Raw genomic sequence first — 121,425 nt, 5'->3', positions numbered from 1 at the left:
TGGAGCATCATCCCAATGTGCCAAGGTTGCAGGTTTAACCCCCAGTCAGGGCACATACAAGTATCAATCAATGAGCGCATGAACACATATTAAGTCCATGTGCCTCTCTTAACCAATTTTTTTTAAAAAATGACAAACTGGTTAGGTCCCGTTTCATCCCCAGCAAATCTAAGCAGGAAGTCCCTTCAACGCCCCCACCCCCAGGATAGCAGCCACTGGCAATAAAGAAAGTATGATAGCAGGACATACCTTTTAGATTTTTATTAGTAGTTCTCTATGAAGAATCAAAATAGTTAGCAAATTACTTTAGATTCATCAAGACTGTATTTCCTTTGTATTTAGATCTTTAATGATGTACAGCATAATATAAAACAAACCAAAGAGGTTGATTTCTATGACTAGGTGTATTCATTATGTCATCCTAGAGCAGGGGGCTGGCAGGAAAGGCTGTTCTCCAGAGAGAACTGAGGTGGAGTTAGTGCTGGGCAACTAAATCATGGCCTGTTTCTCTCAAACTTGATACTCTGGGAAGGGGCCAATGATTTCTTAATGTGACAACTGTTTCATAGAGCAGGGGGTCTCTAAATCCTGGTAGCAGAGGATTATGGTCCAAACCAAGCCAAAAGAAACAGGCTAGGTCAGGGAAGCATGGTAACTGCCTGGCAGAAGAGACAAACTCAGGGCCCCATGGGGAAAAGGGCATTCTTTGCACCTCAGTGACATTGCAGAACCAGTGTAACACTAAGAGACTGTTAAAAAGGAGAAAAAATTAAAACCCTGGAAGAACCTTTCAATTGCACTCAACCTGGATTAGAGTTCAGCCCACCAGTGCAGGGGAGAGGAACATCTGGCCCCAGAGCAGCACTGAGTATGGCCTCCCCACCCCTTCTCCCCGACTCCTCTTGGCAGCCAGGCCAGGTTTCGGCTGAGGACATACAGACCCCAGAAAAACCAGAGAAGTCTCTCTGGAGGGCCAAGGTGGGAAGGACACTTCTCAAAATACAAATACATTTAATATGGAAGGAGCCAGGACAGTTCTGAGGGCATTCACACACCCAAATCTTCCCCCACTTTCTCCCCAGCTCAGAGCCTAGGCTCATAAAGACTGGCGAGCACAGTCTCCACACCTGACCTCCCACCCCCAAAAGAAAATCTGGAAGTGTGCCCCTTCCCCATAGGTGGGCTCCTCAGGGCCTCCTGCAGGGGTGGTTCCGTGGCAGGGCGCAGGCCAGGCCTCGTCTCAGCTGGCTCCAGCCCGAGCCATGAGGTCTTCCAAAGCATTTTCCTGGTCATTGTTGTGTAATAGCAGAACTTCCTTAATGTCTTTCAGTTCAAAGCCCATTTCCTTAAATTTGCTCATTAACTGAAGAAACTCCATCATCTAAGGACAAAAAAGAGTACAGATTAAAAAAAGGGGCCTGGCCGAACAGCTGAGTGGATAAACACACGTGTAGGGGGCTGCTTGGGAGAGTCTGCATCCTTTGCCAGAGCCTCCTGAGCTTTTCTGAGGTGCGCTAACAAGCAGAAGACGGCTGTAGAGGAAGGTGGGACAGGTTGATGTAACAGCCTCAAATCTTGCTAACCTTTGTTCCAGCCCCATCACCCACATCCACACTTCCATCCTGGCAGGATACTGGACCCAGAAACAGCTGCTGTCCAGGCAGCAGGATAGGCAGTGACTAACAGTCTTCCCAGTCATCCAAAAGTATGGCTTTTTGCCCCGGTCTCCCCCCACACCTTCTTTGGGATTCTAGATAGTCTTTGACCCAACATTTCATCTGAGCCAGATACACCTAGAGTAGCCAAACACCCATCTGGACACCTGGAAGATTTTGCGCTTCAACTGCCTCTGCCTGCAGTCACTGGTAGGCAAAGGGGGTTGTGGGCCAGTGGGAACCCTCCTTTCCAGGGGGTTCTCATCAAGCATGAAGGTTCCTACCTTTTCCTCTGAACACTGGTGCATTTCTAGAGCCTCCTCCACTAACACAGGATCGAAGCCCTTCTCACAGAGCTGTCCATGTACAAAGAGATAGTCGAGAATCTAAAAAAAGAAATGAAGTCTAAGTACCTACTGCCACTCCCGTCTGTTTCCCAAGAGTCTTACACAAACCAGCAAGTGTGAGTCTGCTCCACACCCTGGCTCTGAGATCCTAGACAGGACTTGATTTTGTGCCTTGAACCATATCCAACACAGCAGGACCTCAGTGACTATCTGCTGAACAGAGAGGCACACCCTTCTGAACATGACTAGCCACTTTTCAAAGGCGTTCCTGTCACAGCTGACGCATATCTCCCAGAACATTAACTCGACAGCCTTTGCAGGATATTCCTCTATGAAACAGCTCAAATCAGAAAGTGCTCTTAAGGTTTAGGACTCCAGTACCCTATTTTGAAACTCCCTGGGCAATTATGGCAGGATAAACATTTCTGGAAGAAATCTGATCATACCTCAACCCCAGGGTGCACTTGCAGGAGGGGCAGAGAAGGGGGGCAACTGGAAAATAGTCCAACAGTTTCAATACTCCCAAGGCTTTCCTTCAGCCAAGGTCCCAGAGCAGCCCCAAAACAGAAACACTGCTGCTGAGGCTGCTGGTTTCCCCAACAAAGTGTCCTGAGTCCCCCCCAGACTCACAGGAACAGACACTGGTGCTGTGTGTCTGAGGGGCTCTAGGACACAGGCAGGACACTACTTCAGTTCCAGGGGTCTGAGACCTCTCTCTGGCTGACCATGTACCCCTCCCCAACCCCACCCTCACCAACCAGACACTCACCTGCTCAATATTCTCTCCTTTCTTCTTCATGGCTCTCAGGACACACTCATATGAGTAGCCCATGTTGACCACTGTCTCCACACACTGCCGTTCACTGGGGGACAGTGTCTGCAGTTCAGAATAAGCCTGGGGACAGCTGGGAGTGTTGGGCACTTGTGACACTGAGAAATTAGGAGGTGTAACCTGGTGGCAGAGAAATAAGAGGATCAAGGCAAGAAGAAAGACACAGGCCCCAAAAGACATGTCACTGAAATGACCCAGTCTAAGGGCTTGCCATTTCTGACACGAATCAAACCACTCGTCAAGCAGTCTGCCTGGGAGAAAGGGCCAGGCTGCTGGCCAGACATCCTGAAAAGGAATGAAGAGGGGTGGGGAGCTCCAGCGCAGGGAGGGAAAAGCTGGGAAAACATCTCCAAGTGTGGCTGTCCTCTGCCCTCAGCCCACCTTGCAGAATGAGAAAGCAGCACAAGAGCCACATGCCCTTCCATGCCCAGATCCCCTGGGCTCGAGCTGAAGTTCTGCCCATGGGACTGAAGCCCAAGGTGGCTGCTATGATTTCTCTCCAGGGCTCCATATCCCTTTCCTAGGCTGTGTCTCAGGAAAGTCCTAAAGGGATCATTTACCTCAAAAACCCCAAACTCCAGAGCTGTCTCTCCCAATGTGCCTATCCTCACTTCTATCATTGGGCTGGGCAGACTGTGAGCACTTATTCCCACACATGTACTCCACCTTCGCCCCACACCATGTACTGTGCTTCGATTCCCTGCTTCAGCTGCTGTCCTACAAAGCCAGGACTAAAGGACTATTAGCCACAGCAGGCTGTGCCCTCGAGGACTGCAATGTGTACTCCAGGGCCCTCCCTCTACTGCACTGGCTACAGGCAGCCTGCTCTCAGCCACTCAGTCTTACTAACCCCAGTCTGATTGGTGGACACAGTCCCATGATTAACTCCTCCCATCACTTCTAATAATGACTCAGGCCCAAGGCATGAAGGCCAAAGGACCAAACTACAGCTTGGCCCAGCTCCCAGGAGCCAAACAAAATGTTTCAACAAAATTTTCTTTATTTCCTTTCTTTATGGGGGAGGGGGGGAGGGTTAGGAAACAGGGAGGCAGGGAGTCCGCCGTCCTAGAAGTTCAAAGTTACATAGCTAAAACTCTCAAAGTCAGCTGAGAAAAGCCAAAAAGACTACAGGCCTCAAAACCCATTGCTTCCACTTAGCCATCTATCCCACAGTAACAGTACCATTAGGTCACAGGAGTCACGTCAATCTGGCCACTTTGCAGGTCCCAAGATTGTCTGTGCGTCTGTCTGTCTTGTCTCTCTCTATCCAGGGGCAGAGCCCTGCGTGGGCTCAGGAACACCATTAGCCAAATAACATTCTGGTCACACTGGTAGCACAGTACTTTTCACATCAAAGTATGTTAACGTGAGCTCTGAATTCTGGGGGCCTGGCTTTGGGCTTGGCACTTACAGGGCTCTGATCAACAGGTGTTGAAAAGTTGGGGTCTATTAGGATTTCAAAGGGGCAATTTTACTTAACACAGCACTGATCCTACCTCCCCAAAGCCCACTAAAATAATATGAAAACTATTAACCTTTAAGGTCAGAAAAAGAGGGAACAGTATGCAAAATACATTACAATGAAATTTCAGAACATGGAATGCTAAAGGAGGCACGGTAACTGACAAGCAGTGAAATTATAGGAGAGACAGTCCACCAGCCCCTCCAGACTCCTAGGGTAGGTTCAGTGTTTGGAAGCGCGAGGTACTGTTAGGATAAGGCAAGACCACAAAATGAGTGCTCAAAGCAGTAAAACCCTCAGGCAATACCTTTCCCACCCACCTTCGCCCCTCTACAGGAGGCAGAAGGTTTAGTCTCTAGAAAATGCAAACCAGGCACTAAAAAGGAGGTAAGACATCAGGCATAGCATACAGCAGAAAGAGATAAGAACCAAAATGGGTATTAAGTAAAAGTCTATAGCAGCCCTTACTCAACCTTCCTTAGCTCTCAAGCAGAATTCTCGAGAAACTATAACTGCAAAGACCTTCACATGTTGACATTTTGCAGAGCTCTCCTCAAAGCCCACTTACCTTCAACTTACAGTGAAGTTTAATGACCAGCAAGCATAGCCCAACACATACATTCCGCCCTTTTTTACTGCTCACTCTTAAACATGAATAGAAAGCCAAGCCACCAACATGAAATATCAAAACAGAGTAGACAAAGCACTTGGAAATTTAAAACATGATACAGTAAAATTTTTATTTAAAAGGTGAGATTTTTAAAAAGGTTATAAGAGAGTCAAGGCAATACCTCCAAGAGCTAGGAAAAAGCAAAAGATAGCAAATCAGAAAAACAGTCAAGGAGACCCAACACCCAGCTTATAGGAATTCCAGAAAATAGTATCAAAGACATTTCACCCCACAACCCCCCAAAATCCTTGATTTTAAAACTGAGCCTGACTGAGCCTTAGTTTGAAAGGATCTAGGAGGACCTCGCACAATGAATGAACAAGGCCCATTACTGGTAAAATTTCAAGTCTCCAGAAAGGAAGAAAAGAATCCCAAAAGCTTAGGGGAGTCAGGGCAGGAAGAACAACTCAGGATGGCACAGGAATATGGAATACTAGAAACCAGTGGAGCTTATACTTCAATGAAAAAAAAAAAAATTAAAGGAAGCAATGTCTTGAAAATTCCTAAAAGAAAATGATCTTCAAATAAGAAACCTAAATATTGCCAAGCCATTATTCACATATGATGGTAAAATGAAGACATTTTTGTCTTCATTTCAGGACTCAAAAACCAAAAGGTTAACTAATATATTTAAATGGGAAAATTATCATTAGGCCTTTGATAGGTCTTTTGGAACATTTGAACAAAATTAGAAATAAATACAAAGAAACTATGCAGCATTTTAAAATAGGGTAGTTTATGAGAAAGAAAAAAACAAAAAAGTAATCACAGTACACTATCTGAACTTGGCAATGTGTATTTATTTACCCAATCATAATAATGTAAATAAATAACATTAACTTACCCAAAATTTGTGATATAAATACGATAGAGAATCTGGGAAGAAAGTGGAGGACAGGCTACTATACAAGCTAAATCCTCAGCAACTATAAAAGTATAAAACTGTCTAAAATGGATACATTTAGAAAAAACAATATAAGCATTTTAGAAACAGATAAATCCCAGCAGAAATAGCTTAAAGTGCCTGAGTAATGGGAAGCAAAACGGGCTGGAGAAAGGTGAGGCAGGGAGCTACTGTTTTTCAGTATAAGCCTTTTAAATAACTACTGGATTTCATTAAAATATACTTGTATTACTTTGATAAATGTACGTTCATTTAAAAAATCTAGAGATAGAGAACTTTGTAAGTATTAAAGCAATGACAATATAAAAAATGATCAACAGATTCAAACACCTAATGCTAACAGATTCTGTATATTGAAAACTGTTTAAAATACAAGTTAAAAGAAAATAGGCACTTCCTTTATGCTTAGTGGCCACAGTTAGTAAACTAAAACTCAGAAATGTAAAGGGAAAAGGCAGAAATATTATGCTGAAGTAACTGTCTAAAAGAGGTACAGATCCACACCTGGAAAAAGAGAAGCTAACGGTGGAGTGAGCCGAACCTGTGGACAGAGCAAGGGCCCTGAACGGTTTGGGGACACCAGCAAGAGACACTGGCTAGAACCAGGTCAGGCAGTTTTATGTTGGACTCAGAATAAGGGTACAAGACTGTTCCCTGAAGATGATCCCATGGATTTCTCAACTTCTAAGATTAGTTTATGTAAAAATTAAAACATGAAATCAAAATATGAAAATTAAGAACCAAACATTAGACCTAAAATAGCCAACAAGAACCACATTCCAGGAATACCTCCCCTGGAGCTTCTAAGTAAAGGGTATGTACAGCCCAGCTGACCACACCACCGCACCCTGGCCTCAAGTCACTAACTATCCTGGAGGGAAGAGCTTCTCTCACTGGGACAGGTTCTCACTGTGGGCTTCAAACCCTCACACTGAGAGAGAGAGCCAAGATGGAAACCAGGCTTTTGTTCCCTAAGGGTAAGGGTCATGACTTACTTAGAAGAATACCAGAATTCCGGCTCTGCCTCTATCTGCCCCTTGAAGGCAGGAAGTCCCCCTCTCTCACCCTAAAATGAATGGATCCAAAAGAAATTTCACAATCAGGTGGGTCAAAGAATGATGAGTGTTCTGGTTTGAGAAGGACTTCTGTCATTAGTTCATCTAAATGGTTATTATTGGGGATGGGCGGGGGGGGGGGGTGAGGATCCCTAGTCTTTTCCAGAGTGCTTTTAATTTCTCTAAAGTGTAAGAGTCAGGGAGAATTAGGATGAAGCCTACTCCTAGGACATAACACTAGAGTTTTATGTACTCTGTTGAGTTTATTTGGGCCAAGGTCCACAGAAATTTATAAGCAGCATTAAGCTCTGACAATGGAAGCACCAACCCAGAGACCATCATTTACCAACAACGCTACTGCTGAGACCTTACACTGGCTATAAGGAGGCCAAGGCTCATCTTTCTACCAATAGCAGGCTTATTGTGGTCTCTGATAGATATCCCACCAATACAACCAGCCTCCTTTCTAGCTCTAAATATAGTCTTTAATAGGCCGTCATTTTAAAAATCTGTGGGCTGGTATAGCAAAAGGTTTTGGGCTTACACTGTATCTATCCTAGAATGTAACAATGTATTACTCTGCTGCTTAACAACTACAAGAGCTAAGGCTACACTCTGACCAAGTAACCTCACTGCATATGCAACTTTTTGGTGTGTGACAAAACCGGATTTTCTAAAAGTTGACACAAGATAACTTTTTTTTATCAGCCCATACTTCAACACTAAATCTGAATTCCTACCTTCCCTTCCTCTCTTTCCCTTTGGAGAAAACTGCACAATTCTTAGTAGAGAGAGGGGAAAAAAGGAATTGCAGGATTAAAATCATGTTTGAAAGTGACAAATTTTTACATTTTAACTGGATTTGCAATATGGATTATCTCTCAAGTACTAAGACACCACCCAGTATGAAGAAATCACCCCAAATTAGCTGAACCATGGTACACACAAAGAACCAAACCTCAGGGCAGAATGAGGAGAGAGGGAGGCAGGGAGAAAATATAATAAGGAGTACCAAGCAACCTTAAATAAAATAAATAAAGGTAATATGAAAAAGTCACACACACATGAAGCCTTTAAAAAATGTAAACATAAGACGCAGCACAGAAAAATTGGTTAGGCAAGAAAACACCATTCACATGACATATTATCTTTTCAAAGGGAAAGACCAAAAGACACAGGCAGGACAAGCCCACATTAACCACACAGGTGCAGAACTAATAATATTTGTCCTCAGGAAAAACACCAGAATACATATACTTATGTATAAGCAAGGTTAATTTGGCCATGCCCATCTTGCCCTAAACCTTGAAAAGAAAGAATGTGGTGGTGGCAACTGATAGGAAGAAGTTAGAAATCTGTGGAGCTTTAATTTAGGGGGATTTTATTTAATTTTTTAAAAGATTTTATTTATTTATTTTTAGAGAGAGGAAAAGGGAGGGAGAAAGAGAGGGAGAGAAACCTCAATGTGTGGTTGCCTCTGTGTACCCCCAACTGAGAACCTGGCCCACAACCCAGACATGTGCCCTGACTGGGAATCAAAACAATGACCCTTTGGTTCACAGGCTGGTGCTCAATTCACTGAGCCACACCAGCCAGGGCTAATTTAGGAGTATTTTAAAGGCTTACCGTGGGACCTGTATTTGGAGGTGATGATTCTTCTGTGCACACAGACAAGACAGAGAAGGAAGGCATCTGGGAAATCATGTCAGAAGGGGTCAAGGTTGGCACCTCTGTGCCACTGTCCAAGTTCAAAGCTGAAAGCCCAAGAGTATGAGGCCCATTGAGCTCGCTGGCACTGCTTTGGGTGGAAGGCTTTAGGGAATTCTGAAACGTGCCACTGCGGAGGCAGGATGTGCTATGGAAAGTGCTTGCCAGCTTGGCTGTCTTCTGATTGCTGTCATCAGAGTCAAGTTTGGGGAAGGACAGGGATTTGATATTGCTCACTGCAGGAATGGGGGGAAGGGACACTTTGGAAGACAGCGACATCTTTTCACAGTTGCCCAACTGTGGTAAGGTTATAAAGCCATTGGGTTTGTGAAGAGGCTTAAAATCTAGTGTTGCCCGCTCCAGGGATGCCAGGACCTCTTCATCCTGTAACACAGACCCAGAGCCTCCTCTGGGCAAGTTATTATCCAATAACTGAGCCATAATGGGTCCAGTGGTTCCAGTCAGAATGTTTCTCAGCTCTTCCTTCTCATCAATAGTTTTTAACTCCAGATTATCAAATGGATCTTCTTCACACTCAAAGTCAGCAGGATTGAAAGCTGCCTTTGTGTGGGTTGGGCTGAGAACTTTCTGTTTCGTGGCACTGCTGCTGACCCGAGTTGGGGTGAGGATGCTGTTGTGCTGTAAAGTGGCAAGGATGGGGTTAATCGGAGGTGGCATTGTAGCTGTACTGTGAGTCTTGGAGAAGCTCATTTTGCTATCACCTTCTGGCCCACTCTTAGAATTCACTTTAGCTTCCGCTTCCTCAGCCATGCGCTCTGCTTCCCGCTGGGCATCTTGGATTTTCTTAATATCTTCAGCCCACTCAATGGTCTTCTTTTCCAAGGAGAAGTCATACTGCAAAGATATATCAGAGAAAGGAGGTGTGAACCCAGGTGGCTGCCCCTCCCCAGTGCAACCCACCCAATTCACTTCCCCACTCAGCACAAGAGGAGAACTGGGCAAGGCTGCATTTTAGGTGTATTGGATGATCAGGCTTCTTAATCATAGGATTTAATCAAACTGTGCTCCCAGGTTACTTGTAGAAATTAACTAAAAAGTGCTCCCACCACCTCTAATCCTGTGCGCCAGGACCAATGTTACCTAGCCATTTCCCTTGCTTCTCTCCCCTCAGGCCATTTCCTTTCCTAGAATTCATTGGTGGTTCAAAGCTTCATAAAGCTTTTCCTCATGCCTATTCCTTCCTTTTAACTCTTATAAAGCATCTGTCTTTACCGTGTGATGCAGAGCTTAGCTTTAATCTTTCCCTAAACACTCCCCCAACAATATCATAGGCCTCTTGTGGGCAGCACACTGGGCTTTAGGCTTTAAGATCTCTTATCTAGCACAATGCCCTAACAGATCCTGTGCTTGTTAATAACAGCTCCTAACACTTAAGAAGCGCTTACAAAGTACCATGTGCGATTTGAAGCACAGAAGCACAGCTGTGTAACAGCTCTATAGATATTCTCAACAACCCTTTAAAATAGGTACTGTTATCTTTCAATATCTAACAATAGATATTATCTTTCCCAAGGTAAGAAAAGCTATTAAGTGGAAGAGCCTGGATTTGAACTCAGGCAGTCTGACTAAAAATTCTATGCTTCTTTAACCACTATGAAATTGTAATGGATTGTACTCTAAATGCAGGAAAACTGCTTATTAACAAATCTAGATATATTCAAATTAAGATTTTACAGAGCAAATTGCACAAGGATTTACTTTGTGGTTCCTTAACAATATCTTTAAGTATAGCTCAATTTACAAAAATTTCACTTGCACATTCAAACAAATACACCTATTATATAAAATGAAATTCACCTAGAGACAGGAGAAAACAAAACCTTTGGTGTTCACCCTAACACACCAAAGCTAATCAATGTCTTGTGTGCACGTTCAAGGTTGGAGACATGCCAAAAGTAAAAAAGAGAGGTAAAGGAGGGGAAAGAGATAGAGAGTAGAAGAAACATAAGGAAGTACCTCTGGTCATCCCCAAGCCTTTCAGCTTCAAACAACAGAAGAGAAGCCTGGAAATAAACATTTCATGTGCATTTACACCCCTGAGCCAGCTTCTGGGCCTCAGAAAGACACCTGAAGAATTACTGTGCTCCCTTCCTACCACTAACAGCACAGTGAGAAAAAGCACTCAGGCAAAGACTGCTGCTTCTAACTGTGGCTGAAATCCAATTTTGCAACTGTTTCCTCCACCAAAAACTGAGGCTGTGAACAACTTTCTGCCTCCTGTAAACACAGGTCTCTGGTATTTTACTCCCAAGAATAACTGGAAATTTCTTTCCTTTTTAATAAAACCATTAATGAGCTTTTTTGTTTTTTAATTACTAAAGTAATACAGAATGCATGGGACAAACAAAAAATACAGGAAAAAATAGAAATATTATAGTAAAAAAATAAGAATGTGGTTTGATTATATAATAGATAATAACAGCTAAAAATATGGAGTACCAAAAACCAAAGTAAGCACTGTAAGTATATTATTTTATATAATCCTTATAACAACCTTTAAAGCTAATTACCCCCCCATTTTACAGATGAGGAAATGCAAGCTTGGAGAGTTTAAGCATTGTGCACAAGACTACACAGCTAAATATATGGCAATGCCAGCCCATGAATGAGTGACACCAGAATCCACTCTAAACTTTGACACTAAGGGCCACGCCCACTACTGTGGCTAGCCACCACCACATTTTTAATGAAAGCTTTCTGGACCCTAGGTGCAAGGGTTATGCATGTTTTTATTGGCTCCCTTTGATGACTTCAGCTGAAAAACTGAGTTTGTACTACCATGCAAAGGCAAATATGACAAAGTTATAGGAAGCTTCAAGCTGGCATTCTATAGCTCTAGGTCTGATTATTCTCTGCACAGGGAGGGATCTAGCTCCAATACGACAGCCAAATCCCCCATGGAGACCCCAGGCAGTTCAAGTTTAAGGCTAATCTGCCATTAGAGCAAAAAAAAAATTTTAGCTGGCCCACACAGGAACAGAACTTGGAACCTTGCTCTCCCCTTGTGTTATTAGTGGGTGCTGTTATTGTAGTGAGCGTTGATCAAATAAATAGAAAATTCCCAGCATTCAAAACAAGTTTTCTGCACCAGCTGGTGTGACTCAGCTGGGCATTGTCCCATAAATGAAAGGTCACTGGTTTGATTCTCAGTCAGGGCACATGCCTGGGTTGTGGGTTTGGTCCCAGGTCAGGGTGCATGCAAAAGACAACCAGTCAATGTTTCTCTCACACAGATGTTTCTATGCCTCTCTTTCCTTCTCTCTTCCCCTCTCCGTAAAAACAAAAATTTAAATTAAAGTTAAAAAAATTTTTAAATAAACAAGTTTTCTGAATGGATCAATGAAGCTGTGGATATGATGAGAACTAATGAAAGAAGATGGAGGTGTTTTTGTCATATCGGTAATAGTATCCTGCACATGGAGAGGTGTTCACTGAGTATTTGTGGTTGCCAATAAAAAAGTCACCAGTCAAACAAAACAAGGTGTGAAGCTTTATAAGAAAAATCTATACTTTTCTAGTCCAATGAAGTCTCCATACACAAAAGAAGTATCAACCAATTCAGCATTCAAAAATATATAAGCTACTCAACATCATTAGTAATTGGGGAAATGTACATCAAAACCACAGTAAGAGACTACTGCACACCCACAAGCATGTCCATAACCTAAAAAGACAGATAATAACAAGAGCTGGCAAGGATGTGGAGAAGCTGGAATTCTCCTGCAGTGTTTCAGCTTATGACATAATGCGGCCATGCCCTGGCCATTGTGGCTCAGTTGACTGGAGCACTGTCCCATAGACCGAAGGGTCATGGGTTCGATTCCTAACCAGGTTGTGGGTTTGATCTCTGGTCCTGTGTGAATGAGAAGACAACCAATGGATGTTTCCCTCACATCAATGTTCCTCCCTCTCTTCTCTCTCTTTCTCTCTAAAAGCAATGAAAAAATGTCCTCCAGTGAGGATAAAATCATCATCATCATCATCATCATCATCATCATCATCATGCAGCCACTTTGGAAGAGTCTAGAAATTCTTCAAAAGGTTAGTTACTATACGACCTAGCAATTCCAAAAATGGAAAGCATACGTCCACACAAAAACCTGTACACAAATGTTCATAGTAGCATTACTGCCAATAGTCAAAAAGTGGAAACCACCAACATATCCATCAACTGATGAATAAACAAAACATGGTGTTATCAATACAATGGAATGTTATTCATCTACAAAAATAAATGAAATACTAACATTTCATTCATACAATATGAATACACCTTGAAAACATGATGCTACGTGAAATAAGGCAGTTACAAAAGGCTCTGTTATATTATTCCATTTCTATATGTCTACAATAGGCAAATTTATAGAGACAGAAAGTAGATTTAGTGTTTGCCAAGGGCTGAGGGAGAAGGGAAAATAGGAAGTGATTTCTATGGGCACTGTGTTTGTTTTGGGGGCAATGAAAATGTTCTAGAATTAGATCATAATGATGGTTACACAGCTCTGGATATACTAAAAACCACTTATTTGTACACCTTAACAGGGTAAATTATATCTTAATAAATATTCTTTTTGAAATATAACTAAAATATTTCCACTATGATTACTCATGCATAAAGACTGAAAGGTATAACAAAGAATACTTTTCAGAATAACATGCTGATGCCTTAGTAAATCCCTCAGAAACAAAACAACTTTGACAGAAGGTATATTTTTAAAAATTCTTAAGTCACAGAAAGAAGTGTTTGTTCTGTGTTTCCACCTGACTCCTCTAAACTGTAAGCTCCTTGAGGACAGTGATTAAGGCATTTATCTCTATCCTCAGCCTAGCAGAGCACCACTCAAAAGCAAGCATTCATTAAATGTGTACTGAAGGAAGAAAGCAAGTCACAAAACACAGAGCTATTGCTGCTTTCAAGAAGGAATTCTATATACATATTTATATTAACTGGGCTTTAAAGATGAGATGGTTGAGAAAGAAGCTTTTGAGGAGATGGTATTTCTAGAAGAGTAACAGCTGTTAGTACGGTGAGAAAGAGAAAAATACTCCAAGTGGAAATAACAGCTCATGAGAAAAAGCATAGTGTACACAGGTAATATACACAGTATGTTCGACAAATTTGCTAGTCACCTGGTTTGCAGGGAACATGGATGGACGGGACGGTAAAAGGAAGAGACCGCAGAGAAAAAAATATCATCTAACTTGAGTGACTAAGATAATGAGGCTATTAACAAAGAAAAAGAAAAGAGGTAAACAAGGAAGTCAGATAGGCAATGGGGATTTGTTTCAGACAAAGCACAGAATCCCAGGAATTTAACAGATTACACAAGATCTGTAATTGATGCACAAACGTGGTGTGTGTGTGTGTGTGTGTGTGTGTGAGAGTGTGAGAGAGAGAGAGAGAGAGGGAGAGAGAATGTGAGCTAAGCAATAAAAGAAGCTATAAGAAATACAAGAGACATGAGAATTTTTTTTCTATTTCACTATAAATCAAATTCTTACTTATTAAACTTTTAAATGCACTAAACTTTAACTAAAAATCACCACTTACCTGTACTTCTCTGACAACCTGCAAACAATCAGGCAAGGAGAAGCCAATAGGTAGACCAACTTTAGCTGGTGTTTTGAATTTGTCTCCTATCTTAAATGGGACATCATCAAGGTAACTGAAAGTCCCTACAATCAAAAATAAAGTAGAAAATATCAGCAAAAATCTTATTATTTGTTTTGCTATATGCTTATATCTAGGATACAACATTAACTTATGCTATCCTAAGACTAGAAGTTCCTTCTGTGACTTCTTACCTTCTCCTGACCCTAGGTGTCTAAGGAAGAAATTCTACTTGATTGTATTAGGGTTTATTTTCAATTATACTTAATGTAAAAGCCAAAGTACTCATGGTGGCCTATCCAAAAAGCTCACAACCTCGCTTCCCTCAACTCAATAGTTGCCTCCTAGCTCACTAGACTAAGTCACAGTGATCCTCTGTTCCTCAACCATAACTGGGTCAAACCCAAGTCAAAAATTCTGCCCTGGCTGCTCTCTCATTCTGGGATGTTCTTCCCTCAGATACTCATGTGACTTACTCCATTACACCTTTCAAGTCTTTGCCCAAATGGCACTTTCTCAGTAAGGTTTGCCCTGACCACTCTATTTTAAATTACTACTACCCCACCCTTACCTCAATACTCCCATGTTACCATCTATCTCCCCCCACACACACTTACTACCTTCTAACATATTGTCTCTCTTGTCCAATGGAATGTCAACTCCTTGTAGGCAAATATTTAAGATGATTTTATTCACTGAGGTAGTCTCAAAACCTACAACAGTGCTGGCACATATTGGGCATTTAGTAAATACTTCTGAATTGATGATAGCATCTCCACAAAAGAACCTCCTTGATTAGGATTTTTCTACATTAGTAGGAATCACTTCTTAATATAAAGAATCACTCTAGATTTTTGTTTTTAAGACTACATTCTGGAGTACATCCTACATTTTAAGAAACACGGCACTTATGAAAAAAATAAAACCAAAGAAGGCCATGGGAATCAGAATAGGATTATCAAGAGAACACAATTAGCTCTGACCAGTGTGGCTCAGCTGGCTGGGCGTTGTTCCACAAAGCAAAATGTAGCCAGTTCGATTCCCAGTCAGAGCACAGGCCTGGGTGGCAGGTTCAGTCCCCCATCTGGGCCACGTGCGAGAGGCAAACTGATCAACGTTTCCCTCTCACGTCAATGTTCCTCTCCCTCTCTTTCTCCCTCCCCCCTCTCTAAAAAGTAATAAATCCTTTTTTAAAAAAGATGAAATTCCTTTATCTCCCTAAAGGTTGTATTGTCTGCCTATCATAGTGGGATAATACAGAAAGACCAGGACGCCATCACAGACTGACAAGATCAGACAAAATGAGAGTAGCTCTTAATATATGACTCTCACTAGCTATACACTCCAAACTGGACCATGGTTTCTCTTCTGGACCAGGTTTGTGGCTAACTTACTGGCAGATCATCATAGATAATGAAATGTAACTGATACAATGAATTTTGTTTTTTCAATATTACTTACTAAAATAAGGCTTGTTTCTGGACCTCACACTACTGTATCTTCTTGAGTACTCACAAAGACAATTATACCTCTTCCACGAAGATGACTTCTCTCCCTCCTAAAAACTCTTTAGATTTGACCCTGGTTGGTTTGGCTGAGTGGATTGGGCACCAGCCTGGAAACCTAAAGGTCATGGTTTGAGTCCCAGTCAGGGCATATGCCTAGGTTGTGGGCCAGGTCCCCAGTTACAGGCATGTGAGAGACAACCGATCGATGTTTCTCTCCCTTTCTTTCTCCCTTCCCCTCTCTCTGAAAATAAATAAAATCTTTAAAAACTCTATCGATTTGAAGACCTATCAAGGGCATGCTATATTTGCAATCCTGTCATCATTCCTAACTCTGATGTAGCTATTGCTGATACACCTGAAACCCTCCATCAGGAAGAAAACCCCTGCTCCTACCCCAGCCAGAATCAAAACATTTTTAACTAGGTCTCACTCAGCTTGCAAGTTAAATCCATAACTGTTCAATTTAATAATTTTTCTGAGGCATCACCAAAATTATTAACAATGTAGAAAATTTCCAAGTTGGTCATACCTTTGTAAGTGCTATTTTCTCATCTAGCAATGCCCATCAAAGTCCCACTCTTACTACTTGACCAATAATTTTTAGTCCTTTAAGAATTAACTTAAGAGCACCTCCCTTCTCAGTCTCAGAACACCTAGTTCATACCACCATCTCAGGTCTTAACATTCTGTGTTGTTAATAGTTTGTTTCCTTGTATTCCCCCCAGAGACTCTAAATGTGAATCTGAGTATTCCTGAATAAAGGATAAATGTTTCATATCTACATCCACCAAGTTCAGTATAATGCCTGGCAGATGAGATTTTCTCAATAAGTAAAGAACAAATAAAGAAGACATGATCTTATACTTCTTTTATATTTAACTGTCACCCCCACACTAACTCACATTTCATTAGTATTTATTAAAATTCAAAATGGCAAGGCTAGTTATGAAAATGTTTTAATAGAATACTCATGCAAGACACAAGCACATTTCTAAGATTCTGGACAAAGTCACAAAAATATAACAAGTTCCCCCTGAAAAAACAAATCAAGTACCATCACAGTCTGCAAACAAAACTAAGTATTGGTTACAACACTAAAACACTGTGCCACTTATAAAATGCTTTATGTTATAGAGATTAAAAACAAAGCTCTTTTTAATTCTAAATAATTTTTATCCAACTGTCTTCCATGAAAATGGGTGCTCAAATGTCCTTGAAAGTTAGATTCTAACTTTGGCTCGTACCCTGATTAGATGGAAACAAAGTTGAAATTAGCATTGTCTAAGAAGCATTGGAAAGAATATAATCAAGTTAATCACAAAATTAAGTTTTTTGTTTAAGAAAAATTTAAGTATACATTTGAAGAAAGTTAATTATGATACACACATATTACAAAAAAAAATCCTATCCAAAGTAACATAAGCATGTATGACATACAAGAAAATCTACCCACATTAATACTAACAAAATGTTCTTAAATAAGGGGTTCTATTATATGCTAATAAAGAGTTGGGTGGGGAGGTAGAACTATATACCAAAAAGTACTAAAGATACCTAAGCTGACTGAGAATACCCTTCAAGAATGGTGTTCACCTTCCTTGACTACCTTTCAGTTAGGTCACATAACAGTGTTGGATCCACTGATGACTTAATATTCTATAAATGGAACTAGGCCCTAACTTAGGGACAGACAAGATCAAGTAGCACCAATTACAAGTATCTGCTTTAAAAAAGCAGTTTCATTTCACTTACAAAATCAATGCCAAGGTAATTTAGCACATTCCCTAAACCTTCCCTTAGCCCTTTAAACTTTCTCAACAGGGATTGAGCAGTTTTGTGATTACTGGGAAGAAAGAATAGAAATAAAAAGCAAAAGGCATTTAAAGAGATGGCAACAGGGCACTTCCAGTCAAGATGGTCCCATAGGCAAATATGGCTTGGTTCCTTGCACAACCACATCAAAATTATAACTAAACTATAGCACAACCATTACTCAAAACCATCAGAAATCAAGTTAAATGGAAGTCTGACAACTACAGAATTCAAGAAATCACATCCTTCCAGACTGGTAGGATGGGCAGAGACCCAGAACAGTCTGATCCCAAATCCACATATGGTGGATAAAAATTCGGGAGGGATATATCAGAAGAAAGGGGACCCGGCCCTACACCAGGGCCCACAACCAAGTGTTCCAGTGCCAGAAAGGTAAGTCCCCATAACTTCTGACTGCAAAAACAGGTGGAGATTGAGTCAATGGAAGAAACTTCTGGAATTCCAAGCAGTTCCTCTTAAAGAACCCACACACAAACTTATTCAGACTCACTCCCTCCAAGCTCCAGCAAAGGGGGCAGCTTGAAAGGCACCAGTGGTATAAAGAGAGGAACTGAAGTGTCTGGCATCAAGGCAAGAGCTAGGGATAGCTTTCTCCCAGGCATAAAGGCAGGCAGAGGCCATTGTCCCTTTTCTGAAGCTTCCCGGCACAGAGCCAGCAGGCTAGTGCCATATCTGAGACTCCATCAACCTGGCTAATACTGTTAGCCTACCCTGGAGATCCCTCTGAGGCACCATCCACCCAAATTACAGCTGTTAACAATGGCTTTTCCATATGAATGGCTGGTGGTGGCTCATGTTCATAACTTCCTAAATCCTTTCAAACAAGCAACAGTTGGCCTCAGTGAGCCTCCATCCTCCATACCACTTTCTAAGTGGCCCCAGGCATGGCACGAGCAGCAGCCAGCCTAGATTCATAGCTTGGCTTTGCCTGGAAATCTCCAAGCCCAGCACAAGTACAAGCCATCTCACATTGCTTCACAGCTTAGGCAGGGTGGCCCTAGGTAAAACACAGGTAAGCGCTAACCTTGGCCTGTACCACCTGGGAAACTCCAGCGCCTGCATACCTAGTAGACAGCCACAGACCACATCGGAGCACCATCACCCTGCCCCAGCACAGCTGATCTTCCACGGAGGGCAGAGGTTGGTGGTCAGTGGTCACAGCCAGGCCTTGCAGCTGACTGACCTGGGTAAATACCACCCATTGACCTGCCAACAGCAATCAAGTCTCAAATACAAGAGGAGGATGTATTTAGCCCCTATGAAGGGCGCACCTTGAGTACCCTGCTTGGGCAATAGGGGAGGCTGTGCCACTAGACCCTACAGGACACCTACTACGTTAGGCCACACTACATGTATGACTCCACACATGGAGTCACAGCAGTTCTACCTAATACACAGAAACAAACACAGGGAGGCTGCCAAAAATGAGGAGAAAAAGAAACATGGCCCTAATGAAAGAACAGATCAAAAGTCCAGAAAAGAACTAAACAAAAGGGAGATAAGCAATCTATTACATTCAGAGTTCAAGACACTGGTTGTAAGGATGCTTAAGGAACTTACTGAGGACCTCAACAGCATAAAAAAGATCCAGTCAGAAACGAAGGGTACACTAATTGAAATAAAGAACAATTTAAGGGAAACAACAGTAGAGTGGATGAAGCCAAAAAGCAAATCAACAATTTGGAACATAAGGAAGAAAAAACAACCAATCAAGAACAAGAATAAAAAAAATCCCCCCAAACTAGGATAGTGTAAGCAGCATATGGGACTTTAAGTTTTCCAACGTTACCATCATAGGGCTGCCAGAAGGAGAAAAAAAACAGCAAGAAATTGAAACTCTATTTGAAACAATAATGAAGAAAAACTTCCCTAATTAGGTGAAGGAACTAGACATGCAAGTCCAGGGAGCACAGAGAGATGCAAACAAGATGAATGTAAAAAGGGACATCATAAGACACATCATAATTAAAATGCCAAAAGTTAATGATAAAGAATCTTAAAAGCATCAAGAGAAAAGCAGTCAGTTGCCTAAAGGCGAGTTCCCATAAGACTGTCAGCTGATTTCTCAAAAGAAACTTTGCAGGCTAGAAGGGATTGGCAAGAAATATTCAAAGTTATGAAAAGCAGGGACCAACAGCCAAGACTGCTCTACCCAGCAAAGCTATCATTTAGAATCAAAAGGCAGATAAAGAGCTTCTCAGACAAGAAAAATCTAACAGAGTTCATCATCACCAAACCATTATTACATAAAATGATAAAGGGACTTATTTAACAAAAAGATCAAAACTATGAGCAATAAAATGGCAATAAATACACATCTATCAACAATTGATTCTAAACAACAAACTAAGCAAACAAGAAGAACAGAGACAGAATCATAGACACAGAGAGCATTTTAATGGTTGCCCAATGGTAGGGGGTGGTGGGAGGAATGGGTGAAGAGGTGAGGGTATTAAGAAGTATAAATAGGGAGTCACAGAATAGCCATGGGGATATAAAGTACAGTATAAGAAATGGAGTAACCAAAAAACTTACATACATGACCTATGGACATGAACAATGGAAAAAAGGAACCTTTTGAATAATGGACAAAGACTACTTTAAGTACGATTAATCACAATGCTATGATCATTAAAAAGAATTTTTTTGCAAATATAATCATGCCTTAGGAACTATTCATTTTTATTCAGTATATCAGAGTATCTATTTAAATATATCAGTTTATCTTATTTCTCAATATATTTTATGTTTTAAATGGATTTAATAAAAACTCCACACATGGACAGATAATAAGCATTGTGACTAACAATTTCCTGGCTCACCCCAAATACTTTAAGTTTCAGTCTTTGTTACTGAAAATCTTTCTAAAATGTCTGGGCTCATTTTCCTAAGTTCTATTTAGAAAAAGAAAGCGTATCTCTGATGACCTGTGGCTGTGGCAGTTTGAAGTCAGGTTCTGCACATCACTTTGCATTATGCCATCAAAAGAGACTGGGTTGCACGTATAATGACTCATCATAAGTTCTGGGAAGGCTTCATTCTGTTCTCTTTCTTTCTAGATTGCTAATATGCTTATGATCTTGTGAACTACTTGTTTTTCTGAAGGAAAAAAAAAGGTGCAATTCCAGGTAGGAGAGAAATTTCTAATAGAAGGTAGCAAAATAATTTGCTTAATTCAGGTTTTACTGTTAATTCAAGTGTATCCAAACAGGTTTTTGAAAATGAACAGAGCAGAACAGATCAAAGTTAAAATTATGTGAAAACCTGCAGTTCCATAATTGGGTATCACTACCTTAAAGCCTAAACCAGGCAACACTTGCAAAATTAGACAGGTAGATAGGTAGACAGAAACACAGACACACACAAAAAATTACACAGAGATCTGTTATAGAATGTGAAGCAGGAAGAAAATGTTACGTGTACCCTAGTAACAAAAACAAGCCAGATAACCTACAAAATGAGCTTTTTAATATTCAATGTAATTAAAATACATGGAATTAAAAATAAAGATACACACAGAAGAAAATGTGTTCCATCAAAAGGGGGACCAGTCATCAGACCCTATTACAGGGATGGCTAAGAAATTTAAATAATTAGACATTTTTAAAAGAACTGTAATAAATATGTTAAGGGATCTAATGGAAAAGGTGGAGAAGACAGGGAATTTCAACAGAGATGGAAATATAAAGAGACAGCTGGAAATGCTTGAAATGGAAAATGCAGTATTAGAGAAGAAAATGTTGATAGTTCATAAACCAGGCTATGCACTAATCCAAAGATAATAGCAAAGGAAAACATCAGAGAACTTGAAGTTAAGTAAAAAAAAAAATTAACTGAATGGAAACACCAAGAAAGAAGTGGGGAAAAAATAAAACAGAGCCTTAAGAGATCTCTGGAACATTATCAAACAACCTAATGCACATGTAATAACTGGAGTTTCAAGAGGGTAAGAGAGAGACAACGGGCCAGAAGAAATGTGGTAAGAGATAGTGGCTGCAAATTTTCCAAAAGTGATTTAAAAAGACATTAACCCACAAATTCCAGAAGTTCAGCTAGCTCCAAACAGGATAAATACATAGAAAACCACACCAAGGCACAACATAGTCAAACGCCGAAAACAAAAAACACAGAGAAAACCTTGAAAGAAGAACAGCAGCATATTACATACAGGAGAACAATGATTAAATGATTGCCAACTTCTCTTCATAACTCTTTAAAGCATTAACAGATCAACATTTAAAACATTTTCTATAATATGAAATACCTTTTTCTATCAGTCAGCAGAAAAAGTATTTCAATATCTTAGTAGAAATTAAACCTGGATTGAGCGTGGCCTGGGAACCAAAGTGTCCCAGGTTCGATTCCCAGCCAGGGTACATTCCTGGGTTGCAGGCCAGAACCCCCAGGAACCACACACTGATGTCTGTCTGTCTGTCTGTCTCTCTCCCCCCTTCCTTCCCTCTCTAAAAATAAATAAATAAAATCTTAAAAAAAAAAAAAGAAATTAAACCAAGAACAATATACACCCCTCCAGAAGCCAGCTAAATGGTCATAAATAGGACAGCTTGGCCTTTCAAAGGAGGGAGTTATTAAGTAGGGTTATAGACATGTTTTCCTCAATTAAAATCTCAAGGCATTTTTTCAGATATTAAAATACTACTTTATTTGTTGAAATATTTTTTAAAAAAGAAGTGTTTTTTAGAATCCTTTAAAAGTCACTTCTGGGAAATAACTTTTTTCTTTGATGAAATAAGTGGCTAACAAGTTAAAAACTAAAGAGGACTGACATCTTAAAGAACCAGGATCCAAGAGAGGCCTGATTTAAACTGTATCAAGGGTTTGTAATGAACATAAAGATAATATATTTAAAGGTCTTTGAAAGTAACTGTTTATATTTCTCTTTCTGTTATTCAGGAATATATAATTATCAATTACAGTGGAAGAAGTTTAACCTCAGTTGGAAAAAATAAACTTGAAAGTCAATCAAATAGAGGTATAAGACAGAAGAGCACAAGACCTAATCAGCCCAAATACATAAATAGAAAAAGAGCATTTTCATGAGAGGAGTTACTTCCTTTTCCATACCCCAAGTGCCCCGGAAGACTTACACACAAACACACACTCTCCCTCTTTCTCTAACCCATAATGGACCAGTCAGAGAATATCTAATTTAAGGGAGTACTCTAAATTTTGATCAGATACTCCCTTGACCAAAAGGACAACTCTAGGTATATGATGTTAGCCACTTAAGCTGAAAGATCCAGTGGTGAGAAGCACCAAAACTGGGGTGCCCATTTTTGGCTCCATGTACTCTACACAAGTAGGCCAAAAAGCAAGTCTATATAACAGAAGTATTAAAACAGAGCACATCTGCAGAGCAAAGCAGTGAGAAAAGTCTTTTTAGCTTCCTAAGTGATAGAAGAAGTAGTAGCCTTAATTTCCTGGCTTTCTAATTTCAGCTCTATAAAGCCAGGCTGAACTTGATTCCCTGCACTCAGATGCCAACAAGATTGCTTTTTAATTATTCTCCACCTCTTACCTTTAGTTTCTATTTCTTAAACTACATGATACCTAAAAAATAAGATTCTTAATATAAAATTCCAACGGAAACCACTGAAACTCAAATAGGAGCTCAGCAAATTAAATCATAAGGAGCTCAGTAAATTAAAGAAAGGGAAAATCTTTTCCCAACTTTTACTCAGGTAGAACAATTCATCCAACAAGAAAAATTTTGGTTAGGAGATAGAGAAAGTTGTAAAAAAGCCTTTATTGATCAGATAACTTCAGAATTATAACCTCTCTAAATTGGGTAACTAAAACACATAACCTAGGGTACAACTTATTTTTCACTTCAATCAATCAAAAAAAGTTCCCTAAGGTTCGAGATAGAAAGCTTTTCTTTTGAAATACGATTCTAAGTTTAAATTTTTCATTTTTGCTATTTTCTCTCACTAGGTCTTTCCTGTGTTCTTGGCTGTCTTCTCTTTTCCCCTGGAAAAGGGATCCAGAGGCAACTTCAAATCTACCTCTTTTACTATCATTTGAATACAATCATGGGTAGCTTAATAACAGGGACACATTCTGAAAAATGCACCAGAAGATGATGTCATCACTGCACGAACATCGTAGATGTTCTCACACAAACCTAGGCCACTACACACACAGGCTCCATGGTACAGCCTGACTGCTCCTAGACTGCAAGCCTGTTACTGCACTGAATACTGTAGGCAGCAGGAGGTAGCACAATAGTATCCAAATGTAGAAAAGGTACAATAAAAATATGGTATAAAAGATTGAAAATGATACACCTGCATAGGGCACTTACCATGAATGGAGTTTGTGGGACTGGAAGTTGCTCTGGGTGGGTGAGTGAGCAGTGAGTCAGTGTAAAGGCCTTGAACGTTACCGTAGAATCTATAAACATGGTACACTTAGGCTGCACTTACTTAAAATGTATTCTTTCTTCAATCATAAATTGTTCACTTTTTAAACTCTTTGGTTAAAAACTAGGACACAAACACACAATAGCCAAGGCCTACACAGGGTCAGGAATCATCAATGTCACTGTCTTCCACCTCCACAGCTTGTCCCACTAGAAGGCCTTCAGGGGCAATGACACCCATGGAGCTGTCATCTCCTATGGTAACAATGCCGACTTCTGGAACACCTCCTGAAGGACCTGGCTCAGGCTCTGCTTGAGGAGTGTCACTCTTTTCAGGAATATGTCCATGTGGGTTTGCTTGGTTTGATTCTTTTTTCCCTCGCAGATTTGCTCCTAAGCAGGTAATGCACCATAAATACTCCTTGTTAATGAAAACCTTGCAGTGTTGGAGTCTATGTTCTCAACTTTTTAGAAGCTTATAAAGGACTATAAAGGCTTCTTTTTTAAAAACCTCAACTGAGGACATTTTTTCATTGCTTTTAGAGAAAGAGAGTGATAGGAACATCAATTGGTTTAGCACCAGGTTCCCCCCGAACATGTGGTGGGCGAGGGCATGGTCCCCTATCCAGCTGCACCCCCTAAGCTGACTTTCAATAGATTGCAGCAAGGAGAAACATCAGTTGGTTGTCTTTTCATACATGTCCCGACAGGGGATCAAAACCTGCAACCTGAGAATCAAACATGCAACCTTTTGGTCTATGGAATGACACTCCACCCAACAGAGCCATGCTGGCCAGGTGCAAAGCTTTTTGCTAAACTCTCCATTGTGAATTTTCTTGGGGGTTCTTCTATTTCTTCTCCTGCAGTTACTCTCTTGCCGCTTCTTCGGCTATGTGCTCCTGTTGCAGTTCTAACAATTCCTCCCTAGTCAATTCCTCAGGAATTACCTCTAGGTCCTCCTCAATGTCATCTAGGAGCTTCTCAATGTCACCTTCATCCACACCCAGGTTAAACTTGTTTGACATCTCAACCACAGCCTTGTTGATTTCTGCAACTTCCTCATGCTTGGCAAATCCTCTAAAGTCATACATGAACCTCTTCAGTGTCCTCTTCCACATGTCATTCACACACTTGTTGGCGACACCACCCCAAGCTCAAGCAAGGTTCTTGATGCAGTCATAGATGTTATCCTCCCAGAATTGCATCAGTGTCTTCCTCAGTTTCAGCAATAGCCTGGACAAAGGTCCTCCTCAGGTGGGAGGCTTTAAAAGCTGCTTTAACTCCTTTACCCATTGATTGGATCAAAGAGTGGAATTTGGAGGGAGAACCACCACTTTGATTTTGGGATAAAGATCACCAATAAAAGGAGAATGTCCAAAAGCATTACCAACAATATGCAAAATCTTGAAAGGTATGTTATTTTCCAAATAGTACATCTCTGTTTCATGGGCACAGCAATTCAGGAGAGCATCTTAGAAGAGGAGCTTGGTCATCCATGACTTCCTGTAGTATACTGGCAGCGTGTGCTTACTGATAATACGCTTGAAGACCCTGGGGTTCTCACTGTGCCAGGTCACAAAGAGTTTCAATTTGTAGCCTGCAACACTGCCCCAAGCAATACTGTTGTCCTGTCCTTAGAAGCCTTGAAACCTGGCATGGACTTGGCCTCCTTAATAGATGAAAGTCCTTTCAGAATCTGTCTCCAGCATATGGAGGCTTCATCCATACTGAATATTTGTTCTGGCAAGTAATTTTCCTCCACAATCAGCACATCTAGAGTTTCCAAAAATTCTTCAGCTGCCTGCACATCAGCACTCTTAAGACTTACCAGTCCCTTTTTCGTTATGTAATGAGTAACAAGTCTTAAATCATTTAAACCACCCAGAGCTAGCAGTATATTCAGCACTGTAGTCAGATCCAGCCTTTTCTTCCAATATCACAAACTTCTTGCTTTGGCCATGATCATCACAGTGCTGAGAGGGATAGATACGTTTATATATCCAGTCTTCAATCCACGTCATCAGAAGTTTCTCCATGTCCGATATAGGTCTTCTCAGATTTTTATTAGTTTTATTGCCTTCCATGAAGCAGATACTTTAACAGCTTCTGTCACTCTGTTCTTGTTCTTCAAGATCATAGCTATGGTGTAATGAGACATGCCTGACTGGCAAGCAATAGCCATTACCGATTTTTCCACCTTCGAAGTCCTTGATCATTCTTAATTTCATTTCTAGATCATTCATTCAATATAGCTGCTTACTGGCAACTTAGCAGCCATGATGAAGAAAACAGCACAAAATCAAATCACACACAAGAGAAAATGATGTGATCTAGACATGCAGTAAAAATATGATGTCTGAGGCTGCTCCTGACATAACAGGGCATACTGTTTTACGGAAAACTTTTAAAAATATATACATAGAAAGAGTATAGTCTAAAATAACAATAAAAAGCATAGTAAATACATAAACCAGTAACACAGCTGTTTACTATCATTATCAAGTATTATGTACTGAACATAACTGTATGTGTTACAGTCTTATAAAGTAGCAGTGCAGTAGGCTTATTTACACCAGCAACACCACAACACATGAATAATGCACTGCTGTGCTACGACGTTCTGACAGCTATCACATCACCAGGTGACAGGACTTTTTCAGCTCCATTATAATTTTATGGGACCACCATCCTATATTTGGTCTGCTATTTACCAAAATATCGTTATGCAGCACATTACTGTATTTGGAAAGAGTCCTATAATAACCTTAAACAACAGGATAACTTACCTGGCATATCTGATGCCTGACCTGTTACACAAAATGCAAATTTCAGAGTCTGAATGACAACTCCGAAGGGATTTAACAAAAGATACACATGTAATGAATGTTAAGTATATGTACAATGGTGATTCAAAATATTAAAACTGTTATATAAAGTATGTGAGCAAGTTAACTCCACAATGACTGCTGTACTACCCTGACTCAGCTGACACTATCAAGCAACCTCGTAGGTGAGAAGAGCAGACCACCACGTGCTGCCAAGCTGCCTAGCAAATCATTCTTACAATGGCATAATTTTTAAAATGAAAGATTGGTTTTAAAACCCCTTTAAAAACAATAGCATTGTCTGGATATTTCTGGTGTTTAATCCTTTTCTTCTACTATATGAAAAGAGGTCTCTAATTATAATTTATTAGGTACTTCCATTCCTCCCAAATGCAGACAATAAAGTTTTCAAATGTTGTATTTTAGAACAAGATGGTAAACTATTAGTCTCTAATGCAAAATTGTCATTACTACTACTGATACCTTTATAATATATTGACCTACTGATCATGGTTTATTTGTAGTATATTACTTCTTTGGAAGGGGGCAACTAAACCAAAATATTATGAAGTGTTAACTAGAAGTTCAGAATTTTTCACACGAGATAGAGAAGAGCTATGACCAAGGAATGATAACTACTTCAATACACTGCTAAAACAACAAAAATAGGCAGCCTCCCTGACCATCCCTGGTTATCAAGTAAAATAACCATAGAGAGACTATTACTATCCATTTGAGGAACTACTTAATTATTAAAGCTAGCTATTGAAACAGACTCACAGATACAGAAAACAGCTGATGGTTGCCAGAGGGAAGGGGGATTTGAGGGCTGGGTAAAAAAGGGGAAGGGATTAATAAGTACAAACTGGTAGCTACAGAACAGTCACAGGGATGTAAATTATAGCATCGGGAATATAGTCAATGATATTGTATGTACAGAGTCAATAACTCTGTATGGGGCCAGGAGAGTATGTAAAATATTGGGAGAACCACTTTGTAAAGTATATGGCTGTCTAACCACTATGCTGTACACTGAAAACTAATACAGAATAATACTGAATATAAATTGTAATTGAAATAAATACCACAGTAAAAAATATATATTGAACATATTAGTTATCTGAAGTCCTACAGAATGTGTATGCTACCCTATTGTACAATTTTATTGTTCTCAAGCTGCTCATTTAAATTAAAAACATGTTAAGCACTTAAGTGATTTCAAACTCTCTGATCAAATCAAAACTTAAAGCATGATAAGTCTACTTACCATGAAAATCTGCACCCAACTTCTTAGAAGCCATTTAGAACCTGAAAAACAAGGAAATATTTCTTAAGCTCACGATGCCTTGAAGGAATATAAACAAATCATTACAAGAAAATTACGTCATAAAAAAATAACTCAGAAGACTAAAAGGTGACAGAACTGATACAGTCTTCAAACTTCTCAGTCCCAAAGTCTCATAAAAGAAAGCAGAAATGGGGAGAAATTAGCTTTCTAGAGAAAAATTAAACATTTCTGACATCTGCATGTTCTAGGAGGAAAAAATGACAATAGCATACTAGCCACTGACCAATTTACACTCGAACTGTCAAAAGAAAAAATTACTAAGTACATATCTTCCTGATATAAACTATGTCAATAATAGACTAAAGAAGATATTCCATTTATTCAGTTATGCAAAGTTACAACTTTTACTGTCAATCAACTATAACTGTTAAGACTAAAATTTCTGAAGTGAGGAATGAATGATATACAATCTTCTGTACTGTTTTAATTTTGTATAATTTTTTTAAATGAAGGGAAAAACATCATAAAGCCACACACCTAGCTTAATATTATCTTTGCACTTTCAACCCTTAGATAAATAGATACGAAGTCTTGCACAAATACTCTGAGCTCTTCAACCTAAAGTTTATCTCCCTTGATATGGTATGTTGTTTATACCTTTAACTTACCTAAGACATATAAGCAAAAAAAACTTTTTAAAATTAAGGCTAAGTATATGAATTTATGGTAGTGTTTATTAGCCTGCATTGTAGCAAAATGCAAGAATCATAGTGAAAATGATTTATTTCCCACTGGAAGTTTTTTTTCCAAGTGAATATACTGCACCTATCATGAAAATCACTCAAAATCTGCACAGGACTTTTTTTAAAGCAAACTGACAAGTTGATTTTAAAACTTACATGGAAAGGCAAAGGAAATAAAATAGCCAAAATGATTTTGAAGAAGAACAAAGTTGGAGAATTTACCATCTAATTTCAAGACTTACTATTAAGCTACAGTAATTAAGTCAGCATGGAAATGGTATAAGGATATCACACAGACCAACAGAACAGAGTCCAGAAATAGACTCATACACATATAGTCAATGATTTTCTTTTTAAAAATATTTATTTATTTATTTATTTTTAGAGAGAGGGGAAAGGAGGGAGAAAGGGAAGGAGAGAAACATCGATCTGCTGCCTCTTGTACATGCCCCAACTAGGGAACCTGGCAGACACCCAGCCATGTGCGCAGACCTGGAATCAAGCCAGCAACCTTTCAGTTTGCAGGATGTCATGCAACACACTTTGCCATACCCATCAGCGCATCCACTTGATTTTTTTAAACTATATTGTATTGATTATGCTATTACAGCTGTCCCAATACTTTTCTCCCCTTTATCATCCTCCTCCCTGAACCCACCATCCAGCTTTCCCCCAGCTTCGTTCAAGTCCATGGGTTGCAGATATAAATTCTTTGGCTTCTTCATTTCCCATACTATTCTTAACCTCCCCGTCTATTTTGTGCCTGGCTATTATGTTTTTTATACCCTGTACTTTTCCCCCATTCTCCCCTCCACTCCCCACTGATAACCCTCCTTGTGATCTCCACTTCTGTGATTCTGTTCCTGTTCTAGTTGTTTGCTTAAGTTTTGTTTTTGTTTTTTAGGTTCAGTTGTTGATAGCTGTGAGTTTGTTGTCATTTTACTGTTCATAGTTTTTGATCTTTTATTTCTTATATAAGCCCTTTAACATTTTATATAATAAGGGCTTGGTGATGATAAACTCCTTCAACCTGACTTTATCAGGGAAGCACTTTATCAACCCTTCCATTCTAAATGAAAGCTTTGCTAAATAGAGCAATCTTGGACATAGGTCCTTGCCTTTCATGACTTTGAATACTTCTTTCCAGCCCCTTCTTGCCTGTAAGGTTTCTTTTGAGTAAACAGCTGACAGTCTGATGGGAACTCCTTTGTAGGTAACTGTCTCCTTATCTCTTGCTGCTTCTAGGATTCTCTCCTTCATTTTAATTTTGGATAATTTAACTGTGATGTGTCTTGGTGTGCTCCTCCTTGGGTCCAACTTTTTGGGACTCTCTGAGCTTCCTGGACTTCCTGGAAGTCTATTTTCTTTGCCAAATTGCGGAAGTTTTCCTTCATTATTTGTTCAAGTAAGTTTTCAATTTCTTGCTCTTCCTATTCTCCTTCCAGCACTCCCATGACTCAGATGTTGGAAAGTTTAAAGTTGTCCCAGAGGTTCCTAAGCCTCTCCTCATTTTTTGCATTCTTGTTCCTCCATTCTGTTCTGGTTGGATGCTTATTTCTTCCTTCTGTTCCAAATTGCTGATTTGAGTTCCAGTTTCCTTCCCTTCATTGTTGGTTCCCTGTATATTTCCCTTTATTTCACTTTGTATAGCCTTTATTTCGTCCTTCATTTTGCAACCAAGCTCAATCATTTCTGAGAGCATTCTGATTACCTATGTTTTGAACTCTACATCTGATAGGTTGGTTATCTCCTAGTTGCTTAGTTTTTTTCCTGGAATTTTGATCTGTTCTTTCATTTGGGCCATAATTCTTTGTCCAGGTGCACCAGTCTGATTGAATGTTTCTTTAACTCCTTGGTTCTTGTACTTTCATGCAAATGATTCTGGCAGTTCTGGTTGTTCTTTGTTTTTTAAATTAGTAGTTATCCTTCTTGTGGTTGTGAGAGGAAGAGAAGCATTTCTGCCAATACCTCCATTGGCCTCCATCATGACTGGAAGATTGGCATCCAATTGATTTTAACAAAGGTGCAAAGGCATTTCAAAAGAGGAATGTCAATCTTCTCAACAAATGGTATCAAACATTCATAAGCAAAAACAAAACAAAACCCTCAATTCATGCCTTGTACCATACATAAAAATTCAGGGGGATGGAAAGATTATGGCTAAGGGCTACAAAGGTTCTTTTCTGGGATGATTAAAATGTTTTATAAGTTATTGTAGTGATGATTGTACAACTTAATATACTTAAAACCATGGAATTTTACATTTTATTTTTTCTTTTTTAAAAAAATTTTTATTTATTTATTTTAGACAGAGAGAAATGGAGGGAGAAGAGAGAAAAAAACATCAGTGTGTGACTGCCTCTTGCACACCCCCTACTGGGAACCTGGCCTGCAATCCAGGCATGTGCCCTAGACTGGGAATAGAACTGGCGACCCTTTGGTTCATAAGCCAGTGCTCACTCCACTGAGCCACATCAGCCAGGACTGAATTGTACATTTTAAATGGGTAAATTATATGCGGTATACTGACACACATCACAACAACATGGATAAATCACAAATGCATCATGGCAAGTGAAAAAAGCCACTCAAAAGGTCATATACTATGTGATTCCATTTACAATATTCTGAATTGGGGACACAAAATTAATTAAGCTACCAGGGACTGATAGTGGCAAAAGGACTGACTATGAAATGGAACACAGGGCCTTGACTATGTGGCTTAACAAAATGGACATTGTCCTCTAAACCAAAAGGTGGCCAATTAGATTGCTGGTCAGAGCACATGCCTAGGTTGCAGGTTCATTCCCTATTTGGGGCATGTGCAAAAGACAACCAATCAATGTTTCTCCCTCACATCGATGTTTATCTCCCTCTCTTCCTATCCCCCTTTTCCTCTAAGAAAAAAAGAAAAAAAAATTTTTGGAAAAGGAACACAGGCATTTTTTAGGTCAATAGAGCTATTTTATATTTAATTGTACTACTGGTTAACTGACTCTAAGTTTTTGTCACAATTCATAGACCTAAAAACTAAACAATAAATTATACCATATATAGTTTATATGTAAATTATTATCTCAATGTTTTAAAAGGTATACAAGGGAGTGATTCCCAAAACCTTTTATTTATAAAACATTCTGTATTTATTCTTTCATGTTTAAACTTCGGTCACCTTCAAAGTACTCTCCATTTGATGCAACACACCTATGAAGATGTTTCTTCCACTGCTCAGAAGTTTTTGAACTCGTCGGTTGCCTTTTAATGCGTCTGCCATTTTTTTGTTTCACATCTTCCACACTGGCAAAACATTTCCCTTTGAGGACTTTTTTCATCCATGAAAACAAAAAAGTCACTCGGGATGAGATTGGGGCACAGGGGTCATGCCATTTTTTACTAAAAACTGCTGAACACTCAGTATGGTGTGGGCAGGTGTGCTGGTGAATCACAGATCACGAAATGGGCAAATACATTTAAAGTCTTCAAAAAAATTCACTGAAGCTAAATGCAGCCTCTCACAACAATGCCAACTGGTACACTGATGGGTTCCTAGAACACTCACCTAGCAAGGTAGCCTGTACTACAAGAGGCCCACCCTCCAGAAGATAATTCCCTATTTTACGGTGGGGTGTTGCCACTTATATATACCCATCACACTGAAACTACATAAAATAGAATCACTGGCTCTCACTGGTATGACTCAATGGATTGAGCATCCACCTGAGAATCAAAGGGTCATTGGTTCAATTCCCAGGCAGATAACATGCCTGGGTTGCAGGCTGGGTCCCCAGTAGGGAGCACACAAGAGGCAACCACACACTGCTGTTTCCGTCCCTCTCTTTCCTCTTCCCTTCCCTCTGTCTAAAAATAAATAAATACAATCTTTTATAAAACAGAATCACTGAATAATATGAGGAATAATATTTTAACTCATCCTAATGGAATGAATTCCATTTTTTAAGTGCCAGAATTCAAGATAAATTCTACAGCTCTATCACATTCTACTGCATTAGTATGTTATATACCTGATGGACAAGGGTTTTATACAGTGATGTACATAGTTTCTAACAATGAATTTCTTCCCTATTAAAAAGTAAAAAAAAAAATTAAGTTGAAGTAAACCAGTTTTAGTGTCTCTTAGTTTAGAAAAGACAGAGACTTCCAGCCAAGATGGAGGAATAAGCAGAGACACTTCACTTCCCCACAACCAAAAGAAGGACAACAACCAATTTAAAAACAAAAAACAACCAGAACTACCAGACAATCAAAATGAATGGAAGTCCAACCACCAAGGAGTTAAAAAAGAAACATTCACCCAGACTGGCAGGAGGGTTGGAGACAAGCAGCCTGCAGAGAGGACACGAAGCAAGGCAATGGCTGGCAGAACAGGCAGACCCACATTCACCAGCGGAGAAACTGAGAGAACAATAGGGGAGCAAGACAGACAGTGCAACCCAGGGTTCAAGCACAGGAAATAAAGCCTCAGAACCTCTGGACGTAAATACCAATTGGGATTGCAACAGTGGGAGAAATTCCCAGTCTCATGAGTGTATTCACTGGAGGGGCCCAAGGGGTCCTAGATCATACACAAACCCACCCACCCAGGAATCAACACCAGAAGGACCCAATACACTTCTGGGTAATGGGGGAAGTGACTGAAGCAGGACAAGAGTCGAGCAAGTGGCATTGTTCCCTCTCTAACCCCATCCCCACATACAGCACCACAAGGCAATGAAGTGGGTTGCCCCACCCTGGCAAATACCTAAGGTTCCACCCCTTACAATATAACAGGTGCTCTGAGACAAAGAAATGTGGCCCAGACAAAAGAACAGATCAAAACTCCAGAAAAAGAATTAAGCGACAAGGAGACAGCCAACCTATTGGATACAGAGTTCAAAACACTGGTAATCAGGATGCTCACAGAAGTGACTGAATACGGACGAAAATAAAGGATACAGTGAAGGCTAAGCAAAGTGAAATAAAGAAAAATATACAGGGACCTAGCAATGAAGGAAAAGCAACCAGGACTCAAATCAACAACTTGGAATGGAAGGAAGAAATAAACATTCAACCAGAACAGAATGAAGAAACAAGAATGCAAAAAAATGAGGAAAAGTTTACAAACCTCTAGGACAACTTCAAACGTTCCAACATCTGAATCGAAGTGGTGCCAAAATGAGAAGATGAAGAGCAAGAAACTGAAAACTTACTTGAAAAAATATGAAAGAAAACATCCCCACTCTAGCAAAGTAAATAGACGTACAAATCCAGGAAGTACAGAGAGTCCCAAAAAAGTTGGACTCAAAAAGGAACATACCAAGACACATCGTAATTACATTACCCAAAATTGAAGATAAGGAGAGAATCTTAAAAGCCTCAAGAGAAAAGGAGATATTTACGTACAAAGGAATTCCCATAAGACTATCAGCTGATTTCTCTAAAGAAAACTTACAGGCAAGAAGGGGCTGGGAAGAAGTATTCCAAGTCATGAGAGGCAAGGACCTACATCCAAGACTACTCTATCCAGCAAAGCTATCATTTAGAACGAAAGGGCAGATATAAAATGTTAAAGGAACTTATCTAAGAAAAAGATCAAAGCTATGAACAGTAAAATGACAACAAACTCCCAACTATCAACAATGAAACCTAAAAAACAAACAAAAACTAAGCAAACAACCAGAACAAGAACAGTATCACAGAAAAAGAGATCACAGGGAAGGATATCAGTGGGGAGGGGGAGGAGGGGGAATGGGGGGGAAAGGTTCAGGGAATAAGAAACATAGTTGGTAAGCTCAAAATAGACAGGGGGAGGTTAAGAATAGTACAAGAAATGGAGAAGACAAAGAACTGATATGTACGACCCATGGACATGAACTAAGGGGTGGGGAATGCTAGAAGGAAGAGGGGGAGAAAAAAATGGGACAACTGTAATAGCATAATCAATAAAATATACTTTGAAAAAATTCCATTAAAAAAGAAAAGACAACTTGAGACTTCCGGTGAAGATGGTGACATAGGCAGACATGGCTCACCTCTTCCCACAACCCCGTCACAATCAGAACAAAAATATAGAACAACCATCACTCTGGAATGTCCAAAACTGAGTTGAACAGAAGTCGGACAACTGAAAAATCAAGTTGAATGGAAGTCTGTAAACGAGGGAATTGAAGAAACCATATCCATCCAGACAGGTAGAAGGGTTTCATACGCACAACAGTCTGGTCACACACCCACATGGATAAAAATTTAGAAGGGATATCTGGGGAGCAAGGAGGCCCAAACCCATACCAGGACCCCTCCCCAGGATTCCAGTGCCAGGAAGATAAGTCCCCACAGCTTCTGGCTACAAAAACCAGAGGAGATTGAGTTGGTGGAGGAGGCTGCTGGAGCCCTAAGCAGTTCCTCTTGGGGAACCCACACATGGACTCACCTACTCAGACCTGCTCCCTCTGAGCACCAGCACCAGTGGCAACTGGAAGGTCATCAGTGGTGTATAGGGAGAGACTGAAGTGTCTGGTATTGGGCGAGCAGAGACCTTTGCTGAGCTCTTCCCCGACAGAACCAATACTGTATCTGAGACTCCAATGACCTGGCTGATACAGCATGACCTACCTTGGAGATCCACAGAGGCTCTACCCCACCCAACTTAGGGGCCCACCCAAGCTGCTTTTCCATCAGAATGACTGGTCTTGGGTCCTAAATCCTATCAAACAAGCAACAGCTGGCTTCACTGAGCCATAGTGGCAGCCAAATTAGAGTCACAGCTTGGTTTCACCTGGGACTCTCAAGCCCAGCACAAGTAGCAGCCATCTCAGATTGCTTTACAGCTCAAGCAGGAGGCCTTGGGGAAAACATAAGTGGGGGCTGACCTCAGCCTGCACCACCCAGGTAACACCAAGGCAAATGCACCCAGTGGAAAGTTACAGACCACATGAGAGCACCACCATTCTGCCCTTGAACTGCTGATCCTCCAAGGTTCTTGGTGGCCAATGGTCAGAGCGAGTCCTTGCAGCTGACTGACCTGGGGAAATCCCTCCCACTGATCTGTCAATAACAACCAAAGCTCCATTACAAGAGGAGGGTGTACTCAGCCCACACAGAGGGTGCACCTCATTACCCAGCTTGGGTGATAGGGGAGGCTGTGACACTGGACCCTACAGGACACCTACTTCATTAGGCCACACTAGACTCCAAGACATGGAGTCAAAGCAGCTCTATCTAACACACAGAAACAATTACAGGGAGGCTGCCAATAGAAGGAGACAAAGAAACATAGTCCTAATGAAAGAATACATCAAAACTCCAGAAAATGAGCTAAATGAAATGGAGATAAGTAATCTATCAGATGCAGAGTTCAAAACTGGTTAAAAGGATGCTCAAGGAATTTAGTGAGGACCTCAGCAGCATAAAAAAGACCCAGTCAGAAATGATAAATACACTAATTGAAATGAACAACTTACAGGGAAACAACAGTAAAAGGGATGAAGCCAAGAATCAAATCAATGATTTGGAACATAAGGAAGCAAAAAACTACCATGCAGAACAACAGGCAGAAAAAAGAATAAAAAAAAAAAATGAGGATAGTCTAAAGAGCCTCTAGGACAACTTCAAGTGTTCCAACATTCGCCTCATAGGGGTGCCAGAACAGAAAGAGCAAGAAATTGGAAATCTATCTGAAAAAATAGTGAAAGAAAACTTTCCTAAACTGGTGAAGGAAACAGACATGCAAGTCCAGGAAGTGCTGCAAGTCTTAATTATGATGGATGCAAAGAGGCCCATTCCAAGACACATCATTATTAAAAGGCCAAAGGTTAAAGATAAAGAGAGACACTTAAAAGCAAGAAAAAGTAGTTACCAGAAAGCTGCCAGATGAGAAGGGGAAAGGGGAGAATGGGTGAAGGGGTGAGGGGATTAAGAAATACAAACAGGTAGTTAAAGAATAGCTGTAAAGCACAGCTTTCTGTAAAGTACAACTTTACATGGGGATGTAAAGTACAGTATAAGAAATGGAGTAGCCAAAGAACTTATATACATGACCCATGGACATGAACAACTGTGGCGGATTGCCTGAGGGAACAGGGGGCATTGGGTAGAGGGGGGCAGGGGGCAAAGGGAGAAAAATCAGGACAACTGATTTTTCATAATAGCATAGTCAATAAAATATAATTTAAAAATAAATACAGTGAAAAAAACAAGTTGAAAAGTGCAAATACAAATAAATTATCTTAATATTATGTCTTTACCTGGTAAAATACCTTCTAAACCTAGCATACATAGAGCACATCTAAAATAGTTTTTAAAATGCAGTCACAATTACTAGTAGGTTTTCTCTATGGCATGAAAAAGATGTTTTAAAATCAATAGTGATGATGATTCCAAAATCCTGTAAATATACTAAACAGTATTGAATTATATTCTTAATGGGTGAATTGTATGGCATATGAATTATGGATTGTATGGCATATAAAACTGTTATCAGCCCTGGCTGGTATGGCCCAGTGGATTAAGTTCCAGCCTGCAAGCAGAAAGATCGCCAGTTTAATTCCCTGTTAGGGCATACGCCTGGGTTGCAGGCTACTGTGAAAGTGCAAAAAGCAACCAACCAATGTTTCTCTCCCTCTCTTTCTAGATCCCTTCACCTCTCTCTAAAATTAAGTAAATAAAATCTTTAAAACTTGTTACCAAAAAAAAAAGTAGTTCTAGCCCTGACTGGTGTGACTGAGTGAACTGGGCATCAACCTGGAAACCGAAGGGTCACCAGATTGATTCCCAGTCGGGGCACATGCCTGGGTTGCAGGCCAGGTCCCTGGTTGGGGGTGGTTGGGGCATGTGAGAGGCAACCGATCGATGTTTCTCTTACATATTGATGTTTCTCTCCCTCTCTTCCTCCCTCCTTTCCCCTCTCTAAAAATAAATAAATAAAATCTTTAACACACGGTAACTGTAAATTTGGATTTGGTAAGCTATGCAACTAAAGAATGATAATCAGGTATAGGGGAGGGAAAGGAACAGATGAGTGACATCTTTTCATTTTCGTAATAGTTATTATGAATGAAATAACTACTAATTTTATGTATTGGTAAAAGAGAATTTTATTCATTCATTTTTATAATCTGTAGGATAATAAATTAACTGCAGTTACCAAACAAAACAAACTATTTCCAATGGACCATTCCTGATTCTAACTTTGCCGAGGCCAATTCATACAGGCATTTCCCTAACTTATTTTATATCCCAACTTATCTATATATTCTACATCAGGCAGGACCTCATAACAGTAGCAAAGAGGCATATATTAGTCTTAATGTCCTGTGAACTCAGAAGTGTTAGGTGTCCCCACATTAAGGCTTACCTGACAGCAAGCGTCATTCAAAGACAGTTTAAAGTGTTAACAGCAAACAATTATGCCATTTCTATTACTCACAGATAGTTACTAGTTAGTTAACTGCTATGGACTTGTAATAACAATGCTGAGTAGAAGACAAAGACTATACCCAACTCCTCTAAAGATAAAAATTATTATGTATAAAGCATTCTCAGATTCCAAAAGAAAGAAGGCATATTTTTACATTTGTAAAAAGAAAAAAAAAAATCAGAGAAGTGACTACCTATATCAGTGGTAGGGCTGAAAATAATTCACAACATTTTTCATGGATTCCAAACATTCTACGGCAAACAGGTATTATTTCTTTAAAACTTTACTTTAAAAGTTTCAGTTTCCAGCATGATGTGGAGATAAAGTACTCTGGTTGATAATCTAGTTAACAGAAAATTAAAATTACAAAGTATATGGGTCATCAATTTTCATAGAACCAACAAACCATAATGAAAATTATTTAACCTTTTTATTATATGTGCAAGAAACATTTCATATGCTCTTAAAGGGTTTAGGGTCATCATAATGTACATAAACCATAACAATACAGAGATTTTTAAACCCAAAAGCAAGATTCTTGGCAGCTTCAACCTTCCCACATAAGCATTTATCAAAAATGTGTTTCTGTAAATCTCTGCTGGGAAAGAAGTGGTATCTAAGCATCCAGCAATGAGAGCTGTGAATGTACTCAGACAGGAATGAATGCGCATTTTCATCCCTGTGTCCCTAGTATTTATTAATATTGTTGGATATCAGGTCTCTGAAGCAGCAGGTGTATTTAAGAGGTAATGGCTAGAGAGAGGCTACTTGAGCCCCTGATTTAATAATTTTGCAAACAAGCTAACATCAGGTATGCTTTAAAGAAGTGCCACCTAATTTAAAAGGATTCTTTTTTTTTTTAATTGATTTGAGAGAGAGGAAAGGAGGGACAGAAGGGGGGCCGAGGGGTAGGGAGAGAAACATCAGTGTGAAAGAGAAACGTTGATCAATTGCCTCCAGTAGGCGCTCCGACCAGGGATTGAATCTGCAATCTAGGTATGTGCCCTGATAGGGAACTGAACCCACAAACTTTTAGGCGCACAAGACAGTGCTCCAAATGAGCCACGTGGCCAGGCTTAAATGGATTCTTCATGGCTCTTTTATAAAAAAGGCTCTACCAAAAGACAACCCACAGATGAGAGAAAATATTTGCAAATTATATATCTTATAAGGAATCTGTACCTAGAATATATAAATAACTCTACAACTCAACAGTCAAAAGACAACCCAATTAGAAAATAGGCAAAAGGATTCAGAAGTCAATTATCCAAAGATAAACAAATGACCAAGAAGCACTTAGGATGTTCAACATCATTATTCATTCACTAGGGAAGTGCAAATTGAAAACTCCTCTCCCTATTCCCATGTTAAAGCATGTGTATTATCTTCAATAAAGCAAAATTTCTATTAAAAAAAGAATAATATATGAAAACTAAAAGATAATATTCCTTATTACTAAATAAAAGAATGTAAATTCTTTAAAATCATGCTTCAATACAGCTGATAAAATGTAGATTTTCAAGGGGTTTTCTAATATTAAGATGATTACTGAATGCAACTCCTATTATATTTTCTACAAACCTTACTATACAAAAACATACACATTGATCACTTACAGTAAATTTTTTTGTTTGGTAGGCAGTAAAAACTTCATTGTCTTTCAAGAATCAAAGGCATCTGAATAGCTACTTAGATCAAAATTTTTTTCCTGAAACATCTAAGCAAAATCAAGTGACATATACATATGCTTGCTCATAAGCTGCTTATATTTAATTGCAACCATTTATTGTATACTTTCTATAATCTAAAGTGTTCAATTATGGAAAATGATTAAATTATGCAAAATACAGACGATGGGTCATGATGGCATTAAATGTTTACTGAAAGTATATATTAATGGGAAATAAGTATAAGCTTTAAAATGTTTTTACAAGTTGAATTACTTTAATTATGTGAAAATGTTCATAAAAGAAGACTGAAGGAAACACATTTGCCCCCAATGTAAAACTATAAATGCTCACAGACAGAAAAAGTTTCATAAGCAAGGATAAATTTCCTCTAAAATAAATATGAATGCTTCTATTAAAGGAAAAGTATCAAATAGAAATAACAATTACACAGTTTTCTTTTCATAAGCTTTTATACTATGAAAATGTAGAAATCCCTGAAGCAACGAGGAACTTCAACAATGTTCTATTTTGCCAGTTCCATGCCACTTGAGTTCAAATACTACAGAAGAAAATGATAACTTAAACTTTGAATCACTAAGACATCTAAAAACAAAGAAGATGAAACAGGTAACAAAAAGAGAACTTCAGGGAGAGAAGGAGGAGCTAGAGTGCAAGAGGCAGAAGAGAAGGAGAGGAGCAAGGAATGGAAAAAGAGAAAGTTGAAGAGGGTAGGGGAAGAAAAATAGGAGACCAGGAAGATGAAAACAAATATTCTAGGAAGGCCCAGGCCCATTTCAAAGCGGAAGAGAAAGCCCAAGGGCAATTATATTATGTTTTCATTTTCTTTCTTCCTTTTCTCCTATCATCGTTAAATTACTACTACATGAAATTACAGTCTACAAATAGCTTCCCAATACACACAATAGCAATTTAAGATCTCAGTAAGCTATCACAGTCACATTTATACTATAAGAGCTGCAATCAGGAATTCCCCAAGATACAAATTAATCCAGGAAATTCTCCAATTTACAAAAAAAGATGGCTTCGGGAATCATCAAATTTCAAGTCTGAAAACAAAGTTAACACCCATAAAACTAGCACTCATACAAACATATATATGACAAAAATTACATGTTTAACTATTATCAGTACTAGGCTATACTACATGGAAAAAGCTTTCCTTTCTCTCTGTTCTCAGAGTCATTTTGGAGCCTCACTTCCTTCATCAGTAAAATAAGAGTAGCAGCCCTGGCTGGTGTGGCTCAGTGGACTGAGTGTCTGCCTGCAAACTGAAAGGTTGCTGGTTTGATTTCCAGTTAGGGCACATGCCTGGGTTTTGGGCCAGGTCCCCAGCTGGAGGCATGTAAGAGGCAACCAGTTGATGTTTCTCTCATACATCAATATTTCTCTCCCTCCATTTTCTCCCTCCCTCCCCTCTCTAAAAATAAATAAAATCTTTTTTTAAAAAGGGGGTAGCAGACTGAATAACCACCCCCACATAAATCTATAATGGTAGAATAAAATTAAGGAAAAATATTTATGTTTCCAAATTAAATAAGTATTCAGCATTCAAGGTAAGTGACAGCATCATTTACTATACACTGTAACTTTCACGATGTCTACTGGCAAAATAAAAAGTTGGCCATTTAGCAACCAAATTCCTCTAATCCTCCCCACCTCTTTTTTTTTATTTTAATGATCCATGAAACCCAGAGGTCTGGAAACCATTTTTTTTATACCACTTATGAAATAATTACCTCAAATGAGTCTGATAATAAAAACAAAAGAACATACTTTTGAATACTGCCTGAGACACAGCAAGAGCTCAACAAAGGTTGGTGGACTGAATACAACTTGCTACAGAGTAAACAATTTTCCAAGTACTGCCATCAGTAAACTGGTGTACCTAGACCAAAAAAAAAAAAAAAAAAAAAAGTACATTTTTATTTGAAAATAATATTAGAATTTATTTTGAGTGAAGAATATGGCTGTGAACACTGAATTGAGGTTATGAAAACTTACATTCAGTCTCTTTCAAGTCTGAAAATTAGCCAGACACTAGTTTCAGTGTCTGTGGATCTATCACTGTCCACAAATTCTGTATTTGCAAAACTAAGCCCTCTTATTATTGGCTGCTGCCTGTCAGCATATTTGGCTGAAGATAGAAGGCCAACAACAGAGGTCAACAGTACACCGATTCATATTGCAGAGCATTTCAATAGCCCCAGTAAGCTTTACTTTATGCATTAATTTCTTCTTTCAACTAAGCTCAAATACTGTTTGTTCAGTCAGGTTCTTCCTGAATACCACTGTCTTATGGAAAGCTAAAAAGGAAAATCTAAATTTGAGTCACTAACTTGCAGATATAACAGGCCCTGCTATTTTGGAAGGGGGGAGGGGGTATAATACCTATGCAGATATGGAAACAAGGGTAAGATAATCTTACAATGGTAGTTATAATTGGGTGATGGGTTTACAGGTGGGGCTTTTGGTTTTTCTTTTCTGCTATTTGCTTTTTAAGTTTATATACATACTTTGTAATGGGGGGGGGAATCTAGAAAGCAGCAGAGGCAAAAAAAACCTACCACATACCTGTAAGAGAGTTAAAAAAGAACATAATATGAGGGGGGTGGGAAGAATACATCAGTGGTTTCTAGATGCGTAAAAACACCTAGAAACACACAAAGGTTCTAGATTACAGACTTCACAGAGATCTAACTGGTGTTTGCTTTTATTGCCAATAAAGGATGCAATCCATGATGAAGAGCTAACATCACAAATTGCCCCAAATAACATAGTATCACCACTCACAAAGTAAAAACTATAGGAAACAGAACAACTAGGTAGAAATACATAATTAACAAGATAGGTCTAATTTGTATTATATGCCAAAAGCACCCTAAAAACATAATACACGTTTTTAAAAAAAGATTTTATTTATTTTTTTTTAGAGAGGGAGGGAGAAAGAGAGGGAGAGAAACATCAATGTGTGGTTGCATCTCCTACTTGGGACCTAGCCCACAACCCAGGCATATGCTCTGACCAGGAATCGAACCAGCGACCCTTCGGTTTGCAGGCTGGTGTTCAATCTACTGAGCCATACCAGCCAGGGCCATAATATACCTTCCTAAGTACTCACAGAACACTTCACCAAAACTTAAGTAAACATCAGGCCACAAAAAAATTCCAATACATTTCCAAAATCAAACATAGGACAGCCAAATAGCTGAAAGACAAAAAACAATTAGAAATTCCACTTTAAAAAGAGTTCTAGTTATTATTTGGTTTTCTAAATTGTATTAGAAAACTCATGGATCAAAGAGGGAACCAAAATTAAAATTAAAGAAGATCACGACAATAAAAATATTGCATTTAAGAACCTACAACAGACAGCTAAAACAGAACTCATGAAAATTCATGGCACAAGGACTTAGGATATAAATAACCATTTAAGAAAAACACAAGAATGGAAACAATAAAAATATAGGCAGAAAATAATCAATTAAAAATCAGGAAAGTTGCCCTGGCTGGTGTGGTTCAGTGGATTGAACCACAAAGGCCTGCAAATCAAAGGGCTGCCGTTTCAATTCCCAGTCAAGGCACATGCCTGTGTTGCGGGCCAGGTCCCCAGTTGGGGGCACATGAGAGGCAACTAAATTGATATATCTCTCCCTCTCTTTCTCCCTACCTTCTCCTGTCTCTAAAAATAAATAAATAAAATCTTTTAAAAAATAAATTGAAAATACATGTTTTTTAAAAAAAGAAATATAATGAAAACATACAATGTATCACAGGAGCTAAGAAGTAAAAATAGCCCTGGGTGGGTAGTTCTGTTGGTTAGAGTGTCGCCCCAATATGCCAAGGTTGCAGATTCAATCCACAGTCGCATACAAGAATCAATCAATGAATGCATAAATAAGAGGAACAAATTGATGTTTCTGTTTCCCTCTCTCTACCCTCTTTCTCTCTCTCTTTCTCTCAAATAAATAAATAAATAAATAAATTTTTAAAAGAAGTAAAAATAAACTTAAAAGGTACAGGAATAAAATTAAAAGTCTATTGAAAGGCACAAAAGAAGATTTACATGATTGGAAAAACCTGATAATCTTGGAGAGGTCACACAACATCAATTCTCCTGCCCTGGTTGGTGTGGTTTAGCCGGCTGAGTGCTGTGAACCAAAAGGGTTCAGGTTTGATTCCTGGTCAGGGTACATGCCTGGGTTGTGGGCCACATCCCCGGCTGGGGGGTAGGCAAGAGGCAACCAATCAATGTTTCTCTCACACACTGATGTTTCTCTCCTTCTCTTTCTCCCTCCCTTCCCTTCTCCCTAAAAAATAAATAAAATCTTTAAAACAAAAAAAATAAGATCAATTCTCCCTGAATTACTATATAAATTTGGCAGGATGCAAACAAAGACTGAAGTATTCTTTTTTTATACTAGATAAGTGATTCTTGATTCTAAAGTTCATATGGTAATAACAATTATGCAAAACAGCCAAGAAAACTCCATATAAAATAATAAAGGGAGACTAGTCTATCAAATGTTAAAATGCTTATTACAAGATATAGTACTTAAAGCTGTGCTGTACTGATACATAAAGAAACATATCAATGAAACAGAATAAAAATCCCTAAAATACCCCAAATATGGAAATCTGGTATATAATAAAGCTGCATTTAAAATCTGTGAAGTGATGGGACAACTGGGTAACTATCTAGGAAAAAAGTAACATTGGATTCTTATCTCACACTCTTTACCAAAATAAATTCCAGATGGATTAAAGGTATAATGTACAACTAGCCAAATATATAAATCCTATTTTCATTCTCCACAGAACACTAATGGGCAAAAATAACAATTATCTTAAACTTAGAATCCAAAAAAATGCTTGCCTTATAAAAAACTTAGAAAATGAAAGTTATTTTTAAAGTCAAGTAGCTGTAATGTATGTTTTCTCACTAATTACTCTTGCAAATGAGGTTTTACCAAGTTATTAATCATATGGTATCCTTAAGACTACAAGAAAAGCAGCTAGTGATTCAATGCAAAGTTCATTACACACAGTTTAATAAAAATTGGTTATAGTTGAATACCAACTCATCAAAATGTAAAAAGCGACTAGAGGTTTACTGAGCCAAAACATCATCTCCTCTCCAACTCTTTCAAAAATCACGTTACACCTAGCTGGTGTGGCTCAGTGTACTGAGCACCAGCCTGCAAACCACAGGGTCACCAGTTCAATTCCCAGTCACTGCACATGCCTGGGTTGTGGGCCAGGTCCCCAATTGGGGATGGATGTTCAAGAGGTGATAGATTGGTTGATGTATCTTCTCACACACTGATGTTTATCTTCCTCCCTTTCTCCCTCCTTTCCCCTCTCTCTAAAAATAAATAAATTAAATCTTTAAAAAAATAAAAAAAAAATAGAAGGGAACTATTTCAACTTGATAAAGGGCATCAATAAAAAAAAAAAACTATAGTTAACATCATACCTAGTAAAATACTTTTCCCTTAAGTTCAGAAATAAGGCAAGGATGAAGGATGTCCACTTTCATCACTGATATTCAACACTGTACTGTAAGTTCTAGACAGTGCAATAAGACACGAACGAGAAATAAATGGTATCCAGACTGGAATAAGCAAGCAAAATCTGTCTTTTCTTCACAGACAACATAACCTGTAGAAAATCTAATAGAATCTACGAAAGAATACTAGAACTAATATCGAAGTTTCTAAGACTGGAGGCTATAAGATCAGTACATAATAGTTCACTGCATTTTTACATACTAGCAATAAACAAATTGAAATTTTAAAAATCACCATTTACAATAGCACCAAAAATTATGAAACTCTTAGGGATATAGGACCAAAAAAAAAATATGCAAAATCTGTACATTGGAAACTAAAAAGACTGTTCAGGTTACTTTAACAAAATACCATAAACTCAGTGGCTTATAAAAAACAGAAATCTATCTCTCCTAATTCTGGAGCTGAGAGTCAAAGATCAACGCACCAGCAGATTTAGTGCCTGTTGAGAACCTGCTTCCTGGTTCACTGACAGCTATCTTTTCACTATAACCTCCTAAGACAATGGAATTGGGCAAGGAAGCTCTCCTAGGCCTCATTTATAAGGGAATTAATCACAAAGGTCCCTCGCTTATGATCTAATTACCTTCCAAAGGCCCTCCAAATGCCATCACCTTGGGAATTAAGTTTCAACATATAAATTCGGGTAGAAGGAAAGGGGGTGAACAAATAGTCTATAACAAAGACCTAAATAAATAAATATATACCATGGTAATAGGCCGTAACACTCAATATTTCTAAGATGTCATTTCTCCCTAAATTGACCTATAGTCAATATAATCCCAAACAAAATCCTACCAGGCTTTTTGTAGATATTCTGACAAGCTAACTCTAAAATTCACACAGATGCAAAGAACCTATATAGCCAAAACCACTCTGAGACACTTCCTGATCTCAAATTTTATTATATAGCTACAGTTATCAGATAGTGTGACACTGGCATAAAGACAAATAAATCAAGAAAATAGAACAGAGTCCAAAAATAAATCTACATATATGTGGACAAACTATTTTTAAGCTACAAAAGCAGTTCATCAGAGAAAGGACAATCTTTTCCACAGAAGGTACCAGAATAAATGAATATCTGTATTCAAAAATTAAAATAAAACCAACCTCCCCCATCCACATCTCACAACATGTAGAAAAATATTACTTCAAAATGGACCACAGACTTTGTAAAATCTAAAACTATACAACTTCTAGAAGAGAACATAGGGGAAAATCTTTCTGACCTTGGATTAGGCAATGGTTTCTTAGATATTAACACCAAAAGTACAAACCAAATCAGACAGAAAACAGATACTGTATGATTTTACTTATATAGGGCATCTAAAAGAAGCCAAAACAAATGAACAAACAAAACAAAATGGAACCAGAAAACAGAGAACTGATGGTGCCATAGGGCTAAGGTTAGGGGGATAGACGTGTAGGCCAAAAAAGGAGTTCTATGAAAATTAAACTCACAGGGTGATCTAATCATAAATTCCTAACTGGGCAAGTCATGGTAGGTAGTCTCGCCCTAGGCAAACAACCTCTTTAGTAAAAGACTTACTTTGCCTTAAACAAGCGCTATCCATTGTTTCTGTGGAGGTAGGTTAAGCTTTGAAATGCTCCCTTTCAGACTCCTCCTTCTAAAGTTTGACCACCAACAAGAGAGCACAAAATCTTAACTATCCTGTAATCTGATTAGGGTCTTGCTTTCTCCCACTTTCAAGTAAACTTCCTTCCTATCCTCCTTAATCTCAAATGCATAAAAGAAATTGCAAACTGTTATTCTTCTAAGCATTTTTCTCAGTCTGTGGAGATCCTGCTTCTAGGTGTTTCCTGTTTGACTCAAATTTTTACAAAAATTCTCTACAGGTTTAGACGTTTTTATATCAACAGGTAAAAAAAGTGAAGGAGAATAAGAGGTACAAACTTCCAATTATAAAATTATACAGCACAGGGGATATAGTCCACAATATTGTAGCCCTGGCCAAATAGATCAGTTGGTTAGAGCATCAACCCAATATACCAAGGTTGCGGGTTGTGGGGTAGCTCAAGACATGGCCCCTTCCACCACCCATGATAAGGGCTGGCTGGCCATGGGGCCCCTGGCCAGAGAGAACGTGTATTGCTTTGGGAATGGATTGTAACTCCTTCCTCATCTCCGTCTGGAGAGCCGATTCTGGTCCTATGACTGCTTCTTGACCTTTCTTTCTGCACATATACACTGACATAACATAGTTTAGAGTCACATGAAGGACACATGCTCCCTTTGTCTAGGACCCATTATAACAACTCTCAGACGCGAGGAGGTGCGGTCTCTCCCACTGACCTGCTGCCATCAGTACATTCCCCTGTAATGTAATAAACAGCATGTCCACATTGGCTAGTCCTCCGGGTGATTTTTTTCTGAATATCATGAACACTTAAGCAACTCCCTGATTTGGGGCTCCTGTGCTATACAGGTTCAATCTCGGGTCAGGGCACATACAAGAATCAACTAATGAATACATAAATAAATGGGACAACATATCTATGTCTCTCTCTCTCTCAAATCAATAAAAAATGTTTTAAAAATATTGTAATAACTTGGCACAGTGAACAGATGGTTACTAGACTAATGTGATGATCACACTGTAAGCTATAAAAATGTTGAATCACTATGTTGTACACCTAAAACTAATATACTATTGTATGCCAACTATAATAAAAAATTTTAGGCAGTCCAAGAAGGCAGCAGCACAGGACACTGATCTCACCCACTCCCACTGGCAAACTCAAATATATACATATACAGAGAACAATTACTCCTGTGAGGTAACTGAGGGCTTGAATGAAGAAGCACTTCTGAACAAACGAGAAAAACACAGACTAGAGAAGGCTGGGAAACCAGGGGAACACCCTCCTAGAACTATGTGAAGAGTCTGGAGAGGTGGAACCCAGAAGCACCATTGTTTACACATCCACCTAAATTTCCATAGGGCAGGCAAGAGCTCTGCCTGGGTGCTTTGGCCTACCTGCAAGATCACAGCATGTTCCGAGTTCCCAGCTACATTATAGAACAAAAGAAGAAAGCAGGAACAACAGGGTGTCACCACATTTCCTTTCCATGAGAGCCACTCCAACCCAGCAAGGGAGTGCTCTAAGCACTCTAAGCACCTGTCTGGCTCTAATCAGTTTCCTTAAACCAGGAATGTCAAACTCATTTTCACTGGGGGCCACATCAGCCTCACGGTTGCCTCCAAAGGGCCGAAGGTAATTTTAGGACTATATAATGTAACTACTCCTTAAAAGTTAAGTGAGAGCTCGGCGCTGCTGCTGGGTAGAAGCAAGGTGCCAGGCCTGATAAAACAAGGCAGAGGGCCAGATTTGGCCCATAGGCCTTGCGTTTGCCACCTGTGCCCTAAACTATCCGGCACAGAAAGCCTACACACAGAGGTCGCTTCTGTGTAAGACCATTTCCTATATAACAAACAAGATAAAGAAACTGCATGGAGTTGATTGGGGAGCCATGGGAGCTTGCTGCGCACTATCAGAATTCTCCTGGGTCAGTGGTGCAGATGAGTACATTGTTTATGCCCCCCACACCTTCATAGGGTGGGTATGGGCTGCATCCACGTGCTGTGGCCTACTTGCAAGGTCACTACAGCCTGTTCCTGGACACATTGCCTGAGCCCATTTTGGCCCCCATTAAGGGAACAAGCAAGATCAATAGAGTATTACTATATGTACCTGGACTCCCCACCCAGAGAACCTCAGGATTGACAGGCCAGTGCCCCAGACACCTTAGGTACCCACTTGGCTCCTAGCAGCCTGTCAAAACACCTGGCACATACAATCTACACACAGGTCAATTCTACAAAAGTTCAGTATTCCAACACTGGAAGAGAGAGCTATTTTGTCAAAATCATATAAACGAGCATAGAAATCCCCCCCAAAAGAAATACAGAGTATCTCACAAATGAAGGAACAAGAAAAGCCCCCAGAGGGAAAAAACAAATTAAGAAAATAGCCCTGACTGATGTGGCTCAGTGGATTGAGCACCAGCCTGCATACCAAAGGGTCGTCAGTTCGATTCCGGGTCAGGGCACATGCCTGGGTTTCTGGCCAGGTCAGGTCCCCAGTGGGGGGTACACAAGAGGCAACCACACACTGATGTTTCTCTCCCTCTTTCCCCCTCCCTTCCCCTCTAAAATAAATAAATAAAATCTTTAAAAAAAATGGGGATAAGAAATTTGCCTCATAAAGAATTCAAAGAAATGATAATAAGGATGATCATTGAGGGTGAAACAGAGAAACTTAGGGAGAACTTCAACAAAGACTTAGAAAGTGTAATAAAGAACCAAGCAGACCTGAAGAATACAGTAACTTAAATAAAAAATACATTAGAAGGAATCAACAATAGATTTGCTAATACAGAACAATGAACCAGTGACCCGAAAGACAGACCAAGTGGATATCAACCAATCAAAACAGTAAAAAGAAAAAAGGATTTTAAAAACAATGATAGTCTACAAGATCTCTAGGATAACATCAACCCTTCAAACATTTCCATTATAGGGATCCCAGAAGGAGAAAAGAAAAAGGAACAGAAAGTCTATTTGAAGAAATAATGACTGAGCCCAGCCTGGTGTGGTTCAGATGGTTAGAGTATCATCCTGTAGACAGAAAGGTCACAGATTCAATTCCCAATCAGCGCGCATGCCTGGGTTGTGGGTTCCATTCCCAGTTGCGGTTTGTGCAAGAGGCAATTCATCAATGTTTCTCACATCAATGTTTCTCTCCCTTCCTTTCTCCTTCCCTTCCTCTAGAATCAACGTGCATGTCCTTGGTTAAGGATAAAAAAGAAAATGACTGAAAATTTTCTTAACCTAGAAAAAGATATCCAGGTCCAGGAATCACTGAAGAGTTCCAAACAAGATGAACCCAAAGAGACATACACTAAGACATACTTTAATTAAAATGGCAAAAGTTAAAGAGACAATCTTGAAGAAAGCAAGGGGAAAAGAAGTTACATACAAAGGAAACCCCATAAGGCTATCAGCTGATTTCTCAGCAACAACTTTACATGCCAGAAGGAAATGGCAAAACATCTTTAAAATACTGAAAGAAAGAAACCTACAACCTAAATAATTTACCTGGCAAGGTTATCATTTAGATTTGAAGGAGAGATAAAGAGTTTCCTGAACAAACAAAAAGTAAAGGAGTTCATCACCATTAAACCAGGCTTTTGAGAAATGTTCAAGGGTCTTTAAGCAGAAAAGGAAAGTCCATAACCAGAAATAAGAAAGTATAAGGAAAAAAAATCTCACAGGTAAAGCCAAATACTTAATAAATATAGCATATCAGTTATTTTAAAAGTTACCACAAAGGTCAAAAGAAAAAAGTATTGAACTTAACTCAAACTACAATTACTAGTTGGGAAATAGACAACACAAAAAGATCTAAAACAACATTAATAACATAAACAGTGAAAGAGGGAATAAAAATGTAGTCCTTACAGACTATATTCAAATTTAATGCCTATTAGCTTGAAATAGACTGTTATAAATATAGAATAATATACATAAATATCATGGTAACCACAAACCAAAAACCTACAAGAGATATACAAAGAATAAAGACAAAGAAAACCATACAAAACACTAAAGAAAACCAACAAACCACAAGGGAAAAGATCAAGAGAAAAGAAGAACTATAAAAACAATGAAAAACAAGTAACAAAATGTCAGTAAGTACATACATATCAATAATTAATTTAAATGTAAACAGAGTAAATGTTCTGATAAAAATAGTGTGGCTGAACAGATATAGAGATACGATCCATCCATATGCTTACAAGAGATGCACACTTCATACTAAAAGATACCTCTAGACACATACAGACTGAAAGTGAAGGAATGAAAAGATATTCCATGCAAACAGAAAGGAAAAGAATGCTGAGGTAACAATACTCATTATCAGACAACATAGACTTTAAAACAACAATTATAAAAAAGACAAAGAAAGATATTACATAATTATAAAGAAATAAAAAAAATATAACAATCATAAATATCTACACAACCAACATAGAAGGCACTAAATATATTAAAAAATTATTAATGAACATAAATGGAGAAATCCACAGTAATACAGTAATAAGGGATTTTAATACCCCATTGACATCAATGGATAGGTCAAGACAAAAAATTAGTAAAGAAATAATGGCCTTAAACATAATATTAGAGCAGATTAACTTAATAAATATTTATAGAACATTTCATCCAAAAACTACAGAATATACATTTTTTCAAGTGCACATGGATAGATCCAGGATATATCACATATCAGGCCATAAAACAAGCCTCAATAAATTCGAGAAGATTGAAATCAAGAAGAAAAAAACAAACAAAAAAGAAAACAAAAGGAACAATAAATAAATATTTTTTTTAAAAAAACAAATAATGAGAAAGAAAATAAAGACTGAAATCAAATCAAGTGCTTTTTCCAACCACAACTGCATAAAACTAGAAATCAACTACAGGAAGAAAACCGGAAAAAAATATATAAATAAGTGAAGACTAAACATCATACTACTAAATAACTGACGGATCAAAGAGGAAATCAAAAGTTATCTTGAAACAAATGAAATGAAAAGACTTTTCAAAATTTATGGGATACAGCAAAAGCAGTTCTAGTCCTGAGTGGTTGGCTCAGTGGACTAAGCATTGCCCTGTAGATTAAAAGGTTGCCAGTTCGATCCCCAGTCAGGGCACATGCCAGGAATGCAGGCCAGGTCTCCAGTTGAGGGCATGGAAGAGGCAACCGATCAATGTTTCTCTCACACATCTGTGTCTCTCTCCCTCTTTTTCTCCCTCTCTCTAAAAATAAATAATTTTTTTAAAAAGTAGTTCTAAGAAAAAAATTGATAGCTATATAGGCCTACTTTAAGAAACATGAAAAATTCTAAATAAACTAACTCTACAGTTAACAGAACTAGAAAAAGAAAAACAAAGCCCAAAGTAAACAGAAATAACGAAATAGTTAAGATCAGAATGAAATAAATAAAATAGAAATTTTTAAGTAAAAAAGATGAAAACTAAAACCTAGTTTTTAGAAAAGATAAATATAATTGACATTCCTTTAGCCAAACTCATCAAGAAAGCCCAAATAAATAAATTATAAGTGAAAGACAGGTTACAACCAATACCACGATACTACAAAGAATTATTAAAGAATACTAGGAGTGTCCTGGCTGGTGTGGCTCAGTGGACTGAGTGCCAGCCTGTGAACCAAAGGGTTGAGGGTTTGATTCCCAGTCAGGGCACATGCCTGAGTTGCGGGCCAGGTCCCCAGTTGGGTGTGCATGAGAGGCAACCACACATTAATGTTTCTCTCCCACTCTTTCTCCCTCTCTCCCCCTGTCTAAAAATAAATAAATAAAATATTTTTTAAAAAAGAATACTAGGAGCAATTACATGCCAACAAATTCAACAATACAGAAGAAATGAATAAATTTCTAGAAGTATATAACCTTCAAAAACTCAGCCAGAAAGAAATACAAAGCATAAAAACAAACCAAATCCTGTCTGGTGTGGCTCAGTGGCTCAGTCAGCTTGCAAACCAAAAGGCTGCTGGTTTGATTCCCAGTCAGGGCACATGCCTGGGTTGTGAGGTGCGTCCCTGATTGGGGGTGTGCAAGAGGCAACTGATCCATGTTTCTCTTGTACATCATCGATGTTTCTCTCCCTCTTTCTCCTTCCCTTCCCCTCTCTCTAAAAATAAATAAATAAAATCTTAAAAAAAGAAAAGACTACTTACTAGCAATACAAGTGAAGCAATAATGAAAAATCTCTCAATAAATAAAAGTCCAGGACCATGATGGCTTCACAGGTGAATTCTACCATTCAAAGATTTACTGTATTTTGCCATATATAAATGTGCACTTTTTTGCCCAAATTTTTAGGGAATAAAGGATGCACATTATACATGGGTATTATGACTATATACTATGGGTATAATAATCCCATGTATAATGCACACAAAAACATGGGTGCACATTATACACAGGAATGCATTATACATTGCGAAATATAGTAATACTTGAGGACTCACGGACATGGACAACAGTGTGGGGACTGCTGGGGTGGTGGGCTGGGGGTATAAGGAGACTAAACGGTAATGGAGAAAATACAATAAAAAAAATTTTTTTAAAGAAATAATACTGGACTTTTGGTCAAGATGGAGGTGTAGGTAGACACACTTCACCTCCTTGCACAACCATAAGAAGGATCACAACTAACTTCAAAACAAAAAACACCCAAAAGTGCCAGAAAATCGAACTGTATGGAAATCCGACAACCAAGGATTTAAAGAAGCCATATTCATTCAGATGGGTAGGAGGGGTGGAGACAGGGAGCTGGGGCAGAGAGGATACGGTATGATGGAGGCAAGGCAGCCAGTCAAACAGGGAGTTCCACATTCCTTAGGGTGGATAAAATCAGTAGGGATACCTTGGGTGCAAGCAATCCCAGCCCCAGACCGGACCACATAGTCCAGAGTTCCACTACCAAGAAAATATAGCCTCATAACTTCTGGCTGTAAACACCAGTGAGGGTTGGGGTAGCAGAAGAAACTGCTGATCTCCCAACAGTGTCCATTTAAAGGACTCACATGGTCCTAGAACGAATCAAAACTCACCTGCTCTGGGAACAACCACAGGACAGCAGCTAGAGGGGTGACGGTCACATATGGTAAGGGGGTGAAGTGACTGGAAATGGGGCAACTGCAGAGCAAGCCTCAGCAGCTATGTCCCCTCTCCGACACCTCCTCCACATAGTTACAAAGTGGTACAGTGGGTTGCTGCATCTTGACAAATACCTAAGGCACCACCCCATACAGATTAACAGGTGTACTGCGCCAAGAAATCAAAGCAGCTCTACCAAATATACAGAAACAAACACAGGAAGGTTGCCAAATTGAGGAGTCAAAGAAATATGGCCCAAATGAAAGAACAAAATCCCAGAGGAAGAACTAAGCAAAACAGAGATAGCCAACGTATCAGATGTAGAATTCCAAACACTAGTGATAAGGAAGCTCAGAGAACTCACTGAGTATGGCAAAAGCCTCAGGGAAGAAATGAAGGCTACACTAAGTAATGGAAGAAAGCTGGGGTTCAAATCAATGATTTGGAACAGAAGGAAGAAATAGTCAACCAGTACAGAATGAAGAAATGTGAATTCAAAAATAACAAGGAGAATAAAAAGACTCTGGGACATCTCCAAAAGTGCCTATATCCGAATCATAGGGATACCAGAAGGAGATGAGGAAGAACAAGAAACTGAAAACTTATTTGAAAAAAAAAATGAAAGAAAACTTTCCTAATTTGCTGAAGAAAACAGACATACAAGTCCAGGATGCACAGAGTCCCAAACAGGTTGGACCCAAAAAGGGCCATGCCAAGATACATCATAATTAAATGCCAAAGGTGAAAGATAAAGACAGAATCTTAAAAGCAGCAAGAGAAAAAGAGACAGTTACCTATAAAGGAGTTCCCATAAGACTGTCAGCTGATTCTCAAAAGAAACCTTGCAGGCAAGAAGGGGCCAGAAGTATTCAAAGTCATAAAAGGCAAGGACCTACAACCTAGATTATTCTATCCAGCAAAACTATCATTTAGAATGCAAAGGCAGATAAATTGCTTCCCAGCCAAAGGAGTTCATCATTACCAAGCCATTATTACATGAAATGTTAAAGGGACTTATCTAAGAAAAAGATCAAAACTATGAACAGTAAAATTACAGCAAATTCACAACTATCAACAACTGAATCTAAAAAACAAAAACAAACTAAGAAACCAGAACAGGAACAGAATCATAAATATATAAATCATTTGGAGGGTTATCAGGGGGAGGGGAAAGGGAAAGAATGCGGAAAAAGGTACAGGGATTAAGAAGCATAAATGGTAGCTACAAAACAGACTAGGATATTAAAGAAAGTATAGGAAATGGAGAAGCCTAAGAACTTATATGCAATACCCATGGACATGAACTAAGGGGGGGATTGCTGAAGAGAAGGGAGGTACTGGGCAGATGGGAGCACAGGGGGAAAAACTGGAACAACTGTAAAGCATAATCAATAAAATACACTTTGAAAAAATAAAAGAATTAATACTTATTCTTCTTAAACTATTTCAAAAATTGAAGAAGAATAAACACTTCCAAACTCATTATACAAAGCCAGCATTACCTTGATACCAAAGCCAGACAAAGACATTACAAAAAAAAGGAAATTACAGGCCTATATCCTTCATGAACATAGACGCAAAAATTCTCTATAAAATATTAGTAAATTGGATTCAACATTAAAAGGATTATACAACATGACCAAGTGGGATTCATCTCAGGGATGCATGATGGATCAGTATCTGTAATACACATCACATTAACAAAATAAATAATAAAAACATCTGATCATCAACAGATACTGAAAAAGTATTTGACAAAAATCCAACATCTTTTATGATAAAAATTCTCAACAAAATAAGTTTTGAAGGAACATATCTCAACATAATAAAGGCTATATATGACAAACCCACAGCTAATTATCATACTCCTATCCACAGCAATCAGACTAATCAGAAAGAATGAAGTAAAACTCTCATTATTTGTAGGTGGCATAAAATACATAGAAAACCCTAAAGACTCCACCAAAAATTATTACAACTAACAAATTCAGTAGAGCTGCAGGATACAGAATCAATATGCAGAAATGTTACATTTCTATGCACCAGTAACAAATGATCAGGAGAAATTAAGAAAATCCCATTTATAATTGCCTCAAAAAATAATACACCTAGGAATAAATTAAACCAAATAATTAAAAGACATTGAAGAAAAAACTGAAGCACATAGAAATAAATGGAAAGATATACCTTGCTCATGGACTGGAAACCATAAACTATAAACCATAAACCAAAACTGTAAACCTAGTTTTGCCCACTCCCGCATGCCACAAACCATGAGGAAAAAAGAGACTGAAAATTTCAATTCATTAAAATTACACCTTGCCCCCCAGGAGACTAGGAAGAGATGAAAAAACAGATGAGAGGATATTTGGAACCCATGAATTAACTAATAACCAATATACAAAATATATAAAGAATTCAATCAATCAGGAAAAAAACTCAAAATAAAAATAAACACAAAACTTCACAGAAGGAGCACAAATGGCCTACAAACATATGAAAAGATGCTCAACTTCAGAAAATGTCAATAAAAACATAATAGATACCATTTCAAACCCCTTAGATTAGAAAAAAATTTAAAAGCCCGACAATATTGCCAGGGCCACGTAGCTCAGCTGGTTGAGCAGTCATTCAGCACACCAAAAGAATGTGGGTTCAATTCCCAGTCAGGGCAATTATCTAGGTTGTGGGTTTGATTCCGGGCCAGGAGGCAATGGACAGATGTTTCTCTTTCATATTGATGTTTCTCTTTCTTTCTCTCCCCCTGCCTTTTTCTCTCTCTAAAATCAATAAAACATATCATCAAGTGAGGATTTAAAAAAAAAGTCTGACAATATCAAGTGTTGAGGAGGAAGTGAAAAGCAAAACACACATTGGCTGGCTCTTGACTCACCATGAACCAATTCAATGACTCAGAAACTTCAGTGTTCAGTGAGCATTAATCACCTGATAATGACCAATCCAGAATTCTGGGAATACATTCAAAATTCTACCAAATACAAATTTTGGCCCTTAATGAACTAGGCCCAACCTGACTCAACAATACAAACAAGAAAATTTTTAATCACTTATCCAGTTTCTCTAGTTTATTTTGTTAAGTACAAAATATTAAGGTATTCATTTCCTCCTAAAATACTGATGACATCTTAACTGACTAAAATTTTAATGAACTGCCCTTATTTGGTTGGGCATCATCAGCAGAGTGAAAGGTCACTGGTTCAATTCCTGATCAGGGTACATGCCTCGGTTTTGGGTTCAGCCCCTGGTCAGGCACATATAAGACAACCGATCAACGTTTCTCTCTCACATCAATGTTTCTCTCCTTCTCTTTCTCTCTCCCTAAAAATAAATACAATCTTTAGAAAAAGGAATTTTTAATGAACTATTTACCATTCCAATAACACTACTATTTCAGTGAGAACAAGTATAGCATGACTTTAAAACTAGTGCTTACACAATTTATTTGATAGGAATTATACAGAATGGCCCTGTGACCACCTAAGAGGCACAAAATGGTGCAAAAGATGCAGTAGGAGCATTTAAAGTTGGCAGGTACCACCATTTTATAGCGGTAACTTTAGATACCTAAATTACTCAACTTCAGCCCTGGCTGGTATGGATCAGTGGATTGAGTGCCAGCCTGCAAGCCAAGGGGTCACTGGTTCCATTCCCAGTCAGGGCACTTGCCTGGGTTGCAGGATGGGTCCCCAGTGGGGGGCGTGCAAGAGGCAACCACACATTGATGTTTCTCTCCTTCTCTTTCTCCTTCCCTTCCCCCCTCTCTAAAAATAAACAAATAAAATATTCTTTAAAAATTACTCAACTTCTGCCCTGGCTGGCATAGCTCAGTGGATTGAGCTCGGGCTGGGAACCAAAGTGTCCCAGGTTCGATTCCCAGCCAGGGTACATTCCTGGGTTGCAGGCCATAACCCCCAGCAACTGCACATTGATGTCTCTCTCTCTCTCTCTCTCTCTCCCTCCTCTCCTCCTCTCCTCTCCCTCTCCTCTCCTCTCCCCTCCCCTCCCCCCTCCCCCCTCCCCCTCCCCTCCCTTCTTCTCTCTCTCTCTCTCTCCCCCTCCCTCTCTCTCCCTCCCTCCCTTCCCTCTCTAAAAATAAATAAAATCTTTAAAAAAAAATTACTCAACTTCTGTGACCCTCAACATCTAGAAGGACAAACATCAAAAACTGCCCACCTGATCAAACAGTATGGATTAAATGAGGTTATGTAAAGTGCTTCACAGTGCCAGGCTCATTAGCACAGGCCCAGTGATGGCACCTTTCCCTTTGTAAATCTTACTACTGTCACCTAAAATTTTTAAGCCTGAATTATAATTCTCAATTCATAGAAAAACATTACTCTTACATTCAAATCATTTTCCAATGTTACAAGAAATTGTGGGCTATAGGTTAGAAAAGCAATCCTTTCCTTCTTTCTCTAACTGAAGGAATCTTTCCTGTAAGAAAATAGATTCTGCCCTGACCAGTAGCTCAGTTGGTTGGAGCATCATCCTATACACCAAAAGGCTGGAGGTTCGATTCCTGGTCAGGGCACACACCTGGTTGAGGGTTCTATTCCCCTCCCCAGTCAAGTCACTTACAAGAGGCAACCAATCAATGTCTCTCTCTCTCTCTCTCTCAAATCAATAAATACCTCCTCAGTGAGGATGAAAGAAAGGAGAGAGGGAGTGAGAGAAGTCAATCAGTCAAGTGTCTTTTCTTTCTAAGAAAAAGTTTATTTAATATTTAAGGTACTACATACTATCTGTTGCATTTATTGAGGACTGTCTAAAGAAAATTACCTGATTAATGATGAACTGATGGTTGGTTTGGAGGTATTTTGGTCTGTGGGGAAAAAAGTTTACGCTAAAAAAACCCTCAAAACATTCAACAGTATGATTAAAGAACAGGAAATATTTATAATACTGGTACCTACATTCTTGGCTAATGAAAATACATCTACAATGCTGAAAATACTTGAGAGAATTTTAGTCAATGAATAAACCTCAGAAATCTCATTTTAAATATCTTACTCTAGTCAAGACATAAAAGAAAAAATACACGAGATAAAGTAACATTTATCAGTTCAAGAAATGTGAACTACCAACCATTGATGAAAACTGTCTACAGACCTAATATTATTTTATCAGTGTACTGTTACTGTCTTCTTCAAAATCAAAATGAAATAAGCCCTGACTGGTGTAGCTCAATGGATTGAGCATGGGCTGAGAGCCAAAAGGTCACAGGTTTGATTCCCAGTCAGGGCACATGCCTAGCTTGTGAGCCGGGCCCCCAGTAGGGGGCACAAAAGAGGCAACCACACATTGCTGTTTCTCTCCTTCTCTCTCCTTCCCTTCCCCTCTCTCTAAAAATATTTTTTAAAAATTAAAATTAAACACAAAATCTTTCAGATATACATAAAAGGTACCATGAGGTCATAAGCCAAATACAAAAAAAAAAAAATCTGGAAGTTTTTATATTTACAAACTTTACTTTTCTTCCTCTGTCTTCATTTCTAAAATAATGCTTTATCTACCAATGAGGCCGTAGCAAGTTATTTGCTATGCAGTGATAGAAATGACTACTAAAGAAACATTAATATTCCCATTTCCATAATTATGACTCTTATTAATACAACACACAACAGGCATTCAGTAAGTGTCAAATAAATCACAGAAAAAATAAATACAAATAAAAAGGAGATTAGAAACAAAAATTTAATTTATAAAATTCCACTTAAAAATAAGTTTAGACAATGTAATAGTTTAAACTTTGGACATTTCAGTCTTTGCTACAAAATAATACAGAAACCCTCAACTTAACTTGTTTGAGACATTAACTAGAAAGGGCTAGCTATCACTAAGTGTCCTGTTTTTTTTCCACCATCAAATCTAACAAAAATTTTAAAGAGAAACGTCTATCAGATCTATCTAAATTCTCAAATACTAACAACAAACAACTGAAGAAAGAGAGAAAGCACTAGTAAGTGCAGTTAGAACACAATATATATATATTCAATAGTCAACTAAACTACCAAATCTGGTTTGCAATACTCCATGGTGTCTAAAAACTCTCAAAAGTTTCAGTTTAATATAAAATCTATTTTTATGCTCAGCCATACTTTTAAGAGGCTACTCTGGAAACCAGTACATGTGGCAACAACACTAATACCAGAGATCACTGATATAGATCAAATAAACTGTAACTTGATGTTCCACAAGAAAGATTTGGGGCTGTTTCAGAGGCACAGCTGGCCTGTACAGGTAACAACAGAAGTGGCAAGATAAACATACCTGGAGAAGACCTGGCAATGTCAAAGATATCCCCAAAGACCACCCACCCCCGGGTATGTTCTCCTCCCTTACTCCCAAATCTCATCACCTCAGGGAGAACTAAATCTGCACCTCAAGTCCCCAGCTCAGCCTCAACTCCACATCACTTACCTTCTTGCCTAAAACCTGGATCCACCTCCCCGGAATTCTCTAATTCCTACCGAGCTCTCACTCCACCAAGATAGATGTCACCAGCGCTTATCTTCCAGTACTTTATTAGTCCCTTTAATCCGAACTCGTTTTCCCACAACCCATCTGCCCTCCTCCCATTTCAACTCACTCCAACCTATCTCCCTGAATCCTCCCCAAGTCCGGATCTCTGACCCCTTCTCCCTCCCACTCCCTCCTACTCCCTCTCACTCCCTCCTCTGCAACTCCTTTCATCCAGCTGGGCCTCTAGCCTCTTTCCCGGCTTTCCCTCCCCCATCCGTCTCCCATCTCCGAGTACCGGAGCCCTACCCCCAACTCCGCCCCTCTGCCCCCTCCCCCAGAAGGAGGCCCCCCTCACCTGAACGCCACTACAGCCGCTGTCCCAAAACCCGAGAGGTGCTAGCGCCGGCCGACCTCCCAGGTTCGGTCCTCGCTGAGCTTTTGACGGCCCCTAGGGAGAGCAAACGCCACCACCTTCAACTGTACCCGCCCCGGGCCAGGCCGTCACTGAAGCCACAACCAGTATCACAACCGCCATGTTGAAGTCCTACTTCCCTCCTCCTTTCCCTTACCGCCCCGCCCTTTGGGCGTCTGATGTCATGGCGCCGCACTCCACGCCCCCTGGGCCAATGGGAGGGGCCAACGGTGACGTAACTAGTGTCTGTTCTAGTACTAAACTTCGGCTACCTCGCGCACAGCAATCCGAACTGGTGAACCCTGCTGACCGGAAGGGAGGGAAGGAAAGTGGGGGTCGATGGGAGGGTAAGGCTTAGGGGTTGGACAAGAGGATTTGGGAAGACGGGTTGAAATTTAGGGACCAGAGTTGAAGGGGCGGAAGGCAGATAAGATTCGGGAAAATTAGTTGAGATTTAGGGGACTAATACACTACTGAGATGGACGCAGTAAATAACTGGCGGGAACCGAGATGCTTGGAACACGAAGGGAAGCACGAAGGTTTACCAACAAGGTCTACTTGGGAATCAGGATGTCTGGTTTGTGGTCCCCAGTCAGTGAACCTGGTACAAGTTCTAGCATTTCTGGTGATGCCTCACTTTCCCCATTTACAAATGAACGGGTTGAAAGGTGACTTCTAAATCCTCCAATTCTGACATTCACCCAGTTTAAACCAGGTAATCCGATCCCAACCCTTTATTGCCTTCGGCCTTTATTGGGTGTCTTCTGGAATCAGAATGGAGGATTCATAACTGAATTAGATGAATCTTAGTTCCCAAAAGTTACTAAATGGTAGGGGAAATAGAAGCATAAACATATAACTCCAGGAAAAGTCAGAGGGTTACTTTTTTTTTCAGTTGATCTGGAAAAATGGACTTTGCTCTAAGGGATTAGGAAAGATTTACATCTACATTTTCTGGGTGGGTAAAGAGTGTAAGTTCTTGTGTCTAATTCTCCAGTCCTGTTTTCCCTCCAGATCTCCAAGGGAGATAATATATGTACTTTGAAAGGTGCAGCAATTTTAACTCACAATTAGAGAGTTCCAGAAAGGGAGTGTTAAAATGAGCAAACAAACAAACAAACAAATTGTGAATTCTGGATTATTTGCCTGTGTAATTCAACAGATAATGGACAGCCATAGATTTGTAGAGAGAGTAGTGAGCTAAGCAAAGCTCTTCATCAGGAGAATTAAAAAGGTAGTAATGAATAAAATGGATTGGAGACTACATGCTATTCTTCTGCATTGAGTAAGAACTCATACATGAACTAAAGCAGAAATGGTGACATGGAGACTAGAGGATGGACTGGAACAAGATTTAGAAGATTGACTCAACAAGATTAAGAGATCTGCTATATGGAAGGAGAAATCATGAAGAAGGAGCTAAGTTTTGGGGTCTCTTAACTAACAGAAACAAGAAAGACCTAAGGTTTATTGAAGCCCTAAGAGAGATAATAATGAGTTCAGCTGGCCAAACTGAGATTAAGATGAGGGCAAATTTTCTAGAGAGATGTTCAGGAGGGAATGTGAGCTTAGAGATCAGAAAAGAGGTAAAGAGTACACATGTGTAGTGTATTACTACTCCTTGAACAAATACCCACTGGGGATACAGCAGTATGTAAAAAAGACATCCCCCATCAAAAAAAAAAAATCCCTGTTCTTATAGATTCTAGATTTCTCATAGATCTCATAGATTTCAGCTCCTTAAAGTTAAGGAGTAGTTACATTTATACAGTCCTAGAATGACATTCGGCCCTTTGAAGGCAACCACAGGCTGATGTGGCCCCTGGTGAAAATGAGTTTGACACCCCTGTCATAGAACTTACATTCTATAGGAAATAACTAATAATAATGATGGTGATAGGTGTTAATAAAAGGAATAAAGCATAAGAAAGACAATAGAAAGTATCCATGGTTGATCTAACTCTCTCTCAACCCCACGCCCACCCCATGCCTTCTTCCCCCTTTCCTTCCTTCAGGCATGTACCTGTACCTTTGCTTCCTCTTTCCTAAGCTCCAAGGGCCCTTCTTCTGCCTCTGTAACTTGTTTCTGAGTTCACACATCCCAGCTGGCTCACTTCCACTACCTCAGGGGAAAAAATAAAAGTAAGTATCCATGGTTGAAATGCATAAAGGATGGCCAGGGAAAGGTGACATCTGAGTAAAGACCTTAAGGAAGTGAGAAAATGAGTAGTCATGTTGCTATAGAAGAAGAAAGTGCCAGGCCAATGCAAGGGAACGGTAAGTATAAAGGCCTTGAGGTGGAAGCTTACCTTCTATATTCTAGGAAGAGTAAGCAGCCCAGTACTCATGGCTGGAATGGAGTGAGTAAAGAGGAGAATAATAGAAGATGAAGTCAGAGAGGTAACAGGAGGCTATGTCACATAAAGTCTTGTAGATCATTTTAAGGACTTCGGCTTTAACTCTAAGTGAGATGAAAGCTACCGCCAAGTTATGAGCAGAGAAGGAAAATGCTCTAACTTTTTAGCAGGATCACTGTAGCTACTATACTGAGCAAGAAGGGCAAGAGTGGAAGCCCTTAGTAGTTATTGCAGTAATCCAGGCTGGAAATGATTTGAAATAGTTAGGTTCTTGCTACATTTTGAAGGTAGACCATAAGAATTTGCTCACAAATTAGTTGCATGGTGGAGGAAATGAGAGGACTCAGGATGACTTTACGGTTTTTGACCTGAGTCAAATTCTTGCACGTTTGGCTAGAAAAATAGAAGTTTAGATTAATTAAAACTTTTGAGGATAGGACCCTTTGGAACACTGACAAATAGGGCATGAAAAGAGGAAGCAGAGGAAGAAATAGAAGAGTAGTAGCCAGAGAAGCAGAAAAGGAGTCAGAAGACTATGGTGCCATGGAGGACTGGGAAGGAAAAACCTTTGGATGGCTACCCCTATGCCTCTCCGAAGTCCTAACTCCCTGAGTACAGAGACAAGCCTCCCCCATCAGACAGGAACTTCCTGAGATTCCCCATCAGCCTAAGCCTCCCAATCCAATAATATTTTTCTCTTTTTTTTTTTTTTGCCTTTTTGTTTTAAGTGTGGATCATGTTACTCACCACCTACTCCTGGGCCAGCCTGCTATGTGCAACCCACCCACCATGGAGGAAACATATCCTTAAAAAATGGGAGGAGAAAGAGGAGAAGAAAAGAAATGGGAAGGAATTGGTGTCATTACCTGGAAAAACAAATACTTCTTCACCTTCCTAGAAGTGACTCATACTTGTTAGTTCTCAGGTATAGATCCCAGTGGTAACTCAACATGTGGCCAGAAAAGGCTGAACAGGATGCCAGTCCTCTACTACCCCTGCCCTGTGACTGGCCCATCTCAGTGCAACTCATATTGGTCTAGAAACAGCACTTCAGGCCACAGAGCACCAGCTCACAATCCTCCCTCTTTTTTGTACTCTTTCTCTCTCCTTCATACACAACTAGACTTTTGGAGAGCCTAAGAGCAGAGGCAGGAAAGATAGATAATTAGCTCTACAATCTTTCGTTCATTCATTTAGCCATCCAGCATTGACTAAGTTCTACCATGTGTTGGGCACCATGAGTCTACAAACATGCTCTGAAGGAGGGAATTGGACAGTTTAGTTATACAGAGAATGACAGTATCTGGCAGATAATCATCTGAATGAAAAGATAACCTGGAAAAAAATATTTGTGATCTATATATCAGAAAAGTGTTAATTTTACCAAAAGGAGTCCCTACAAATCAATAAGAAGAACAGAATAATTCAATAGAAAAATAAAATGTAACTTTTTCAAGAGGCAGTTCACTAAAGAAGAAACACAAATAGCTAGCGAACAAAATAGCTGGTAAAAAAATGTTCAACATCACTGATAATTTTTAAAAATGAAACAAGACCCCATTTTTCACCTCACAAAATGGCAACAGCTAAAAAGGATTAATTACATCCAATGCTGGCACAGATGGAGAAAAACAAAGCATTCTTATACCCTGTTGATGGCTGTATAAATTGATGAAATCTTTTTGTAGAGCAATTTAGCAGTGACTATCACAATCCATTGTGAAATAAAAAAAAAAGCTGCAGAATAATGCCTATTGTATTCATTTTTATAGAAAGAAAACAACTACATAGATAGATGTATATATATATATATATACATGCATAAAAGAATACACACCAAACTATCAATTTTGGCTCTGGAGAGAGCAAGACTTGGGACCAAGAAAGAAGGGGGAGTATAAACCATGTGTAAGATGGCAGCCACTGCTGGAAAATACTTCCACACTCATATGAAAGAGGAAGGACTACCCTGAATTCCCTCTCTCCCACCCTTCAATCTCCTGCCCATGCCTCCCATTGACTGAATTTAGTTAGTATCCTGCTGACAAAGGAGCTGGGAAATAGTGGTAATTTTCAGAAAAAAAAGAAGAGAGAATGGGTGTGAGAACAAATATGTTATTGGGTTGTTCATGGAATCAATGAAGGAGATGGAGAACCAGTATGAAAAACAAGAGAGGCCCTGGCTAGGTAGCTCAGTTGGTTAGAGCATTGTCCCAACAAGCCAAGGTTGTGAGTTCAATCCCTGATCTGGGGCACATGTAAGAATCAACTAATGAATGTGTAAGTGGAACAACAAATCAATGTTTCTCTATCTCCCTCTCATTTTTTTATATTGATTGATTGATTGATTATGCTATTACAATCATCCCAATTTTCCTCCCTTCACCCCTTTCCACCCCTTTTGCTCCCCACTTCCATGGTCATTCCCCACACAACTGTTTATGGCCATGTCTCTTTCTCTCTCTTAAAAAAAGTCAATAAAAAATGGTTAAGATGACAATTTTTTAAAAAAATAAAAAAGAAAAATGGGGGAAACCTAATTTAAAAAAATAAAGACAAAACAAAGAAAAGAAAACTTAGTAAAAAAGCACAGCAGGGAACTTGGTAAGAGTCATCCTGTAAGAGCAAAAGCCAATTAGTCAATAGTAAACCGTAGGTCAGTGGATTGAATGTGGGCCTGTGAACCAAAGGTTGCCTGCCGGCCCAATCTAGGGCGCATGCCTGGGTTGCGGGCCAGGTACCCAGTAGGGGGGCATGTGAGAGGCAACCACACATTGATGTTTCTCTCCCTTTCTTTCTCCTTCCCTCTCCCTCTCTCTAAAAATAAATAAATAAAATATTTTCAAAAATGGTAAAAAGTAATTAATTTTATTTTTTAATGGTATGGGTAGACTGTCCTGGCACTGAGCTGAAAGAGCCCTGTTCCTAGTAATTTATTGAGTTAATATACTGAGGTCTACTATACACCTTGTGCTGCAATGGAAAAAAACATTAAATAAAACCTTAGTAATCAAGAACCTTAGGATGAAGACAAATACATAAACAGACAATTACAATGGAGTTAGATAATCTCAGTGAGCTTCAGGACAAGACCAGCCACTACACTAAACTGTGCCTTTATGCAAGATAGAAAAGGGCACCCTCTGTGTTTGGATGCAATGCCAAGGTGTACAGTTTGGCAAATTGAGTGCAGCAGGATTTCAGCCCTCTCTAGACCCCTCAGCCAGGCACTTTTGTGTGAAGCACAAAGTACACATCCATACACAGCTGCCCTGCTTGAGGAGGTGGAGGTTGGCCCCTATGGAAGTAGAGTAGAAGTAGACTATGGGGATGTGCATCTGTGCAGCAGGAAGACCTCTGAGCCCAGCCTTCTAACTCAGAACGTCATTAAAACCTTAGTGATTTCATTTGATTCTGGTGCTATGACAAGGAGTTGGCAAAAAGAACCCCCAGAAATTTGGAAAGACTCCTTTGGAAAGAAAAATTGACAGATGATGTTTACAGTACTGCTTTGATTCTTCCACCAGAGTGAATGCCAGATGTTTTCTTCTGGTTTCCAAGGTAGTATGTGAAGTCTAAAAAGTTCCTTTGCCCAAAGATAATAAACACTGAAATACAGAGTCAAGTGTGAACACATAGGCAAGAAAAGCTGTGCCAGGTCAGCAAAGTTTGGTCTGCTCCTATTGTGAATCTAAGGTTTATTGCTACCATTCTAGTCTTTCTTGTTTATTTGTTTCATAGAGAGAGGGGATAGGAGGGGAAAAGAGAGGGAGAGAAACATCGATTGATTGATTGATTGATTGATCAATTGATTGGCTGCCTCCAAACTGCAACCCAGGCATGTGCCCAAACCAGGAATCTAACTGGTATCCCTTTACTTTGTGAGACAACATCCAACCCACTGAACCACAACAGTCAGGGCTCTAGTCTTTTCTTAAAGTCCTGTAACAGCATCAGTGGATTTATCCAGCCACATGACACAATGATATGCAGCCATTAAAAAGAATGTTATATAGCCCTGGCTGGCATAGCTCAGTGGATGGAGCGCGGGCTGGGAACCAAAGTGTCCCAGGTTCGATTCCCAGTCAGGGTACATGCCTGGGTTGCAGGCCATAACCCCCAGCAACCGCACATTGATGTTTCTCTCTCTCTCTCTCTCTCTCTCTCTAAAAATAAATAAATAAAATATTTAAAAAAAAAGAATGTTATAAAAGGCAAAATTATAGACATTGTAAGTGGTTGCCAGTGGTTGAGGAAGAGGGACAAATAGATGAAGTATAGAGTATTTTTAGGGCAGTAAAACTATTCTTTATGATACTGTAACAGTGAATACATGATATTATGCATTTGTCAAAAATCCATAGAACTGTACAACACAAAGAGTGACCTTAATGTAAACTCTGGACTTTAGATGATAATAATACATCAATATTAGGTCATCAATTATAATGTTAAATATACTACATTAATACAAGGTGTTACTAACAAGGGAAACTGTGGGGGGTGGGGCCTAGGAGAATACAGGAATTCTCTGTACTATCTGCTCAATTTTTTTTCCTGTAAATCTAAACTGTTCTAAAAAATGAAGTCTTAAAAGAAGATGTTATAGAATATGTAAATGTAAAACGATGCTTATATAACATTGCTAAGTTTAAAAACAGTTACTAACAATATACAGAAGATGGTCTCATTTTTGTAAAATTATACACAACAATAAAATTTTGAATTTGAAATTAGAAAAGTATATGCCAAAATAGTTACACTGGTTAACTCTTTCTGGAAAGATTATGGGCAATTTCTAATTCCTTTTTTTTTTTGCTTGTTTATTTAAAAATTCTTTTAAGCATTTTTTTATTACACAAAACACATGAATACTTTCTCAGTGTAAATGATTCAAGCAATAGGAAGTGAGAACTTCTGGCCAAGATGGAGACATAGGTAGATATGCATTGCTTCCTTGTACAACCAAAAGAAGAACAACAACAATTTAAAAACAAAAAACAATTAAAACTGCCAAAAAAATGAACTGTATGGGAGTCTGACAACCAAGGAGTTAAAGAAGAAATATTCATCCAGACTGGTAGGAGGAGTAGAGATAGGCAGCAGGGGTGGAGAGAACTTGAGACAAGGCAGTGGCTGGAGGATCAGGGCAGGCAAGGCAGCGGATGGTGGACTGGGTGAGGAGGCAGCTGGTGGAGCAGGTGGTCCCACATTTGCATGCGGATGAACTAAGAGGAACAACTGGGGAGCAAGACAGACCATGCAACCAAGGGTTCCAGCTCGGGGAAATAAAACCTCAACACCTCTCACTGAAAAAACCTGTGGGGGTTGTGGCAGCAGAAGAAACTCCCAGACTCACAGGAGAGTTCATTGGAGAGACCCACAGGGTCCTAGAATGTATACAAGCCCACACACCTGGGAATTGGCACTAGCAGGGCCAATTTGCTTGTGGATAGCAGAGGAAGTGACTGAAAGCCTGGGAGAGCTGAGCAAGAGGCACCGTTCCTTCTCGGATCCCTCCCCCACATACAGCACCATAACACAGCAACATGGGTTGCCCTGCCCTGGCAAATACCTAAGGCCCCACTCCTTACTAAGTAATTGGTGCACTGGGACAAAAAAAATATATATGACTCAAATGAAAGAAAAGATCAAAGCTCCAGAAAGAAACACAACTAAGTGATGAAGAATAGCCCACCTCTCAGATGCTTGGTTCATCATCACCAAGCCCTTATTATATAAAATGTTAAATGGACTTATCTAAGAAAAAGAAGATCAAAAATACAAACAGTAAAATGACAACAAACTCACAACTATCAACAACTGAACCTAAAAAAAACAAAAAAAACGAACTAAGCAAACAACTAGAGCAGGAACAGATTCACAGAAATAGAGATCACATGGAGGATTATCAGCAGGGAAGGGAAGGGGCTGAATGGGGGAAAAGGTACAGAGAATAAGAAACACAATTGGTAAGTACAAAATAGACAGGGGAAGGTTAAGAATAGTATAGAAATGGAGAAGCCAAAGAACTTATATGCACAATCCATGGTATGAACTAAGAGGGGGAATATTGATGGGAGGGGGGTGCAGGGCAGAGGGGCATGAGGGGGGGAAATGGGACAACTATAATAGCATAATCAATAAAAAATATACTTAAAAAACAATAGGAAGTGTATTTTAGTACATTGAGATATGCTCCCCAGATCTCCACCCTTTACTTTTTAAAAGGTTTTATTTATTTATTTTTATTAAGAGGAGAAGGGAAGGAGAAAAATAGGGCGAGAAACATCGATGTGTGAGAGAAACATCAAATGGTTGCCTCTCGCACGCCCCCAACTGGGGACCTGGCCCATAACCCAGGCACGTGACCCAACTGGGAATGGAAGCAGTGACTTCAATTCACAGACCAGTACTCAATCCACTGAGCCACACCAGCCAGGGCTTCACCCTTTTTTTTTTTTTAACTAAGGTAAAGATGGCCAATTTAACAATCAAAAGAAATCAAGGTTAGAAGATGAAGGGGCTGAGTCATGATGCATTGCCCAGTTTCTGGGCCAGAACCAGTTTTCAGACCTAGAATCCAATGACTGAAGGAGAGGCCATGTCTCCAGGAGGAAGGACCCTGCAACATCATGGCAAGTAAATATGGCGATAATAGCTTCAATCCTTCCACAAAGGCATCCACTACCATTTGGACAGACATACACAGGGGACAGGGGAATATTATCCAAGCAATTGGAGAACTGTTGGACACAGAGCCTGAGATGAAATTGATACTAGGGGACCCAAAACATCATCAGGGGTCCCCAGTTAGAGTGGTGGCATATGGAGACTAGGTAATAAATGGAGTTCTGGCCTAGGTTCAGTTCACAACTAATCCACTGTGTGCACATACACACCCAGTGGTAATTACCCCAATTCTCAAATGTATACATAAAATTGACATACTTGGTAGTTAACAGAATTGTGACATTAGTCCCATAACCTGTAAAATAAGAGCTATAGTAACAGAAAAGCCAAATAGAAGCCTCTGAAATATCCTCTTAAACCAGGCAAAATAGCAATAAAAAACATTACCTCTTATGGGAAATGGTGGCGATGAGTGATACTCTTAAATATTTAAAGGGTATCAGGATAGTGGTCCCTATCATGTTTGCATTTGATTCAGCAGGGAACTATTCCTCTTTTGACAAACCGCCCTAGGCCATGGTAAAGATGGAGTGCCTGACCATAAAACATCAACCACACTGACAAAACGACCCATCATGTGCTTGGTTTTGTAAGACCCATCAAATCTTAAAGTCACGTGGGCCCAGAAGCAATCTGCCACAAGATGGATATGATACATTCAAGTTTAGACCCAAATAGGGCCAGATAATACAAATACGCTGCACAAACAGGTGGCAAGACCCCCAAGTCATTCACTGCTGTTACATTGGCATCTCTCATTCAGCTTATATATGCTGTCATATGTGCCTTTATGACCCAGATAACAGAGGAAGTTAGTTTGGTAGGTGAGTAAAAGATCAAGGTGTCTGCAGTTGTGGTTCTTTCTGAGGCCTCTTGCCTTGGCTTGGAGATGGCTGCTTCCTTGGCAGGTCCTCGCACGGTCTCTCCTCTGCGTGTGCACATCTCTGGTGTCTCTGTGTTTCCAAATTTCCTCTCCTTACAACATTAGGTCAGGGTCCACCCTAACAACCTCACTGTAAATGTAATCACGTCTTTAAAGGTCTATTTCCAAATACAGTCACATTCTGTGGTACTGTGAGTGAGGGCTCAAACATATGAATTTGTGGGGCAAGGGGACGCAGTTCAGTTCACAATATGTTAATGCATATCTGAGACTCCACTACAGAAGAAGCATTACACACCAAGAAAATGACTCGGCCAATTGATAACAGTAAGCCTCTGTCACTGACCACCCCAGAGCAGGAACAGTGGGCACATGAAGTAGCCATAGTGACAGTAATGGAGGCTTTTCAGGAGTTCAGCAGCATAGTCCAACTGCACAGGTTCCCATGCACTGAGGCTTCTCTGTTTCCCCAAATTGCCTATCAAAGCGATTGAATCAATTTACACGGGAACCAAAGTGTACAGAGGTATCTCTTTTGCTGTACTCTTACCAACATTTTATTTTTTATTGTTGTTCAAGTACAATTGTCTCCATTTTCACCAAGATTTTAAATTACTAATCTTTTCATTTTGTGAGAAGAATGATAAGTGGTCTTTAGTAGGAGTTCAGTTTGCATTTCCTTGTGTTGTAAATTTCTTTGTAGGGGTTCAGAGCAGGCCTTCCCCAGCCCTGACTGGTGTGACTCAGTAGGTTGGGTATTGTCCCACACACCTAAAGATCACTGATTCAATTCCCGGTCAGGGCACATACCTGGATTGAGGGCCAGGTTCCTGGCTGGGGGTGTGCCAGGGTCAACTGATTGATGTTTCTCTCCCTCTCTTCTTCCCTTCCCCTCTCTGAAAATAAATAAAGTCTTTTAAAAAAGGAAAAAAGAACATCCCTCCCCAAAATGTGCCAAAGAAAATGTACCACTTCTGCATGTGAATTATTTGGAGCTGAAGGTAATCAAGTCCCCATGGGCTCAGGAGAAACTTTACCATTCCTTTGAAGAATTTAAATGTGGGGTCTTGTCCACGATAAGAGTTATCACCAGAAATAACTTTTTTGTTTTTAAAGATTTTATTTATTTATTTTTAGAGAGAGGGGGAGGGAGGGAGGAAGAGAGGGAGAGAAACATCAACATGAATCAGTTGCCTCCCATACAAATGCCATGACCACCGACTGAACCTGCAACCCAGGCATGTGCTCTGACCAGGAATCAAACCAGCAACCTTTTACTTTGTGGGACGAAACCCAACCAACTGAGCCACACCAGTCAGGCCCACAACTATCATTTTTAAATCTACCTACATGGCAGGGCAAACTACTAATTACTGAACATCTTGCTCTTCTTATCATCCTGCAATGACTTTTCTCCCTTCTGAAGACCCAAGGCTTTTTACCTCATTCTTAACTCAAATGTCATATATAAATAACTTTTCTCTCTTTCTGTCTTTGAACCTCTCATATATGTGGGGCTCCTGTAAGAAGGTATGCTATTAAATTTTGTTATTTTAACCTGTCTCATGTTGATTTCATTATTAGCCAGCTGAAAGAAACTTTAAAGGGAGAGGAAAGTTTCTTCTGCCCCCACTCTTGTATTTATTAACAATTTGTGAATTGCTTGCTATTATTCCTGCCCATTTTGCTACTGGGTTGTTTCCCTTTTTCTCATGTATTTGTAAGAGCTGTCATATATTCTATGCATTAATTGTCTGTTAAATGTATTAGAAATATCATTTGTCATTTAAGTTTTGTGATGTATATGTTTTTCCCTTTTTTCACTCCAATGCAATTAAATGGATGAATTAAAGATAATCAAAAAAGAGATTATAAGTTTCCATAAGTGGAATAAATGTTACTGGACTTGCCTCCTGATGATAAACAATTAGAAGACTGAATAAAATATATGAAACAACTGTTTTCAGATACTGGAGTAATGAGCCGTGTAGAACTATGAACCCTGAAAGAAAAAAAAAAGGTAAGATCAACAACACTTTGGATTTCTACCTAGAGTCACTTTCCATACTTGAGCTCAGGGGAACCCTAGCAGAACACAGCAGTTTCATTGAGTTGAGGAAGCAGAGAGCAACTCTGAGGAGACTGAGACAGCTGCAAAGCAGGATGCCAGAGAAGAAAGAGCTACATGGGAAAAAAAAGAACCAGAAATATGCATGGGGGTCCTATTGAGTCTGAGGCCCAGTACTAAGCCACATGTGAATAGAGTGAAACTCCGTAAGACTGGTGAAAGAACATGTCAAAGATAAACAAAGCTGGACACTAGTTAAAGTGGTAAAGACACATTTTAATTGGTAATATATTACTGCAATAAAGAAGAGAGTCCAAGATGAACCATACTCAGCTTTGATTGATACAGAGGTGATGGGGCATATTAAAGAGAGAATGAGGGAGTGAGTAAGCAGGGGGAAGAAGGGGGCCTGAGCAGAATCCGGGAATTGAAAAATTACAAAAGGTTTGGTCAGAGTAAATGCCAATTAAGCCAACTCTGTCTTTTAGCTGGCAATGATCTAACTTAGGATCCTATCTTTCCACAGAGACTGAAAGAGGAAGCCCTATCCTTACTGATGATTGTTTCTAAGAAATTGCTTTCAGGTCCTTGAGAAAGACACTTTGGAATTATAAGAGATATGGGTCAGCCTCAAAGGGACAGAAGAAAGATTCAAAATTGTAAGCCTTTTTTAGTTAATACTCCAGGAAATGGTAGTCAGGGGCCTATTGTCAGGTGTTCAATAGAACAAATAATAGATTCTTTTGGCAGCCTTGAGCTCTCTCAAGCAAGTGCTTTAAAGGGAGTTAGGTGGCATTATGCTAGGAATGAAGCCTTGAGCTGTTAGAAACCATGTTAGTGTTGAAGACTTTTGAAGAGATTTTTATTTATTTTTAGAGAGGGGAAGAGAGGGAGAGAAACATTGATGTGAGGAAGAAACATCGATTGGTTGCCTCTCCTGCGCATCCCGACCAGGGACAAACCCACAACCCAGGCATGTGCCTTGACACGGAATCCAACTGGCAACCTTTCGCTTTGTGGGTCAATGGCTCAACCAACTGAGCCACACTGGTCAGGGCAGTGTTCAAGACTTTTAATGTGAGGGAAGGAGGCTGGACAAAATAATTTTTGCTGAGACTCCATATTTAAATACATTAAAACTAATGGAAGGAAAAAAGTGTTTAAGGAACAGTATAGGTCAGTGCATTTTAATAGAGTTAGCCCTATGAGCTCAAGCTCATAGATGTAAACAAATAGATGTAAAATCTAAATGGTACCAAATTATAACAGTTATTATCTTAGATTTATTTAATATTTATTTTATTTTATTTTACTTCTGCATGCCTGGATTTGCATGTCTGGGTTGCAGGCCAGGTCCCCAGTTGGGGGTGTTCAAGAGGCAACCAATATCTCTTGCACATTAATGTTTCTCTCCCTCTCTCCCTCCCTTCCACTCTCTCTAAAAGTAAGTAAATGAAAATGTTTTTAAAAAGATGTTGATAAGACAGCCCTGGCTGGCGTAGCTCAGGGATTGAGCGCGGGCTGTGAACCAAAGTGTCGCAGGTTCAATTTCCAGTCAGGGCACATGCCTGGGTTGCAGGCCACGGCCCCCAGCAACCACACATTGATGTGTGTGTGTGTGTGTGTGTGTCTCTCTCTCTTTCTCCCTCCCTTCTCTCTCTAAAAATAAATAAATAAAATCTTAAAAAAAAGATGTTGATAAGAAAAACTAGCAACTTTCTTCATTTTCTACTCCTCCTGGTTCATGTTTAGCTCTATTTTATTTCTTCCCCATATTCTTGGGACAGTAGGAAGGAATGATGAAATAAAGTTCAAGAAAAAATTGCTGCTCAGTGGCAGAAAATAATGGAATCTGGAAAATCCAATTTTGCTCATGATATTTCATTATAGGGAATACATTATTTTAACCAGATCACTATAATATCATTACTAAAATTATTCTATCATGTCATTAACCTGCATTTAAGTATAGAAAAAAGATTCCTGTCTTCACCCTGATGACTTAGGCTTCAGCTTAAGTCAGGTCTGCAAAAGGGAGATAAAGATGCAAAAGTCATCATGAAGGAGTGAAAATACTCTTTCAGCCAGAGTAGATTTCCACCCAGATGCAGTACTTGGATATTGATTGGTGGTCAAGAGTGGGCTGATGTCAAATGGTACTCTGATGTTTGCCAGTCTCCAGGGTATCAGGGAACAGCTGGGAAGGGAGGAGTTCTGCCTAGACCTACCTCCATGTCCCAGCCCTACTCTCTGACAAAAGTGATCCCATTAGCCAGGTGGTAAGGGATGGGAAGTGGAAGGCTGGAGAAAGGGAGAACTAGCCAGATTAGCACATGGTTCCTTCATCAGAACGGGGACTCATGAGTCAAAGTGAGGCACAGATGGTCTTCTGAAACCAGAAAAGCCAGCGTCTGTGCTGCCTGTCACTACCAGAACCAATAAGTGGAGTCAAGGATTGAATCTTTATGAATGCTTTATTCAGATGGCCAGAGATCTGAGAAGGTGGCAAGTTATGTACCCTAAAGACCACCGTCTTACATTTCATTTCAAGCCAATGTTTTTTATAAGGAGAAAAAAAGTGTAGGTAAGGGGTTTGGAATTCAGGAAAAGGGTTAATCAGATAAAAGCTGCAGTCCAGCAATTTTCCTAGCAATTTTTCATCTGCTGACTGGTGGTTCTTTATCTGTGTCCTGGACAGCAGACATCTCTTCCTGGAACACATGGCTCAAGTGCCACCTTGACTGCTTGCAGTCCTCCTGGGGCACAAAAGTTGAATTGCTTGTGATCTCCTGGAGTCAAGGTGAGTCATACCTTCAGTTCCTGAAACAATAGCTTTTTATATGCATAATCACTAAGCTTATTAACTATAACTTAAAACTAAAAATTTTCCAACTCTGAGTTCCCCATCACTTCCAAGTAATTAGAAAAGTCCTCAGCACTTTTAATCCCTGTACAGCCAGACTGAAAAAAAAAAGAAGAAAGAAAGAGAGAAGGAAAGAAAGAGAGAAAGAAAGAAAGAAAAGAAAGGGAGGGAAAGACATGGAAGATATGAAAGGTCCTTGCTTGGGCAAAGTGCTACATCTTGACATTTCTTCCCAGATACACTAGGGTTGCTCATCTCCCTCTTTTACAATTTCCTGAATCAGGTTTCATACTTTGCCTCTTTCTCTGGTCCCTAATCCCTCCCATCTGTCTCACATATTAAGGAGAATTGACTGAAATATGATCTATTGGCTGCTGCCAGAAATTTTTCTCCTATGGGTTCTTGCTGATTATTTCAGCTGAATTCCCATTAACAGTAGAAAAACTCCATTATTAACATACTCAGTAATGTTAAAACTTGACCTAGGAGCATGGAATAGTAATTATTGCTTGATTTTGACCCAATCCTTAAGTAGTTGTGAAGGGTGAGAGAACCGTTTGTCACTAGCATTGACTGTACACTCATAGCAACAGCTGTGCAAGATCAGGTGTAAGAGATACCCCTTGGCTCTGACCAAGGAGAGTGGCTTTACAAAGCACCAGAGGGATAAATGACTTACCAGAGCCACCTGTGCCTAGAATGACTTCCTAGAGTGGGAGGGGGCTTTGTATTGATCTCCCCACTGCAGAGGGTAAAATGTCCCTAACAGTGTAACGTAAGGGAAAAACTGTTGGATTGGGTAGCAATTGATATGGTTTTCATTCTGCCTCTGCCAGTAATTTGCTACATGGCTTTTGTAAGTTGCTTTACCTCTCTGAGTCTCAAATTCCTCCTCTGGAGAATGAGGATGATACTGTCTGTTTCTCAGGGTTTTTGAAAGGTTCCAGCAGAACAGTGCTATGATAGAGTTTTTAAGAAGCATAAAGGGTTATAAAATAGAATAGAGTATGAGGTTCCCAGACAGAGACTTCTATCTCTTGGTTCTGTTTTCCTCAGTGTTGATTTTATTCTTAGATAGGCTCGCTCCATGGTATGGCAAATTGATATCAGCAGCTCCAGCCTTATATTCTCCTAACCTAGTAACCCCAGTATTTTGAAAGCCTTTTTTTTTCTCTAATACTTCCAGTTTTCACTAGGACTAGATTACAAACTATATTATGATTCAACCCTAGTCAAATGGCTGGGAGAGCTTCAGGTCTAACCACATGAGTTATAATTAATAGTAAAATTAGGTTCTGTTACCAAATGCATGGATACTAGAAAGACCAAAACAATATTACAATACTCTGTAAGGTAATGTAGAGAAATTAGAAGTTTGTTTAAAAAAATTTTTTTTTGTTTATTTTTGGAAAAAGGGGAAGGGAGGGAGAAAGAGAGGAAGAGAAGCATTGATCAGTTGCCTCTCGCACACCCCCAACCAGGGACCTGGCCTGCAATCCAGGCGTGTGCCCTGACCAGGATTCAAACTGGTGACTTTTAGGTTTGTGGAACAAGGCTCAACCCACTGAGCCACACCAGTCAGGGCAAGAAATTAGAAGTTTTGATGAAAGGGGGGAACATAAGGCATTTGTGATTGCCACATTGAAAACTTCCTCAAAATGCCCTTTTATGGAAAGGGAGAAGGCTGCCTAGGAACAATACCGCTCCTCTATTCCCTACAAATCCTATTGTACACAGGAAACAATACCCTCTGCCCACAGTGACCAAAGGCATGTGCCTGTCCACTCTTGGCCAGATGCCTACTGCCTCACTGTGATCTGGGGAGAGCCTCTGAGGGAAGACATGGTTTCCCTCCTTAGGGCTATTTCACTGGTGTCTGGATTAAGCAGGAAAAACACAAAAGATGCAAGTTTGTTAACATATCTGGAGCTAAAAATCTGGAACCAGTGAGATATGGAGAAGTGTGTGCGTAGGTACACATACACATAACTACAGAAAATGAATGATGGATTAGAAGAGAGGTGGGGAAGAAAAAAAGAGAAGAAAAGACAGAATTTGGCTTTCTACATAGGTTTCATTCTTATTGCCTTTCTTCTCTTATTATACTGCTTTTATTAGTTAGGATATTGACTAGACGGTGACAAAAGTATCAGTGGCTTAATCAAAGTAGTTCTGTTTCTCTTCCAGGTAAAAGTCTGAACTGATAGACCATGCAGGACTGGTCAGGGCTTTGTTCCCTGGAATTCAGTTCTGTCCAACTTGTTGCTCCACTCATGGTATTACACTCCAGCCACAGAGTCAAAGTTGACTCACTGTTACTACACTGCAAAGAGGAAGAGAAAGCCAAGCTGCTTCCTATAAAAGGTGTGACCTGAGAACTGCCAACAACATTTCCACTCACTTTCCTTTGGGTAGCCAGAATATAGTCACACTGTCATACATAGCTGCAAGAGAGGTTAAAAATGTACTATAACCAACTGCCAAGTGCCTGGCTAAACCTAGGGGAATTCATTACTTGATTCCGGACAGATGGGTATATTGCAATCACTCTCCTTCACCCTTCCAATTAAAGTCAGCTTCTACCCTGAAACTCTGCCCTTGAAACTCTGCATCCATCAAAAATTAGCTTCTGTGATCTTTTTTAAGAGGCCATTCCAAGAAAGAAAGAAAGAAAGAAAGAAAGAAAGAAAGAAAGAAAGAAAGAAAGAAAGAAAAGAAAGAAAGAAAAGAAAGAAAGAAAGAAAAAGAAAAGTTATTCCTTAACCTCTTCCTTGGTTAAGGAAGCAGTTAGCTTCCATGGTCCTTTGAACACTTTTTGTTTTTAAAAAATTGGACTTGAGAGAGAGAAATATTGATTTGTTGTTGCACTCATTTATGCATTTATTGGTTGATCTTGTATGTGCCCTGACTGGAGATAGAACTCATGACCTTGGCATATCAGGATGATGCTCTAACCAAGCTATCCAGCCAGGCCCTTTTTCCAAATTCTTATGGCCCTTAGACTGGTATTTTAGTTAGGTGGGTTCCCCTACTAGCCTACAAATTCCTTCAGGGCAGGAATAAAGTCCAAGTCAGGTCTCTGCTGTCTACCACACCTATCACATAGTAGGGCCTCAAAAATAATTGCTGATTTAGTGAACATTCTTCTGTTTTCTGAACTTTTGAGGGTAAGTTGGAAATACAACTATAATGTTGGAAAATTATAAACCCCTAAATGGACTTCACCTCATACCTACATTTTTAAATTATAGTTTAACAGAGACATTCTTAAATGCCTGGAGGGTGGGAAGGAAGGAAGGAAGGGGAAAAAAAGGATCAGAAAAGAAAAAAATAAAACAAAACTCCAGGTCTTTGCTCTGATCTATGTCGGATCACTCCTTCCATACTTAGCAAAGCTGTTTACAACTCTGTCTTGACCTCTACTTCACGTGTGCTCTGAGCCTAAACATCAGCCGAAGGTGAAAGCTTACGGTCTTGGTTCTCTAAGTATGTGTCCTTCCTTTCCCATGCATGCGGCTTTCTAGACTATCTGGTATACACAAAAACCTTTCAAAGCCTTTATTCCCCCCCAAAATCTCACTTTCTAGAATTTCCTCTCAGGCTTTTGGTGCATCTATTGTTTGCTGCGATGTTTTGTTTTGTTTTGCCTAGAGAAGAGCAATTTGTTCATTTGTCTTTCAATGTTTTTAGGAAAAGCCCTCTTAAGTAGTCCCTCTGCCCTAATAGGGTTCCAAGTTAGGTGAAAAAAAGGGAAGCCCTTTGCATCAGTTCTTAAGAAAAACTCCAGTCACGTCAAAAAGAGAAACTCCATTCCTTTGGAACAAGGTCTTCCAGAAGCAGGTATCCACACTGAAAACATGGGTTGCCCTCTTTTTTCTTTTTCTTTTTAGCATATGAGACTGTTTATTTTATTTTTAAGGCAGTATTTATTTTATTTTTATTTATTTTTCTATTACAGTTTACATTCAATAGTATTCTGTGTTAGTTTCAGATGTACATCCTAGTAGTTAGAAAATTAATTACTTTAGTCCTGGCTGGTGTGGCCAAGTGGATTGAGCACAAGCCTGTGAACTAAAGGGTCACTGGTTCGATTCTCAGTCAGGGCAGATGCCTGGGTTGTGAGCCAGGTCTCCAGTTGGGGGTGTGTGAGAGGCAACCACACATTGAGGTTCCTCTTCCTCTCTTTCTCCCTTCCCTCCCCTCTCTCTAAAAATACATAAATAAAATCTTTTTTTAAATTAAAAAATAAAAAAGAAAGAAAATTACTTATGTTAGCCCTGGCTGAGTAGCTTAGTTGGTTAGAGCATCATCCCAATATACCACGGTTGCATGTTCAATCCCCAGTCAGAGCACATACAAGAATCAACCAATGAATGCACAAATAAGTGGAACAACAAATCCAATGTTTCTCTCTCTCTCTTTCTCTCGTCCTCTCTCTAAAACCAATCAATAAATACAGCTTTTTTAAAAAGATAAAAAAAATGTACTTTACAGAGTAGTCCCCTCAATGTTTCAAGTACCCACCTGGCCCCATACATAGTTATCATGATATTATTGGCTATATTCCTCATGCTGTAAGCTACATCTCTATGACTATTCTGTAACTACTAATTTGTACTTCTTAATCCCTTCACCTTTTCCACCCAGGCCCCAACCCCTATCCCCTCTGACAACTGTCAGTCTGTTCTCTGTTATCTACTTTGTTTATTTTCTTTTTTAGGTACCACATATAAGTGAAATAATTTGGTATTTGTCTTTCTCTGTCTAACTCATTTTGTTAAGTATAATACTCTCTAGATCCATCCATGCTGTTGCAAAAGATAAAACTTCATTATTTTTTATGGCCAAGTAGTATTTCACTGTGTATATGTACCACAGGTTTTTTATCCACTCATCTATTTATGGGTGCTTGGGTTGCTTCCATATCTTGGCTAGTTGTAAATAATGCATCAATGAACACAGAGGTGCATATATTCTTTCAGGATAGGTGGCCATCTTTAAGATTGCTTTGACCAAGTGAAGACAGTGGAACAAGGGTAAGTAAAAACAACACAAAAATTTCCTATTTGTTTCAGTGACCTTTCTCCTGGTTAAACATTCACCTGGTTGCTGTAAACTTTTGACTAGCTCCCAGAGTTCTGGTAAGGTTGAAACTGTTTTTGCCAGGTTTTTCAGTGTTTCTGAGGAGGCACGGGCCTCATACACTGCCATTTTCACTGATGCCACTCCTGTCTTCCATGCCTTTTTACTATACTTTATTTCTTTGTGTTTTTCTCTGGGTGACTTTCTTAGAATCATCTTCTAATTCATTAATTCTCTCTTTGTGTCCATTTAAGACAGTATATCTTGTTAATTGAGATTTTTCCCCCCCAATAACTATACTTTTCCAGTAGGAAATCCATCTCAGGATTCCTGATTGATTCATTTACTTCTATTTTTTAACTTTCCATTTTGAAATAATTCTTTTAGAGAAAGAGAGGAAAAGGGAGAAAGGGAAAGAGAGAGATCAATTTGTTGTTCCACCTATTTATGCATTCATTGGTTGGTTCTTTTATGTGCCATGACTGGGGATCAAACCTGCAACCTTGGTGTAATGAGACAATGCTATAACCATTTTTAAATAAATTTAGATTTACAGAAGTTACAAAATAGTATAGAAAGTATATTCTTTACCCCGCTTGTCCTAATTATATAACCATGGTATATTTATCAAAACAAGAAACTATTTGATACAATGCTATTAAATTTTATTCAGATTTCTCCAATTTTTCCACTAAATGTCTTTTTTTATGTTCAGAATCCAGTCCATGATACCATATTACTTCCTGATGTCATTTCCTTAGACTTGCTTCAGTCTGTGACAGTTTCTCAGTCTTTCTTTGTCTCTTATAACCTTGACACTTTTGAAGAGTATTGGGCAAGTATGTTGTAGAATTCCCTCAGTTTAGGTTTTCCTGATATTTTCTCACTATTATACTAGAGATATAAATTTTAGGGAAGAATTCTATAGAGATTAAGGACCCTCCTCATCACATCACATCAGGAAGTATTAATATCAATGCGAATTAATACTATTGAAGTTAACCTTGATCAGTTGGTTAAGGTGTATCTGCTAGGTTTCTCTACTCTAAAGGTTACTATTTTTCTCTTCCCATACTCTATCCATTAGAAGTCAATCACTAAGTCCAGCCTACATTTTAAAAAAAGGAAATTAAGGTAAACTCTGGTAGCTCAGTTGGCTAGAGTGTCATTCTGATACACCAAAGTTGCAGGTGCTATCACAAGTCAGGGCACATATGAGAATAAACTAATGAATATATAAATGAGTGGAACAACAAATCAATATTTCTCTCTCAAATCAATAAATAAAAATTTAAAAATTTTATACTAAAAAAATTGTTATCCATTAGGTAATGAAAAAGTGACTGATGAGTCTAAGAGTTCTGGTATGAAGGCAGCTGAAGAATTTTTGGAAACTCTAGATGTGCTGATTGTGGAGGAAAATTACTTGCCAGAACAAATATTCAGTATGGATGAAGCCCCCATATGCTGGAGACAGATTCTGAAAGGACTTTCATCTATTAAGGAGGCCAAGTCCATGCCAGGTTTCAAGGCTTCTAAGGACAGGACAACAATCTTGCTTGGGGGCAGTGTTGCAGGCTACAAATTGAAACTCTTTGTGACCTGGCACAGTGAGAACCCCAGGGTCTTCAAGCGTATTATCAGTAAGCACACACTGCCGGTATACTACAGGAAGTCATGGATGACCAAGCTCCTCTTCTAAGACGCTCTCCTGAATTGCTGTGCCCATGAAACAGAGATGTACTATTTGAAAAATAACATACCTTTCAAGATTTTGCATATTGTTGGTAATGTTTTTGGACATTCTCCTTTTATTGGCGATCTTTATCCCAAAATCAAAGTGGTGGTTCTCCCTCCAAATTCCACTCTTTGATCCAATCAATGGGTAAAGGAGTTAAAGCAGCTTTTAAAGCCTCCCACCTGAGGAGGACCTTTGTCCAGGCTATTGCTGAAACTGAGGAAGACACTGATGCAATTCTGGGAGGATAACAACATCTATGACTGCGTCAAGAACCTTGCTTGAGGCATTTCCTCTTCCCAAAAGTGACCAGAGGTGATCTCTGAAGATGGTTTGCTATTCACTTGACCCAGAAAACCCCACAAAATCATGCAAACCAAGAGGTTCAAACCTTCATGTTCACTTTTAAGAACACTTGTGAAAATGCCCAGGCCATCAAGGGTATGTGTATTCGAAAAGCCACCAAGTATCTGAAAGATGTCACTTTAAAGAAGCAATGTGTCCCATTCTATCGATACAGTAATGGAGTTGGTAGGTATGCCCAGGCCAAACAGTGGGGCTGGACACAGGGTTGGTGGCCCAAAAAGAGTGCTGAGTTTTTGCCACACGTGCTTAGAAATGCAGAGAGTAATGCTGAACCCAAGGATTTAGATATAGATTCTCTGGTCATAGACTTCAGGTGAACAAAGTTCCCAAGATGCAAGGTAGAACTTACAGAGCTCATGGGAGGATTAACCCATACATGAGCTCTCTGTGCCACATTGAGATGATCCTTACTGAAAAAGAGCAGACTGTTCCTGAACTAGAAGAGGAAGTTGCACAGAAGAAAAAGATAGCGCAAAACTGAAGAAACAAAAGCTTATTGCCCAGGAGTAAATTCAGCATAAAATAAATACTAATAAAAGTAAAAAAAAAAAAAAAGAACCTTGTTTGTGTTTGGGGTAGTATCGCCAACAAGTGTGTGAATGACATCTGGTAGAAGTCACTCAAGAGGTTCATCTGTGATTTCAAAGGATATGTGAAGCATGAGGAGGTTGCAAAAACCAACAAGGCTGTTGGAAATGGAAAGGCTGTTGACATGGAAAACAACCTCGGTGTGGATGAAGGTGACAGTGAGGAGTTCCTAGAGGTGGTCCCTGAGGAACTGACTAATGAGGAGTTGTTGGAACCAGAACAGGAACACATAGCGGAAGAATAAATAAGCAAAAAGGAAATCGCGGGAGAAGAAAAGAAGAACCCCCAAGAAAATTCACAGTAGAGCATTTAGTAACTTTTGCATACCTTATAAAGCTAAAAATATGGACTCCAACACAGCAAGGTTTTCATTCATAAGAATGTTTATGCTATGTTATCTACTTACATGCAAATCTGTGATGGAGAAAGAAACAAACCAGGCAAACCCACATGGACATATTCCTGAATAGAGTGACACTCCTCACACAGAGCCTGAGCCAGGTCCTTCAGGAGGTGTTCCAGAAGTCAGCATTGTCACCATAGGAGATGACAGCCCCGTGGGTGTCATTGCCCCTGAAGGCCTTCTAGTGGGACAAGCTGTGGAGGTGGAAGACAGTGATGTTGATGCCCCTGACCCTGTGTAGGCCTCGGCTAATGTGTGTTTTGTGTCTTAGTTTTTAACAAAAGACTTTAAAAAGTAAAAAAATAACATTAAAATGTTTAAATAGGGAAAAACTTATAGAATAAGGATATATAAAAATATTTTTGTATAGCTGTACAATATATTTGTGCTAAGTGTTATGACAAGAAAATGGAAAAGTTAAAAACTTAAAAAGTTTATAAAGTTAAAATGTTATAATAAAACTAAGTTTATTTTATAATTGAAGAAAGAAAATGTTTTATTTTATTATTTTAATTATTACTATTATTATTTTTAGGGAGAGGGGAAGGGAGGGAGAAAGAGAGGGACAGAAACATCAATCAGTTGCTTCTCATATGTGCCCTGACCAGGGACTGAATCCACAACCTAGGCATGTGCCCTGACTGGGAACTGAACCAGCAACCTTTTGCTTTGCAGGATGACATCCAACGAACTAAGCCACCCTAATCGGGGCAAAAGAAAAAATGTTAAATAAATTGAGTATAGCCTAAGTGTACAGTGTTTATAAATTCTACAATAATGTCCTAGGCCTTTACATTCACTCATTGACTCATTCAGTGCAACTTCCAGTCCTGCAAACACTGTATATAAGTGTACCATTTTTTATTTTTTATACCATTTTGGGGGGTTTGGCCAAAAAGTCCATTTAGTTTTTCTCCCATCTTCAATATTAAAATGGCTACACAAAAACTCATCAATTTTGGTTAAGTTGTTTTTTAAATGCTGCTGATATGACAGCCGTCACAATACAATTTAACAAAATTGTTTCAAATGACGTTAAAGACAACTAAGTGCTACTACAACCATCTTACACACAAAAAAGGAACTAATGTTTTGGCCAACCCAATACTATACCTTTTATATGATTAGTTTAGATACACAAATATCATTTGTTGCAATTGCTTACAGTATGTAGTACTTTAATATGCTGTACAGGTTTTTCACTAGGAGCAATAGGCAATACAATATGACCTAGGAATGTAGTAGGCTATACCATCTAGGTTTGTGTAAGTATACCTATTACATTCACAAAACTATAAAATCATCTAGTGATGCATTTCTACAGACAGACAGAACATATCTGTCAGTAAGTGGCCATGACTGAACTTAAGTATACTTACATAAACTGTACAAATCTTAAATGTATAGCTTGATGAAGTTTTACATATCTGTACACTAGTATAATCACCACAAAGATCAAGATATAGAAATTTCAACCCTGGCTGGGTAGCTCAGTTGGTTAGAATGTCATCCTGGTACACCAAGGTTGCAGGTTCCATCCCTGGTCAGGGCATATACAAAATGCAACCAATGAATGCATAAACAAGTGGAACAACAATTCAATCTCTCTTTCTCTCCCCTTCCTTTCTCTGTCTAAACTCAATAAAATGTATTCCCAGCACACCAGAAGCCTCCCTGGCTTTGCCTCTCACTAACCACCAAGGTAATAACTATTTTGACTTTTATTACTGTGATATTGTGATATAATAAGAAATATATATATTTGGTCTTTGTCCCTGATTCCTGGCACAAGAGCTCCTAAAACTCTTGTAATTTCCTTAGTGATAATGCTGACAGGAGCATCTTTTGTTATTTATAATACATCCCTTTCAACAAAACTGAATTTATATTAATGAAGTGACTTGATGTAGACCCCTAATAGCTTCCAAATGGGTTGCCAGAGGAACCACCCATGTGATTTGAGGGTTGGAATTTTCAGCCTCAGCCCCCAACCTCTGGGAAGTGGAGAAAAACTGGGGATTGAATTAATTACCAGTGGATAATGATTTAATCAATTGTGGCTGTATAACAGAACCTCCATATAAACCCCAAACTATGCAGTATGGCAAGCTTCAGAATTGGTGGATGTATCCATGTGCCAAGAGGGTGGTACACCCTAAACTCCAATGGGACAGAAAGTCTGTTCTCAGGACCCCCTGGATTCACCCTATGTATCTCAACCTGGCTATTCACTTGTATCCTTTATAATATCCTTTATAACCAAGCAGTAATGATAAGTCAAATATTTCCCTGAGTTTTGTGAGCCATTATAGCAAATTATTGAAACTGATGAGGAGGTCATGGGAACACAAATTTACTTTTTCTACTATCGGTTAACATTTGAACTATTTCCAATATAGGACTATTATAAATAAAACTGCTTTAAATATTCTTATAAGTGCTTTTTGATAGCTATAAACACCCATTTCTGTTGAGCTTATAACCAGAAGTAGGACTGCTGGACAATAAGGTACACATTTAGTTTTAGTAGGTAGTGCCACAGATCTTTTCCAAATTGTGCCAATTTACATGCCCACTAGCAATAAATGCAAGTTCCAGTCATTCTACCTCCTCCCTAATATTTGGTATTACCAGTCCTTTATTATTATTATTATTATTTTAATTAATGATAAAATGCTTTTAATCTGGACACTTGCATAACTTAAAGTTGTATACTGAAAGCACAAAGCTCTCAAAATGTATTACCAATTTGTTCTGAGTCAGGGCAAAGTATCACTATGATTGTTCCCAATTTACAGACATGGCAAGAGACATCAAAATATCAGTCTTCTAAAACAAATTGTAACCCTGATCGATATGGCTCAGGTGGTTGGGCATTATCCTGCAAAGTGAAAGGTTGATGGTTCGATTCCTGGTATGGGCACATGCCTGAGTTTGGGGTTCAGTCCCTGGTAGGGGCACATACAAGAGGCAACCAATCAATGTTTCTCTTTCACATGGATGTTTCTCACTTTCTTTCTCTTTCCCTTCCTCTCTCTAAAAATAAATAAAATATTTAAAAGCAACTGTGAACTTTTAAACTTCCAAATGAATCTGCACTTTATCTCCACAGAAATGGTGAGCTCTGCTGTGAGGTGCACTTAGAGATAGTTCTTGGGGTGTCAAGAGGAAGTTGAGGATGAGTCTGCAGCCTCTGATATGGGTAGAGGAGACCAGAATCTAAGCACAGCCCAACATGACCTTGAGATTCTTAAAGGAATTCCAGACTCTTGTTCAATGGACTACTGGGTCATCCAGGGCATTGTGAGGCAAGACAGAACTGGAACAACAGGCTCAGAAAAGGATAATGAGTCAGCTCTGACTCATTCACTGTGTGCATGTCTCTGAAGGAATAGGCCTGACCAAGTAAGATGGGGCTGCCTTTTCCAAGGTGGCATTAGTGGTTAGTGGCAGTGCTGACCTGTGATGGGGGAGGATCCTGTCTCAATGTGGGTCTCTGGTTCAGCTTGGTAAACAAACCCATATCTCCTTGGAAACAGAACTTCAAATGGGCCAACAGAGCTCCCTGGAGGTATGAGGCCTGAAGCCTGAAGGGACCAGCAGGTAACTGGGCACTGCAGCCTGAGTCTGGTCAGCCATAAGAAAGCATTTCTACTTCCTTGTAGGGTGTTTTTTTGTTTGTTTTGCCTGAAACATGTAGAGGCTGGCACTCAAATTCCTATAGGATCTCTTGACAGTGGAGGCAATGGTGATTTTCAAGAAACCCCCATGGTTGGTAGTTAATACCAACCCTAACTGGAGTGAAAAGCCAATGGCCACTTTCTTCTGTATGGTTCAGAATTTCACCCAATCTGCCCTGGTGGAGATACAACCGGGCCCGAAAAAGAGGCAGGCAGTGGCAGTCCCTTATTCCTCGGTTTAGGACTGCACGGGAGATACAAGAAACATAAATTACGGGGTGAAACCTATTTTATGAAACAAAAAAGATAGTGTGGCCTTCAGGCCATGGGAATCTAAAGGGAAGTGAGGTCGCAGCAAAAAAAGGAAATGAGGGGCTGTTTCCTGTTACGGCTGAAGAGAGGGTTAGTTTGGGGAGTAAGCCGGGGGAGGGAGGGAGGAGACTGAGTGGAGACTGGAGCCTCAGGGCTCTCCAGGGGCGGGGAGAAGGCGGCCAGAGCCCCGGCGTTCGGCCTAAGTTGGTTGCTCCGGGCAGGGCAGGTTCTCCGCAAACGGAAAGTGCGACCACGCCGGCGAGGATTCTGGGCCGGTCTCCACCTAGCAGGGCTGAGGGGAGAAGGTTTTGCCTCTTCCTACAAAGTTCAGCCTTTGGCGCCCCGGCTCTGCGTGCCATAGGTTCGGGGCACGTTAGGCGCCTGCAGGGCGATAACCAGTGGTGGATGCCGGGTAAAAGCCAGGAAGTCCTTCCCGGAGAGAGGTTAGCTGTCCTCACTTCCGGGTACCTGAGGACGGGCGGGCGAGGGGTCCAAAGTTTGACGGCTGGAACCCGGATTCCTTTAGCCTCAGGTCGCCTACCTCCTGCGGCCACTAGACTACGGTTAGAAATAGGCAGACTGCCGCTAGGCAACATACCTTAACTCCCCATTGAGCTCTAAACCCCGCCCCTCTAGTCCCGGCGGCGTCTTCTTAGCGACTTGCTGCGAAGTGCGGCTGCGCAAGGGTGACGGGGCGAGTAGGGGGAGGGGGTGTTTTGGTTCTAGCCGCTCGCCGTCGTTTCCACACTTGGTCTTCGGGAAGCTTTTCGTTCCTGCTTTCCTTTCCCATCCCCTTCCCCTTTCCCACCCTCGGTCCCCCTTTCCTCCTTTCCTTCTGCCTGCCTCCTCTCTTTCTACTGACCCCCCGGGTCCGGGCCATTTTCCGGGCCGGGCACAGTAAGGTGCGCGGCCCCGGGGCCCAGTATATGACCCCCCGTCTTTCTCCCCCTCGCTTCCCCCGCCCCATGTGGCTGCGGGGCCGCGGCGGCGCTGCCCACTATGGCCCGGAAAGCAGTTAGCAGGAAGCGGAAAGCGCCAGCTTCGCCGGGAGCTGGGAGTGACGCTCAGGGCCCGCAGGTGAGGGCTGAAAGGCTGGAACTCGAGTGATAAGGTGGAGGCACACAGAAGGGAATAGGAATCGCAGATCAGGGAACCGCAACGGGGATCTGAGGTCTGTAGTCGGGGAGGGGGCGGCGGAGACCGGAGTCTGGCCTATACAGTGAGGGCTGGACCATCAAGAGTTCACTGGGGAGCAGATAAGCCGGGATAAGGAGCTAAAGGGGAACTTGAAAATGGGTATGTTCTGCGGAAGGCATGCAGCCGGGAATGGGGCCTGAGTAGAAACCAGAATCTGGGCTTTGGAAGAAGGAGGTTTAGGGGAGTTGGGAACAAAATCTCCCAGAAGATAAGGAAAGGGAGAATGAAGCCCCCTTACAAGGGCCCAGAGAAACAGGGACGATTTCGTTTCTAATAAGGAGTCTCGCTTGGATACCCAGGCCCTGAGCTGGCAACTTGGACCCCTAGAACAATCAGTTCCTAAGTATAATCCCTATGTCGCCCTCTTTGGAGGGGAAGACCTTGTTGGACACGTACCCGGACTCTGATTTCCCGTGCTTCCCACTTCGTTGGTATTTGATTTTCGAATTCTACAACTGCCTGGAGCGCGGGCCTTGTGACATGGGGGCGGCCATTGATCGTGCACCCTGGAAGACCTGGGACCCTAAATCTGACTCCCTGGGCTGCATAATTCATGCTCTGCGGAGAGTATAGGCTGAGAGGGAGAAGGGGACTAGGTAGAGATGTAGCCCAGGTCAGTATAGTAATCATTCAGCTCCTCATTCCCTTCTCTATCAAGGATAACTTTATGGACTCTCTCTTCAAATCTTAAAAGGCCTAGTAAACTTTTTGCCCTCCTCTCTGCTTCTATTCCCTTGTCTTTTCATTCCTTCTTTCTCATAGGTAGGTTTGGCTATGGAGCAGCATCTTTTCAGTGTTGGAAGAGTTAAACTGGACTGTCTGGGTTGAGATTCCTGTTCTTGTATTTCTTTTGCATGTAAATCCTGTAGGATGAGCTCTTGGTGATTTCTCTAATACAATAGGATCCCTTGTTCTGAAGGAAGGAAGGTAGCCAAAGCCCTGATTTCTAATATTGCTTTCCACAGTTTGGCTGGGATCACTCCCTTCACAAAAGGAAAAGACTCCCCCCAGTGAAGAGATCCTTAGTGTACTACCTGAAGAACCGAGAAGTCAGGCTACAGAATGAAACCAGCTACTCTCGTGTGTTGCATGGTTATGCAGCACAGCAACTTCCCAGTCTCCTGAAGGAGAAAGAGTTTCACCTTGGGACCCTTAATAAAGTGTTTGCATCTCAGTGGCTGAATCATAGGCAGGTGGTGTGTGGCACAAAATGCAACACGGTAAGTGTCTGGGGGGATGTGCGCTTTATCCTAGGCCCTGGATATATGGCTCCACTTGCTGTAGAACCTCCCACTGCTCGTTTTCCCCATCAGTTTCTCTTGGGAGGAGATGGCTTTACTCTCCTATCTATTTTCTTCTCTCTTAGTGAGTTCTTCCTCTCTTTTTCTGCTCCTTTTTCCACTTCTACATTTCAGATAAATCTTTTGAGAAGTGTGTTTTTGTAGGCCTCTTGCCATATGGATGTGCCACTGCTTCTAGAGTTTTTTGGCTTCATGTTTTTTTCTGTGTTGCTTTTTGAGTCAGAGGCCTCAAAGGAAAGATGTAAGAAAAAGAGCTGAGAGGAAAGACTGAGCATTATTCAGAATACATGATTAGTGAAAACCTAGGTGTTAGCCGCTAACCTAAAGGCATATGCAGAAGTATTTAAAATGGTACTTGACATACATTCACTTTTAGGGAATAGAATTTAAAGATGTACGTATTTCTGATAAGAATGGACAGGGAATATGTGTCCGGGGTATTTTTCAGGATGTAACTGTTTGCTCTTTGCAAAGTAGCGTCCTCGAAAAGGATTCAGAAGAGAGAAAAATTAAGTAGGGGAGTATTTTTACATAGAATGACTTAGAGGACAATTAGTGAATAGAGGGGAAAATTGATCAGTAAGCTATATAACCAACACAATTATAGGCGTGAATAAAATAAATCAACCTATGATTGGATATGATGGACATAATTGGAACAGAAGGGTACAAACAGCACGATGTCAGAGGAAGAGCAAATGGAAAGGGGCAAAGCCTGGAGGTGGGAATTGATCCTGAATGAAGTGTTAGAAAAGAGTAGATGAGGCCCACTTGCTCTCCATTTTCACCTCACTCTATGTGAATAGAAAAGTAATGTCATAATGGCTGGGTAAATTTACCCTGGACAGAAACATATCTTGGATCAAAAGAGATGGTTGCTGTAGATCAAGAAAGTCTTAAGTACTAGAAGAAGTGTATGGTTATAAAGGACACAGGCAATGATTTAAACATGAGTTTGTGTTGTGTGAGGGGGGGGTTAGATATTATTTATTTTTAGAGAGAGAGAAGGGAGGGGAAAGAGGAAGAGAAACATCAATTGGTTGCCTCTCATATGCGCCCCATCCAAGGACTGAACCTGCAACCCACGCACATGCACGTGCCCTGACAGAATTGAACTGGCAGCTTTTTGCTATGCAGGATGATGCCCAATGGAGTCACAGTGGTCAGAGCTAAACGTGAGTTTTAAGGAAGGAAATAATACCATGGTGGTTGGGGCCAAGCTTTCATTTCCTCTTTTGTTGAAGGCTTTTTGTCATAGTAGAAACCTTACAAAACTAAGTAGTGGTGGCAGACCTTTACAAAACTTCATTCTTCTAGTCTCTGAGGCTGCCACTCCCAGTTTAAGAGAACTGTCATCATTGTCACTTGGAGTTAGAAAGAGCCTTATTTGGAGTTCATTCCACTTCCCACACATACCATTACAGTGTTTTGCTCAACAAATGTTGCTGAATTGTAAATTGAAGTAATCATCATAGTCTCCTGCTTCTGGCATTTATTATTTTGAAGGTGAGAATCATATTAAGTAATAATTTAACCTATTGTTAATACCTACCCCTTTCTGTCTGTCTTTGTCCTCATGACCTTAAGCAGCGGCCTATTTTCTTTTTATAGTTAATGCTTTTATTTTATTTGTTTGTTTTTATTTATTTTTTTGCTTAGCTTCCAGAAGCAAAGCAGGATCTCAAGAACACTGTTCTTCTCTGAACTTTGTGATATTTAGCAAATGATCCCCTTAGCTGTGCCTTTGTTTTCCTATCTCTAAAATGGGAGCCATGCCCTGGCTGGTGTGGCTCAGTGGATTGAGTGTCAGCCTGTGAGCCAAAGGGTTCCCAGTTTGATTCCTAGTCAGGACACAAGCCTGGGTTGTGGGTCAGGTCCCTGGTGGGTGTTGCTGGGGGAGGGGAGGGGGCAGTAAATAAATGCATAAATAAATAAAATGGGAGTGTTAATATCGAGTGCTGAGAAGGTGGTTGTGGACATTTTGGGAATAATTTAAGTGCACAATATCTTACTTAAAAATAGCACTAGTGATAGTGAATCCAAAGTCTTTTCCAATGCTCTTGGCATTCCCTGGGACTTAGCTCAGTTTGAAAGAAAGAAAAATTATTTAAACAATTTTAGGGAGGAGAAGTTCATGTTGGATTCTCCAGAGTAAGTTAAGTTGGGCTTTATACCTCAGGGTAAAGGGTCACAGGTTCAATTCCTGGTTGGGGCACGTGTGGGAGGTGGCTGATCAATGTTTCTCTTTCTCTCTTCCTCCTCTCCTCTCTCTCTAAAAATAAATAAATAAAATCTTAAAAACACAACAACAACAAACCCCAAATGCTAAATAGCCAGGTCATTTCCAAGTAAACTAGCTTGGGGCTCTAATACTGACATCTCTGTTGAGTTAATGGATCATCCTTTGTGATAAAAGCTGCAGAGACATTTTGTAAACTTTGCTGTAGCTTATTTCCTGGGGTGGGAATTGCCCTGTGCTGCGGGCTGACACTTAAACTGGAAGGCCAGTAAGCACAGGAATAACAACAAAGATGACTGGCCTATGTTTTAGTCTTTAATAACATTAGTACGGTCATATTTTTACTAAAGTATTTAAAGAAAAAAAGGTAGTATAACCTTAATTAGAACATGGATCTGAGAACCAGGATGGGTAGGTATATTTTCCTGGTTTAGGGTTACAAACTAGATTGTGTACAAAGCCAGAAAAGCTAAACTGAGTAAGAGAAGTTCGTCAGGCACAAAATGGTGAGAAGTAGTGGAGACTGCAAAGAACCAGAGGAGGAATTCTTGGCTCCAGCCAGCTGTTGTCATGTAGCAATTTGGGTCTAGCATTAATAGATTTTTTTTTTCTTCTGAAGCAAAACTGGAAGTCTGTATATTTAGGGGAGAAAGTGTCAACCATTTATGAGGATTTTTTTTAAGAGTACGTTTATTAAAGCTGAAGATAGTAAAACAAGGGCTTAGGATAGAAGAAACAAGAGTGTATAGGGGGTGCTTTGGCTCTCTGGAAATGTTTTAGGAAAGAAATGAGCCTAGGCAGGGCTGTTTTGGTTCACTGAGAAGAGAAAAGGGGGGCCTTCAAGACAGGTTCAGGGAGTTAGCCCAGGACAAGCTGCCCTTTGCTTCCCTGGTTGCAAGTCTCATGGGGTCCCTTAGAGTTGAGGAAATGCACAACTGTGGGGAGGAAGAAGGGGAAGGAAAGGGTGTGGGTGTGCTCCCAGGAGGGAGAGTACTTTAAGGAATGTTGAGAATCTGGTGTGACAAGAGCTTTGTGTGTCTAGAAGAGACTTGTGAAATTAAGGTTGGAAATGTCCATTAAGATCAAATTGTGGAAGCCCTTGAATGTCAAGCTAAGATTTTACCCTGTGGGGAATGGAGAGTCCCAAGGACATCATTTTTTAAGCAACAGTGACATCATTGGAGTAATGTTTTTAGGGAGAGAAGTTGTATGATACTAGTGCTGTGGTATGGATGAGAGGTAATGAGCAGCAAAACCAGGGCAGTAATTGGGGGAGGGTAAAGAGGGGCCAGGTGTGACATCTTAGAGATACAATCTGTAGATAATGACATGCTCATATTTAATTGACTCAGAACAGTAAGTCAGAACTGATACTGATTGTCTTCAACTTGGTTAACTGGGAAGACGGCAGGGTGAGAATTGAGCAGATTTGAAGAGAAAATGAATTTAGTTTTGTGCTTTCATTTAGTTGAAGTTTGGGAGATGGGTAAAGATTGAAGTTAGTGGTTTGGGAATGATAAACGTATAAGGTGTTATTGTTATATTACCTGGGAGAGAAGGTAAGAGTTTCATAATCCTTCCCTAAAATTGGAAACTTTTCATTATGTATGTATTTTCTGGGCACAGTACGGCAAAGGTGGTCTGGAAAGCAGTCCACAGTTCTCACTAGATTTTCAAAGGAAATACTATGAGCCAAAAATGACTAAGAACCATTGATATTGAAAGAGAGGCTAAGAACAGAACCTCGGAAAACACCTGTGTTTATGGGGCAGGGAGAACTGCTACATACAGGGGGAGCTAGGAAGTCAGAGGAAAACCAGGGGAGTACCAAAACCAATTCAAAGGGGTGGATATTCTGTGAGGGGGATGGTTTGACCATAAAGATGTTGATAGGCATAGTAACAATGTATGTAAGTTTGAGGTGTTTAATTTTAGACATGAATTTTATTTACCATTTATTGATGTCCTCTAGCCAAAGACTACCAGATACCAGAGACTTAGATGCAGTTGCTTATTGCCACTATAGAGAACCTACACCATAGGGAACCATGGGACCTCTCAGTAAGAGAATGTTAGAAAGGTTTTACAAAGATGATTTGGGGGAACACTTTAGGAAATGAGAATTTCACAGGAAGATTTTTTTTTTACTTTCTTTTTTGAATTTTTCCCCTTACCATGTAGTTCCCTTATATCCTCTTCCCACTGCAGTCACTACACTGCCCATGTCCCTGGCATGGACAGTGTAGTATGAAAATTTATTTATTTTTTAAAATAAATTTTTATTTACTGGCCCTGGCTGGTGTGGCTCAGTGGATTGAGTGCCAGCCTGATTCCCAGTCAGGGCACATGCCTGCGTTGTGGGCCAGATCCCCAGTTGAAGGTGAGTGAGAGGCAGCCACACATCAATGTTTCTCTCCCTTTCTTTCCCTCTCCCTTATCCTCTCTAAAAATAAATAAATAAAATCTTTTTAAAATTTTTTTAATTTGTTGATTTTAGAAGGAGAGAGAGAAACATGTGTTTGCTGTTCCACTTATTTATGTACTCATTGGTTGATTCTTGTATGTGCCCTGACCAGGGATCAAATTTGCAACCTTGGCGTATCAGGACCTTCCTCTAACAACTGAGCTCTAGCCAGGACCTCATAGGAAAATTTCTTGTGAAATTATTTTCACCAAGACATGAATAGGGGTGAGCTGATAGTACCAGGCTGGATGTCAGGGCTGTTTTTCTCTTTCTCACCATCTCCCAGAGGTATACTGCTGACTTTACAAATAGACTGGGTGGATCTTAATGATGCAAATGAGTTTAGGCTGCAATTTGCTGCCAAATGAGAGGAGGAGGAACTTTGAGGAGCCTAATTTTGGGGGTGGGCTAGAATGGAAGATATTAGGGTTGAGAGAATAGCTATAATATATCCCTGAGTTTACATGTTCAGATTCCTGAACATGAAACTCAATATGCAGAATATGAAACTCAATTTGAGACACAAGGAATCAAAACACGGTGAAGTACGGGAGCTTTGGTCTGACCAAATTTTTTATTCATTCCCCCTTGTTTTACTATTTTATTTTCCCAAAGGGATTACAGCCTCTTAGAAAATTCCATAAAATGCTTGCAGAATTCCCTGGGCTCTGCCAGATGTGCAGCTCAGGTTAACAGTATGCTTATCTATATGATCTTTCTATGATTTGTAATTAGGATAGTAACATGCTATTTAGCCATTTTTTAAATGGCATGTAGTTCTCCTCTGTCTAATAAGAAATGTTCATATTTATCCCAGAGTTGGTCTTTATCTTATTTTCAGAATATTTTATTCTTTCAAGAGGAAAATTTTTAGCTGTGGAAGTGATAGAATTGTTATGTTGGCAAATTCATTCTGCTGGGGCACGTGTGCCAAAGTGTTTCTAGATTGAAAATCATTGTGGAAATGCTTCATAAATTCTAATGTTCTACACAAAGTTAATTGATGTCATAAGGCTTTAAGGAAAAGCAGCAATAGGAGTAAGTTTATGCCTCTCATATGTGAATGTGCTAGTGTTGGCTGCTCCTTTCTGACTTGTCTTCATCCTGGGAAGGCCTTGCTTGGACTGGGACAACCGTGAGCCCCAGAAATCCTGTTTCTTGTAGGGTGTTACAGACTTTAGGTCACTCTCTGTGTGTGAGGAAATTAGTTATAAGGATATTAAGGACTGAGCAATAGTCATATGGAGGGATTCAAGAACTTACTTATGGCAGCTTTTCTCAACAAGAATGGTGGTATTTTGGTGGTTTCTTCCTTGTCTGGAACTTCACTTCATATTGTTGGGTATTTCACATTCCTGGCTTCTGCTTTGTAGATGCCAGCAATACTCCCATTCCCTCACCTGCACCCTCTGTTATTGTGACAGTCAGGCACAGGCACATATACACATAGGCACCATGCATGCACTTTCAAACATTAATGCCCCCAGTTGACAACCATGCAGAGGTTGAGGTGGGCAGTTTTTCTCTTAAGTGATCAGAGTCTGTTTCAGGTTTAGTCTTTTTGAAGCTTGGAACATTGGAGAGTGAACAGAGGAGGAACATTGACTCCTGTGCTCAAGGTTTTTTTCCCAGCTGTATCCTTGATGGACATTACAGTCAGAGTAAGAGGTCTTGTCTTCTTCTCAAGCTGACATGGACATTTTTTCCATTGGAATGGGAGCAATGGCTAGGTCTGGTTCAACATGAGAGTTAGACAAATACGAGTTTTTCCTGGTGATAGGAGTACGGCTTTTCTGCCTGACCCTTAAGTAGGGGACTATTCATGTGTTTGTTTCTTGGTCTAGGAGATAAAAGTGAGAAACTGAATCAAAATTGGCAACTGGGTTCAATCCAGGATTATGGTTGGGCTACAACCTTTGGCTTCTTAATCTGGCTGCTGATTCTACTTGAATGACCTTATTTGTCTTTGTATCTGTGGAGGTCACCAGTCCCTCTCACACGTTAGGTGGGGGTGTTCTCATCAGGACATTTATTAAATGTGAAAGGAATTGGAGTAATGTTTCTACATTTCATTGGCTGGAATGTAGTGGGACAACTTGGTAGTTTGTGTTCACCTTTATTAAATCCATAAACATTTATTGAACATTAACTGAATCTTCTGTGTATAGCAAGACATTACCTTGTGTGGGGCCTGTCCCACAAAAAAAAAAAAATACATGCACACACACAAATCCCAGACAGAGCTGGGAGGAACTGTAAAGATAACTGGAATCCTAACCACTGACCTCCATTTCTTATTTTATAGTTGAGGAAACAGACACAAAGGAAAAAAGTGATATACCTGAGATTTTATAATGATAGGTGCCAAATTAAGTTTGGGCCCCAATTTTTCTTTATCAGAATTCTGTATCAGAATTCTTTATAGTTTATGAAGTACTCCTCAAATTTTTTCACTGAAATACCCCCAAAAGTCAGAGGACTACTTAGTGAGTAGACAGTACTGAGCAACTGTGAAATATCTTTGAAGTTCCAAGAATATCTTAAATATTCTTGTACACTTTCTACTTTATACTATATTAAAATTCTCTTAATATAAAATACTATGTTAGGGGAAGGGTGGAAATCTTCATTCCTGATTAATGTTCCAGCAATCTGAGGTACCAGTTTTTCCTTTAAAAAGCATACAACCACACCTTGTATAATTCTTGAGTCCTGACCTTTGCTTAGCTTAGATGGGACATGATACATAACTACATGCAAAGTTTGTTACAATGTAGATACCTCATTAGTAGTTCCAACCAGGAGCGCTCCTATAGGAGGAAGTCATTATTAAGGTTAGGGTGTCTAGAGATGATTTCCTAGAGGAGGAAGGGGCTTCAACTGATGGAAAGGAAACAGGGGTGTCCATTCCATAGCAGAGTCAGGAACATAAGGAGAATATTGAGGAACTCTAAATAGACCCATTTGGCTGATGCAGAGCACAACTACAGAGAAAGAGACTGGCTCAGTTGCTGAGGAGTTGGGTGGCAAGGCTAACTAAATCTCCCTTGGGTAATTTTTTTTTCTTTTTTCTTTGGTTCATGTCTAGTCTTTAATAATGAATAATCTTGTTAATCACCTTTCTCATTTGGAGAGTTGAGTCACATGCTTGGCAGCATGGCCCTGGTGAATTTAGGGCCTATTCCTACAGCCCTGTAGCTTTGGAGGATAAGGAAGTGTGGGTTGCAGAAAGCAGAGCTTTGCTGCAGGTGCCAGGCAGGCCAACTACCTGGGGAAAGTTAGTAAGAGTTTAGTTAGTTGGTTCCTGCTTTCCTTGGAAACCTTTCTGTAGACACCTGTCTTCCCCACCCCCAGGCCTTGCCAAAGGAATTAAAAAATTCCATGAGCTACGCATGGCTTCTTTTGCCAGTGTACCTTTTTTTAAATTGATACATGTTTGATTTCTGGTCATGTAGGCCTGTGTTTTCCATGCATGACCCGGGAACCACCTGCATAACAGTCACTTGTGGTATGTGTTTAAAATGCAGTTTCCTGGTCCCCACTCCATGCCAATTCAGGATTTCCTTCAGTGAAACCTAGGAATTGGCTTTTTTTTGTTGTTTTTTGTTTTTTTTTTAGAGAGAGAGAGAGGAAGTGGGGGGGGAGAAACATCATTGTGTGAGAGATACATCGATTGGTTGCTTCTCACTTGCCCCAACTGGGGACTGGCTTACAACCCAGGCATGTGCCCTGACTGGGAATTGAACCGGCTGCTTTTCGGTTCACAAGCCAACACTCAGTCCACTGGGCCACACCAGCCAGTGTGGAATTGGCTTTTTAAACAAGCTCCCAGGCTATTTTATATGAATCATTGGCTTAGACTTTATGCTATAGAGCTGTAATTTTGCCACCTTGTTAAATATAGACCAGTTATTTGAATCCTTGTATTTTCTAAATAACACTCAAGATACAGGTTGGAGTATATGATTTGATAAACCTGGAAGCATTTCTTTGTAGGCATTTTAGTAAATATCCATTCGGTAGCCATTAGGGTATAATTAAATCTTATTTCTGAACTTTGAAGAAGGCTTGACAAATGATTTTTTTTTTTAATTTGCCTGTTCCTAGTCTCAATAACAAAGCAAGAGATTTCCCCATTATTTTTTTTTAGGTCATATCTTGGCTTAGGCCTTCAGTTTGTAAGTTTTTGGTCACTTTTCTAGAAAAGTAATATGTAAACATATATCAGAAATATGCACTGCCCTCACTGGTGTGGCTCACTGTGTTGGGTGTCATCCCATAAATGGAAAGGTTGCTGGTTCAATTCCTGTTCAGGGCACATGCCTGGGTTGCAGGCCAGGTGCCCAGTGCGGGGGGGTGTGAAAGGCAACTAATAGATGCTTCTCTCACACATAGGTGTTTTCTCTCAGTCCTTCTACTCTTCCCCTCTAAATGAATGAATGAATGAATGAATGAATAGAAATAACTGGGCTTACACCAACAAATTTGATTAAGATTTGATTGTCATTTTGTATTGTATATTTGTATTCATAGGTTGAGCCTGTGTCTCATTTCTTACTAGTTTTACGCCCTCGCATAAGCCAGATATATTCTAAACCTTCTCTCACCCTTAAAATAAATGGAGAGAGGAGCAAAGTCATGAGGAGAATTAGTGAGATGTTAGCACAGTGCCTAGAACATGTGCTTAGTAAATTGTTGATATAATTAATGGTGGTGGTGAAGGAGAAGGAGGAAATGTAGCGATGGTTTGATGTTTCTAGGTTCTAGGTGTATTTCTGGCCAAATTCGGGTACACTTAAGAAGAGAGCATTATTTCTCTACCTTATAAATGACTGCTTTTTGTTTGTTATTCACATCTCAAATAGCTTAGACATTTAAAAATAATTTATTTGGATATCATTGCTATAAGAGGAAGTACAATTTATGCCCCTGCTGAATAGCTCAGTTGGTTGGAATGTCATCCAGATGCCCCAGAGTTGCAGGTTCAATCCCCAGTTGGGGCACATACAGGGGTCAACCAGTGAAGGCATGAATAAGTGGAACAATAAGTCAGTGTTTCGTTCTCTTTCTCTAAAAATCATAAATTAAGATTTTTTTTTAAAAAGAGGAAGTACCATTTGTAAATTATAGGAAATTATATTTAATTTCACTATAAAAGAAATATAGAAAAAAGCCAAATACTTTGCCATATTTTCCTTCTGCAGACTCAACTGTACAAATTAAACATAAAGTAAAAACCAGTTCTAATAACAACATGGTGGAACAATATATATATTGTCACTAAAGCACTTTTGAGAGTAATTTGGCATTATGCTTCAAAAGCCTAGTATGTATTATTTGTTGAATGGAGAGCCTAAAAATATTATACCTTTTGACTTGATATTTTCAGACTAGGAATTTATCCAAAGGGAAAAATCTTTTTTAACAAGATAATTATTGGAAGCTATTTGTAAATGCTAAAAATCAAATACTTGAGTTAATTTATGATAAATCAAATGTACATGATATACAGATATTAACATAATTGTGAAGACTAATAACATGCAAAGTATTTGATATATTGAATGTAATGAGATAAAATTCTAGACCTGGCTGGTGTAGCTCAGCGGATTGAACACGGGCCTGTGAAGCAAAAGGTCGTTGGTTCAATTCCCAGTCAGGGCACGTGTCTGAGTTGCAGGCCAGGTCCCCTCTGTGAGGCACGCAAGAGGCGACCACACATTTATCTCTGCTGATTATAGTACATAATAATTATACATGCATGTGATCAAGTACTAAACAGAAACTTGACAAATGAAAACATTTGAAAAAAGAGAGGATTCTGAATCATCTTTCTTGCATTTTTTTATTTCTGTTATTGTTGATAAAGTATTATCAATGAACTTTCATTTTCAAAAAAGGTTACTTCAGCTAGATAAACCTGTTTTTCTTAGCCTAAAGCAATGGTGAAAGCGGCCCTGACCAGTTACCATTCATTTCTTGTCTTGTTTACTGATAAAAATTGAACACAGTTTTGTATTGCACTTCTTCTCTGGGGAAGTAGGGGCTTGAAAATACAGTTATAAGATATACAGCTAAAGGAGTGTCCCTTCTTGGTCACACAAGTTTTTTGGAGCTCAGAATAGCACTTACAGAGAGATCTTGTTTTTTAGCGGGTAAATACACAACCATATTGTCCTTAAGTATTTGTGCTATAATGCTCAGGAAGTAAGACTAAAGCATTACCTAATCTCCTTTGGTGTTTCACTAGTTTAAAATTACTGACTGTAATTAAAACTGTTCACCTGTTATTATTTCCTTAGCATAAATTCCTAACATTGAAGTTGAAGAGTTTACACATTTTAAAATTTTTGATATGTATTGTTTGGCCATTTTCTGTTATGTTCTTGGTCTTTGCTCTCTGCTTTGCTCCTCTCCATCTTCGGGGTTTGGAATAGGAAATGGAGTCCTTTTGATTTCAGTTGTATTTTCTTTCCCCAACTTTCAGTACACTTAGGCTGCTCACTTGCTTTTTACTGTCTGACTCAGTATAGTTTATCTTGATGTCTGTGTGACCTATGTGGATTTGCTTTCCTTTCTCCATTAGGCTCCATCTAAAACACTCTTGAGTTTTAGAAACTTTGTGAGCCCTTCCATGTTATTAAGCCACCTTGATCTTTCTGTGTACACACATTTGCATGTGTCTTCATACATACTCATGCATGCAGAGATGTACTTGCTAGTCTTCCTCATTGTAAGGGCTTTGCTTTCTTCCCCCCACCCCCACCTCTGTTCTGGAATGTAAACTGCAGGGAGTCATTAAGCCTTAAGTTTACCTTGACATTCAGCAAGGTTCTTGCAGGGATCCCAGTGGGTTAATGTGGAATAGCCCCATTCTAGGAAGTGTTACAGGAGCTGCATGAAGCCTTGGCCCCTTGTCAGAGAGCTTGGGGAGATACTCTGTGGCATATCCTCCACATCACTGCCCCTTCCTTTGAAGAAAGAAAAGGGCGGGCCCTGGCTGGCATAGCTCAGTGGATTGAGTGCGGGCTGCAAGCCAAAGTGTTGCAGGTTCGATTCCCAGTCAGGGTACATGCCTGGGTTGCAGGCCATGACCCCCAGCAACCGCACATTGATGTTTCTCTCTCTCTCTTTCTCCCTCCCTTCCCTCTCTAAAAGTAAATAAAATCTTAAAAAAAAAAAAGAAAGAAAGAAAGAAAAGGGCTCTATCCTTCACATGGTGCTTTGTCATTCCTATGCAAGGTTAAGGTGAGATTGGATGTAAACTCTTGGTTTCCTAGGCCCTCTGCACACCCAACTATTACCAGTTTTCCTGTTGCCCTTCTATCAAATATTTTCCATCCAGTGTAGAAGGTTTTCTTATACCATGCAAAACTAAACAAACGTGAGAATAGTAGACTATTAGCTATCACTTGTTAAGCACCTATTCTGTGCTGAGCCCTGTGCTAGACACCTTATATTTTATTTTATCTCTCAGTAACCCTATGGGATAAATAATATCAGTCAAGTTTTATAGATCACAAGATTCAGAAAGGTTAAGTGACTTGCCTAAGATCACGTAGCTAACAGGTAACCAGTTTGGAATTCAAAGCTAGATCTTCTCCAGCTCCAAAACTGCAGAGGTTGGGCTTTATAGTCTCTTAGACATTAATAGATGAAACCTTTTTTCCTCACATTTTCTGGATGGCAAAAGTGGAGAGAATGGCAAAGGAATTGACTAAAATAATTCTTAAAAGTTTTAGCCAGCCCTCAAATTCCACAGGAGAAACTCAGATCTTTGCAGGTTACAGGTCACTTTACTCTTGTGTCTTATCAAATTCATTGCCCTCAGTGTACAAAGACAATTCTCTTCACATCAGTGCTTCTCAAACTTCAGCAGATAAGGAGCTCTTCAGAAAATCCATATTCTAATTTAGATCTATGCCAGGGCCTAAGATTAGAAAAGGAGAGAGCAAGTGCATAAGCTCGGTACAAACTCCCCCCCAGGTTATTGTAATTCCCAAACTGGGATCTAGCTGATCTAGCAGCTAACATATTATAGATACGTTGTCCCACACAACACAAAGGTGTAAGGGGACAATTAATTTTGCTTCATTAAACATTTGTTAGAAGTTATTTAAAGGGTAAGAATCTTTTTTTTGGAAGGTCTAGTTCACAAGCTTCAAGAGCAGGAAGTATCCCTGTATCTCAGAAGGAAACAACTAGGAATTAGAAAACCACTAAGGAACTGAGGGTGACCATACTTCTTCTCTTCTGTTTTCTTTTTTCTGTGGAATGGCTTTGGTAGAAAATGGCCACTCACACAGTCTACTGCCACCAGCTAGCTCCACATTTCTGAGAGAATTTGAATGATGTAGTCTAATCTAGCCTTGACTGGTTCTCCCTGAGCCAGGGGGCCACCCTGGACAGTGCTGTGATCCGGAGATCATAGCTACAGGGCCCCACACTTAGTGCAGGGATGCGAGGGGTCCCTAACATCACTGGGCAGACTTCCTGAAAGGTGACTACTGCATGTGCTTACTATGTAGCTTTGCATTGTCAAGGCAGGATTAAAGAACCAAATACTGTATTTTGCTATATATAATGTGCACCCACATTTTTGGCCCAGACTTTTGGGGGGGGGAGGAATTCTGTTTTAATTTTTTTATTCAGTTTTTATTATATTTAGAAACAAAACTGGTTATCATATTCCAGGGTATTATTTTGCATACAGATATCGTTTATTGCTTTCTATGGAGTTATACTTTTAATGCCTATGCATAAATAAAAGAATTAAAAAATTTTTATATAGATATAGAATTAGTACTACCCATGTATAATGGGCACCCTTATTTTTCCCTCGAAAATTTGGGCAAAAAATGTGCCCAGTATACACAGCAAAATATGGTAGATAAATCGTCTGCTTTTAGAATTGGGAGGGCCTTATTAGCTTAATAGGGAAGCGAGGCAAGATTTCAAGTCAACATGATATGGTCTAAGCTGTAGGTAGAAAGCTATCCTGGGAGCCTACAAGAGAGGAACTTAATGAGCCTGGACATTGAGGGAATACTCAAAGAGGACATGTCTGACCTGAATCATGACAGATGAATACGTGTTGGCCAGGTTGAGAAAAGAGTAGGAGAAAGCATTTCTGGCATTGTGAACAGTGTGAGCATGAAACAGAGCATACATTTCATTGAAGATTTTTTGTTTGAATAATAATTAATAAACAGCTATTTCTAGAGCATAAGGTCCTTGGCAGAATGTGAAGTTAAAGAGATAGGGAAAGGTAAGATTGAGGGGAATCTTTTTCACCTGAGGATATCCTTATTGATTTTTTTTAGAGAGCAAGGAAAGGAGAGAGAAAAAAGAGAGGGAAACATCCATGTAAGAGAGAAGCATTGATCAGTTGCCTCCTGTATGGGCACCAACTGAGAATGGAACCTGCAACCTAGGTATGTGCCCTGACTGGGAATCGGACCCTCAGCCCGATTTTTTGGTGTATGGGACGATGCTCCAACCCAACTGAGCCACCCGGCCAGGGTGAGATTGACAAGAATTCTGGTGCCATGCTAAGGAGCTTGGACTTAGATAAAGGGGAACAGTTGGACATTTTTTTAGGTGACATAGGAGGATTCCCATTTTTATGAAGAGGACTCATTATAGTGTGGAGAAGAGTTTTGATGGTGGGCTTGTCTGGAAGCACCAAAAATATTTGCAGTTATCCAAAGGAGAGGTAGTGAGCGAGGATGGAGAGGAGGAGCCAACTGTAAGAATACTTTGGAGACAGACTTGGCAGGTCTGGGTTCGGTGATGGAACGAGGGAGAAAGGGAAGTCTAGGATAAATTCCAGGCTTAGGTGACTAGGTAGATTGTGGCATAAGATGAAATGAGCAATTTGGGGAGGTGGAAGATGCTTTCTTTTGAACGCATTTAGTTTAAAATGCCTGTGGTACACATCAGCAATGGTACAAGTTAGGCAGGGAGTTTGCTTTAAGGATTTATATTACAGGATGGGGGTGGTTGTCCCCAGCCCCCATCTCCTTTGTATAATTTTTTCTCAGTCCTCTCTGCCTGGTATTCTTGTTCCAACTTCTCCTGCCTTCCTTCATTCATTTTCCATTTTCACCTGAGGATATGCTCATTGATTTTAGAGAGGGGGGAAAGGAGAGATAGGGAGAGAAATATTGATGTGAGAAACATTGACCAGTTCCCTCTCATTTGGGCCCCTACCGGGGATCAAACCAGCAACCAAGGCATGTGCCCTGACCAGGAATCAAACCCACAACCCTTTGGTTTACAGGACGATGTTCCAACCACCTGAGCCATACAGTCCAGGGCCTTTTTCTTTTTCTTTTTCTTTTTCTTTTTTAGATTTTATTTTTAGAGAGAGGGGAAGGGAGAGACAAAGAGGGAGCGAAACATCAGTGTGTAGTCACCGGTCACCTCTGGAGCATCCCCTACTGGGGACCTGGCCTGCAACCCAGGCATGTGCCCCGACTGGGAATTGAACTAGTGACCCTTTGTTTCACAGGCCAGCACTCAATTTACTGAGCCACACCAGCCAGGACCCAGGGCTCCTTTATATATATATATATATATATATTTTTTTTTTAAGATTTTATTTATTTATTTTTAGAGAGAGAAGGGAGGGAGGGGGAGAGAGAGAGAGAGAAACATCAATGTGCGGTTGCTGGGGGTTATGGCCTGCAACCCAGGAATGTACCCTGGCTGGGAATCGAACCTGGGACACTTTGGTTCCCAGCCTGTGCTCAATCCACTGAGCTACGCCAGCCAGGGCTCCTTTATATATTTTAAGTTTAAGGCCTATCTAGTTTTTCCTTACAAATCTCCTGTGCAAGCAGTGGGTTACTTTATACAAAGTTTTGACATGATTTGTCTTTGCCACAAAATTGCTGGTATGATTTTACATCAGCTTCCTGGACTAGAAGGTATATGAGGGCAGATATTATTTCTCTCTTATTCATATTCTCATCCCTAGTTGGTGCTGAATGAAGGAGTGAATCATTAAATCACATAAAAGTGTTGAATAGTAGACTCTGAAATGTTCTTACTCTAAGACTGACCTTTTCTGTAAAACATTTCTCTGAGTTGAATCTTGGAGAGTGAAAGGGGTTAGATTGGTAAAGAAGTGGAGAAGAGCATTTCAGGCAGAAGCAGCAGCGTGAGCAAAGGCATGGAGGCATAGAACAGAATGGTGTCTGTGGGTAGAGTTAAACAGTGAGATATTAACTCTTACCTTGTCATATGTCTCAGGTCACTCCAGCAAACGTAATAACATTTATAGGTATGTTTAATAGTGGTTGTGATGTGTTCTGGGAATTGTGTTTTGTTTGTAAGTGTCTATGCATGTATAGATAAGGATTTGATACCTAAAGTATGCCCAAACTGGCAGAAAACCTTTAGTCAGTTTATTTAGGTCCATAGTCTAATGCAAGTTATCTTTGAAGCTGTCTTTGGATCCTAAGCAAAACTTCCTGCTTCCTAATCTGTGTTCATGTAGCATATTATACTAATCTCTGTTGTATTTTCTTATTTTCATGTTTCATTTGACTAGTAGCCCTGCCTATGCCTTTAATAATTCCCAGTATCTAGCATGTAGTAAGCATTAATTAAATGTTTGATAGATAATGAAGTGAATGGATGTTTGTACTCAGGGTCAGCCACATTAAGGAGAAGGTATTTCGCTCATGTTCCTTTTCTCTTACAGCTCTTTGTAGTGGATGTCCAGACAAGCCAGATTACCAAGATTCCCATTCTGAAGGACCGGGACCCTGGAGGTATAACCCAGCAGGGCTGTGGTATCCATGCCATTGAGCTGAATCCTTCTAGAACACTGTTAGCCACTGGAGGAGACAACCCCAACAGTCTTGCCATCTACCGGCTGCCTACACTAGATCCTGTGTGTGTAGGAGATGTAAGTTTCCCCAATAATTGAAGTTAGAGATAGCCTTGTTTTTTCAGTAGAGCTGGATAGGTCATATGGACCCTCCTCCCACAAGCCCTCTGGGAAGGGATAGTTTCCTCTAGATTTCTGCTGACTCTAGGGGTATGGGGCTGAGGCGTGGGGGTGGAGATTTCAGAAATGGGGACTGGACTCCCCATAGGGAGTATCAGGTATATTGACAGAGAGTATTTGTTTGATGAAGGGGCAAGTAGCGTACCTCAAGTGCCAGCAGAAGTGGATTAGTGTTTGAGTACAGTTTCTCCTACTGCCCATAGTCAGAAAGCAAAGTTTATTAAATCATTCATTCAGTAACTATTGAGCCTTCTGTGGCCAGGCATTATTTTATACACTTGGAGCTCAGCAGTAGATAAAACAGATAAAGCCTCTGTCCTCTTGAAGCCTGCATTCTAGTGAAGGGAGGCAACATATAAGTCATGTAAACCAATAAATACCAGCAGTATGTCAGAGTTGATAAGTGCCCAGGAGAAGAGTAATGGCAGATTACAGCAATAGAAAGTGTGTGGAGAATGCTATTTCAGATGATAGCCCCACTGATAAGAATGACATTTAAGCAGGAAGACTCAAAGGAAATGAGGGTGTAAACCATGTTGATGTCTGGAAGAAGTTCCAGCCAGAAGGAACAGCAAAGAGGTCAGTATGGCTGTTATTCTAGGAAGTAAGGGAGAGAGTATATGACAAGGCTGGAGGGATTAGAGGTGGGTGATTGTATGTAGAAGCCCCAAATAAGTCAGTGATGTGTGTCTACCAGACATGCTTATTTTCTACAGGAATGCTAGTTTCACTCTAGTTTCGTACTCCTTAAGACAGAAGTTAAAGATTGTGGGATCATGCCCTGAGGGTTGAAATAGCCAGAGATTGGAGTTGTAATTTTTACAAAGATAGTTTCACCCAGACTTGTGTGCTTTTCAAAAGTGTGCATTGTAATCCTTATTTTACTAATTTCCTTTTTTTTTCTCTCTCTCTCTCTCTATATATATCTGTCATTCCTTCACCTCCAAGGATGGGCACAAGGACTGGATCTTTTCTATTGCTTGGATCAATGACACTATGGCTGTGTCTGGTAAAATTGCCTTTGTGTGGGGAGTTTTGGTGTGGCGGGGAGGGGGAGAAGCTAGAAATTCAAAAGGGATAGTAGTGTGACTGAAAATAGCCCAGTAAACAGACAACCAGGAGTCAGGAGATCTTGTTTCTAATATTGGCTCTTTCTCTGATTTACCATGTGACCTTGGATAAGGCATTTCCCCTCTGTAATCCTGATCTAGAAAATGGAGGTACTGGCATGCTTCATTTATTATTCATACTCTGCTTTGTTCAAAAAAAAAAAAAAAAGCATGTGTGATGGCATATTAGCCTAACATCTTTGTGGGCTTCATTTAAATAATGGTTGTTAACATGTTTTGGAAAAGTTGATTGTTTTATAAAGTATTAGGAGAAATTATCATTTTCTCTACAACTAAGTATATAACATTAAGTTTCTTATTGATAAAAACTATGCATTATTTTTCCCCCCATGGTAGAATAGTCAAAAATATATGGAAATGAGTATAGAGAAGATAACCTAGAAACATACAAATGCCTTCTCCATACCCACAGTAGCCTAGGAGGTAGGCTCAGAGTGCAAACCATTTTTACCGGGTACTCATATGTAAAAATACCCCCCATTCCAGATTCCCAAATAAAAATAATTTTATTGCTAAAGTACTTCACATATGTTATCTTCTATAATCCTCTGAACAGTACCAGAGGGTTTGCATTATCAGCCTATTTCACAAATGAGGAAATTTAGATTCTGGGAGGCTATTACTATAAGTTGTTGTAGCCACACAGATTGTGAGAGGTGGAGTCAGGATCTGAATCCAGGTCTGATTTCAGAGCCCATACTTAGAACTGTTAAAGCTAGGGGAACATAAATATTTCTCCTTTGGATCCTTTTTTTTTTTTTTTTAAGATTTTATTTATTTTTAGAGAGAGGTGAAGGAAGGGAAAAAGGTAGGAAAGAAACATCAGTTGGTGGCCCCTCACAAGCCCCCCCAGCTAGGCACCTGGTCCATAACCCAGGCACATGCCCTGACTGGGAATCAAACCAATGACCCCTTGGTTTGCAGGCTGATGCTCAAATCACTGAGCCACACCAGCCAGGGCTCTTTGGATTCTTTGCAAGGTAGTAGAGAGGAGCCAGGAATGAACACGTATGTACTCAGCAGTGGTTGAGAAGTTTTTGATTCCCTTCTATTTTTCTCCCCAAGCAATGAGAGGGCAGAGGCTGTAATGTCATCTCTGTAGAGACTACATGTCAGTAACCTGCACTAAATTTGGTTGTTGGAAGCCAGGATTTGTCTTTATTTGGGATCCTCCCATCTCTTCTTTAAGATACCCTGCCAGTGTCTTATGTTTTCAAGCTGATAACTCCCAAGTATACATTTCCTGAACAAAAACAGGAGGTTTTAAGAACCCTGCCTCTGTTATTAGAGACCTGAATTTGAATCCTGGTCCTTCCACTTATTAGGTCTAAATTTTGAGCAAGTTACTTAAGCTTTTGAGAGACTTGGATTTCCTCATTTGTAACATGGATAATGGTAATGTATACTTTAGCGGGTCACTGAGAAGGTTAAATGAGATAATGCATAGTGGCTACCATATTGAAAATGCTCAATACTTATAAACCAGTGCTGATGTTCAGACTTGATAATGAGCATCAGCCTCTGAACATTGTGCCTCAAAATCTGTATATTTAATCTCATCATCACCCTTTCAAAGCTTCCCTCCACCACATTGACATAATATTAGTGAGTGCTCCCTCCTTACCCAGCATCACAGCTAGAGAACTGAGACTCATCTTAGGCTCTTTAGTTTCCTTAGAGTACCAAGCCATGTTGATAACTATTTTCTAAAGTATCTCTGTATCCATCAATTTCTTTTTTTATCTTCTACATTCGAGTTCTCGTACATCTCTAGAGTTACTGAAGTATCCTTCTACGAGGTCTGTCTAGAAAAAGTCCAGCCATTGTTAACATAATGAAAACAGTTTGCACAACATGGACATAACCTGGCAGCCAAGGAGAGGGGACTGGGATGTACATGCATGAACAGTGGTGACTTTACTGTACTATTTTGGGGGGGTGCGGGTGGTAGATGCTGTTGAGTATGGCTATTGCTTTCAAAATGACTGAGCGAGTAAAGCAATGAATTTGCATCAAATTTTGCAGTAAGGTTGAACATTCCTCCACGGAAACTATTTAGATGATTCAGAAGGCTTTCGGGGGTGGTGCAATGAGTGCAGCATAAATGAAAGGGGCACAAATATTTCAAAGATGGTTGAGAATCTGTTGAAAGTGATGCACCTTCTGGAAGGCCTGAAACAAGCAGAACACCTGAGAATTTTGAGCTCTGTGTGGGCTACAGTCAACAAAGATTGGTGACTGACAGTGTGAGAACTAGAAGCTGATCTGGGGGTTCCAAAAACTGTCCAAGGTTTTGACACAGGTTTTTGGCATGAAATGTGACAAAATTTGTCCTGTGGCTTCTGCTGCCAGAGCAGAAGGCACATTGTGCTGCAGTTGGTAATGACTTGATTCAGACTGCTACCAATAAACCAGATTTCCTCCAGAAGGTCATAACTGGAGATGAATTGTGGATCTACAGCTATTACCCGGAAATAAAGGCCCAGTCTTCCCAATGGAAGTTGCATGGTTTCCCATGCCTGAAGAAGGCATGGCAATGTCACAGCAATACAAAGACCATGTTAACTGTGTGTTTTGATTGGGAAGGTACCTGCTTTGAAGGGGACTGAGGCATCATTGTCCTATGTAGAGTGTTCCTTGTATCTTGAATCTTCTTCAATAAGTATCTTTTTCGTATTGCATGGCTGGATGATCCTTTCTGGACATACCTTGTATATTTTCTTTGTTTTAGTTTTGTCTCCTCAGATTTAATCTTCATGTTGCTGCCAAGTTCTTTAATTTTTTCTTACTGTGAAAATAATACACATAAGAATTTTTTTTAATCCTCATATGAGGATATATTTGTTGCTTTTGGGGGGGCGGACAGAGAGATTCCTGTATGCACCCCAACTGGGAATCAAATCTGCAACCCAGGTACGTGCCCTGGCTGGGAATTGAACCTGCCACCTTTTGGTGTACAGGATGGTGCTCTGACCAACTGAGCCACTCAGCCAGGGCAAGAAATTTTAAAAATACAGATAAAGAAAAAAAAGGAAATAAGAATTACCCACATTCTCTCTACCCAGAGATAATGTTAATCACTGTTAACATTTTGAAATACATCTTGCTAGTCTTTTTTTAGTACATATTCTTTAATTGGTTAAAATGGGGTCATATAGAGGGATGAACATATGGATAAATGTATCACATATCTAGTATAATAAAATAGAATATAAATATACAAATTATAAAATTCAACATTTCAGGATACTTAAAGTTTTTCAGAAAAACTAGTGCAGTTTTATTTTTTAAATCTTCACAATAAACCCCGTGTAGTTCTCCAGCTGTGCCCTGGCCTTTTCTAGATTTCATACATGATGAACCCTCTGCTTTGAATCCCTGCCCACAATCCTTATGATGCAAACATATTTGGATATGTTCTGCCATGTTAGATAATTCTTACTACAAAGCATTCAGGAGATTTAAATGTAGAAAGGGCACCTGGTTTCAAAGGAGAGTTGGCAAATAACTTTACTGGAAAGGAATTTTAAAACCATGATTTTTTTAGTGATGCTTGATATTCTGTTTTATAACTATACCATAGCTATGTTGTTGGAAATATAGATTGTTCTGAATAAACATCTTTGTTTAGATGTTTATTCAGAACAATCATTATTCCTAGATGGGAACACAGGCTTCTGCGTCTTGCTGCAGGTTTCTTGGTTGTACTCAGTTACCACCAGCAATATATGTAGGGCTCAATTTAAAGAAAAATGTTCTTAGTGTTTTAAGTGCTTCATTATTGTTTTCTAAGGAAAACTGTCTTCTTAAGCATTATATAGAATAGTCATTCTTAATAGAAGATTTGTGATCCCTCTGGGTCCATGGAAAGCCTTCAAGAAACACATGAATCTCCTTGAAAGTAAATGTATAATGTGGTATTTTTGTGTATTTTTCTGGAGAGATTCCTAAGTCTCTTGAAGGGCTACGAGACTCAGAAAAGGTTAAGTACCAACTGATGTAAAGTGGAGATTCACAAACCCTGCTGCCCAGAAGAAGTCACCTGTGTGTGCATGCCCAAGCGACCTAAGCATTTGGCTTGGAAAATTACTGAGCTTTATCAAACTCTTCTGTGAAAAATCATGTTATGCTTAAAGGATATACATAGCCCTGACTGGTGTGGCTCAGTGGATTGAGCACTGGTCTGAGAACCAAAAGGTCTCTGGTTCAGTTCTGGTCAGAGCATATGCCTGGGTTGCAGGCCAGGTCCCTGGCTGAGGGCAGCTGACTGACATATCTCCCTCATACATTGATGTTTCTCTCCCTCTCTTTCTCTCTTCCTTACCCTCTCTCTAAAAGTAAATAAGTAAGTAAATAAATAAAGGATATATATATTTTTTCTTTCTGGAGAATACATTTTTTATTGATTTTAGAAACAGAGGCAGGGAAAGAGAGAGAAACATAGATTAGTTGCCTCCTGTATGCATCCTTACTGGGGATCAAACCTACCACCTAGGTGTGTGCCCTAACTGGGTGTTGAACCCGCAAACTTTCGGTGTACAGGATGATGCTCCAACTATGCGGCCAGGGTTTAAAGGTTATATTTTAACTACTACACCTTAGTTAAATCATTCCCTTGGTCTAGCTATTAAAACGCATACATCTCTTTGTTTTCGGGTGGGCAACCTGACCAAGCTTTAGCACATACGAGGATGATGCACAAAAAACTAGATTGAAAAGGCCTATTTTTGGCTTCTGTGGGACTGTCCTGTAGAGAGTTGGGTGTGTCTGACATTTGTGGTCTCCTTGAACTGCAGGCTCACGTGATGGTTCCATGGGACTTTGGGAGGTGACAGATGATGTGTTGACCAGAAGTGATTCAAGGCACAACGTGTCACAGGTCCCTGTGTATGCCCACATCACTCACAAGGCCTTAAAGGACATCCCCAAGGAAGACACAAACCCTGACAACTGCAAGGTCCGTGCTCTGGCCTTCAACAACAAGAACAAGGTACGAGCTTGCCAAAGGTTCCCTGAAGCCTATTAGTCTTGTTCCAACTTCTTGGCTTATGTCTTAGTAGAGGCACTTCCCTTTTTCCCTAAGTCATTGCTTGCTGCGTAGCATGGTTCTGAGCCCCCAGAGCACCTCTCGAAGACTAAGGAATGTTGGTGATAAATTATAACAAATTAAAAAACCCACCCTTTGTATTGAGCTCTGCTTTATTTCTCTGGATGATCCATATTTGTGGGCCAGCCTTTCAGAGTGTCCCCAGGGCCACTCTGATTTGACTGTCTCTTATTTGCATATCCCTTTGCAGGAGCTCTATTTTGGGAGTTATTTTCATATATGTCTCTGAAAACAATCACTTATTTTGTCTTTGGTATTCAGTTTATTTTTGCTTTTCACTGTCTCTCTGCAACACTGCCACCAGATCTTATCTAATCATTGAGTTATATCTCCTGCAACTGGGGTGTTTAGTGTTGAGATGGAGACCTAGAGCCAGAAGATGAAAAAGGCTTCTTCCAAAATCTGAATCAAGCCACAATTTGAAGGGTAATTCCCTTAGCCTTTTATCTTCCTTCGATATTTATGTCTTAGGGGTGATTTATCTCTCCTAACTTAGACCCTCCACTTATAGAAGCTCTTGTACTGAGGCTTATAAAACTGTCCTTCATGTGTGTGCTTTGTTCCATCACTGAGGATGTCATAGGACTGATTGCATAGTAAGAGCTTTTTGGACCATGTTGTTGCTAGGAACTGGATTAACTTCTTGGATTCTCTCAAGAAGCAGTATGAATTTAATTAGCTAGCTGTCCAGTTGCATTCTATAGGATTAATAATGAGATGATACTCCCTGGCACCCCTGCAGGAATCATCATGAGATAAGAGTGAAGAATGGGAAGACCCGAACTTCAAGGTTTTCTCCTGCTTACCGTTGTATATTAGTTGCTACAGATTGGAATATAACCTGTTCTTCATTGCTCTTGTAGGAATTGGGAGCAGTGTCTCTGGATGGCTACTTTCATCTCTGGAAGGCTGAAAATACACTGTCTAAGGTGTGATAAACATGACTTAGTAGTTTCACTTAAAAATTCACCTTATGGTTAAAATCTTTAATTGTCCCTGAGCTTTTTCCTTTTTGTCTAAAGTGTCAGTGCTGCAAGGGTCTGGGCATGTGATTCCATGGTGCATGAAATCCTGAGTCTGGCATGCCTCTTTTAAAAGTCTTTAGGTCTTTAGCTCTGCCCTGGCTGGGTGGCTCAGTGGATTATATGCTGGTCTGCGGACTGATTTCCATTCCCAGTCAGGGCACATGCCTGAGTTGTGGGCCAGGTCCAGTTGGGAGTGTGCGAGAGCCAGCTGATCGAGGTTTCTCTTGCACACTGCTGTTTCTCTCCCTCCCTTGCCTGTCTCTCTAAAAAAAAAATAAATAAAATCTTTTTTTAAAAAGACTTTAACTGTGGCCGGGTAGCTAAGTTGGCTAGAGCATCTTCCCGATATGCCATGATTCTGAGTTTAATCCTCAAGTTACATACAAAAGCAACCAGTGAATGCATAAATGAACGGAACAACGAATCTTTCTCTCTCAACATCAACATCAATAAATAAACACTTCTTTAAAAAAAGTCTTGCCCTGGGTGGTGTGGCTCAGTGAATTGAGCGGCAGCCTGCAAACTGAAAGGTCACCAATTTGATTCCTGGTCAGGGCACATGCCTGGGTTGCAGGCCAGGTCTCCAGGTGGAGGCGTGCAAAAGGCAACTGATAAATGTTTCTTGTGCACATGGGTGTTTCTCTCCCTCTCTTCCTCCTTTTCCCTCTCTCTAAAAATAAATCTTTTTTAAAACCCAAGTCTTTTTTTTTCATCTTTAACTTTTTTACAAGATTTTATTTACTTTTAGAGAGGGGAAGAGAGGAAGAGAAACATCGATGTGTGGTTGTCTCTTGCGTGCCCCCTAGTGGGGACCTGGCCTGCAATTCAGACGTGTCCTGATAGGGAATTAATTGAACCAGCGACCCTTTGGTTTGCCAGCTGGCACTCAGTCCACTGAACCACACCAACCAGGGCAAAAAAAAACCCAAGTCTTTAAAAGAGGTGTGCCCTCCTTGGGGCATCCCCACTCAAAATCTCCTTTTCGACTGAGTTTTCTTTCTCCTAAACTCTAAGAGTCCCAGGGAGCAGTGAGCAGTAGCAGCACATCCTGGGCTAAACCCCTGAGCCTGTCTCCAAGGCCCCCTTTTCTCTGGCTTCCCAGTGAGCTAAGAGTGGCCCTGCCTTGGCTCACTCTTTTCCCATAATGTTTCTAGACAACCAAAGCAGCCCTGCTTAGGCTCGCTCCTGTTGCTGCTTCTATGCTAAGCCCTTCCTCGTTACATTGTCCCCAGCTTTAATAAATGTACTCTCAAAATCAAAGAAAAAAAAAAAGGCTTTAAAAGAGATCAGAGGGGCACTTCTTTCCCGTTGCAAGGGCTTGCTGAGAGGCTCCTTTAACAAGCAGTCCCCCAATCCACAATACATTTAAGCATTTGCTTATGGATTTTTGACTCTGGCATGTTGTGAGTGCAGGAAAACCTAAATGTTAGGAACCACTGGCAACTGAAGATCAACTAAACTAAGATTAATCATCTCTAAAATAATCATGTAATGAGAATATGGATTTAACTTACAATATTTACAAGCAACTTTTGCATAAAATGAGGCCTACCTGTGGATCATTTGTCCTCTTCTCATCCTAGAGGCCTTTGCTACTTGTCACTTCTGTGATAAACTGTCGAGAGTTATCAGAGCCCTGGGAATTATTTCTTTACATCACAGTAGCCTTTGAACCCCTCTTGCTTGGTACCTTACCCGCAGAAGGCACTCGCAGATTTTTGGCAGAATGGAAAGGATCCAGGGTTAAGACTAGTTGGGGTTATATGGGGTTGAAACAGTCCTGTGAGTGTGCTTTCTGTAACGTACAACTCCACACAACTGGGGAGTTAGGCTGAGGGTAGCCGGAATTGAGTCCCTTTGAAGAGCAATGAGAAGGGTGGTGGCTCTTCCTGGCAGAGAAAACAGAGTCGGGGCTTGGTTGTACTGCCCTGCAGTTATCCTGGGAAACAGCCTGCAGGTTTTGGTTTTTCTCTCTGCTTCTGATTATTTAATTCCAGCTTGACCGTTTCCCCTAACCAACCTATATAGTCTATATCTTATTACAGTCACCTTCTCTTTCTCTTACATACCTAGTTGTGGGGCAGTATGTTATTTCCTTACTTGGGGCTGGTCTTTTTTTCCCTCTGACTTTGTGTCCTTGTATATAAGGGAAAACCCAGAAGTAGGTGTCTAAGAACAATGCCCTGCTCTGTCCTCTCTGTAATGCTACGGATGCATCTCTTTCTCTGTGTTTTCAGCTCCTTTCCACCAAACTGCCATATTGCCGTGAGAATGTGTGCCTGGCCTATGGTAGTGAATGGTCAGTGTATGCTGTGGGCTCCCAAGCTCATGTCTCCTTCTTGGATCCAAGGCAGCCATCATACAACATCAAGTCTGTTTGCTCCAGGGAGCGAGGCAGTGGTAAGAGTCCCTGTGTTTTGGGTTTGTTTTCAGTTATAGTTAAGATGCTCACATTTCAGAACAGAGAGAATAATGTGTATAACGGGAGTAGTAAGGGAAAGAATAAATAGGCTTTGCTGGAATGATACCTGCTATGTACAGTTTTGAGAGGTTTTGGTCAGTGTTAACAGGAGTAGGTTTTATATCTCATAAGGAAATACTGAAGCCACAAATGTTATTCCGCAGCTTTTATGTGCCAAGAGACATCTTCATATCCCATACACTTATTTGATACACAGATGCATTTTCCCTGTGACCCAGAGTGGTTGGGTGACTTGTTTTAAATTCACACTGTGAGAGAGAGTACTTCTTTGGGTCCTTCAGTTCTAGGCTGTTTGCCACTCTCATAACACAATACCAGATGAAGACCTCTTGCAGTTCCTCACTAGTAGTTTTAGGTCAAATACAAGGAAGTGTTTATTAATGTAATGATTTGTAAATATGCCTGTCACCCTCAGTTTAAATATAGGTTGGAAACATAATGGAGAACAGTTTAGAGTTACGAATAGTGACTGCAGAGTGAGCCTAGGGGAGGCAAGGAGGTTCAGGGCTCTCATGGTCTTAGGCCAAAACCATCTTGAGCATCACAGGTATCTGGCCTTTGAGGTTTATGGGGAGGTTCCCATTAGGTATATGGATGGCAGTATGTCAGTCATCAGGTCTCTGGCTTTTTATTGAAATATGCCTGCTATGGGAAAGGTACACGGGGCTACCATGTGAACGTGGTAGAGAAATTCAGGCTGGCAGGCTATCAAGTGCATGCTCCCCCTGCTCATTGCCCTTTACTTTTCTCTGTCAGGGATCCGGTCAGTGAGCTTCTATGAGCACATCATTACTGTGGGCACAGGGCAGGGCTCCCTGCTGTTCTATGACATCCGATCTCAGAGATTCCTGGAAGAGAGGCTCTCAGCTTGTTACGGGTCCAAGCCCAGACTAGCAGGGGAAAATCTCAAACTAACTACTGGCAAAGGCTGGCTGGTGAGTAAGCCCCTGTCCAGCATGCTTACTGGACAGTGGTAGAAAAATCGTCTTTGCTGTATTCCCTCCCACTCCCACTGACATACCACTACCCATGTACTTTTTCACTAGTGAGAGGCACTCCTTGGACCAGAGGCACTTTTCACTTGATTTTGCTTCTGTGTCAGCATATCCGTGGGAAAACAGACCCGGTAAGACACACTAGTTAACCCAGGGTTTCCCCCCATGGGATAATAGAGGAGGAAGCAGAAGGAACCTTCTGCTGAAGCAGCCAGTAAATTATTAAAGAGTTTGGTTCCAGCTGTCCTGAGAAGACCTTTGCTTTGTATAGTAATTCCTCAGCCTGCTTAGTTCCTCCCCCGTATTCAGTTGGAAAAGTGAGGACCCTGGCCCTGGCTGGGTAGCTCTCTTGGTTAGAGCATCATCCTAATATGCCAAGGTTGCCTAATGTGCCAGGGTCAGTCAGGACACATACAGGAAGCAACCAATGAATGTATAAATAAGTGGAACAAAAAATCATTGTTTCTCTCTGTTTTCTCTCTAAAATTAATTTTTTTAAAAGTGAGCCCCCTATTCACATTAGCATCAATCTGCTGATGTCATGTTATAGGTACAGGACCCTCTTCTCTTAAAAAGACCAGAAAGTATTCCTGTCCCTTCCTTCCCTCTTTCCTGCCCCATGGCCTTGAGGTACTGAAAGAATCTCTCTCTCTCTCTCTCTCTCTCTCTCTCTCCACAGAATCATGATGAAACCTGGAGGAATTACTTTTCGGACATTGATTTCTTCCCCAATGCTGTTTACACCCACTGCTATGACTCATCTGGAACAAAACTCTTCGTAGCAGGGGGTCCTCTCCCTTCAGGGCTCCATGGAAACTATGCCGGGCTCTGGAGTTAATGACAACTAACTCACTCCCAAAATGCAGAGATTTACACTAACTTCCATCCTCCGTTTCCTTGTTTTTCTTTTGATTTTTTTTGCAATTGTGTGAGGCCCTCATATTTCAGTGGGAACACCAGAGTTTGCCTATGGTTTAGGCTCTTGACAGAAAGAAGTTCTATGTAGAAATCTGAAGGTTTTGTTTGTTTGTTTTTTACCTTTTTTCCCTTTTGGTAATCAGAATTTTACTATATTTTTTCTTTTTGGATTCTCAACCAAACATCTAATTCCTATTTGTATTTTTTTTTCAAGTGACACACACTTTCCTCTCTCTCTGATTTCTTTAGGCTGACAGTCATTCTCACCCTTACTTCACTCTTGAGAGGTAGGGCTCCTTTACAATTATGTGGTTGCTGTCAGACTTTCTGTGAAAGTTTGGGGGCTTTGTGTGCATGTGTGTATGTGTGTGTGTGTGTGTGTGTGAACTTGTGTACCTGTAAGTACTGTGCGTTACTGAAATTACCTGGAGTAAGGATTACTTGTAATTAAAATATTTATAAAAGAAACAACTTTGTACACAGAGTCCAGCTTTGGGACTAGTCTTTATCTTGTTTTTTAAAGTCTAATAATACTGATTATGGAAAGTAAAACCAGAAAGAAAAATCACCAGGAAAACCTTTTGAATTAGGTTATAGATTTCCTGGGGACTCTTGTGCCAGGATTCCAAAGTGATCCATCCCCTACCTGTCTTCCATCTGTGTATCCCCCAGGTGAGAACACTTCTCTTTATGTGTCACTTCCACTTCAACTTCCTGTCCACTGAGCCAGTGGCCACTCCCCTAAAACATCAGTCTCCATCCACATACAGCTCTGGAGGCTGCAGAAGGCTTGGGTAGAACTTGGTAAAGGGGATCCCCACCCCAACCTTCCTTGCCCTCCCCTCAAACAAGACCTGATCTGCTATCTCGGGCCTGGAGCTGGGGGCTTCAAGTAAGCCAAGATTAACATTCTCAGTCCCCTTGGCTTTGGGGAGAAACTTCTCCTTTGCCTTTCTTTTAGTCTCTGCAGTGGGTTTTGCTTTTGATTTCTAAATTGGATTCAGTCCAGGAGGGTGGGGAGAGTAGGTGCTTTATCTGTGTATAGTGTGTGCTTCACGTGTGGATGTTTGTTTTCTTAATACAGTGGGGCTGGGGTTGAAGCCTCCTCTCACACTCTGTTGGCTCAGCCCTGGGATGGTGATGTGGTGGCCTGCAGCCACCAGCACTGTGCATGTTTAAAGCATTGGTGTGATTAGTAATTTGTTCTTCCCTTGAACTGTCTATTCTGAGGTTTTTAAACTTGCAGGCACTGACTAACCATGATGTCCAGTTATTCCTTGCTTTTTATGCATCATGTTGCAGATAACAGCTGTTTCCACCAACAAATTCTTCCTTCATTAGAAGCACATAACTCTGCTTCTGTCAACAGCCCATTCTGAGGAAAGGAAAAGTCGTATGTATTCCTGCACTCCAGGTTGTAAATTGCTCTCCTAGACATCCCTCTCTTCCGGCTGTGAGAAGATTGAAAAGAGTGTCTTGATGATGGGGGCTGGTGGGAAGGGAAGTCAGCGAGTCACCCTATCTTGGTGGCACAATGCAGACACCACAGGTTCTAGAATTCTCGTCTTCTAACATAGAGAAATAGGTGCTATACAGGGAATTAAGCAAAATGCTGGATGCTGTAGATCTTTTGTCTTAATTTTTTTTTCTATTAAACTACAGGCTGTAGATTTCTTAGTTCTCACAGAACTCCTATCATTTTAAACCAATTTGTATATTTAAAAAAAAATTTAAGTAGGATGTTTTGTTTTGTACTGTTGCCTGACCCTCCTCTGTGATGGGTAGTGCGTTTGAGTTTTCTTTTCAAAAATGTAGCACTTGACATTTTGCCAAGTAAAAAAATAAACATTATTCCAGTGCAAAGTGGTTTGAGTGAGTATGTATAGCCAAGAGGCAGAGGGAAAAGGCCCTAAGTAACTAGTTGGGGTGCTAGGATTGCTTAGAGCAGAAGGGAAACACAAGTGTTCCTTCAAGGTTAAAGGCAGGTGAGATGTGCCCTGGCTGGTGGGGCTCAGTAGATTGAGTGCCAGCCTGTGAACCAAAGGGTTGCCAGTTCCATTCCCAGTCAGGGCACATGCCTGAGTTGCTGGCCAGGTCCCCAGTTGGGGGTGTGCGAGAGACAACTAATCAATGTTTCTCTCCCTCTCTTCCTCCCTCCCTTCCTCCTAAAAATAAATAAAATCTTTTTATTTTTTTTAAATCTTTATGAAAAAAATTTTAAAGGCAAGTGAAGTGCAAACACTAAGACCTGCCTGGTCTTGGTCCCCATCTCTGGCCCAAGATAAAGTTACTCTGGGATCCAGCTGAGGGTAGATATGCCCATTGGAAGCACTGTGGTACTTGAAAAAAAATATATAGGTTGAAGATGAAGGAGGGTGCAAGTCCTTGCTCTGG

The 121,425-nt window shown here is 40.0% G+C and overlaps 2 protein-coding genes and 1 pseudogene across 11 annotated transcripts; 2 read left to right on the top strand and 1 right to left on the bottom strand.

The window, feature by feature from the left end:
* Positions 1 to 249: 249 nt before the first annotated feature.
* UBAP1 (ubiquitin associated protein 1) lies at positions 250 to 61,273 on the bottom strand. 9 transcript variants are annotated; one of them, XM_045840851.1, is made up of 9 exons: positions 61,065 to 61,273; positions 59,027 to 59,069; positions 41,720 to 41,831; positions 28,080 to 28,120; positions 14,205 to 14,329; positions 8,552 to 9,487; positions 2,772 to 2,954; positions 1,940 to 2,041; positions 250 to 1,381 (listed from the first exon to the last, which is right to left on the bottom strand). In XM_045840851.1, exons 4-9 carry the CDS (start codon positions 28,111 to 28,113, stop codon positions 1,241 to 1,243), a joined length of 1,521 nt encoding a protein of 506 aa, XP_045696807.1. In that variant the 5' UTR covers positions 28,114 to 28,120; positions 41,720 to 41,831; positions 59,027 to 59,069; positions 61,065 to 61,273; the 3' UTR covers positions 250 to 1,240. The 9 variants fall into 9 exon arrangements, with proteins under 9 accessions (XP_045696807.1, XP_045696810.1, XP_045696806.1 ...); XM_045840854.1 differs by lacking the exon at positions 41,720 to 41,831; XM_045840850.1 differs by lacking the exon at positions 59,027 to 59,069.
* Positions 61,274 to 83,133: 21,860 nt separating this feature from the next.
* On the top strand, positions 83,134 to 83,681 carry LOC123820059 (annotated as a pseudogene).
* A 4,975-nt stretch (positions 83,682 to 88,656) lies between these two features.
* Positions 88,657 to 120,894, top strand: DCAF12 (DDB1 and CUL4 associated factor 12). Of its 2 annotated transcripts, XM_045840781.1 has the most exons (9): positions 88,823 to 89,231; positions 90,317 to 90,571; positions 107,066 to 107,272; positions 108,323 to 108,383; positions 113,301 to 113,494; positions 114,475 to 114,540; positions 116,874 to 117,036; positions 117,875 to 118,053; positions 118,793 to 120,894. In XM_045840781.1, exons 1-9 carry the CDS (start codon positions 89,154 to 89,156, stop codon positions 118,949 to 118,951), a joined length of 1,362 nt encoding a protein of 453 aa, XP_045696737.1. In that variant the 5' UTR covers positions 88,823 to 89,153; the 3' UTR covers positions 118,952 to 120,894. The 2 variants fall into 2 exon arrangements, with proteins under 2 accessions (XP_045696738.1, XP_045696737.1); XM_045840782.1 differs by lacking the exon at positions 90,317 to 90,571 and having other exon boundaries at positions 88,657 to 89,231.
* The last annotated feature ends 531 nt before the right edge of the window (positions 120,895 to 121,425 follow it).

This window comes from Phyllostomus hastatus, unplaced genomic scaffold (assembly GCF_019186645.2).
Source record: "Phyllostomus hastatus isolate PE091 unplaced genomic scaffold, TTU_PhHast_1.1 phas_contig_34, whole genome shotgun sequence".
Lineage (NCBI taxonomy): Eukaryota > Metazoa > Chordata > Mammalia > Chiroptera > Phyllostomidae > Phyllostomus > Phyllostomus hastatus.
Note: the sequence above shows the minus strand (reverse complement) of the source record. Positions and strands in the feature narration are given on the sequence as shown.

Excerpts from the sequence above, each read along its gene's own strand:
- UBAP1 (XM_045840848.1), bottom strand. The coding sequence starts at position 14,411 with ATGTTGTATCCTAGATATAAGCATATAGCAAAACAAATAATAAGATTT. Across the intron at positions 2,955-8,551 it reads CTCCAAATACAGGTCCCACG|GTTACACCTCCTAATTTCTC; the intron begins GTAAGCCTTTAA and ends CTCTGCCACCAG. Across the intron at positions 2,042-2,771 it reads AAGGAGAGAATATTGAGCAG|ATTCTCGACTATCTCTTTGT; the intron begins GTGAGTGTCTGG and ends TTCTTTTTTTAG.
- DCAF12 (XM_045840781.1), top strand. The coding sequence starts at position 89,154 with ATGGCCCGGAAAGCAGTTAGCAGGAAGCGGAAAGCGCCAGCTTCGCCG. Across the intron at positions 89,232-90,316 it reads GTGACGCTCAGGGCCCGCAG|TTTGGCTGGGATCACTCCCT; the intron begins GTGAGGGCTGAA and ends TGCTTTCCACAG. Across the intron at positions 113,495-114,474 it reads CCTTCAACAACAAGAACAAG|GAATTGGGAGCAGTGTCTCT; the intron begins GTACGAGCTTGC and ends TTGCTCTTGTAG.